Below are 141,611 nucleotides of genomic sequence, written 5' to 3'. Positions count from 1 at the left end.
TGCCAAACAGTCAAATGCACTTGGTATTAACCCCACAACTGGTGTCTGGGGTACTTACTTATTAAGGGACTGTTTCCCAGACACAGATTAAGCCTTTAAAATTGCCAGTGTAGAAATCCCCTACAATAACCCATGTGTAGCCTGCAATATGTATTCAGTTTTCCTCACACTTAATAGACAATCAACACATTTGAATTTGTTTGGTAACAACAATATTACAGACAAGACAAATTGTAGGCTATAACATGGGACACAACATTATAGTAACATCTAGATAAATACATTAGCTATATTGTCGCAAGTAGGATATTTAATTATTTCTGTTAGAAATTTGGATCACATGTAGGCCTATGTAATTAGATTGTAAGGATATAAGGATAAATATGTATTTAAGCTATAATTAGTAGACATGCATTGATAATAACCAATGATAGGTGGGACATCAGTCATTTATGAGCATGTAGTGCCTTTTGCTTCCAAAAGAACAGAAGAAGGTTGTCTCCCACAATGCTTTGGTTCCGACCATAGAGAATAATAGAGGCCTCTAGTGGCCATATTGGCATGGGCATCACCATTGAGGGCTTCCATCATTTTAATGCAATCAACTGGGAGGAACTTCCAACTGTTGGAGTCATGTCCAACCGGGTCATCAGGAGGGATTAGCCAATCGTTAAGAATAAAATAGCATGACTGGAGATGGCCTCAATGGTGCTGCCCATGCTATCATGGATGCCATAATGGCACGGATACAATGATGAGGCCTCTTTCCACCAAATTTGGTTGTGCGTCAGCAGTTTCTCTTCATTCATCAGTCTCTCAATTATCTGACAATTATCCATGGCAATTTCTTGATTGGTAGTTAGTCTAGCCAGCTATCTAAACTTGTGGTGATCATGCGCAAATACCGACCAGGCTCGTGCCCAGGGGCCCTGACCTCCAGTGGTTTCCAATTGATTTTGTTACTCATTCTCACTCAGATGTTATATGAACATGCATAAGTCATGGCAAAATGTGTAGAATTGTAGGAAATGTACTTTAAAACTGCAAAAGGTTCTCTCCACCCCATGGATAAATGAGTAGAATTGCAGGAAATTAGGTGTAAAACAAAAAACAAAAAAATCTCTGCCCCATGGCAAATTAGTATAATTTAATAAAACATTTTTATAAAATTGCAAAATTTGAATTGTAGAATTGCAGGAAACTAACTTAAAAAATGTATCTCCGCCATCAAGAGGGGGTCCACTAAAATGTTTTGCCACGAGGTGGGGGGCCCTCCAACCAAATCTCGCTTAGGGCTGATTGGTTAGGCCACTTTATGTGAAATGCTTGCTTACAAGCACTTCCCAACGAAGCAAAGTAAAAAATAAATAAAAATAATACAAATAGCAATACAAGAGGAATTAAATAAAATACACAAGAATGGAGCTATATACAGGAAGTACCCGTACCAGATCAATGTGGAGCTATATACAGGAAGTACCAGTACCAGATCAATGTGGAGCTATATACAGGGAGTACCAGTACCAGATCAATGTGGAGCTATATACAGGGAGTACCAGTACCAGATCAATGTGGAGCTATATACAGGGAGTACCAGTACCAGATCAATGTGGAGCTATATACAGGGAGTACCAGTACCAGAACGTGGGCAGTTGTTGTTGCCATCCTGTACCTGTCCCGCAGGTGTGATGTTCGGATGTACCGATCCTGTGCAGGTGTTGTTACACGTGGTCTGCCACTGCGAGGACGATCAGCTATCCGTCCTGTCTCGCTGTAGCGCTGTCTTAGGCATTTCACAGTGCGGACATTGCAATTTATTTCCCTGGCCACATCTGCAGTCCTCATGTCTCCTTGCAGCATGCCTAAGGCACATTCACGCAGATGAGCAGGAATCCTGGGCATCTTTCTTTTGCTGTTTTTCAGAGTCAGTAGAAAGGCCTCTTTAGTGTCCTAAGTTTTCATAACTGACCTTAATTGCCTACTGTCTGTAAGCTGTTAGTATCTTAACGACTGTTCCACGGGTGCATGTTCATTAATTGTTTATGGTTCATTGAACAAGCATGGGAAACAGTGTTTAAACCCTTTACAATGAAGATCTGTGAAGTTATTTGGATTTTTACCAATTATCTTTGAAAGACAGGGTCCTGAAAAAGGGACGTTTCTTTTTTTGCTGAGTTTATATGATGTGTTCAAGACAACTCGGAACTCGGAAACAGACATTTTCGACATGGAAACTCGTAGAAAGATGAGCTCCAGTTTCCGAATTAGAAAGTATCAGCATCAACCAGTAGGAAGCTCTATGCAAAAAACATATGCAATTTTTAATTCGGAGGTTCTGAGTTCTCTTGAAAGCCCCATCAGAACTCGGAAATCTCCGATGTCTGACTTCAGGGCTTTCAAGTCAACTGGGAACTCAGTGAAAAAAACGAGCTCCAATGTGGCACTGATGATGCAATCCTCATTATAGTGCATCTCATCCCGCAACATCTGGAGAACCCCAAGGCCTATGCTCAACTGCTATTTGTGGATTTTAGTTCAGTAAGTTCAGACAGATGTTAGTAAACCCCTACACCATCAGTTAGTATCATATTTACCTTCTGCAGGATTGTTGAAAGTGATGTTGGTGACTTACTGAAAGACAACCAGAAACACAAATCCTATGATAACCTGAGTAGACTTAGAATCAAATTTAGAATCAGATTGCCTGAATATCATGAAAAAAATGTGACAAAGGAGGAAGAATTGCATTTTTGTGGACCACCACATCAAACCGATGGTTGAGAATCTCCCATCTTATGACAAAGACCTGATGTCACATGATCTCATTGATAGATGGCCTACCAGAAGGTACCCTGCTGGCCACTTTTGATGTGGAGAGTTTGTACACGAACATCCCACACACAGAAGGCTTGCAACACCTCTCCAGCAGAGAGACCCTACCCTTGCTCCATCCAATGAATGCATCCTGCAACTGACTGAACTGATATTATCCAACAACTACTTTGTCTTTGAGTCAGACTTTTTCCTCCAAATTCAGGGTGTGGCCATGGGCTCCCCCTTTGCTCCTAACTATGTGAATCTGTATGTGGACAATTTGAGGAAGCACTCATTTACAAAACAGAGACACACCCCCTCCTGTCTAAAATCCTCCTATGGAAGAGGTACAAAGATTATGTTTTTGTGCTCTGGGAAGGAAGTTTTTTATTTATTTTTAGTTGGATCCCCATTAGCTGTTGCGAAAGCAGCAGCTACTCTTCCAGGGGTTCACACAGAACATGAAACATGACATAATACAGAACATTAATAGACTAGAACAGCTCAAGGACAGAACTACATACATTTTTTAAAAGGCACACGTAGCCTACATATCAATGCAGAAATGATCTCGGTCAAATAAGGGAGAGGCGTTGTGTCGTCAGGTGTTGCTTTATCTTTTTTTTTAAACCAGGTTTGCTGTTCATTTGAGCAATATGAGATGGAACGGAGTTCCATGAAATAATGGCTCTATATAAAACTGTACACTTTCTTGAATTTGTTCTGGATTTGGGGACTGTGAAAAGACCCCTGGTGGCATGTCTGGTGGGGTAAGTGTGTGTGTCAGAGCTGTGTGTAAGTTGACTATGCAAACAATTTGGGATTTTCAACACATTAATATTTCTTATAAAAATAAGAAGTAATGCAGTCAGTCTCTCCTCAAGTCTTAGCCAAGAGAGTTGGATCATTAAAAATAATTACGTATTACACACAGACTTATACACAAAGCCCAGAGACTGCGGACAGTATGCATCCCATTCCCCTCAAGAATGGTTTATCATATGGCCAGTTGTGGAGGACTAAATGCATCTGTGGCCAACGGTCATATTTTGACACCAATGCTAAGAAACTTACACACAAATTCAAAATAAACTCTTGATGATGCAATGATTAAAATATCCCAAACACTAAAAGAGGAACTGCTCAAACTAAACCAAAGAAGAAACCCAACGCAACAGTCTTCTGCACAAAGTATGCCAAGTGTTCAGAGAAAATGAGAGCAATCCTGAAAAAGCACTGGCATCAGGGGAGGCTGCTGAGGGGAGGAACGCTCATAATAATGGCTGGAACGAAGCGAATGGAATGGCATCAAACACATGGAAACCATGTTGGATGTATTTGATACCATTACACTTATTCTGCACACACAAAAATGGCACACCTCTTTAAGGAACCTTCACTAGTGGTCTACAAGCGTGGCCACAATATTGGGGACAGCCTAGTGAGATCTGACCTGCCCCCTGAGCCCACTCAGACAATCTTGGCACCCATTCAAAATGGGAATTGCAAATGTGGCTCATGTGTACAGTGCAACAGCACTACGAAAAACATCCTTCTTCAGACACCCACACACAGGTCGAAAAATCCCTGTTAGCGATGTCATTTCATGTAAGACAAAAGGAGTAATCTATCTCATCACCTGTGGAATAGCCTACGTAGGATAATTGAAAAGACAATTAAAACAACGCATAGCTGAACACCGCAACGCAATCAGGTGTAAGAACACTGACTACTTGGTAGCAGCTCACTTTGTTGAAGCTAACCATTCTCTTCTCCCTCAAATACACAGGTATCGAGCATATTACTCTACCAAGGAGGTATCGAGGATATTACTCTACCAAGGAGAGGAGACCCTACTATTGAGGGAGACCTACTGAATGTCCTATCTAGAAACACTGACCCCTAGTGGTCTTAATATTGACTTTGTTCTCAGGCCCTTTTCATGAACAAGTCCCCTTTTTTATGAACAAGTCCCCTTTTATATGAACAAGTCCCCTTTTATATGAACAAGTCCCTTTTTATATGAACAAGTCTGTCAAATAAACACATTCTTTCCAGAGCTTATCAGCGTGCCCCAAGATGTTACGTTTGAACCAAAAAAATGACATGTGACAAAGATCAAATGGAAACAATGAAATAAGTATATGAAATGAAATAATGAATGTTGATGTTAATACTATGAAAATATCTAATCATGTTGCAATATGATAATGAAAACAATACCCTAATATATTCAACATGCTGTAAACTTTTTGCTTAAACAGTTTCACTTTTCATCTTCATCACTGTAATTACTATGACACAACCCCTCACTATTGTCATTGGTTGCACTAATTACACAGTTTGTCTACATAACCTGGTTCATGCATTCATGACATCACCCTGAAGAAGGCACAGGGATGCTGAGACGTTGGTGGTTTACCCAATAAACAACTGGGAACCTTCATAAAGTGTTCACTCCCCTTGACTTTGTCCACATAGTGTTGTGTTACAGACTGATTTTAAAATGGATTACATTGAGATTTTTTTGTCACTGGTCTACACATAATACCCCATAATGTCAAAGTGGAATTATATTTTTTCAAAATGTTTACAAATTAATTAAAAATGAAAAGCTGAAATGTCTTGAGTCAATAAGTATTAAGCCTGTGTTATGGCAAGCCTAAATAAGTTCAAGAGTAAACATGTGCTTAATAAGTTGCATGGACTCACTCTGTGTGCAATAATAGTGTTTAACATGATTTTTGAATGACTACATCATGTCTGTACCCCACACATACAATTGTCTGTAAGGCCCTTCAGTCGAGCAGTGAATGTCAAACACAGATTCAATCACAAAGACCAGGAAGGTTTTCCAATGCCTCGCAAAGAAGGGCACCTATTGGTAGATGGGTAAAAATAAAAAAGCAGACATTGCATATCCCTTTGAGCATGGTGAAGTTATGAATTATGCTATGGATGGTGTATCAATACACCAGGTCACTACAAAGATACAGGCGTCCTTCCTAACTCAGTTGCAGGAGAGGAAGGAAACCGCTCAGGGATGAGGCCAATGGTGACTTTGATACAGTTACAGAGTTTAATGGCTGTGATAGAAGAAAACTGAGGATGGATCAACAACATTGTAGTTACTCCACAATACTAACCTAATTGGCAGAGGGAAAAGAAGGAAGCCTGTACAGAATACAAAGCATAGTAACCAGGTTTTTATGAACAACCAATTTGACAGATCTTGAAGAATTTTGAAAAGAATAACAGGTAGATGTGTGGAAAGCTCTTAGTGATTTACCCAGAAAGACTCACAGCTTTAATCGCTGCCAAATGTGCTTCTACAAAGTATTGACTCAGGGGTGTGAATACTTGTGTAAATGGTTTGGAACCGGTGCATGCTATGGCCATATGAAATGTAAATAGAGCTCTTTGGCCATCAAAAGTTTGGGTTTGGCCTTCAAAAGAACAATGCATATGCAGAAAGTATCTCATCCCTACTGTAAATAAGGTGGTGGATCTTTGATGTTATGGGGCTATTTTTGCTTCCACTGGTCCTGGGGCCCTTGTTAAGGTCAATGGCATCATGAACTTTACCAAGTACCAGGACATTTTAGCCAAAAACCTGGTTACCTCTGCCAGGAGGCTGAAACCTGCCCGAAAGTGTATCTTCCTTCCAGCAAGACAAAAAAAACTAGGCAAGTCAGTTAAGAACACATTTTATTTACAATGACAGCCTACCCCAGACGACGCTGGGCCAATTGTGCACCACCCTATGGGACTCCCAATCACGGCCGGATGTGATACAGCCTGGATTCGAACCAGGGACTGTAGTGATGCTACGCCACTTGGGAGCCAAAATACAAATACCCCAAGCACACATCAAATTCCACAAAGAAATGGTTAATTGACCACAAAATCAGTCTCCGGAGACGAACACCATTGAAAATCTTTGGTTTGAATTTGAGAGGGCAGTCCATAAGTGCAGACAAAGGATATCAAGGATCTGGAAAGATTCTGTATGGAGGAATGGTCTAAACTCCCTCCCTATATGTTCTCCAATCTCATGAAACATTTTTTTTATTTTTTATCTGTAGGACAGATTTTTTTTTAAATACAGATAAAAAAATAAAAACACTGCTCAGACATCAGACCAAACTTTTTAAACACCAGGTTTGTCCACCGATTCTTGCCTTCAAATTCACTGGTAGGCTAGATTTCATAACTTGAAATGTATTTTCTACTGCTTTCCTGTGCCTACCGCTCTTCTGTGAGCTGCTCCACAACCAGTTGTTTGAAGGCTGCACGCTCTTGCTGCCCGGTGATATTCCGCTCAAAGTAGGCAGTGTGTGGCACAGTGTGCTAAATAATCTACATAACGAGCTAACAGCTTCAGGAGTTTTTTTCAAGCGGGCCACTGACATGGATGATTGACTGGCACTGGAGGATTTCCAAAACCTCCTGAGACCAGTGGGCAGCCCTGTAAGTCGAGCCCTTTTGGGACACAGCCATACAGTTGTTGCTGGTACAATTCTGTGTTGTGTTGAAAGATGGCTGTCAAACAAGTCATTCACTGTAGCATAATGCCTGTATATTCCTCTTATCTGTAGGTGCTGCAGAGGCTTACAGTAAACCGACAGAGACTTCTTCTCTCTGTGGGAGACTCACGTGAACTGAATACAAAGCCCTCATTTTAGAGACACTGAATCCAAGGGTGAACCAATGAGAGCTGTTGTTCCAGAGGAAACAGACAGCGGGAGAGGCAGTCATGAAAAAGAAACAAGCAGCCATACTGCTAATGGCACAGAATCCACAGAAAACAGCCACGGAATACAGCAGAGCATTTCCAAGCTGAGGAAACCCTTCAAGTGTGACATATGTGAGAAGACCTTCCACGCGAACTGTCTGTTGAAACGCCATATAGCAGTTCACAATAAACCGAAGGGGCCCTATAAGTGTGACATTTGTGCGAAAACCTTCCGCCTGAACTGTATCCTGACTCATCACATGCAAACTCACTCAAAAGAGAAACCTTTCAGTTGCAAAGTTTGCGGAAAGAAATTCAGTAGTAAGACAAATCTGAAATTACATGAGTTTGTTCATGCAGAGGTGAAACCGTTCACCTGCCTCACTTGTGGACGAGGTTTCGCCTCAAAGTACATGCTTGACGTACACCAGCGAGTTCACACAGGTGAAAAACCATACAGCTGTACTACATGTGGAAAGAATTTCAGTATATCTCAAAACCTGAAAACGCATATTAGATCTGAACGTACAGAACGCCCACACCCATGCTCCCACTGTTACAAGACCTTCTGGCGTCCTGTCGAATTGCAGGAGCACCAGGTAGTTCACACAGGGGAGAAGCCATTTAGATGTGAAATATGTGAAGCTACTTTCATCTTTAAGGAGAACCTTACGAGACACCATCGAATTCACACGAAGAAGAGGCCGCACACATGTGAGGCGTGTGGAAAGACATTCATTCAGTCCACCAACTTAAAAGCTCACATGCTAGTTCATGGGGCATTAAAACCATTTATGTGTGACGTTTGTGGAAAGACTTATCTTTACAATTATCAACTGAGAATTCACAAGCTATCACACGTGGCTGATGGAGAGGGGCACTCAAGAACTAGAAAGAACAAGGCCAACCAACAAAAACAAACCGATCAACCAAAACCCTTCAGCTGTGAGATATGTTTGAAGGGCTTCAGCTCCATCAGTTCTCTGAAAACACATGGAAGAATTCACACAGGAGAAAACATATACACTTGTTCCACATGCGGAAAGACTTTTCTCCATAAAGTTACTTTTGACTATCACCAGAAATTACACACTGGAGAGAAGCCCAATGCTTGTGGTTGTTGTGGAAAGAGATTTATTACAAAACAATCTCTTAAGATACATGAGCTGATCCATACAGGTGAGAAACCACACAAGTGCAGTGATTGTGGGAAGACTTTTGGATTTATCGGTAATCTCAAAAGACATGAGCGAGTCCACACGGGAGAGAAGCCTTTCAGCTGTGATGTCTGTGGGACACGATTCAGACAAGCCAATCATGTCAAAACCCACATGCAAGTGCACACAGGAGTCAGGCCATACTCCTGCAAGAAATGTGGAAAAGGCTTTTCTGATTCAAGACACTTCAAAAAGCACAACTGTGTCAGTAGCTAACGCAAATCTTCTGATCGCACTTTCAGAAGTAAGAAATGAGGATTACATGCCATGATGTTACAATCTCAATAACGTGGATATCTAATAACTTGAGGCAAATGTGTATGAGTCTGAATGCTGAAAGATAGTTTTTTTTGTTGTGGATTTCCAAAATTATACCATAATCTTGGCATGTAAATTATTTCTATACTGTGATGATCACATCCCTAATATTAATTGTCCAGTGAGACTTTTATTCTAATAGACAAGTCCATATATTAACTACACTTTTTGTTATTTGAAATAGCCTTAACTATTAGGTTGTCTGGCCTTATGGGATGCTTTAGGTGCAGGGGAGGATTAACAAATACCATTTATGCAGGGTAGAAACTAGGAGAGTGACGAGATAACCAAACAAAAAAACAGCAGTCATTTGTGAAATAAACTTGACTGTTGATACAAGATTATTTCAAGGATATGACAAATATAAACCTGGAATAAAGATGGTGATACTGTTACAATATTGTATTTGTGTGTTTCTGTTGTAGTCCTTTCTTATTGAGTGTCTCTGACTGTGCCTTCCACACTGTAGTATAGAGATCAAGTCTCCTCTCCAGAGTGTTGCCTCTTCTGGTGGCGTTTTCTGTCGTTCATTTGGGAGAAGCTTTGTCCACAGTCTGAGCAGTGGTATGGTTTCTCTCCAGTGTGAATTCTCATGTGTATTGTGAGTGAGTTCTTTTGGAAAAATCTTTTTCCACAGCAGGAGCACTGGAAAGGTCTCTCTTTATTATGCACCCTTCTCAAATGGCTCATCACATCACATGAACGAGAAAAAGTATTTCCACATTCCGAGCAAGGATAGGCTGCTCTTTCTCCAGAGAGTTTGAACTTGTGTGCTTGCTTGTGACACTTAAATGTTTTTTCATGTGCAAAACTCTTCCCGCAATCAATGCAGTAGTACGGTTTCTCTCCAGTGTGTGTTCGCTGGTGGTCTTCCAACTGTCGCAAATTTGTAAAACCCTCCCCGCAGTCAGTGCAGAGGAATGGTATTTTTCTACTTCCAGTGTGTATTTTTTGGTGTCTTTCAAACTTTGCCTTGTTTAAGAAACACTTTCCACAGTCAGAACAGTGGAGTGCCAGTTCTACGGAATGTACTGGAAGGTGAGATCGTAGATTTGCCATGTCAGGAAATCTTTTATCACACCTTGAACAGCGGTAACGTTTCTTTTCCTTGTGTGTTAGTTGATGTTGTTTAAGCCTCTCCTTTCCTGCAAAGCTTTTGTCACAATTAGAGCAGTGGTGAGGCTTTTCTCCTGTGTGTGTTTCCCGATGTCTTTTAAGATGATATCCGCGAGTAAAACTCTTATCGCAGTCGGAACAGTGGTGACGCTTTTCCCTTGGTGAGATCTTCTCTGTGTGTTTTCGCTGGTGCTTTTTCAACGACCATAACAGTTTGAATCTCTTCCCACAGTCGGGGCAAAGGTGAGGCCTTTCTTGACTATGTACTTCCATGTGTATTTTTAGTTCTCCCGGTTCAGAAAAGCTTTTATCACAGTAAGGACAATCACCCTCTTTCTTATGTGTCCTCTGGTGACTTTTCAGAAGATCTGAGCGGGTAAAACTTTTCCCACAGTCAGGGCAGTGAAAATGTTTCTCTCCCGTATGTGTTCGCTGGTGTAGTTTAAGTTTATCCACTTTAGAAAAACTTTTACCACAATAAGAGCACTCAAGAAGCCCCAAAGTATGTTTTTGTTGGTGCATTTCAAATGCATTTAACAACTGGAATCTCTTCCCACAGTCTGGGCAAAGGTATGGCTTTTCTCCAGCATGTACATGCATGTGTCTGTTCAGATCTTCTGGTTTGGAGAAATGTTCTTCACAATGATTGCAGTGGAAGTATTTCCCTTTCATATGCTTTCGCTGGTGGTGTATTTTCAGATCATACGACTGGGAATAACTTTTGCCACAATCAGAGCAGCGATGAGGCTTCTCTCCCGTATGTGTTCGTTGGTGTCTTTTAAGATGATAAACTCGTGTAAAGCTCTTCCCACAGTCGGAGCAATGGTGACGCCTCTCACCTCCATTAAAACTCACAATAGGGTCATCGGAAGTATCATGAGGCTTCTCTCTGTTCTCCTGAGTTGTTTGGGGCAGTTGTCTTTCTCGGTGCTGATTTTTCCCAAGTTCAGGCACACTGTCTACATTTGCTGCACTGCTGGTAGCTTTGAAGGTATTCTCCAGCTGGTGTTTTTTAAGCTTCTCCAATAGGACAAAGCTTTCCACACATTTAGTGGAGTGAAAATGATGTTTGTCTTTCGCGTGTAATTTTTGGTGTGACTTGAGATTATCTAATCGAGCAAAACTTCTGTTGCAATCAGAGCAGTTATGAGGCTTCTCTCCAGTATGTGTTCGCTGGTGTCTAATAAGATCCCTCACTTTTTGAAAGCTCCTACCGCAGCAGGCACAGTAGTGAGGCTTTTCTCCTCCAGGACTGAAGACATCAGTATCTAGGGGCTCCTCTCCATTCTCCTGCGTTGTTTGGGGTTGTTGTGGTCTTTCTGAGTTTTGATTCTTCTTCTCTAATTGGCACTGGGAATTGGCTGGGCATTGCTGTTTGCTATGTGACAGGACACTGTTTATATTTGCAGTGTTGCTTGAAACTTTGAAGGTATACTCTGGCAGGTCCTGTTGCTTTTTCACAAGTTCAGTTTGACGAATGCGTGTGACAGCTTTATCCAGTGTTATTTCTGGGTCCATTTGTAATTGCTTGGACAATCTTCTGTCATGTAAGCCTGCGACTAGTCGGTCTCTTATCATCTCACTGAGGAGAGCTCCATAACCACAATGTTCTGACAAACAATGAAGTGCAGTGATAAAATCATCAGCTGTCTCTCCTGCTTCCTGTTGTCTTTGGTTGAATTTAGTTCGTTCTAATATTACATTCCTCCTAACTGCCAAATGTCCATCTTGTTGTTCATTATTAGAACTGTGGAAGTGTTCCTGCTTGATCAGGTTGTCATCTTGCAGGTCTTCTGAGGTGTCCATCTCCTCTTCCTGGAAAAACATTTAAAGTTGCATAATTACTAGTAGGCCTATCGTCTCTGTTCTCTAAAACATTCCTTTTGTGATAATACAGCCTACTTTTCATTATGGTTAAATTCCAAATTAGAATAGATACCATATACAATAAATAGCTAAACAAATAACTTAGGGTCTTCACATCTTTACAGTAGTAGCTAGGTCTAATAATTTGAAATACCTAGCAGTATCAACATGATAATGATGATTTGTCATTAGGTCTACAGATCCCCATGATATAGCATATTGATAGCATAGGCTATTGATCTAGGCTAGAGAAGGTTCATTGACAGTAGTATTAGTAGTGGACATTTCCATGTAAAAAGCCCCATGATCACTGGCATGTGAAGTTCATGGGAGCACATCAAATTTGGTGCTTTTTCAAACAGTTTTGTTTTTTACATTTTTCAACCATTTGTTCCATCCTAACATTTTGAATAAGCCAAGGCTTATGATTTCTGGTCCCAAAAAAAGAGTAAAGTCGTGGAGGTAAATATGCACCGACACCAATTCAATTTGATAATTTATGCTATTTCTAGGAAATGTGACAGTAGCTAGGTTTCTATTCCAATTGGCGACAGATTTTAATGTGAATATTCTAGAATCCGCATGAAAAAACTATGCGCATTTCCTCATCAGTGGTATGTTTCCACCAAATGGACTTGTTGCAGATACAAATCAGTGCGTGATGACATACTGCACAGAAAACATCTAGCCGAACAAGTCTTAAAAGGTATTAGAAATACAGCACCAGTCAAAAGTTTGGACACACCTACTCATTCAAGGGTTTTTCTTTATTTTTACTATTTTCTACATCGTAGAATAATAGTGAAGACATCAAAACCTTGAAATAACACATATGGAATCATGTAGTAACCAAAATAATGTTAAACAAATCAAAATATATTTTAGATTCTTCAAAGTAGCCACCCTTTGCCTTGACAGCTTTGCACACTCTTGGTATTCTCTCAACCAGCTTCATGCGGTAGTCACCTGGAATGCATTTCAATTAACAGGTGTGCCTTGTTCAAAGTTAATTTGTGGAATTTCCTTCCTTCTTAATGCGTTTGAGTAAATCAGTTGTGTTGTGACAAGGTAGGGTTGGTATACAGAAGACAGCCCTATTTGTTAAAAGACCATGTCCATATTATGGCAAGAACAGCTCAAATAAGCAAAGATTAACGACAGTCCATCATTACTTTAAGACATGATGGTCAGTCAATCCAGAAAATGTTAAGAACTTTGAAAGTTTCTTCTAGTGCAGTCGCAAAAACCATCAAGCGCTATGATGAAACTGGCTCTCATGAGGACCGCCACAGGAAAGGAAGACCCAGTTACCTCTACTGCAGAGGATAAGTTAATTAGAATTACCAGCCTCAGAAATTGCAGCCCAAATAAATGCTTCAGAGTTCAAGTAACAGACATCTCAACATCAACTGTTTAGAGGAGACTGTGTGAATCAGGCCTTCATGGTCAAATTGCTGCAAAGAAACCACTACTAACGGACACCAATAAGAAGAGACTTGCTTGGGCCAAGAAACATGAGCAATGGACATTAGACCGGTGGAAATCTGTCCTTTGGTCTGATGAGTCTAAATTTGAGATTTTTGTTTCCAACTGCCGTGTCTTTGTGAGACACAGAGTAGGTGAACGGATGATCTCCGCATGTGTGGTTCCAACCGTGAAGCATTGAGGAGGTGGTGTGATGGTACTTTGCTAGCGACACTGTGATTTATTTAGAATTCAAGGCACACTTAATCAGCATGGCTACAACAGCATTCTGCAGCGATACGCCATCCCATCTGGTTTGCGCTTAGTGGGACTATCATTTGTTTTTCAACATTTCAACAATGTTGAAGTAAAGACCCCTGCCAACTAATATTAACATTTAGACTTGCAGAAACTATTTCCCTTCTGTAAGTTTAAGAAGTATTGCTTAGTGTCTTGGCATTTTGTTACCAAAAACCCACATCTACAATTAATTAAGTGTTAAAGTGCATCAATATGTTGCCAAATCAGTGAAAGAATGACATTTTTTTTAAATCTGTAACAGAATGACTGCAACTGAATTAGCTACAATGGGAATTCATAGTAGTCACAAACTGTCCTCCCTTCCACTGGCATACTGTTATGTTCAACTCATAACTGTTTACTTTCTCTTTCTGTCACCTGGTGGTCAAAGCAAGTGTGAGAGAATCTGGACAACCCCTCCCTCTCTCTTCTCTCTCTAGTTAATGTCACTGCTCCCGGCTCTTAATTACACCTACCCATGAACCCCCTTTCTTTCAAATGACTGTAACCAGCCCTCTCACCCACTGAGCACCTTCCAACACCGGACATCCATGGACATTTGAAAAGTAGTTAAATTTGGTCAGTCCAAATCTGAACCAATCATAGACTTCTGTTTCACAAGTTTGGACAGCACAGTACAGTAAAGAAAAGTAGAGTATAGGACAGTACAGTATGGTACTCTACAATAATTAAGTACAGTAGCGTACACTAGAGTAGAGTACATTTAAAATGTACTGTATTTTACTCTTCTGTGCTATACTTTGATGTCCAAACTTGTGAAACATAGATGTCTATGATTGGTACAGATTTTTTTTTAAAGCACTTTATAAAATACAATTGATTGATTTGGTCCAGACCAACCAAATGTCCTTTTGTTTGCGAGCTCATTAGAATAATAGCCCGTCTGTAAAATAATACCCAAACATGCAAAGGATGATATTACATTTGTCTACCTTTGTGTCTATTCAGCAGCCATGATATCATTATGTTACTGGGTGTTAATCCACTTCACTTACTGTAGTTCAAAAACACGCAGTATTTCTGCAGACCTCTTTGAATCTTACTTTGGAGTAGATATTTCAGTTTTTGGAAAATGCTGTCACAAAAAAACGCAGGGAGATTTTACCATCATTCTGTTACTAACATTTACATCTGCACTGTTCGAGTAAATGTGTTTTTGTACCATTTTCTGGGTATTATTAAAAGTAGGCCTTGTGCATAGAGCTGTATGGTTTGTTTACCTTTGCAATCAATGGTTATTGTTTGGCATACCTTTAAAGTGAACAATAGGAGTCTCCGCGTCATTCTGTTACCATGGAATTGCCCGGCTCCTATTCATCTCGGTTATCCTGCATTGGTTGGGGCAGTCCTCCATCTTTTTCAAGTTCCGCCATTTTCTCTGACGTGTTTTGAATGACAACAGAAGGGGTTCGGGTAAAACCAGAGGCTGCAAACCACCGAAGTCTGCTATGCTAATCTATACGCAATAGTTTTGCTGGTAGTAATTTAAGCTTTTGGTTAGATTTATATTCAAAGTGAAATAAAAATAAAAAGCTTATCTCACAAGATCCTTGCTGCTGCACGTCTATCCGCTGTCTGGTTAGCTATTCCTCTCTCCACGTGTGTGTCGTGAGCAACATTAGCGCGAGCAACAATAGTGTCATCCGCGGTTCGTTTTCAAAATATCAGTCCCTCATTGAAACTGATGCAAACTGATAAACATTTTGAAAACATGCCACAATTGGACAACATAATGCTAAGCAAGGTTGAAATGTTATATAAATTCTCAAAACACATTTAATTGGTTCATTTGAATGAGGTGAAATTGCTGTATTTCAATGTATTTGAATTCAGAATTGCTTTGGGGGCATACATATAATATATGCACTGTGCACCCTAAGGTATGTAATGTGCACCTATGAAATGGGGTATCAGCCTACTCAGTGACACCCACAGAACACAACTATGTAGAGTTTCCACATATTAGCGTCCTACCTCTTATTACAGGACATTGACTGTGGGAAATCATCATCCCAGTCAGTCTATTGTGTATTGGGCATTCATATCGCACTGTACAGCCTGAGCTACGAATTGTGTACCCATGAAATGGGGTATCAGCCGACTCAGTGATACCCACAAAACAAGGTTTGAATGTTATATAAATTAAACAAAAGAAAATTATTAGGTAATTTTGACAAAAGCAACTCAAAATCTGTTGAAATCACACTGGGGATGTATTTGAATTCAGAATTGTATTGGGGGCACCATCCCACTTCAATATACACAATAGACTGACTGGAAAGGTGATTTCCCACAGTCAAAGTCCTGAAATAAAAGCTAAGATGTTAATATTTGTGTAAACTCATAGTTATGGCCGTAACGGGAGTAAATTTTAAGAGTTTTTCTGAGCAACTCCATATTTGGTCAGTAACAAATGTATTTTGATAACGCTTTCAGAGCTGTCTACGGGAGTGAACGTTATTTATAATAAGAATTACATGGAAAATGGCTGGCCCTCCCTTCGGCAAAATATATTTTACCTAAACCCTCCCTGACCCTCCCCTATACCCCAAATAATAATTAAAACAAAGTGGATAGCAGAGAACATGTCTACCGTTTACCCTCACTTCTTGGACAGACCAGAGCCTTGAATATGCAGTTTTAGAAACTGTTCTTTGTCTTGCAAGCATTATATGGCAACACAGGAATATTGATAGTGCAAAGGGCTGCAGGCCAGAAGGTTGTGAGTTCGCAGACTACCGTGGACAAGAGTAGGGGTGGAATTAATCTGTTATTGTATTTGATGGGCTGAGGAAAAAATAGCCTTTTAAACTCAGCTAAAAAAGAAACGTCCCTTTTTCAGGACCCTGTCTTTCAAAGAGAATTCGTAAAAATCCAAATAACTTCACAGATCTTCATTGTAAAGGGTTTTAACACTGTTTCCCATGCTTGTTCAATGAACCATAAACAATGAATGAACATGCACCTGTGGAACGGTCGTTAAGATACTAACAGCTTACAGACAGTAGGCAATTAAGGTCACAGTTATGAAAACTTAGGACACTAAAGAGGCCTTTCTACTGACTCTGAAAAACATCCAAAGAAAGATGCCCAGGGTCCCCGCTCATCTGTGTGAACGTGCCTTAGGCATGCTGCAAGGAGGCCTGAGGACTGCAGATGTGGCCAGGGCAATAAATTACAATGTCCCTACTGAGATGCCTAAGACAGCGCTACAGGGAGACAGGACAGACAGCTGATCGTCCTTGCAGTGGTAGACCACGTGTAACAACACCTGCACAGGATCGGTACATCTGAACATCACACATGCGGGACAGGTACAGGATGGCAACAACAACTGCCCGAGTTACACCAGGAACGCACAATCCCTCCATCAGTGCTCAGACTGTCCGCAATAGGCTGAGAGAGGCTGGACTGAGGGCTTGTAGGTCTGTTGTAAGGCAGGTCCTCACCAGACATCACCGGCAACAACGTCGCCTATGGGCACAAACCCACCGTCGCTGGACCAGACGGGACTGGCAAAAGTGCTGTTCTCTGACGATTTTGTCTCACCAGGGGTGATGGTCGGATTCTCATTTATCGTCGAAGGAATGAACGTTACACCGAGGTCTGTACTCTGAAGCGGGATCGATTTGGAGGTGGAGGTTCCGTCATGGTCTGGGGCGGTGTGTCACAGCATCAACGGACTGAGCTTGTTGTCACTGCAGGCAATCTCAATGCTGTGCCTTACAGGGAAGACATCCTCCTCCCTCATGTGGTACCCTTCCTCCAGGCTCATCCTGACATGACCCTCCAGCATGACAATGTCACCAGCCATACTGCTCGTTCTGTGCATGATTTCCTGCAAGACAGGAATGTCAGTGTTCTGCCATGGCCAGCGAATAGCCCGGATCTCAATCCTATTGAGCATGTCTGTGACCTGTTGGATCGGAGGGTGAGGGCTAGGGCCATTCCCCCCAGAAATGTCTGGGAACTTGCAGGTGCCTTGGTGGAAGAGTGGGGTAACATCTCACAGCAAGAACTGGCAAATCTGGTGCAGTCCATGAGGAGGAGATGCACTGCAGTACTTAATGCAGCTGGTGGCCACACCAGATACTGACTGTTACTTTTGATTTTGACCCCCCCCCCCCTTTGTTCAGGGACATTATTCAATTTCTGTTAGTCACATGTCTGTGGAACTTGTTCAGTTTATGTCTCAGTTGTTGAATCTTGTTATGTTCACACAAATATTTACGCATGTTAAGTTTTCTGAAAATAAACGCAGTTGACAATTGGAGGACGTTTCTTTTTTTTGCTGAGTTTATAAACATTTCATGCAATTGTACTTCATTTTTACATATTAGCAGAATATTTTTTTTAATACCACACAAATTACAGAAATAACAAGGTAAGAATGGACAGAGAGATGGGCATATGTATTCATCGTATTTTTCCAATGACAAATCAGTATTTGCAACAAAACTGTCCCTGTTTGAATTATTTGCAATCTGAGACGTCATTGGGCATCTGAGCATGGTACTTTCAAAAGTTAGGTCTACTCTGTCCGGGGTGGAACGGTAGTCATATCTACGCAGAAAGATGTAAACTTTAACTGCTGGCTACTTTTCTTCCGTGGCGTAACCCAACGAGATAAGGTCACAAGTGTTTCCTTAAAGCTGTCTGGGTTTAAACATCTGCTATTGTACAGAAAGTAAATAGCTTAATCAATTGATCACTTCCCAATCAAAGTATTTTTTGTGACTATAGAAGGCTATAACTCAGCCTTTGAATGTCTCTGGTACATAACAATTATATTTCCATATGCATCGGAGTCACGTCTTTCCTGTGTATTTTACATAAAGCATTGAGGACCAAAGTGCTGTCACAGATCACTGTAAATAATCGGATCCATTGTATTTTCTTCAATCTTAAGCTAACAAAGGGTAGGCCTGTGCTTTGACGTTTTCATTAATATAAGGTAGGCCTATGGCATACCCTTTCATACCCCCTCAATTCGAGTCTTTGTTTTAATTTAGCCTACCTCTGTGTCAGTGGGCTGTTATTTAAAGGAAGCATGGTGGGTGGAGGAATTGACCTACAAATCTATGGATATAGCAGCCTATAGCCTAATTTCGTCTGTTAAACAGGTAAACCTACCTCTTATTTCTTAAATAGGAAGAAATAAGCTTCAACACAAAGCCCTCTTGTTATTAGTAAAGTTTAATTAAAATGAAGACTGTTAAGGACCTCCCCTTTTTTTAAATTTTCGCCTAAAAAGATTGCCTGTAGCTCAGGACCTGAAGCAAGGATATGCATATTCTTGATACCATTTGAAAGGAAGCACTTAGAAGTTTGTGGAAATGTGAAAAAAATGTACGATAATATAACACATTAGATCTGGTAAAAGATAATACAAAGAAAAAAACATGCGTTTGTTTTGTACCATCATCTTTGAAATGCAAGAGAAAGGCCAAAATGTATTAGTCCAGCCCAGGTGCAATTTAGATTCTGGCCAGTAGATGGCAGCAGTGTATATGCAAAGTTTTAGACTGATCGAATTAACCATTGCATTTCTGTTCAAAATGTTGTATCAAGACTGCCCAAATGTGCCAAATTTGGTTTATTAATACATTTTCAAGTTCATAACTGTGCACTCTCCTCAAACAATAGCATGGTATTATTTCACTGTAATAGCTACTGTAAATTGGACAGTGCAGTTAGATATCAGATATGTCTATGTCCTGGAAAATGTTCTTGTTACTTACAATCTCATGCTAATCGCATTAGCCTATGTTAGCTCAACCGTCCCGCGGGGGACCCACCGATCCTGTAGAGGTGAAGATGAATTAGATGAAGTAGATGAATTATGCCCACTCGAATTTGCCTACTTTCAGCACCATTGCTTTGGCAATGTAAACATTTGTTTCCTATGCCAATAAAGCCTTTAGAATTTAATTTAATATTAGAGAAAGGAAAAGATAGGAATGCCATTGGTCAATTAATGGGGGAACGTTTAACGCCCCACCCAGCAGACTGTTGACCAATCGCGTTCACGTTGTCATGCTACGTCAAGCGGTTGCTAAGCGAATGTTGGGTTTCTGAGCTAGCGCCATTCACTCCATTTCCCCATCTCCTCAAAAGGATCAATTCAATTCAAAGGGCTTTATTGGCATGGGAAACATGTTTACGTTGCCAAAGCAAGTGAAATAGATTAGGTATATCTGGCCTCGTTTAGGTGTCAATGGTGGAAACCGCTCGGGCTGATCTTCTTCTTCGTTGGGGTTTAACGGAGATTGGCATCCAATATTACATTGCATTACCGCCACCGCGCGGGCTGATCGATGTTGAATCAATTACCTCATACTGCAAACGTGCAGACGTTTCTCTCCATTTTTCGTTTTACGTGTTAGGGTTTCGTCCAATGAGAATGCTGAGACACAAAACACTTCCGATATGCTGTCTCTTTTCTAGGGTTTCACTATATAGCACAGCCACAAAGTCAAAATTGGCCATATTGTAAAAAAATAATGAAAACAAAAAATGTATTTTTGGTCTTAATTTAAGTTTAGGCATAAGGTTAACCACACTGATAAGGTTAGTGCTAAGGTTAGGTTGAAAATCACATTTTAAGGAAATTAATTGAAGAATTAGGAGGGGTTATGACTTCGTGGCTGTGGTAACTAGTGACGACCCTTTTCTAGTTTCGCTGGATGTGGAGCAGTGTGAACAAATTCCAACCAAATCTAGTTTCGTAGATAGCCGACCAAAAATAGACCGAAATCAAGGTGATATGAACATATAGCTCGCTAAAGACATATTTGGTTATATTTCGTCCTTGCGATATGTTTCGTTTTATTTTAATAAACAATAACGTTACTTGACATAGCTAGCTAGTTGGCTAGGTAGCATGCTGACAAGCAGAATGAATGGGACCGTTCCTTACTAGCTAGCTAGCTAGCTAGCTTCTCCACATGTGTTTTAGCCTGTTTGCTAGTTAGCTGTCTTCTAGCTATGCAGTTGGTTAGCTGTGCCAACTGGCACGTCTGTCTTTTCAAATTAGGTTGTCGTTTGTGTCAACTTGAGTAGCTAGTAGGCGTTGAGCCAGCGATATGAAACCGGGAAGTTATCCGAGATAAATGACTGTTAGCTAGGTAGCTATGTGACAAGTCATCGCAGGGTATAGATTGCTGTCTGTATTCTTTGCCAGAAGTATTCCAGACGCAACTACACACGATGGGGTCTAATTCAAGGCAACTGTGTGGCATTGCAAACCCAGCCTTGGTAGTGTAGTAAACCATTGTAATCCGTACAAAAACTAGTGACATGTCGTTGTCGGAGTAAAAGGGAACAATATGCACACGGTTTCCGAAATTGACCCCTGGGGTGTGAGAGCTGAGTCTGATAGAGTTGTCAGCCATGTAAAAATGTAATGTTGATATTAAGCATGTCCCATAATTTAGTTGTTTGGTTCAAGAGCATGAAGTGTTTAATTCTATTTCTAAATGTTTTGTTGCAGATGCCTCCAAAGAAGGGAGAAGGACCAAAACAACCACCGCTGATTGGACGTTTCGGGACTTCTTTGAAGATTGGGATTGTGGGATTGCCGAATGTTGGGTATGGACATGACTACAATTTAGTTTCCCATAGTTGTAAAGGTAGGGCGTTGGAGAATCATTATCATGATTCACACTATAGGGCCAACTAGGATTGCACATTTTGGGGAATATTCAGAGATGGAGACTTTCTGTGGGAATATCAAATCAAACTATATTTGCCACATGTGCCGAATACAACAAGTGTAGACTTTACCGTGAACTACTTACTTACAAGCCCTTAACCAACAGTGCAGTTCAAGAAGAAAATATTTACCAAGTAGACAAAAAAAAAAGTTATAATAAAAGTAACACAATAAGAATTACAATAACGAGGCTACATACAGGGGACACCGGCTATATACAGGGGGCACCGAGTCAGTGTGCGGGGGTACAGGCTAGTTGAAGTAATCTGTACATGTCGGTTGGGGCAAAGTGACTATGCATAGGTAACAAACAAACAGCGAGTAGCTGTTGAGGAGCCTTTTGGTCCTTGACTTGGCATTCCGGTACCGCTTGCCGTGCGGTAGCAAAAAAAACAGTCTATAACTTGGGTGACTGGAGTCTCTGACAATTTTCTGTGCTTTCCCCTGACCCTGCCTATTATATAGGTCCTGGATGGCAGGAAGCTTGGCCCCAGAGATGTACTGGGCCATTCATACTACCCTCTGTAGCACCTTACTGTCAGATGCCGAGCAGTTGCCATACCAGGCGGTGATGCAACCGGTCAGGATGCTCTCGATGGTGCAGCTGTAGAACCTTGTGAGGATCTGGGGACCCATGACAAATCTTTTCAGTCTCCTGAGGGGGAAAAGGTTTTGTGGTGCCCTCTTCACGACTGTCTTGGTATGTTTGGACCATGGTAGTTCGTTGGTGATGTGGCCACCAAGGAACTTAACTCTCAACCCGCCCACCTTTTCCTGTAGTCCACGATCAGCTCCTTTGTCTTGCTCACATTTAGGGAGAGTTTGTTGTCCTGGCACCACACTGCCAGTTCTCTGACCTCCTCCCTATAGGCCGTTGTCGGTGATCAGGCCTACCACTGTTGTGTCGTCAGCAAACTTAATGATGGTGTTGGAGTCGTGTTTGGCCACGCAGTCGTGGGTGAACAGGGAATACATGAGGGGACTAAGTAGGGGAATTAATGGAAATGTATGCAAATTAATATTAATACCATTTAAATGTAGATGTTTTTTGCATTGGATATATTTACCATATCATATGGAGACAGAAACATAAACGTTTTACCTTATCATAAGTAGACATAATTGCAAATGATAAAATCCTTCCAATAGAAATAAAAAAATAACTATTTAGTTATGAATTGAACTTTAATTAATTGAGTTGACTCTTCACATGGGATGATTTCACTGAACAACAAAAGAAAGGGAATATTGAATTATCCCCAATGATCCATCGCATCTCCCAAAACCATTTTCAACATGCGTCTGTAAAATGATAGTCTAGAAACTAAAGCTTTGGTCGTCTTCCTCTCAGGCTTCCATGTCTTCTCCCTGGACCTCCTCAATGTCCACCTCTTGAACACCAGACTCTGAGGCCTCATCTTCACTGTCACTTTCCAACCTTGTTGAGGTTGGCTCGTTGTCAGGCTCAAAAAGCCTCAAATTTGCCTGGATGGCCACCAATTTTTCAACCCTTGTATTGGTCTGTTGGCCTGTTGCGTGCTTTTAATTTTTTTCCTTTTATTTAACCAGGTAGGCCAGTTGAGAACAAGTTCTCATTTACAACTGCGACCTGGCCAAGATAAAGCAAAGCAGTGCGACACAACAACACAGAGTTACACATGGAATAAACAAACGTACAGTCAATAACACAATAGAAAAGTCTATATACAGTGTGTGCAAATTAAGTAAGGAGGTAAGGCAATAAATAGGCCATAGTGGCAAAATAATTACTATTTAGCAATTAAACACTGGAGTGATAGATGTGCTGAAGATGAATGTGCAAGTAGAGATAATGGGGTGCAAAGGAGCAAAATAAATAACAGTATGGGGATGAGGTAGTTGGATGGGCTATGTACAGGTGCAGTGATCTGAGAGTTGCTCTGACAGCTGGTGCTTAAAGCTAGTGAGGGAGATATGAGTCTCCAGCTTCAGTGATTTTTGCAGTTCGTTCCAGTCATTGGCAGCAGAGAACTGGAAGGAAAGGTGGCCGAAGGAGGAATTGGCTTTAGGGGTAACCAGTGAAATATACCTGCTGGAGCGCATGCTACAGGTGGGTGATGCTATGGTGACCAATGAGCTGAGATAAGGCGTGGCTTTACCCAGCAAAGACTTACAGATGATACTGGAGCCAGTGGGTTTGGCGACGAACCTGAAGCGAGGGCCAGCCAACGAGAGCATACAGGTCGCAGTGGTGGGTAGTATATGGGGCTTTGGTGACAAAACGGATGGCACTGTGATAGACTGCATCCAATTTGCTGAGTTGAGTGTTGGAGGCTATTTTGTAAATGACATCGCCGAAGTCAAGGATCGGTAGGATAGTCAGTTTTACGAGGGTATGTTTGGCAGCATGAGTGAAAGATGCTTTGTTGCGAAATAGGAAGCCGATTTCTAGATTTTATTTTGGATCGGAGATGCTTAATGTGAGTCTGGAAGGAGAATTTACAGTCTAACCAGACACCTAGAAGATGTGGACAACTACAAATACTTAAGTCAGAACCGTCCAGAGTAGTGATGCTGGACGTGCGGGCAGGTGTGGGCAGCGATCGGTTGAAGAGCATGCATTTAGTTTTACTTGCATTTAGGAGCAGTTGGAGGCCACGGAAGGAGAGTTGTATGGCATTGAAGCTCGTCTGGAGGTTAGTTAACAGTGTCCAAAGAAGGGCCAGAAGTATACAAAATGGTGTCGTCTGCGTAGAGGTGGATCAGAGAATCACCAGCAGCAAGAGCGACATCATTGATGTTTACAGAGAAGAGTCAGCCCAAGATTTGAACCCTGTGGCACCCTCAGACTGCCAGAGATCCGGACAACAGGCCCTCCGATTTGACACACTGAACTCTGTCTGAGAAGTAGTTGGTGAACCAGGCGAGGCAGTCATTTGAGAAACCAAGGCTGTTGAGTCTGCTGATAAGAATGTGGTGATTGACCGAGTCGAAAGCCTTGGCCAGGTTGATGAATACGGCTGCACAGTATTGTCTTTTATCGATGGCGGTTATGATATCGTTTACGACCTTGAGCGTGGCTGAGGTGCACCCATAACCAGCTCGGAAACCAGATTGCGTAGCGGAGAAGGTACGATGGGATTCGAAATGGTCGGTGATCTGTTTGTTAACTTGGCTTTCGAAGACCTTAGAAAGGCAGGGTAGGATAGATATAGGTCTGTAACAGTTTGGGTCTAGGGTGTCTCCCCCTTTGAAGAGGGGGATGACCGCGGCAGCTTTCCAATCTTTGGGGATCTCAGACGATACGAAAGAGAAGTTGAACAGGTTAGTAATAGGGTTTGCAACAATTGCGGGGGATAATTTTGAGAAAGAGACGGTCCAGATGATCTAGCCCAGCTGATTTGGTGTGTGTGTTCCCAAACAAGGACCATTTGCACTCTGAGGTGGCTGATGTTGGTGGGATTTGGAGGATGATGGCGGCAACAGGGGACAGGGGAAAGAGCCTCAGATCCACAAAGTCCCTTCCACCAGGTGGCTGATGAGAAATGTTGACACGACTGCCATATAGTATCTCCATCCCAAAGCCCTTGCTTGAAAGTGTACTTCGCCAGACTGCCAATAACCTTGCTCTCATCCATGCCAAGGTGGCGAGAAACGGTAGTGATGACACCATAGGCCTTGTTCATCTCTGCACCAGACAGGGGGCTCTTGCCAGCATACTTGGCAGAAGTCTTCATGCTTTTTGATGTATTTCAGATCTGCAGTTTCCTCTGCTTGGAGCAACAGTGAAGTGGGCAGGGCAGTATGGATTTCTTCTCTTACATCTGCAAGCAGAGTCTGAACATCAGACAGGATGGCATCGTCTCCCTCAATCCGTGGAATGGCTACTGCTATAGGTTTCAGGAGTTTCAGGCTGCTTACCACTCTCTCCCAAAATACATCATCCAGGAGTATCCTCTTGATGGGGCTGTCCATATAGGCAGACTGTGATGTGGCCATTTCTTGGAGAGACTCCTTCCCCTCTAGAAGACTGTCAAACATGATGACAACACCACCCCCAACGGGTGTTGCTGGGCAGCTTCAATGTGGTGCTCTTATTCTTCTCACTTTTCTTGGTGAGGTAGATTGCTGCTTTAACCTGATGACCCTTCACATACCTAATAATTTCCTTGGCTCTCCTGTAGAGTGTATCCATTGTTTTCAGTGCCATGATGTCCTTGAGGAGCAGATTCAATGCATGAGCAGCACAGCTAATGGGTGTGATGTGAGGGTAGGACTCCTCCACTTTAGACCAAGCAGCCTTCATGTTCGCAGCATTGTCTGTCACCAGTGCAAATACCTTCTGTGGTCCAAGGTCATTGACTGCCTTTAGCTCATCTGCAATGTAGAGACCGGTGGGTCTGTTGTCCCTTGTGTCTGTGCTCTTGTAGAATACTGGTTGAGGGGTGGAGATGATGTAGTTAAAATTCTCAAAATTCCCAGGCTTAACTTCCCATGGACAATTTCCGGAAAAATTCCGGAAATTTACAGGAAAGTTTCCGGCCCTTTGCAACCCTAGGGCCAACCCAACCTGTGCTGTTCTGGCTTTCCAGCAACTGTGGTCACTACAGTGCAAATTAGACAAATGTATCTGCTTTTGTTGTTCAGTAGACCTTACCATGCAGATGTCTTGGGCTGTAGAATAGTGACAAACTTTGTCTCGTAATTTTTGTCTACAGGAAGTCAACATTCTTCAATGTGCTGACCAAGAGCCAGGCCGCAGCAGAGAATTTTCCCTTCTGCACCATCGACCCCAACGAGAGCAGAGTACCCATCCCTGACGAACGCTATGACTACCTCTGCACCTTCCACAAGCCCCTCAGGTAGGGTTGTGTTTGTGAGCAGAGTGCCCATTCATGTAGAACGTTACAACTACTTCTGCACCTTCCACAAGCCTTGGAAATGTGTGTATGAGTAAACGCTCTGTACATCAAGTTTGTGTGTGTGTAACTTCTCTGTCTCATTGGACAGTAAAGTCCCAGCGTTTCTGAATGTGGTGGACATAGCTGGGCTGGTGAAAGGAGCTCACGCTGGACAAGGTCTGGGCAATGCCTTCCTGTCTCACATTAGTGCCTGCGACGGCATCTTCCACATGACACGTGAGTTTAACACACACTCACAGAAACGCACACACATACACCCAAACACACACTGTAATCCTGGTGTACATTTCGCATTAAATCCGCAAGCATGGGATGCTTCCATTCTAATCAATGGGGCACTCAAACCTACTCGATGCTAGCACAGTTCAGATGTGCATGAACAACAACAGTATACTCCATTCCTATTTTAGCAGCTTTGTGACGTCTAGCACCATTACGTAACCTGGACATAATTGTGTGTTTCTGTGTGTGTAGGTGCATTTGAGGATGAGGACATCATCCATGTGGAGGGTAATGTGGACCCAGTGAGGGACATTGAGATAATCCATGAGGAGCTACGGCTGAAGGATGAGGAGTCTCTTGGACCAATCATAGATAAGTTGGAGAAGACCGCTGTCAGAGGAGGAGACAAGAAACTCAAACCTGAATACGTGAGTAGAGTGTGTGTGGGGTGGTTGATGAGTGCCCTATTGGGTCTGAGACTGAGGTCTGAAGTTGTGTATGTGGGCTTGATTCAAGCGCTTGAAACACTTTTCCATGCCCTCTCATAGATTGTTTGAGACCCACAGGCGTGCCGAGGGAGAAGGGGCCACAGATAAAATCAGAATTCAGCATTTGTTTACTCATGTTCTCTCCTTTCATTCCCTTCTTCCCTCATCCCTCACTCAGGACATCATGTTGAAGGTAAAGAACTGGATTTCGGAGGAGAAGAAACATGTCCGCTTCTACAATGACTGGAACGAGAAGGAGGTACGACTATGTGTGTGTGCTCACAAAAGAGAGGGAGCAGAGTACCATTAGTTGCATGGGCCTGTATACCAGCACACACATCTAACCCAGTGTGTGTGTGTTTATGCAGATCGATGTGCTGAACAAATACCTGTTCCTCACGTCCAAGCCCATGATCTACCTGGTCAACCTCTCAGAGAAGGACTACATCAGGAAAAAGAACAAGTGGTCAGTGGGTTCTCTTTCTTAATTCCTTATTTCCTGCTTTCTAAATCTTACGTTATTTGGGTTGTGATGCCTGGCAACCATTATCTGAGGAGCTGAACTGCTACTTTTTGAGGGTCTGAACTTTGCTTGCAGCAGGGGTTTATTTTGTGATTGTGGCATTTTGTGCAGAATAAACACTGACAGTTTTGTATGCGCAAAAAACCCTGATAATGTTTGGTTTATTAAAGAGCAACTTCAATCAAAAATCAACTTTGTTTTTCTAATGTAGAGGATCTTTTCTCTATGTAAATACATAGGATTGTTTTCTCTTAAATATACATTCTCTCCCAGGCTAATTAAGATTAAGGAGTGGGTCGATGCCCATGACCCAGGAGCTATGGTCATACCAGTGAGTGGAGGTCTTGAGGCCAAACTACAGGACATGACCGACGAGGAGAAGGACAAATACTGTGAGGAGGCGAAGACTCAGAGGTACACACAGGGACAGATCAAACACACAATGAACACATTTTATGATATTGCAAGCGGTTAACTTAATAACTGTACATGTGTGTGTATTGCAGTGTACTGACTAAGATCATTAAGACGGGCTATGCAGCTCTGCAGTTGGAATATTTCTTCACAGCGGGACCAGACGAGGTTAGAGCGTGGACTGTCAGGGTAAGAGACACACAGTTTGGTTATCTCTCTCCCACAATGAGGTGTGGGTGTGACTATCAAAGCGTTATGTATTACTCCTCTCTGTCTTACAGAAAGGCAGCAAGGCGCCCCAGGCGGCAGGGAAGATTCACACTGACTTTGAGAAAGGTTTCATCATGGCAGAAGTCATGAAGTTCCAGGACTTCAAAGAAGAGGGTACCGAGAATGCTGTCAAGGTGTGTGTGTGTACTTGTCTGAGGCTGAGAGATTTACTGTCATGGGTGTGTGATGGCATGCCATAAGTACTTGTCAAAAGTTTTTTGGGGCGTTTATTTTTCCTTTATTTTCACGAAGTGTATCCGTTGTCATTTCTTATAACCGACAATAACTTTTGAACATCATATCAGCAGTTACTTAGCCCAATTCTGGCTTCAACTTCGACTCATCTGCTGTGGGCTCTTAATGTAATTCCGCCTCAATTTTCCGGGTATCCAAGAGGAAATGTCGGCTTTACAGAGGGGGAATCCTGGTGAGATTAAGGCGAAGGGAAAAGCGGCCACCTCTTCCCTCTATTCTGCTGGCCAATGTACAGTCACTTGATAATAAAATTAATGACCTTAGATCATGGATTTGCTACCAGCGAGACTCTTGTAACTGCAATATTCTCTACTTTTCTGAAACATTGCTTTTTGGACAAGATACTCCCCATGGCTATCCAACTCGATGAATTCTCCATTCACAGAGTGGACAGGACAGTAGATTCAGGAAAATTGATTGGGGGAGAGGTGTGCCTCTTCATCAACAACCAATGTTATTCTGACTCGAGCGCAAGCACGCCACCATCCACATCGACAGGGCTGCAGTGGAGCGGGTCGAGAGCTTCAAGTTCCAAGTCACTAAGCACTTAATGGTCCACACACATGCGTAGTCGTGAAGTAGGCGCCCTTGTATTTATTCCTATGCACACTCACAGGACACTCCAGCACACAACATTCACACACATTTTTATACTGACTCTATACACACTCAAATATAATATTAATTTACGCTGCTGCTACTCTATCATACATCCTGATGCCTAGTCACCTTACCCATATACATATTTACCTGTATCGCTCCAATTTCCCTGCACATTGTAAGTATGGTATTGGAACTGACCATGTATATAGCTTCTTACTTTCTTGTGTTCTTATTTTTATTTGTGTGTTCTACCTTATTTTTTAGTACTACATTGATATTGATCACTGCATTGTTGGGTTTAGAGTTAGCAAGAAAGGCATTTCACTGTACTTGTGACATTAACTTAACTTGCTAAATTACTTTGTATAAAGTTTTTCTGGTTTGATTTGTCCCATAGGCTGCTGGGAAGTACAGGCAGCTGGGCAGGACCTACATCGTGGAGGACGGAGACATTATATTTTTCAAATTCAACACACCCAATGCACCCAAGGCGGCGAAGAAGTGATGGGACCAATGCGACCAGTACAATAACACAGGGTTCTTGTGTCCCGTCTCAATTTGTCCTCGAGGGCCACAGTGTCTGCTGATTTTTCTCCCCTCTCCCTGGTATTATGAATGGGAAGATAGAATTAGAATGATTGATTAATTCTATGCATGGTAGGATGAAAATCCAGTGCACACTGTAACCGTTGAGGTCCTGACCAGGTCCTAAAGTGTTTTCTGGTCAGGATATTTTGTCAGGAAAAACTCTGGGCCCTAGTCAGGACTGATCAGAAACATGGAGGGACCATTAGTATTATTTTAAGTAAAGTAGGCATCTCTGACCGTGCCTGACCAGAAACCACCTACGTGACTTTTAGCTTGGGACCCTGATTATCGCACCTACCCATACACTATTATATTAAATCAATATCTTTGCCCACCAGACATTGCAGCCACATTGTGAATAAGAGGAAGATATAAATCAGTCTTCTGACACCCCTGGCCACATTCATATTTGTGGAGGTGAATATTGCTTTCGTTACAAAAGGAAAACATAAACTAGCTAGCTTGCTACTTAGCTTAACAATGGAAGGTGGACAATCCATGGCTACACAGCTAGCTGGCAAATAAGCTACCTACTCTTAAATTAGCTTGACGTGCTAGAAATTAATAGAAGTTGAGAAAAAAGTTACTAAAATAAATGTTTTATCTTCTGAATCCATTTCTTTATCCTGTATTGAATGTAGAAGTTCTAGTTTAATCTTCCTCCCAAAAAACGCAATCTCTTGAGACTGTCAGTGAATCAGGTTGTCTCCATGGTACCCAGACAATATCTGCCATACAGTACATGCCTTCAAACTACCATAAAACCCATTTAAGTATGCCCTTACCTAAGGAAATTGTTCGAGGGACTATGTAACACTCCAATTCCCTTAGGCAAGGGGAAATTATACGTTTTATGCAACTGGGCCCAGGCCTGACAACCATTTTCATGGAAACGCATGTACTGCAACCACAAAATGGGTCAACAATACACTCAATAAAACAAGACAACAGATTCCGTTTGTGTTCAAATGTGTCTTAATTGATGGGTGTTCATGTGCGTGTTGAACAAGAGTGTATGTGCTGGCGGAGTGTGTGTATTTTGATGGGGATGCTTGTAACATGCTGATACTGCAAAATAAATGACATGCAGTGACAGGTTCTGTGCATACTAGTCTGCGTCTTGGTTCATGCAAAAAATATTCCATGTTGCAATGACTATTTCCCAGCACGTACACTTGAACATTTTCAGCATAACTGAAGCAGTTCCTTACAAAAAGCAGAGGCAATGAGCAACGTCTTGCTGGCAGCCTCACAGAACAATGTAGCGAAGATGTTCACGATCACCGCACTTAAATATAACAGAGCTTGGTTGCAATGTTAGCCAGCTAGTAGTGTAACAAGGTGAATATGCTGATACATTAATATGAAAATAAATATTGCTGCAATTACATTTGCCATTTTCCCAACACTTCCTACTCTTCAATTTCAACCATAGATTCCCAGATATGAGGTTCTTGTCTAAAAACAAACAGGAAACAGATATCCCATAAAAATGACGGACATATCGCTTGGCCATAGAAGTCTCACCAAACCCCAGAGTTAACCAATCAATTTTGAGAAGAACGGCGGGACTTCCTGTTACGTTGCTAGCGCCCCCCTTTTTGTGTTTCCCTCACTGTCAATCAAAATAGAAAAAAATCGACCCGAATTCACCGATCAACACAAGCCCGCCTTTGATAAAAGATAATCATGTTCGGAGTTTAGTTGATCAGATAATCTTTCGATTAATACCATCCACGATATGACTGGTACATAACATTTAACCCATCAACCAACCGGTGAGTTTGTACGTTACAACCGATAGCAAGGCAGGCGTCTTTTAATCTTTTGCAGGAGACCTATGCTAGGTAGTTAGCTAGTTAACAAAAGTAAACATTCAATCTGTGTCGAAATCAGCCTTGAAACCTTGTCGCAAAGTTAAGGTTTGCCGTTTATTCTTCATCGACTGAAGTTTGTTGTCTCTTTGCAGCCTTTTAGGAGCAGAAACATGTGAGAAATGTTGTGTTTTGCTAAATTTTCCTTTCTCTCCATGCTAGCGCCAGAGCAACATTTGAAACAAGAGGAAATGGCTACCGCGGACGTGGAAGGCAGTCAAAGCGAATTCCTACAGCACGGCGGAGCCTCGGAAAACCAGGTACCCCAACATATTCTATCTCGTATTTCGACGACTCCGAGCTACTACTGTGTGATGTTTTTAGCTAGCTAGAAGTTCACACGTTTTAAATGTTGCAGGGGGTGTAAAGCTAGTATACTTCCGCTGCTGTGTTCCCCGCTATAACGGCCACCCACTTTACCCCTCTAGAACCCGCCCATAGTGGGTAGGACACAGCCCGTCACTTGGTCAGGTCGCCGATATTTAGCTCGTCTACCTGGGGCTAGAGGGGTACAGTGGGGGAAAGGAGGGGTGAGTGGGGAAACCGAACAGAGAATGTGGGAGTCTGCACCGGAGTACAAAATATCTCCCCCCACGCCCATGTTGTAGCGATTACGTATTTTGTCTAGCCATACTAGCTGTATTCGTTGGATGATAGAAGGGAGTCTTCGATGATTTTTGTCTAGTTGTGGTGACTAGCTCTCGAAAACCCTTCTCCCTATGTAGGCTGTTCAGCTGTTACTTTCGCCCACATTTGGCTCCACAATTCCGAAGCTGTGTTTTAACATTTAGAAACGCCAAACATTGCTTTCAAAGTGGTTTTCAAAACATATGCTGATATCCGCCTTAATTTCCCGCTGATATTAAAGATATCTTTCAAATAAATGAAAAAATACTAACTGTAGCAGTTTTGCACAGATCGACAAACTGTGTGCCTCCAGTTGATGAACTACACTTCATCCCCAGTTATGCATACACACGTGTTCGGAACTCGCTAATTAGCGTTCGGAACTCGCTAATTCTGTCTTTGTAAACAAGCGATGTAACATGGAGAAATGGCCGTGTGGGAACACTAATCCTATAAAATGTGTGTAGTAATTTAACCTTTTTGTTCAAAACCATAAATAAAAAGTTCCTGATATGAAAGATACTGTACGGAACGTTATGTTTCCAAAAACGTACCGCAAGCGATGCATGTTAATGTTTAGGGCTCTTGACAAAACTCTCCTGTCAGAATATACTGTGCTGAATTGGGTAGGTGCGTTACATGCTTGAGGAAGTGTAGATCCTTTCTTATCAAACCACCTAGCTAAGCCAAAGTCTGTATAGCCAAAGTCTATAGATTCAGAAATATTTAGGTTCATGGTTGATTTCTCATGTTGTGACATTTTTGCCTTAGTAAGTGAAATGTCTTGATACTACTGTATTATTACTAGTCCAATGTTGCAGATACCTATAATATAGGATATATATTTTAACAAGATCCACAATAATTGTCTTGTCTACTGACACTGTATTGTGATATCAAACCATACTGCATGTCATTTTGCCCTATTCACAGTGTGGAGCCTACACCCTGGTATCTGTCTCTGTACCTCCAGCTCTCGTCTCAGATAGTACAGAAATGTAATTTCCAAATCAATATTTTGCTTCATATTCTTTGTGAACTACAATGCAACAGCATAAGACTTATGACCAATGCCTTCTACATATCTGTAACTAGATCAACTTTTTTCATTCCTCAACAGTGAATCTGAATAATAATTTATGAATGTGTGTGTGTGTGTGTCTTCTCTCTGTCAGACCACAGACATGACCGCCATCCAGCTAACAGGTTCAGACCGTTGGGAGTTGTTAACCCCGGTCTCTACAGGGAAGGATGCGCAGCAGGGAGTCGTCCACATTCCTAACTCTGGCATGATGACCTCTAACGGCCAGTATGTTCTCCCTATCGGGAACATGGACAGTCAGCCCATCTACGTCACAGCATCTGGAAACGACGGCTCAGCCAACGGAGTGTCCAGCATACAATACCAGGTAGTGTACTGTACACACACACACACACACACATGCAGATACTTTTGGCCATGTAGTGTATGTGGACATCCCTTCAAATTAGTGAATTTGGCTATTTCAGCCACACCCGTTGCTGACAGGTGTATAAAATCGAGCACACGGCCATACAATCTCCATAGACAAACATTGTCAGTAGAATGGTCTGTAGTGAAGAGCTCAGTGACTTTCAACGTGGCACCGTCATAGGATGCCATCTTTTCAACAAGTCAGTTTGTCAAATTTCTGCCCTGCTAGAGTTGCCCCAGTCAACTGTAAAAATTGTCTGTCCTCGGTTGCAACACTCACTACCGAGTTCCAAACTAACTTTGGAAGCAACGTCAGCACAAGATCTGTTCGTCGGGAGCTTCATGAAATGGGTTTCCATGGCCGAGCAGCTGCACACAAGCCTAAGATCACAATGCAAAGCGTCAGCTGGAGTGGTGTAAAGCTCGTTGCCATTGGACCTTGGAGCAGTAGAAACACGTTCTCTGGAGTGATGAATCACGCTTCACCATCTGGCAGTCCGACGGGCGAATCTGGGTTTGACTGATGCCAGGAGAGCGCTACCTGCCCAAAAGCATAGTGCCAGCTGTAACGTTTGGAGGAGGAATAATAATCTGGGGCTGTTTTTCATGGTTCGGGCTAGGCCCCTTAGTTCCAGTGAAGGGAAATCAACGCTGCAGCATATGATGACATTCTAGGCGATTCTGTGCTTCCAGCTTTGTGGCAACAGTTTGTGGAAGGCCCTTTCCTGTTTCAGCATGACAATGCCCCCGTGCACAAAGTGAGGTCCATGCAGAAATAGTTTGTCGAGATTTGTGTGGAAGAACTTGTCTGGCCTGCACAGAGCCCTGACCTCAACCCCATCGAACACCTTTGGGATGAATTGGAACGCCGACTGAGAGCCTGGCCTAATCGCCTAACATCAGTGCCCGGACTCACTAATGCTCTTATGGCTAAAACTGCAGCAAAGTTCCAACATCTAGTATAAATCCTTCCCAGAAGAGTAGAGGCTGTTGTAGCAGCAAAGGGGGGGACCCACTCCATATTAATGCCCATGATTTTGGAATGAGATGTTCGACAAGCAGGTGTCCACATACCTTTGGCCATGTAGTGTGTGTGTATATACATGCACATATCTGCAAGTACACTCACACACATGCACACCTCTGTTAGCGGAATGTCCATTACCAGGTCGATTATCATGTTAGCCCTTACACATAATATTTTCTACACACAAATGCTGAACTCTCTCTTCTATGTCATCCCTCAGATCCACAACTCAGATGGAACTCTGGCAGGCTTCTCTGCGCAGGGATTGGACGATGGCTCGGGCCAAATCCAGCTCATCCAGGACGGTAGCCACGGCAATATTGGAATCAGCGTTGCCACAACGACAACCTCTGACCTCCTAACGCAGGCTGGGCATATGCAGCAGATTCAGGGCGTGTCATTGGCCGGAGGCACGACCTATAGCGGCGCGGTTCCCATGGGGCTGTCGGGGGGTAACATAACTTTCCTCCCTATCAACAGCATAGACCTCGAATCACTAGGGCTTGCCGGCGCTCAGACGGTTCCCATAGCAACGACGACCGATGGTCAGCTGATCATGGGCAGCCAGGCGCTGGAGGGGCAGGAAGGTGGAGCCAAACAGCTAGCGACCCTAGTTAGTGAAGCTAACGGTAACCCAGACCTCTACGTGCCAACAACCTCATCATCCCAGCTGCCTGAGACCATCGACGGGACGGGGGTTCTGACCCAAGCTACTGCCGTGTCTGCCGGGGTTTCAGACCCATCCTCAGAGAACTACAACTCCCACAACCACCTGCAGCAAATACAGGTCAGTCATATGACATAATTCCCTAGGCTTCATTCCCAGCGCCCTATACCACATATAACAGTCATATTACGGTGAGCCATGATACAGGAAAAAAGTTACTAGTCTTGTTTAACTTGTCTTCAGCAGGTCATATCATATTACTATGTACGTTGCTGTAGGTCCTCCTCGGGACACTGTTCTAAGAGCATGGCTGAAAAAAATAACATGACTGAATTAAGTCTGTTTCATCCAGGTGTCCACCTCTAATGCCTCGTCCTTCTCCCAGCCCATCCTACAGCTGTCGGGGGACAACCAGGGGGCCCAGGGACAGGATCTATCCCAGTCTGGGCAGACGCTCCAGAGTGTCCAGCTCGTCAACCCTGGAACCTTCCTCATCCAGGCCCAGACGGTCACTGCTTCAGGACAGATACAGTGGCAGACCTTCCAGGTAGGTTATGTGGGTGTGTGTTTATCTGTTTCACTACCGTATGTAGGTGTGTGGGATCATACATGTGTGTAACTCTTTCTAACTCGCTCTCTCTCTCTCAGGTCCAAGGGGTCCAGTCTCTGCAGGGCCTCCAGCTCCCCCAGGCCCAGGGGGGCCAGCAGCTGACTCTAGCCCCAGTCCAGGGCCTCTCTATGGGTCAGGGAGGATCCATCACCCTGCCTAACCTCCAGACTGTTACAGTCAACTCTATAGGACAGCCAGGGATTCAATACACACAGGGAGAGGAGGCCGACAGTCCTGCAGGTAGGAACATGCATACGTATACACACACAAACTCCATCTTTCTATTTCTTTCTCTCTCTCACTCACTCACACACAAATTCTAACTCTCTCTCCCCACAGACATCCAGATAAAGGAGGAGCCGGACTCTGAAGAGTGGCAGCTGAGTGGTGACTCCACCCTCAACCCCAGTGACCTCAACAACCTGCGTGTCCAGATGGATGACGAAGACATGGACATGTCCACCGGGGAGGGCAAGAGGCTGAGGAGAGTCGCCTGCACCTGTCCCAACTGTAAAGAGGCTGGAGGGAGGTGGGTTGGAAAGACACACACAATATATTAACACACAAATGTATATAAAAAGGGTGGATCCTAGGCTTTAGCTCAGTGGGTTAATGTGGTTGAACCGGGTTCTATACACAGTAGGGTCAGTTTCAACCACGACAATTGAAATTCCAATGACTGCATGAAGTTGACTTTGTGTGTGACCCCAACCCTCTCTCTCGTCACCCCTTCCCCAGAGGGTCGAGTCTTGGTAAGAAGAAGCAGCATATCTGTCACATCGTGGGCTGTGGGAAGGTGTACGGTAAGACTTCTCACCTCAGGGCTCACCTCAGATGGCACAGCGGAGAACGGCCCTTCGTCTGCAACTGGATGTTCTGTGGCAAGCGGTTTACCAGGAGTGACGAGCTACAGAGACACAGACGGACACACACGGGTAGGTATACACACTAACACCATCTTCACTACATAACACAAGCTTAACCCTCACCACACTTATTCTTTCATCACTCTCTATCTCTTTTTCTCAATTTCTCCTCTTTCTCTTTCCAGGAGAGAAGAAGTTTGTGTGTGCACAGTGTTCAAAGAGGTTCATGCGTAGCGACCATCTGGCCAAACATATAAAGACTCACCAGAACAAAAAGGGTGTGGCTTCCTCCTCATCGTCTCCGCCCCCCAGCGACACCATCATCACAGCAGACGGAACCACCCTCATCCTTCAATCAGCTGCTGGCGGCCACAACCTCCTAGGCAATCAGGAGATCCCTCTGCAGCTGGTCACCGTGGCGCCCGGTGAGGTTATGGAATGAGGGCGTGGCTTATAGACTGGCCAATAAACAGGGACCGTGTGGGCTTTTTTCTCCCCCCCTTTGTTTTTTGTTTTTTATTGTTTTTTTATATATGAATATATATACGTAAATATATATGACAAATATATATATATATTTTAAGTAAGAGTTATCATGACTTTATGTTTGTTATTTGCAGTCTTTTTATAGGCAGGCAAACAAATTACATTCAATGTTGTCACTATGTACACACACAGACACACACACTCTCGCAAACATGAATACTCACTACGAAATGCCTTATTTTGTATTATACTGTTGTATAAAATGCTGGAGATGCATGTGTTTTTTAAGCTTTTGCAGATCATGTAGTTGTGTTAGGATGCAGGGAATAGGAAAAGTGTAGTAGCCCTCTCTCTAGAGCGATTGATTGAATAATTGATTATATTGAATCATCAGTCGCTTTCTCTAGAGTGTGGGTGTCTGTGTATTAACTCTTCACCTGAAGCGACAAGCATAACACCCTTTTAAGACCTTGTGAACACTGTCATAGCCATGATATAACACTTTTTTTTAAACATTTTTATTATAGAACACTATGACAGAGTTTATAACAACCAATATCTGCATAATGTCAGACCTTTGTAGTATTAGAGTTGGGCTTGCACACTGATTCTCCAACACATACCTTTTATTGGTTAACAACGTTCTGATCAATTCATGTTTGGGTTGATTGAAACGTTGCTAACCAATAAAGGTATGTCTGTGTGGACACTTATTTCCATGTAGATTTTTTTCCAGCCCTGTACCTCATGAAAGTGATGTGACCTCATGCTATTAAAGCTTGTGTCATGTGACATGCCCTGTGGTTTCAGGTGAAGCATTATTAGCGGTTGGATTGATTTGGTGATAAAAGTTGGCCATACATGCTGATCTAGGGTCAGTTTAGCGTTTACCCCCTTAATGTTTGAGGTTAGGATTTAGAGAGGGTAAGCTGATCCTAGATCTGTGCCTGAAGGAAACTTTGACCCACAGCAGAATGTTTGGGTCATCACTCTAGCCAACACGAGCACACTTGCAGTGCTTACTCAAGTCAAATGTGTCTTCAGTTAACTCGTTTTTTAATTTGTTTTTATTTAAAAAAAACTTTTTGTTGTATAGTCACATTTTATATTCTGTTTCTATGACTAGCTTAGTTTGGGACTTGTCAGAAGGAAGCATCTCAGATCGGTTTCTACCCATGGAATTAAAATGAGTTAAAGGACACAGGTCTGAAAATCGACTTGATTTCTCAATTGCCCACCCAAAATGGTGACAACATTTTGAACTTGCCATTTTTGCATTTCTGGAACAGTTGAGGTTCACTGACCAGTACATTGAACATTTCAAATGGTACATCAAATATGGCCGCCAGGGCACGCAGCCACTGCAAAACATTTAGTGCAGTCCAATTTTCTACCCTTCTCCTGAAGTCTGTACTCGTTCACTCACCTGCATGGATTTAAATGGAGTGGATTATGGTGGAAACTTCCTCCAGACATTTTTCTACCAATCCAATGCACAGATCTGGGTGAAGGGTAGAATCTCAATTGCAATATTCAGTTCTACTCATTCTAATTCTATAATGTTCCCACTCTCTTGCTAGTTTGCTACTCATTGTAAAGGAAACAATCATGCCATTATTATTTCTAAATGTTATTGTAATCTTTCCTGTCAGTATGTGCATGTCTTAGCGTCCACTTACCTGTATATTATCTTCTATTCACATTGTTTATAGAAGCCATTTTCTTTAGATAAATAATTTTGTTGTATCAAAAGCTTATTTTAATTGTTTTTTTAAAAGAAAGTGTAAAATTTGAATGTTACTTTTTGTAAAACCTTTTTTCAAATGGATCATAATTAAAGTCTGATTCCTTCCAATGACAGACTGTGTGCCTGTGTGTGTCATACTAGTTATTGTATGATAACAGCAAAGATTATTCTTCTCTGGTTACAGCAGTCTTTGGTTGCAGTTCTTCTGAAAACAGTCTAACCAGACACTTGCATTTAAGAGCAGTTGGAGGCCACGGAAGGAAAGTTGTATGGCATTGAAGCTCGTCTGGAGGTTAGTTAACACAGTGTCCAAAGAAGGGCCAGAAGTATACAGAATGGTGTCGTCTGCGTAAAGGTGGATCAGAGAATCACCAGCAGCAAGAGCGAACTCATTGATATACAGAGAACAGAGTCGGCCCGAGGGTTGAACCCCGTGGCACCTCCATAGAGACTGCCAGAGGTCCGGACAACAGTCCCTGCGATTTGACACACTGAACTCTGTCTGAGAAGTAGTTGGTGAACCAGGCGAGGCAGTCATTTGAGAAACCAAGGCTGTTGAGTCTGCTGATAAGAATGTGGTGATTGACAGAGTCGAAAGCCTTGGCCAGGTCTATGAATACAGCTGCACAGTATTGTCTCTTATCGTTGGAGGTTATGATATCGTTTAGGACCTTGAGCGTGGCTAAGGTGCACCCATGACCAGCTCGGAAACCAGATTGCATGGCGGAGAAGGTACGGTGGGATTCGAAATGGTCGGTGATCTGTTTGTTAACTTGGCTTTCGAAGACCTTAGAAAGGCAGGGTAGGATAGATATAGCAGTTTGGGTCTAGAGTGTCTCCCGCTTGGAAGAGGGGGATGACCGCGGCAGCTTTCCGATCTTTGGGGATCTCAGACGATACGAAAGAGAGGTTGAACAGGCTAGTAATAGGGGTTGCAACAATTGCGGCGGATAATTTTAGAAAGAGAGGGTCCAGATTGTCTAGCCCGGCTGATTTGTAGGGGTCCAGATTTTGCAGCTCTTTCAGAACATCAGCATCTGGATTTGGGTGAAGGAGAAATGGGGGAGGCTTGGGCAAGTTGCTGTGGGGGGTGCAGGGCTGTGCAGGGCTGTGGTAGGGGTAGCCAGGTGGAAAGCATGGCCAGCCGTAGAAAAATGCTTATTGAAATTCTCAATTATCGCGGATTTATCGGTGGTGATAGTGTTTCCTAGCCTCAGTGCAGTGGGCAGCTGGAAGGAGGTGCTCTTATTCTCCATGGACTTTACAGTGTCCCAGAACTTTTTGGAGTTTGTGCTACAGGATGCAAATTTCTGTTTGAAAAAGCTAGCCTTTGCTTTCCTAACTGCCTGTGTATATTGGTTCCTAACTTCCCTGCAAAGTTGCATATCGCGGGGGCTATTCGATGTTAATGCAGTACGCCACAGGATGTTTTTGTGCTGGTCAAGGGCAGTAAGGTCTGGAGTGAACCAAGGGCTATATCTGTTCCTGGTTCTACATTTTTTGAATGGGGCATGCTTATTTAAGATGGTGAGGAAAGCACTTTTAAAGAATATCAAGCGCATCCTCTACTGACGGAATAAGGTCAATATCCTTCCAGGATACCCGGGCCAGGTTGATTAGAAAGGCCTGCTCGCTGAAGTGTTTTAGGGAGCGTTTGAAAGTGATGAGGGGTGGTCGTTTGACCGCAGACCCATTGCGGACGCAGACAATGAGGCAGTGATCGCTGAGATCCTGTTTGAAGACAGCAGAGGTGTATTTGGAGGGAAGGTTGGTTAGGATGATACCTATGAAGGTGCCCGTGTTTATGGATATGGGGTTGTACCTGGTAGGTTCATTGATAATTTGTGTGAGATTGAGTGCATCAAGCTTAGATTGTAGGATGGCCGGGGTGTTAAGCGTGTCCCAGTTTAGGTCACCTAACAGCACGAGCTCTGAAGATACAGTTGAAGTCGGAAGTCGGAAGTTTACATACACTTAGGTTGGAGTCATTAAAACAAATTTTTCTACCACTCCACTTTTTTTTTTTAGCAAACTATAGTTTTGGCAAGTCGGTTAGGACATCTACTTTGTGCATGACACAAGTCATTTTTCCAACAATTGTTTACAGACAAATTATTTCACTGTATCACAATTCCAGTGGGTCAGAAGTTTACATACACTAAGTTGACTGTGCCTTTAAACATCTTGGAAAATTCCAGAAAATTATGTCATGGCTTTAGAAGCTTCTGATAGGATTAATTGACATCATTTGAGTCAATTGGAGGTGTACATGTGGATGTATTTCAAGGCCTACCTTCAAACTCAGTGCCTCTTTGCTTGACATCATGGGAAAATCAAAAGAAATCAGCCAAGACTGCAGAAAAAGAATTGTAGACCTCGACAAGTCTGGTTTATCCTTGGGAGAAATTTCCAAACGCCTGAAAGTACCACGTTCATCTGTACAAACAATAGTACGCAAGTATAAACACCATGGGACCACGCAGCCGTCATACCGCTCAGGAAGGAGACGCGTTCTGTCTCCTAGAGATGAACGTTCTTTGGTGCGAAAAGTGCAAATCAATCCCAGAACAACAGCAAAGGACCTTGTGAAGATGCTGTTGGAAACAGGTACAAAAGTATCTATATCCACAGTAAAAACGAGTCCTATATCGACATAACCTGAAAGGCCGCTCAGCAAGGAAGAAGCCACTGCTCCAAAACCGCCATAAAAAAGCCAGACTACGTTTTGGAACTGCACATGGGGACAAAGATTGTACTTTTTGGAGAAAAGTCCTCTGGTCTGATGAAACAAAAATACAACTGTTTGGCCATAATGACCATCATTATGTTAGGAGGAGAAAGGGGGAGGCTTGCAATCCGAAGAACACCATCCCAACCGTGAAGCACAGGGGTGGCAGCATCATGTTGTCGGGCTGCTTTGCTGCAGGAGTGACTGGTGCACTTCACAAAACAGATGGCTTCTTGAGGAAGGAAAATTATGTGGATAAATATTGAAGCAACATCTCAAGACATCAGTCAGGAAGTTTAAGCTTGGTCGCAAATGGGTCTTCCAAATGGACAATGACCCCAATCATACTTCCAAAGTTCTGGCAAAATGGTTTAAGGACAACAAAGTCAAGGTATTGGAGTGGCCATCACAAAGCCCTGACCTCAATCCTATAGGAAATATGTGGGCAGAACTGAAAAAGCGTGTGCGAGTAAGGAGGCCTACAAACCTGACTCAGTTACACCAGCTCTGTCAGGAGGAATGGGCCGACTTCAACTGTAGATGAGGGGCAATCAATTTACATATGGTGTCCATGGCACACCTGGGGGCAGAAAGTGGTTTATAGCAAGCGGCAACGGTGAGAGACTTGTTTCTGGAAAGGTGGATTTTTAGAAGTAGAAGCTTAAATTGTTTGGTCACAGACCTGGATAGTAAGACAGAACTCTGCAGGCTATCTCTGAAGTAGATTGCAACTCCGCCCCCTTTGGCAGTTCTATCTTGTCAGAAAATGTTATAGTTAGGGATGAAAATTTCAGGGTTTTTGGTGGTCTTCCTAAGCCAGGATTCAGACATGGCTAGGACATCCGGGTTGGCAGAGTGTGCTAAAGCAGTGAATAAAACAAACTTAGGGAGGAGGCTTCTAATGTTAACATGCATGAAACCAAGGCTTTTACGGTTACAGAAGTCAACAAATGAGAGCGCCTGGGGAATGGGAGTGGAGCTAGGCACTGCAGGGCCTGGATTAACCTCTACATCAGCAGAGGAACAGAGGAGTAGGATAAGGGTACGCCTAAAGGCTATAAGAACTGGTCATCTAGTACGTTCGGAACAGACAGTTAAAGGAGCAGGTTTCTGTGCACGGTAGAATAGATTCAAGGCATAATGTACAGACAAAGGTATGGTAGGATGTGAATACAGTGGAGGTAAGCCTATGCATTGAGTGACAATGAAAGAGATATTGTCTCTAGAAACATAATTTAAACCAGGTGAGGTCACCTGGAGGTGTGGGAGGTGGAACTAAAGGGTTAACTAAGGCGAATTGAGCAGGGCTAGAGGCTCTACAGTGAAATAAGGCAATAATTACTAACCAAAACAGCAATGGACAAGGCATATTGACATTAGGGAGAGGCATGCGTAGCCGAGTGATCATAGGGGTCCAGTGAGTGGCTCGGTGGGCTGGAGACATGGCGATTCAGGCAGCTAGCGGGCCGGGGATAGCAAGCTAGCAGAAGGGCCTTAGAGGGACGTCGCGACGGAAGAAGTCTGTTGAATCCCCCTCGTACCGTGAAATGCTTACAAGCCCTTAACCAACAATGCAGTTCAAGAAATAGAGTTAGGAAAATATTTAGAAAATAAACGAATGTGAGAAAAAAACATCTAAAATTAACACAAGAAAATGACATAACATTAACAAGGCTATCTACTGAGTCAATATGGTTAGTCGAGGTAATTTGTAAAGTGACTAGCAGCGAGTAGCAGCAGTGTAAAAACAGGGGGTGAGGTCAATGTAAATAATGGCCATTTGATGAATTGTTCAGCAGTCTTATGGCTTGGGGGTAAAAGCTGATAAGGAGCCTTTTGGTCCGAGTCTTGGCGCTCCGGTATCGCTTGCCGTGAAAAAACAAACAAGTGACCCTCCCCTATACCCAAAATAATACATTGCTCAAAAAAATAAAGGGAACACTTAAACAACACAATGTAACTCCAAGTCAATCACACTTCTGTGAAATCAAACTGTCCACTTAGGAAGCAACACTGATTGACAATAAATTTCACATGCTGTTGTGCAAATGGAATAGACAAAAGGTGGAAATTATAGGCAATTAGCAAGACACCCCCAATAAAGGAGTGATTCGTGGCCTGCACATTTGTGGCCTGCTGGAGGTCATTTTGCAGGGCTCTGGCAGTGCTCCTCCTCGCACAAAGGCGGAGGTAGCGGTCCTGCTGCTGGGTTGTTGCCCTCCTACGGCCTCCTCCACGTCTCCTGATGTACTGGCCTGTCTCCTGGTAGCGCCTCCATGCTCTGGACACTACGCTGACAGACACAGCAAACCTTCTTGCCACAGCTCGCATTGATGTGCCATCCTGGATGAGCTGCACTACCTGAGCCACTTGTGTGGGTTGTAGACTCCGTCTCATGCTACCACTCAAGTGAAAGCACCGCCAGCATTCAAAAGTGACCAAAACATCAGCCAGGAAGCATAGGAACTGAGAAGTGGTCTGTGGTCACCACCTGCAGAATCACTCCTTTATTGGGGGTGTCTTGCTAATTGCCTATAATTTCCACCTTTTGTCTATTCCATTTGCACAACAGCATGTGAAATTTATTGTCAATCAGTGTTGCTTCCTAAGTGGACAGTTTGATTTCACAGAAGTGTGATTGACTTGGAGTTACATTGTGTTGTTTAAGTGTTCCCTTTATTTTTTTGAGCAGTGTAATTAAAACATCAAGTGGATAGCAGAGAACATGCCTACCGTTTACCCTCACTTATTGGACAGACCAGAGCCTTGAATATGCAGTTTTAGAAACTGTTATTCGTCCTGTAAGCATTACATGACAATGCAGGAATTTTGATAGTGCACAGGGCTGCGGGACATAAAGTTGTGGGTTCGCAGACCACCGTTGACAAGAGTAGGGGTGGAACAAAAATATAAACGCAACATGCAACAATTTCAAAGATTTTACAGAGTTACAGTTCATATAAAGAAATCAATAAATTAGGCCCTAATCTATGGATTTCACATGACTGGGAATACAGATATGCATCTGTTGGTCACAGATACCTTAAAAAAGGTCGCTATTTTTAGCGAGTATTCAGACTCGCTGGTGTACATTCCTGCAGTCAGCATGCCAAAAGTGCACATTTGGACGTTTGGATGTTTGGTTTGCTTGTATGACATCAAAGCGGTATTTGTTATAATCCTGAACATCTCATCTTTCAAAATATAGACTCCTTAATTTACAGCATTTCCCTCACTACGATAACAAGAAATGTGCAAAAGTTGCCCAACTAGCGGGAGGGTTGGTGGCAACTTTGTCGTGTGCGGTGCTGAAGTTCAGAACAGCTGTCAGTCAAAACCCATACAGCGCTGTGGAGCACAGAGCCTGAGCTCTGATGTCATTTATAGCATGTTACTGTACAGCCACTGCGTTACATTTTCAACCCATATACAGGTACGAGTGTAAATGGTTAATAAATCACAGTGGGAGCACATCAAAGTTATGAACAGGTATTCATAATTTCTTTGTATTTGATCTTCTGTCATGTTCTATCCAAAACAGGACTTCATCAGAGGGCAAGGATATCATCAACCAGAGGATAGGGCTGCTCCTGGCTATTATCCTCAAGACTAATGCGTCTACCTGTAACTTTGTCCAGTCCTTCCTGGGATGGGAGTTTTGGAGACAGGGCTGTCCTGAAAGCACGTTTAAAACCCACTACGCCCTGGGGGTGACTAGTTCCATGTTGCCAGAACTGCAGCAGAGAAACTCCTGTCTGGGAGAACTATGGAGGAGAGTGGAGAGGATGAAGATGAGGTAAGGTCAAACCAGGGCCCCTTTCCATTCTAAATGAAAGGGACAATTCACTCAAGTTTTCATGTCACCAGGCAGTAGATTCCTGCCGGTTATGGTTCTAATAAGTCTGTGGTCTGTCCCTGCAGGACTCCTCTTGTGGATCTGAGGAGAGTCTGATTGCTTCTGAAGAGTCTCCCAGTTCTTCCCCAACCCACTCTCTGGCCTGGCCCTATGACCAATCCCACTCCCAAGCTCACTCCAGAGAGAGGTGAGAACCACTTCCTGGAGTTGTGGTAACAGGGGTTTCTGCGCAGTGAAAACACCTGCTTCTATTTCATCACTGCTGAACGTGCTACCCTAGAGGCTCACTGCTGAATGATTCCATGTACAATGAATGAATGTAGATAAGTGATTGGTGTGTTCTCTCTCTCTCTCTCTCTCTCTCTCTTTCTGCCCTCAGGTCCCGATCCCACTCAAAGTAAGAACAGTTCTCTGGTGCACTGATCTCTGTGTTATGTTAGATCAGATTAGCGTGTGTGATAGTTTTCTATCCCCTCAGGTCTGCACTATTCCCATTCCCACCGCCAGAGTTCTCAACCCACTACAGGTGAGAAGTGCTCTCTGGAGTTTTGAGTCACCTTTGTTTCCAACATTGATTGATATCAAAACTGGATATTTTCTATTAACCCACCAGAGCGAACGCAACACATTAGAATTTTTGTTCTCCATCTCCAGGGGTCTCATTTATCAACTGTGCGTACATTACAAATGATTGGGATTTATCAAACTGTTGATCGCAACATATACGCATGTTTTCATTGATAAATCAGAGCCATACTATATTTGTGCGCTCATGGACTAGCATTACAACCCCACCTGGAAAACACCCTCCATTCACCTTTTATGGTAACAAAAATACCCTAATATGCTGTATGATTTGGAAATGTTGGAACTGGGCCATGACAGTTCCTAAAAGAAAGAGCAATGGCAAATTTGATCACACTTCTGTCAATCTTTTGCAATTACTTTTTCATACTCAACATGCATGCGAGTTCCAAACACTGGCTGCACATTCTGCAAGATTGATTGTCTATTCAAGTAAATGCTACAGCCCACAAGTGTATGCAAAAGAAAAACTGCTGTTCAATGTTTTTTTATCGATAGATGATTGTGTTTTTATCTCCTGGCTTGATTTAGGCTCTGAGATTAAATAGGCTATGACGTTGTATACCTATTGCACAGATATTTATCATTATGTTTTTATTCACATTATTATGAATGATTCCATTTCCCCCAAATAACAATATTTGCTGGCAATACCATTCTTCAAACACTAGAAGTTGTGCGTACGCATGGTCTGTGCTGTGCGTGGAGATACGCACCCTTTCCGTCAAGTTCAAATTTGATGAATACCAACCTTTGCAGGAAAACTGGCACACACAAGGGTTAGTGGTTTTGGTGCTTACGCACCTTTGGTAAATGAGGCCCCAGAACTCGTTCCCACAGAAGCTTCCGCAGGCACTATTCTCGCTCCCGTTCCCACCACCGGCATTTCCGGAGCTGCTCCCACAGCCCGGAATACCGTTTGCGTCGGAGCCACAGCCATTCCCACATGTCCAACCGCCACATCGGCAACAGGGTACATGTACAAACACACACGCACTACATGTTATGAGTGTAGTTGATGTGATGGTGTGTGTGTTCCAGAGTGCGGAGAAAAGAATGGAATCAGACAGAGGAAGGAGATGAGAAGTTTCCTCCACCACTGAACCATCAAACACAGACCAGACTCCAACCCAAGGCCCTGAGATCTCCAGTCCACAACCCCCTCAGCCAGACACAGACCACACCCCCGGGACCTCTGACCAACCGAAGCCATTAGTGTCTTTTAAATAATGTAAAAGCTTGCCTGTATAATGAAAAAATTTGCTACAGTTGAAGTCAGAAGTTCACATACACCTTAACCAAATACATTTAAACTCAGTTTTTCACATTTCCTGACATTTAATCCTTGTAACAATTCCCTGTCTTAAGTCAGTTAGGATCACCAGTTTATTTTAAGAATGTGAAATGTCAGAATAATAGTAGAGAGAATGTCACGTTCCTGACCTGTTTTCCCTTGTTTTTGTAATTATTTAGTATGGTCAGGGCGTGAGTTGGGTGGGTGATTGTTTTCCGTGTCAGTGTTTGTTACCACACGGGACTGTTTCGTTTGTTTAGTCTGATCCTGTTCGTGCGTTCTTCGTTATATGTAAGTTCACATGTTCAGGTCTGTTGACGTCGTTTGTTGTTTTATATAGTTTTTTCAGTGTTCTTCGTTTCGTCTTCTTTAAAAATAAATCAAACATGTTTTCTCCACAAGCTGCGTTTTGGTCCGATCCATGCTCCTCCTCAGACGAGGAGGAGAACAATCGTTACAGAGAATTATTTATTTCAGCTTTTATTTCTTTCATCACATTCCCAGTGGTTCAGAAGTTCACATACAGTCAAATAGTATTTGGTAGCATTGCCTTTAAATTGTTTAACTTGGGTCAAACGTTTCAGGTAGCCTTCCACAAGCTTCCCACAATAAGTTGGGTGAATTTTGTCCCATTCCTCCTGACAGAGCTGGTGTTACTGAGTCGGATTTGTAGGCCTCCTTGCTCGCACGCGCTTTTTCAGTTCTGCCCACAAATTTTCTATAGGATTGAGGTCAGGGCTTTGTGATGGCCACTCCAATACCTTGACTTTGTTGTCCTTAAGCCATTTTCCACACCTATGGAAGTATGCTTGGGGTCACTGTCCATTTGGAAGACACATTTGCGACCAAGCTTTAACTTCCTGACTGATGTCTTGAGATGCTGCTTCAATATATCCACATAATTTCCTCCCTCATGATGCCATCTATTTTGTGAAGTGCACCAGTCCTTCCTGCAGCAAAACACCCCCACAACATGATGCTGCCATCCCTGTGCTTCACGGTTGGGATGGTGTTCTTTGGCTTGCAAAGCCTCCCCCTTTTTTCTCCAAACATTACGATGGTCATTATGGCCAAACAGTTCTATTTTTGTTTCTCCATGTTTCTCTTTGTCCCCATGTGCAGTTGCAAACCTTAGTCTGGCTTTTTTATGGCGGTTTTGGAGCAGTGGCTTCTTCCTTGCTGAGCGGCCTTTCAGGTTATGTCGATATAGGACTCGTTTTACTGTGGATATAGATACTTTTGTACCTGTTTCCTCCAGCATCTTCACAAGGTCTTTTGCTGTTGTTCTGGGATTGATTTGAACTTTTCACACCAAAGTACGTTCATCTCTAGGAGACAGAACGCGTCTCCTTCCTGAGCGGTATGACGGCTGCGTGGTCCCATGGTGTTTATACTTGCGTACTATTGTTTGTACAGATGAACGTGGTACCTTCAGGCGTTTGGAAATTGCTCCCAAGGATGAACCAGACTTGTGGAGGGTCCACAATTTTTTTTCTGAGGTCTTGGCTGATTTCTTTTGATTTTCCCATGATGTCAAGCAAAGAGGCACTGAGTTTGAAGGTAGGCCTTGAAATACATCCACAGGTACACCTCCAATTGACTCAAATTATGTCAATTAGCCTATCAGAAGCTTCTAAAGCCATGACATCATTTTCTGGAATTTTCCAAGCTGTTTAAAGGCACAGTCAAAGTGTATGTAAACTTCCGACCCACTGGAATTGTGATACAGTGAAGTATTAATGAAATATTCTGTCTGTAAACAATTGTTGGAAAAATTACGTGTCATGCACAAAGTAGATGTCCTGACCGACTTGCCAAAACTATAGTTTGTTAACAAGACATTTGTGGAGTGGTTGAAAAACGAGTTTTAATGACTCCAACCTAAGTGTATGTAAACTTCCGACTTCAACTGTATATGAGATCAGAATTACCCAAAATGTTCCTAACCTCTCATGAATTGTATAAAAGCCTCACGCGTTGGTTCTGCTTTTAACAATGAAGATGCTTTTTTATTTAGTTCCATTGTCCTCATGTACCTCAGTTGATAAGAGAGGTAGCGGAAGATATCCCTTCCCTAATCCCTCATGTGTCCATTTAGCAGAAACATACAGTACCAGTCAAAAGTTTGGACACACCTACCCATTCAAGGGTATTTGTTTATTTTTTACTATTTTCTACATTGTGGAATAGATATATATAAAAAAAAAAACTATGAAATAACACAAATAGAATCATGTTGTAACCAAAAAACTGTTAAATCAAAATATATTTTCAATTTTATATTATTCAAAGTAGCCACCCTTTGCCTTGATGACAGCTTTGCACACTCTTGGCATTCTCTCAACCAGCTTCATGAGGAATGCTTTTCCAACCATCTTGAAGGAGTTCCTACATATTCTGAGCACTTGTTGGCTGCTTTTCCTTCACTCTGCGGTCCAACTCATCCCAAACCATCTCAATTGGGTTGAGGTTGGGTGATTGTGGAGGCCAGGTCATCTGATGCAGCACCATCACTCTCCTCCTTGGTCAAATAGCCGTTACACAGCCTGGAGGTGTGTTTTGGGTCATTGTCCTGTTGAAAAACAAATGATAGTCCCACTATGCGCAAACCAGATGGGATGGCGTATCGCTGCAGAATGCTGTGGAAGCAATGCGGTCAAGGTTACTACATGATTCCATGTGTTATTTCATAGTTTTGATGTCTTTACTATTATTATACAATGTAGAAAATAGTAAAAATAAAGAAAAACCCTTGAATGAGTAGGTGTCCATACTTTTGCATGGTATTGTATGACGTTCTGCATCTGACCAACCACAACGTGCAAAGACAGAGGCTACTACCGAGGACAGACGTCAGTGTTTGGTGTTTAATAATCTTCTAGTCCTCCAGATGTCTTATGCTTATAAACTAAAAAATATGTCTTGCTCTCCTCATATGCAGGGCCCAGAGTTGTTCCTGCTCATGAGTAGTGCCCAGAGTCTTTCCTTGACCACATGACTTGACCGGGAAAACCGTCTGCCCATGTCTCACTGTTCCCCCATGTCTCCTCAGGACTTTGCTGGCCCATTGGAAAACACCCGCTGAAGAACCAAAGCCTCCAAAAGGAAAGACAATAAAGAAACTTGCTCAAACATCCCAAAAAAGAACAAACAATGAACCATCTCAGAAGCGCAAAACACAACAGGCAAAGAAATCCCACTGTAGTTGCAAGCCCAAGAAGAGGAGGATAAACAAAGCTGCCAAAATATAGACACAAACAAAGAATTTGCTCAAATACCAGCCACAAAGATTTTCCTCAAACGCCAGACACAAACAAAGAAGTCTCAAATGCCCCCAATTAGGTAAGTGAAACATGGGACGCAGCGAACATTCTGACCTACCAGATTCTGATTCTGTTCCTATGGGTTCTCTCTCGCTTACTCACACACACACACCAGTGTGCAGTACACACCAGTGTGCAGTACACAAAGACTCCTGTTTCAATATTTTTTTACTCAAAATTTTGCTGAAGAAATGTTTTCTCTTTATTTGTTGTTTTTCTTTTGTAAAGTTATGTTGGTGAAGAATGTTTCATAAAACAATGTTAGATTTCAGAACCAAGAGTTGTACATAGATACTGTATGTCTACATTTGTTTTCTATTAAAAAAGTCTCTCAAACAGAGGTTGTTCTCTACTGGTTAAGACCATGGTCAGTTGTGGTACGTTGGTATCAGTTTTAAATGTATTCAAACGTATTTTCTTAGTTTGACTCCCTGGTAAATGCAACGACTTGGGACTGTTCAACGTGCCTACACTCAAACTGAACATGCAGAAAACCTGAACATTTTGATTATCAGTTCACTTTACATGATTACATCCTGAGCATTGCCCCTGTCGTTTAATGAAGGGTCAATAATGTTAATCCAGCTGGAAAAACTAACATTTTGTATAAAAACATTGTAAATATTTTTGTTGTTTAATTATTTCTTTTGTATAGTTTATCTCTGGATCAACACATTTGCTATCCGGGATCCTTGGGACGTCCCTACCAAAGATTATGGATATATTGATAACGGTCTCTCCACAACAATGTCGTCGTCCACAAAGCGGCACGGTGGGCTGTCTAGCTCCCGCCTTTCTTTGGATTGGTGGAGAGGAGACATCTCATTATTGTAATCCGTTTTTGAGTATTTGATGAGGGTTTTTGATGTCAATTTCGGGTATTCAATGGCGGGACACTCTATGCTACTAGCCTTATAACATGAATATGCATAGCCATCTCCGATATAAAGTGTTTTTTCTCAAAGTTTCTGGGCTGTCACGTGACCTACTTATATCGGTACACTCGAAACAACTTAAGCATTACCAAACTTCTATTCGATCAAATAGACCTCAGGTAGCAAATGAGCCATTCATTGCCCTCCACACAAAAACTCCTTGTTTGGTGGGCGAAACAACGAAAAAACCGCCATCCGTTGGAGGGAGACCGTTTTTCCGCCAAATTGAGCCACTCTTCCTATCTGGTTTAGACTTTACCGTCTACTCACTGTTGTACAAGCGTCACATCCGCTTTTGACTCAGTGAATACGGCTCTAACGAAACGGAGGCGAGTAGCAGTGTTTCGCTTCACTTGATAACATTATTAGTTAACTAAATAAACCAGATAATTATCTATCATTTAAGTTTCTATCGACAAGAAATGAGCGACAACGAAAAGGATTTTGGCGAGCGGGTGCGTATTATCAACCACGAACTACCGAAGATATATTCTTGCCCTAAAATGAGCAGACAACGACGCCATTTTGCCCTAGCCTAGCTAGGCGGCTAACGCTAGTTAGCACAAACATGATGTAGTTAAGATCATTGATTTGCATCGACTATATGGATTTTGTACCGTTTTATATTTTCTAATTGAATTTCCATTTATTTATGTTAACATTTGTCTTTTCAGTGTATTTTGTAATTTAAAGCTAACATTAGTTAGCCCAATTAGGCCAAGTGGTTTGCAGCTATTTTAACGTTAACTAATTCACATCAAGTACATTTTGAATTAACGAGTCTACTGAGACTGCTGGCGAGAAACAGTTACCAATGTACATTTACTCATCATTGCAGGTGAATGCAACATATATATACCTAACTATAGATTAGTAGCTAACTGGCGAAGTGGTTTACGGCTAGAATGTTTAACTTCGTCCTCACTTACTGCTGCAGTCACTTCGTTAGCTAATTACAGATTGTACGCCAGATAATGTGACATGACATAAAAATGGTGGATACATGAAGATGGTTCACTCCGGCCGTTTACCATAGGGGTGGGGGGAGTCAATTCCGGTCAATTTAACTGGGTGTCACCCATAGACACCAATAGACGGGTTGGTTTTTTTTGCGACAAAACTGACGCGTGCGCAACTATGGGGCAAAATATAATGTGTTGGCATAATTAAGGCTGGTTTACAGTTGGTCTGTCGACATGTATGTAGACAGTTGTTGCAGTGACATCATTAACATCCGATTGTTGTCTGACATCAAACTTGTTGTCATTATGAAAAAGTATAAACGCAAAAATGACAGGCTGCATGACAACAATCACAATAATGACAGGCTGCAAGACAGCAGCTGCCTGGTGGCCCAAAATAGTATAACTGCTGTATTTTAACACCAATAAACCCATCTGTTTAAAAATCTGATGCAGTATATTTCAATCTAGCAAACCAAGCAACTAAAAGTAACTTTCTAAACAATGTTTTTGTTAGTTTCTAGCTTGTTAGCTAGCTGGCTAGCCAGTTCAAATAATGACCATATCATAGCTGTCAATGTCTTAAATAAAGCACATTTTTGTTAATTATTTAGGGTGTACATCCATAAAATTATTTTATTCAATGTTTATTAAAAAGATAGGCATTCTATAGAGAATTGCATCAATAGTCCGAACTCTGTTTCTACCATATCGTTCACAAGTTAGACTATTTACTCAGAGAATTTAGAATGATTAGAGTGAATAGAATGTCATTATGGCCATGGTCAAAAAGTGGTTGCTGCTCAATCGTACTCTCTCACTGCGCTGCCTTCAAACGTCAACGGACAAGCTAGCTAGTCGCTGCAGGTTCCTGTGTGATAACATGGGTTTTTCCGAAAGGAAATCTGCGGAATACAAAACTAAGTTGGGTCTATATATTTATTTACAAAGCTAAGACTGAATTTTAATATCTACCTTCCCCGAAGACAATCTGTGGCAGTTTTCATAGTTATTTCTAAATATCTCCCTTTAAATCACCATGGAAACATCCCCTCAATGTTGATAGACCCGGGGTTAGAGGAATACAAAGCCACTGATATGGTGTTGAAAATGACAAGGGTATCAAGTTTAATTTGATTGGTCCAAACTGCGGAGACACCTCTAAATGTTACCTCCCAATCAAAAATGGGAGAGATACAACCAAGAGCTGGGCAGTTTAAACTAGCAACTGTCACAACAAACTAACTTTCTTATTTAATCAACACTGTTAAGTACAAGCATATTAATGTTATAATATTATAGAGAACAATCTGATTAGTTGAATGTGATTCATAATGACATAGAAAACTAAGTTTAGACATTTACCTGTATTTCACTTCATTCTAGAGCAGTGAGTGAACACCCTACATTATTGCAGGAAAATAAACAATATATTATTATTTTTTACAAATGAACGGTGAGAAAATTACAGAAAATTGTTTACGGTTGTAAGTGTGGCGAAATAAAAGGTCATTCTACCGGAGAATTTAAGAACTTGTGCACTCTCTGTCAGGTAACCATGACAACGGCAGCAACGGGGTCAAAGTTGAACTTTATTTATTTGTAATTTTTTATATATATAGATTTTTTCCCCACAAAGGTAGTGCACTGGGCCTTTGCTAGTACTGTATTAGCGGACCGCTGTAGCGAGGGCAAATTGTCCACGGAGTATAAATTAAGTGTTGTTTTGACTAGCGACACTTGTCACATTCATATTGTTTAAAGACATGTTGATAGACAAAGTATAAACTAGATTGTTGACAACATCTAAACTATATTTAATCTCCACTGTTTATTGAAACCATAAATATATTTGCACAATGAGCACTTGTCTCTCATGCATCGTTACAGTTGTTAGTGAATTTTAGCCATATTAGATGTGACATGAGTCAAAACAAGACATGGTAGCAATAACCACCTACGACATGGCAGCATCTTTTTATTATTGCTAGCTATCTGGCCAATGGCCATCCAGAATCTCAACAACACACGGACTTCTGACCTATTGGAGCGTGTTTTATTTTATTTTTACCTTTTATTTAACTAGGCAAGTCAGTTAAGAACAAATTCTTATTTTCAATGATGGCCTAGGAACAGTGGGTTAACTGCCTTGTTCAGGGGCAGAAAGACAGATTTTTACCTTGTCAGCTCGGGGATTCGATCTTGCAACCTTTCGGTTACAAGTCCAACGCTTTACCCACTAGGCTACCTGCCGCCCCTGTGCATACAAACCGCCACCATAGATTTTTCAACTGACCTGTTCTTGGCAATACTTTTTCCACTGAATCGAGAACAAAGAAAGTATCTTAGAAATGTCAGTTGCAGGTGGTTCTACAAAAAACACACATTCAGAAAAATTATAAATCCATGTTTTGTATGGAGTGAGATATGCTTTTAGCATGTGTGTAGTAATTTGTTTTGGTCGCACAATATAATGCGCTGTCATCTATTTCTACACATGGCCGCGTTGCATAGAAACTACTAGTTTCTGCAAAGATGCTGGGAAATCCTAGATGTGCGGCAGATAAGCTGGCGAGGAACCATCTTGCGCGGTATAGAACATGGATTTATTATCTTTTGAGTTTTCGCTGGTTTTTGTAGAGCCGCCGGCAATTCAAAACAGGCTTTTTAAAGATAGTTCTTTGTTCTCGATTCAGGGGAAAAGTATCACCAAGAACAGGTTAGTTGAAAAACCTATGGCGGCGGTTTACATGGGGCCTTTCTCTATTGCCCAGTAATGGACACCAACAATCTTTGGTTATATCACATTATCCGGCGTAAACTCTGTAGCTATTCATTAGCCAGTTATAATGTATCAAGCTCTTCCACATGGCACCACCCATGTGAGAGTACTGTCTCTTTTCGAAAGTTGTTAGTCCTATATTTAGTTGCACTGTAATAGTCCTGCAAAAGCCATTTTTGTTTTAAATCACACATAAACAAATGTTATACTGAGTGGGGCATTGACAGGAGTAGCTAATTTACTTTAAACCCTTACTCAGATGTACTATAGCAGTTCTTCAATCTTGGTCCACGGGCTTGATAAACCAGATGTGCTAGTACTGGCTGGAACAAAAGCCTGCACACCTTGTGTGACCCTCGGACTAGGATTAAAGAACACCATGATTTTATAAAATTTCTAGTCTTCATTCATCATATTCTGATGTTGTGCATTTCAGAGAAATCAATATACATATTTCCTTAACATTGCTTTGATTTAATGCTTTTCAGGTGAGACAATTTATTTAGTCTGATTTGATTGTTACGAGCCTGGTTTTTGCACATTTTGACCTCTGTAGCTCTTATAAAAAAACCAACACTTTTTATCATCCTTGTCTGTTTTTTGTTAAGGTTGAGTTGGGAAGAAGCAAAATGGCGGAAGAAGTTTCAGATATGAAGTTTGAAGTTGTTAAAGGGCATATTTGATGAAGCTGATGGTGTTGATGCATGCTAATGTAAAATGAAGCTGGCAGAAGCGAGCGGCCACGCTGTCCACTGGTAGAGTGATGTAATGGCAGAAATCAAATGGGAGGAAGGAAGTGGGGGAAGAGGAGAGAAAAATGAAGTCAGAAATGGTGTGAAACGGAAGAAAGAAGAAAAGAGATGGTTGTTTTGAAGTTATGAAGTTAAAGAAGTGATGAAGTTATGAGAAGTGTTCGGGGGTATGGTTAATTCCCTATAGCCTGCTATGTTATATTACTACAATCCTATTTCTCTCTCCCTCTCCTTCTGTTTTCTAAAGCAGTGTTTCCCAAGCCATCCCTCAAGGACCCCCCATCCCCCCACCATTACACCTGTTTGTTCTATTCCACCATTGGTACACCTGATTCAACAAAATCTCAAGCTCTTTCTCAAATTGAATCAGGTGTACTAAAACGGAAATGTGCAACAGTGGGGTCCCCCTGAGGGATGGTGTGAGAAACACTTCTTAAGCATGCATGCCAACTGCTCCTCCATCTCAGACACATTACCTAGTCCTCAACACGCAAGGTTAAACTCTGCTACGCTGCCTAGAGTGTAAGAGAACAATCCGCTCATCATAGAACTGTGTTAAGATTAAACTAGATTAACACCTCTACTTTAAGCCTATATGATTTCCTTTGGTCGCCTGTAACAGGCAGATCTAGTTACAACAAATACCTGTCGTTAATGAAATGTTATTTATTTTTTTACTACTGGAGCTGAAATATGAGGGGCCTGTAGCAGGTTTGAGCGAGGTTCCTTCTGTACCTCCTCTCTCTCTCTATCCTGACCGTTTCTCTATTTTTGATTCTGACCTGTATTTATGTGTATCTGGCCCGTTCAGGACTCGCGGTCCGCTTCCAGGAGTGTGAGCCCAAGGGGTTCTGGGAAGTCTGCCAGCCGCTCCCTGGCCCATTCCCCAGCCCGCTCCAAAGATGGCTCTAGACACTCCAGGTCTAAGTCCCACTCCCGATCCCGCTCCAAGTCCAGGTAAGAACCCCAGCTCCAAGGAGGCTTTAAGTTTGTTGGTGACTCTTTTAGGAGCTGCTGGGTAGCGTAGTGTGTATTTTTGTTCAGGTCCACATAAAGATCTTGTTGTTTTTGTGTTATGGCTTTATTCATGTTGTTTTTATTTCTAAACTCTTTAAATCGGGGACCATCAACTAGATTCTGCCGTGGGCTGATTTGTCTTTCTTGAGCGGATGGTCAGGAGGCCGGAACATAATTACAAAACATTTGTAGACTGCAAATTGACTGCAAGCAGTCCAAACAGATGACACATTTCTATAAGATCACATATACAGTTGAAGTCAGAAGTTTACATACATTTAGGTTGGAGTCATTAAAACTTGTTTTTCAACCACTCCACAATATTCTTGTTAACAAACTATAATTTTGGCAAGTTGGTCAGGACATCTACTTTGTGCATGACACAAGTCATTTTTCCAACAATTGTTTACAGACAGATTATTTCACTTATAATTCACTGTATCACAATTCCAGTGGGCCAGACGTTCACATACACTAAGTTGACTGTGCCTTTAAACAGCTTGGAAAATTCCAGAAAATGATGTCATGGCTTTAGAAGCTTCTGTTAGGCTAATTGACATAATTTGAGTCAATTGGAGGTGTAACTGTGGATGTATTTCAAGGCCTACCTTCAAACTCAGTGCCTCTTTGCTTGACATCATGGGGAAATCAGCTAAGACCTCAGAAAAAAAATTGTAGACCTCCACAAGTCTGGTTCATCCTTGGGAACAATTTCCAAATGCCTGAAGGTACCACGTTAATCTGTACAAACAATAGTACGCAATCATAAACACCATGGGACCACCCAGCCGTCATACCGCTCAGGAAGGAGACGCATTCTGTCTCCTAGAGATGAAGAACAACAGCAAAGGACCTTGTGAAGATGCTGGAGGAAACAGGTACAAAGTATCTATATCCACAGTAAAACGAGTCCTATATCGACATAACCTGAAAAGCCGCTCAGCAAGGAAGAAGCCACTGCTCCAAAACAAAGATTGTATTTTTTGGAGAAATGTCCTCTGGTCTGATGAAACAAAAATAGAACTGTTTGGTCATAATGACCATCGTTATGTTGGAGGAAAAAAGGGGGAGGCTTGCAAGCCGAAGAACACCATTCCAAACGTGAAGCACAGGGGTTGCAGCATCATGTTGTGGGGGTGCTTTGCTGCAGGAGGGACTGGTGCAAATTATGTGGATATATTGAAGCAGCATCTTAAGACATCAGTCAGGAAGTTAAGGCTTGGTCGTAAATGAGTCTTCCAAATGAACAGTGACCCAAGCATACTTCCAAATAAAATCAGCCACCAGTTGGAAACCCTGCTTTAAATGTTCTTAACATGTCCTTTATTTTATTTTCCCCAGGTCTCGTTCCCATAGAAGCTCCCGCAGGCATTATTCCCGCTCTCGCTCCCGTTCGCACCGCCGCCGTTCCCGTAGCCGATCCCGAAGCGGGGAATACCGCCGCCGTCGGAGCCACAGCCACTCCCCCATGTCCAACCGCCGCAGGCACATTGGCAACCGGGTACATATATATACACACACACACACACCTCTGGAGACGAGACGCTCTTAGGCAAACCCCACACACAAACTCTATCCTTCTCTATAGGCCAACCCGGACCCAAACTGCTGCCTGGGTGTGTTTGGTCTGAGCCTGTACACCACAGAGAGAGATCTGAGAGACGTGTTCTCCAAGTACGGCCCCCTGGCTGACGTCAGCATCGTCTACGACCAGCAGTCACGACGCTCCCGCGGCTTCGCCTTCGTCTACTTCGAAGTCCGAGAGGACGCCAATGAGGTAGGAATGCAGGGAGGGAGGAAGGGGATATTGCAGGGGAAGAAGAGAGAAGAATCAGAACTTGAGTGAGCATGGTGTTGAAGGGGAATACTATTTTCTAAACATCTTTGTCCCACTCCTCCACCCTCCCTCTCTGTTTCAGGCTAAGGACAGAGCTAATGGAATGGAGTTGGATGGACGGAGGATCAGAGTGGATTTCTCCATCACCAAACGACCACACACTCCTACCCCTGGGATATACATGGGACGGCCCACATAGTGAGTGACCGTCTCCCTTAGACTCACGCATCTGGGATGGCCCACGTGATGCACACACGTTCTACATTTAGTCAATCCTCTAAACGTGTGTTTTCCAGTGGTGGCGGTGGCAGCGGCGGCGGCGGCAGCAGCAGCGGAGGCGGTGGAGGAGGAGGAAGTGGCGGCCCCAGCTCAAGCTCATCTCGCCGTAGCTCGAAGGATTACGACCGCGGCGGTGACCGCGGCGGTGACCGCGGCGGTGACCGTGGTTACGACAGAGGTTACGACCGTGGCTGCGATCGCTATGACGACCGAGAGTGCTACAGGTCTTACAGGTGAGACACCTGGCCTGGATCTTATAGTTAGTGGTTGCTAAGCAGGACTGGGGCAGTTGGTTGGTGGATGCTTATTGTGTGTTGTCTCTCCAGACGCAGGTCTCCCTCCCCATACTACAGCCGAGGGGCCTACCGGTCTCGCTCACGCTCGCGATCTTACTCCCCACGTAAGTCAACCAGACTTAGCACCGCTTAACATGGTTAACTTGACGGCTAATATACTAGTGACGCAGTGGTTGGGCCTCAATGTCTAAGTGTCTCCCTCCTGTCTCCACAGGCCACTACTGAGCAGAGGGAGAAGAGGAGCAAGATGATACTTTGTGGGGTTAGAGCAAGGGGTGGTGGATGTGGGGTTAGGGCCAGGGGGGTGGATGTGGGGTTAGGGCCAGGGGGGTGGATGTGGGGTTAGGACCAGGGGGGTGGATGTGGGGTTAGGGCCGGGGGAGTGGATGTGGAGTTAGAGCAAGGGGTGGTGGATGTGGGGTTAGGGCCAGGGGGGTGGATGTGGGATTAGGGCCAGGGGGGGTGGATGTCTAGGGAAGTTAGGGAAATGGTTAAGGATGTAATTGTGAACTTGAGTCATTTTTTTTGTTTATTTTAGTTAAATATGTTCAGTAGGTGGATTTCTGTTCTTTCTGTCAATCTTGCAGTTTTGTTTAGAGAAGCTGTCGATTAGTTAATCCAGGGTTCTCCCCAGGATTTTTTAAGATGGTGGTGGTGCTGCTTCTGCTGAGTACAGCGAACACCTGTAATTCCCATTTCCTGCAATCTAGAGCAAATTTAGGTGGGGTTGTTTTTTACATCGTGGCGCAGCCAGTCCACAAGGTGGCGCAGCACCCCTCTTACATTCTTTCGGGAGAACCCTGTTTAATCCATCTGATCTGTATTTTGTATCACCAGGCTCCTTTTTAATGGGTAAATGTGTTGAAGTACAGTGATATTTAGTGCACGATAGGCTCTAGGGGAGAAGGCTCAAGGTAAATGCAGCTCTAGGATCTGATTACCTTACCCCCAATCCTAACCTTAACCTTTAGGTTGATGAAAAAATATCTTACCCTTTATCAGTGGTTAGGGGGTAACTTCTTCCTGCTGTATGTTCGGGAGAAGAGCCAAGAGCTAGAAGCTCTACCCTAGTTCAATGCTGTGTGTATGGGTGTACCATGATTTTAAGTCTGCAGGATTCCAAGCAATAATAAAACTGCATCTTTTCAAGTTTTGTCCGTCAATACTTTCTTCATGTCTCCTGTACTTAGTGTGTGGCAAACTGGTGAACATTCTGTGAAGAATATGTAAGGCTATAGGAATTGGTAAACCTTACTACAGAGAAGGGTCTTGTTACAAACAAACAAAATGGCTAAAATGTTTGGGATGATGGTGCTATATTTATGGCCCACACATCCACAGGACCCCAGCAAAGGAAAAAGGGAGGTATTGAGATCATTGTTCTTATTTTTCTTATTCAAGAATGACCATGTTTGCATCGCATCCCATTTATTATAAAAGTGGTATGACATAGCCAGTTAACAACAACTGCTCCCCGGGCGCTGATGACGTGAAGGCAGCCACCAGCACCTCTGATTCAGAGGGGTCAGGTTAAATGCTGAAGACATTTCGGTTGAATGCATTCAGTTGTGAAACTGACTAGTTATCCCCTTCCTCGAGGAAGAGCTACCTTTGTTCTAATGTAATTGGTTGGATGAAAGTTTTCTCAATGGGTGCTTACAGTGAGTGGGTCCAGGATGTCTAAACTACTTAAACAGCAAGAGTGGAGTTTAAGATCTAATCGCTGTACAGATATAGGTTCTTAACTTGATTTTCCCTTATGAAAAATGTATCAACCCCTACAAAAAATGTCCATTAAATACACATTTCCTGTTGCTGAAGGATTATTTTCCTGCTGTAGCAAACTGTCTAAAATTTAAACCCTTCATCTGTACTGACAGGGTCATTTTAGTGTATACGACTTGAGTGCAAATTCTGTCAAGAACCGAGCTGTCCCCAGATGCAAAATGTGTACATCTGGAATCAGGTTGCCATGCAGCAGGTCACTGGTTTGAATCACATTGGCGATTTCTTCCTATCAGTGGGCAAAGCTTAGTGATTGGTGTATAGATGAGTGAAATCAAGACACCTCTCTGTGGAAGTAGGTGAATGGAGGACATAAGTCTTTCCATGATGTAGGTCCCTGGTTCAAATCCTGGTGGGGAGGGTGTTCTAAGGCCTGGATTAAATTCATAGTGCAGCACACTGGACAGCCAACAATGCAGCTTTTACAGGCATTTTCCCCAATGTTTGCATATATTGAATTCAGTGGAAACACTGCACATGTCGACTCAAATCATAAAATACCTTCAAGTCAACTTTAACTAGCTGCTCAAAAGCGCTCATTCGAATTGACTCGCTGCCTAAAAGGCCAGGATTCAATCTAATGCCCGTTATAGAGCAGCGCATTAGAACAGACTTAGGTAATTTACGCTTGACCCGACATGGGCAGTGTTTACCCTGAATACAAACGCCAGGAACAATGCCTGTAAAAGGTGCATTGTTGGGTGTGCTGTTCTTCTGTGTAACACGCCTTGAATACCGGCCTGTTTTCTAGCACAATTATCAGTGGGGTGGAGCTTATGCCTCGATCACACCGACAGCATCATTGCATTTTGGTACACCAGAAGTACATTAATTTCCAATGGAACGCTGCGTTTGCCTTGTAGCATTGGCTTGCAGTGCGTTCTGTGTGGGGCATACGTTGGGTTTATCGAACGTAGGCATCAAACTGTATGTGTAGACCACTTGACGGAAATGGTAGCAGAAGGTGAATGTTTAACTTTTGTTGCACACATATCCAGATCATGCTGCGGTCCAATGACACTGTAGGTGTGATCTAGGTGTTAGAGCAGCAGGTGCCGCCTCGATCAGACCGACAGTAACATTCCATTAATGCTAGTTAATAAATTCTGCAGTCAAACATTTTTACTGAATGTGTGCAACAAAAGTTCACAATTCACCTTTTTGCTACTATATCTGTCAAGTCTATGCATACAATTTGACGCTTACGTTGGATATACACCACACAGAACGCACCACTGCAAACACAGCATTCCATTTGAAATGAATGTACTTCTGCTGTACCAAACCCAAAGACACTGTCGGTCTGACAATTGCGCGAAATGGTAGCATCATCTGGATACCATTTCTGTCAAGCTTCCACGCATACAATGATGCATACAGTTGAAGTCTGAAGTTTACATACACCTCAGCCAAATACATTTAAACTCAGTTTCACAATTCCTGACATTTAATCCAAGTAAAAATTCCCCGTTTTAGGTCAGTTAGGATCACCACTTAATTTTAAGAATGTGAAATGTCAGAATAATAGTAGAGTGAATTATTTCAGCTTTTATTTCTTTCATCACATTCCCAGTGGGTCAGAAGTTTACATACACTCAATTAGTATTTGCTAGCATTGCCTTTAAATTGTTTAACCTGGGTCAAACGTTTCAGGTGGCTTTCCACAATAAATTGGGTGAATTTTGGCCCATTCCTCCTGACAGAGCTGGTGTAACTGAGTCAGGTTTGTAGGCCTCCTTGCTCGCACACGCTTTCAGTTCTGCCCAGAAATTCAGGGCTTTGTGATGGCCACTCCAATACCTTGACTTTGTTGTTCTTAAGCCATTTTGCCACAACTTTGGAAGTATACTTGGGGTCACTGTCCATTTGAAAGACCCATTTGCGACCACGCTTTAACTTCCCGACTGATGTCTTGAGATGTTGCTTCAATATATCCACATAATTTTCTTTCTCATGATGCCATCTATTTTGTGAAGTGCACCAGTCCCTCCTGCAGCAAAGCACCCCCACAACATGATGCTGCCACCCCGTGCTTCACAGTTGGAATGGTGTTCTTCGGCTTGCAAGCCTCCCCCTTTTTTCCTCCAACATAACGATGGTCATTATGGCCAAACAGTTCTATTTTTGTTTCATCAGACCAGAGGACATTTCTCCAAAAAGTACAATCTTTGTCCCCATGTGCAGTTGCAAACTGTAGTCTGGCTTTTTTATGGCGGTTTTGGAGCAGTGGCTTCTTCCTTGCTGAGCGGCCTTTCAGGTTATGTCGATATAGGACTCGTTTTACTGTGGATATACAGTGAGCACCATAATTCATTGGATAGTGACAATTTTTATGTTATTTTGGTTCTGTACTCTAGAACTTTGAGTTTGAAAGGATACAATGACAATGAGGGTGAAGTGCAGACTGTCAGCTTTAATTTGAGGGTATTTTCATACATATCGGATGAACCGTTAGAAATAACAGCAACTTTTGTACATGGTCCCCCCCATTTAAGGTACGACAAGTATTTGTTGAATTGGCTTCACAGATGTGTCGTTAGGCAGGTGTATTCATTTGTGTCATTAGTGAATGCAGGAGAGCTGTTGATGAATAGCATTGATTCTAGACTTTGCTATTGCCTTTGGAGGTTGTTGTTGGGGTGTGACAACATGAGGAAGACAGCAGTGTCGATGCAAATGAAACTGGCCGTCATAAGGCTCAGAAATGAAAATCAATCAATCAGGAACATTGCAAAACCCTGGGAATGCCCAAGTCAACAGTTTGGTTCATCATTAACAAAAAAACAACCGGTGAACTCAATGTCAAAAATACCCTCAAATTAAAGCTGACAGTGCTCTTCACCACCATTGTCATTGTATCCTTCCAAACTCAAAGTGCTAGAGAACAGAACCAAAATAACAAAGAAATGGTCACTGTCCAATGAATTATGGTGCTCACTGTAGATACTTTTGTACCTGTTTCCTCCAGCATCTTAACAAGGTCCTTTGCTGTTGTTCTGGGATTGAGTTGCACTTTTCGCACCAAAGTACGTTCATTTCTAGGAGACAGAACGCGTCTCCTTCCTGAGCGGTATGACGGCTGCGTGGTCCCATGGTGTTTATACTTGCGTACTATTGTTTGTACAGATGAACGTGGTACCTTCAGGCATTTGGAAATTGCTCCCAAGGATGAACCAGAATTGTGGAGGTCTTGGCTGATTTCTTTTGATTTTCCCATGATGTCAAGCAATGAGGCACTGAGTTTGAAGGTAGGCTTTGAAATACATCCACAGGCACACCTCCAATTGACTCAAATTATGTCAATTAGCCTATCAGAAGCTTCTAAAGCCATGACATCATTTTCTGGACTTTTCCATGCCGTTTAAAGGCACAGTCAACTTAGTGTATGTAAACTTCTGACCCACTGGAATTGTGATACAGTGAATTATATGTGAAATAATCTGTCTGTAAACAATTGTTGGAAAAATGACTTGTGTCATGCACAAAGTAGATGTCCTAACCGACTTGCCAAACTGTAGTTAACAAGAAATTTGTGGAGCGGTTGAAAAACAAGTCTTAATGACTCCAACCTAAGTGTATGTAAACTTCTGACTTCAACTGCACGTTCAATAAATCCAACATATGCACCACACAGAATGCTGAAAGGCAAACGCAGCATTCCATTGAAAATGAATGTAATTCTGGTGTACCAAAATGCATGATTTCCTGTCACAACTTGTGGACTTGTTTATGTGCTGCTGTGCGGTTTGTTGCTGACATTACTTTGCTACCTGCCAACTTTACAGTTTTTACTTTTATCCCCCCCCCGCTCATTCTTTTTTCATTCACCCAGACGCTTTATCTGGACATGGTTCTACAGGACCTCCACCAGCCGAAGCTAAGTAGTAACATTAACATTATGCCTTCTAATTGCAGTTACTGTACTCATAATATACAGGAGAACGATCGCCTTTCAGCCATGCTGAAAGCCAGCTTCAGACGCAATCGTTAGGCAAGGTTAATTTAAGTGTAGGAAAGGATGAAACAACTTGTGCCACCAATAAGTACAGATAGTAGTATAAATCCCCTCGCACAGTCCCCGCAGCCAGACAATTTTCTCATGGCCTCAGGAATGCTCAACCTGTGTCACTCATTCAGCCGACAGAAACTTTCAACCGGTTCTCACCATTAAGCAACGAGTCGGAGTCAGAGGCCGAGCCTTCTCTGGTCTCTCCTCCACCCGTTACGGGGTCTGAGACGACCGAAGCTTCCCACCATTAGCTCTGACAAATTGAAAACCTTAGTCATTGGCGACTCCATTACCCGCAATATTAGACTTAAAAAGAATCATCCAGCGATCATACACTGTTTACCAGGGGGCAGGGCTACCAACGTTAAGGCTAATCTGAAGATGGTGCTGGCTAAGGCTAAAACTGGTGTTACGTACGCCTCTAGGAAGAGGGAACGCAACACCCTGCTACAACTCAACTCCCCGTGGAGTGAAAGAGGTATGGGACTGTAGGTGCGGGTAAGGATGACAAAGGCAGAGAATTTACCGTTTACTGGGAACTTATTTATTTACCGTGTGAAGGAATTTGGGGAAAAAGGGATGGACGGAACCAAAGCAAAGAAAGTAAAAGTTAGAGGCCCCACTCTCCTACCATACCTGCCTAACCACTACTTACCTAATCTTTTAGCACCACCTGGTGCGCTAACCAAAATACAGGGGGTGGTCCGCACAGGTCTTACCTAGTGAGCATAGACAGTAAATACTACGGGTTATGTATGCCCGCAGGCCTCTTGCCTAAGCACTCCCTAGGTGCCTTCCCCTTCCCCCCTGGGAACAAAAACAGAATAATACAAACAATTTCAATAATCAAAACAGTCCTTTGGACATAAACATAGCTCCGCAGAACCGGCTACAAAATACTTAACACAAAAAAATATATATATATATCTCTGAGCAACAACTAACACAGAACATAACCATCAGCCCTCTTTAACAAAGGAACACTGGCTTTTCTAGCTGGAGAAGGAGTCTGTAATGGGATATCCTCTGACCCCGCCCCTCTGACGAGAGGGCGGGGTCAGCTCCAATTAGCAATGGGGCCGACCAATCAGCTGCTTGGGGGAATTTCAGGAAGCCATCCTGAAACACACACATACAAACAAAACCACAACACAGAAACTGGGGAACGTAACAGCTGGCGAGTATAGGGATATTGTTATCCACGTCGGCACTAACGACGTTAGGATGAATCAGTCAGAGGTCACCAAGCGCAACATAGCTTCAGCATGTAAATCAGCTAGAAAGATGTGTTGGCATCGAGTAATTGTCTCTGGCCCCCTCCCAGTTAGGGGGAGTGATGAGCTCGACAGCAGAGTCTCACTACTCAATCGCTGGTTGAAAACTGTTTTCTGCCCCTCCCAAAAGATACAATTTGTAGATAATTGGCCCTCTTTCTGGGACTCACACACAAACAGGACCAAGCCTGGCCTCCTGAGAAGTGACGGACTCCACCCTAGCTGGAGGGGTGCTCTCATCTTAACTATGAACATAGACAGGGCTCTAACTCCTCTTGCTCCACAATGAGATAGGGTGCAGGCCAGGCAGCAGGCTGTTAGCCAGCCTGCCAGCTTAGTGGAGTCTGCCACTAGCAAGGTCAGTGTAGCCAGTTCAGCTATCCCTATTGAGACTGTGTCTGTGCCTCGACCTAGGTTGGGAAAAACTAAACATTGCGGTGTTCACCTTAGCAATCTCACTGGAATAAAGACCTCCTCCATTCCTGTCATTATAGAAAGAGATTGTGATATCCCATCTCAAAATAGGGTTACTTAATGTTAGATCCCTCACTTCAAAGGCAGTCATAGTCAATGAACTAATCACTGATCATAATCTTGATGTGATTGGCCTGACTGAAACATGACTTAAGCCTGATTAATTTACTGTGTTAAATGAGGCCTCTCCTCCTGGTTACACTAGTGACCATATCCCCTGCGCATCCCGCAAAGGTGGAGGTGTTGCTGACATTTACGATACCAAATTTCAAATTTCAATTTACAAAAACAAAAAAAGACTGCATTTTCATCTTTTGAGCTTCTTGTCATGAAATCTATGCAGACTACTCGATCACTTTTTATAGCTACTGTTTACAGGCATCCTGGGCCGTATACCGCGTTCCTCACTGAGTTCCCTGAATTCCTAATTTTTGGTGACTTTAATATTCACATGGAAAAGTCCACAGACCCACTCCAAAAGGCTTTCAGAGCCATCATCAACTCAGTGGGTTTTGTCCAACGTCTCCGGACCTACTCACTGCCACAGTCATACTCTGGACCTAGTTTTGTCCCGTGGAATAAATATTGTGGATCTTAATGTTTTTCCTCATAATCCTGGACTATCGGACCAACCTTTTATTACGTTTGCAATGGCAACAAATAATCTGCTCAGACCCCAACCAAGGATCATCAAAAGCCGTGCTATAAATTCTCGGACAACCCAAAGATTCCTAGATGCCCTTCCAGACTCCCTCCACCTAACTACCTAGCTGAGGAACTCAATTTAACCTAGATGAGGTATTCTCAACTGGGGTACGCTTACTCCCAATGCTGTCGAGGGTTACGCCAAATAAAAATGTGATTCACATTTTCAAACAGTCCATTAAATATTTTCCAACGGGGCTATACATTTGGGTGAGTTGTTTCTCTCTCGCCTGAGTAGCCTCGTTTCACTGCCAAAAATAAAATTAAACCATCTAGTGTTCAGCGAAATAACAATACAATGTCAAATACAGGTAGCCTAGTGAAATAATGAACATCCAATCACATTAACCGTTACTCTCTCAACGTGAATTCCACTAACAGTCCGTATGTAGCCAAATGTAGCTGCTGCTCATGTTGGTATCTGTACTGATGGCGCAAAAGCCATGACAGGGAGACATAGTGGAGTGGTAGCGCACGTGCAAGCAGTTGCTCCCGACGCCACTTTGGGTACACTGCAGCAACCACGGAGAGGCTCTTGCTGCCAAGGGAATGCCTGACAGCTTGAAAGACGTTTTGGACACTACAGTGAAAATGGTTAACTTTGTTAAAGCAAGGCCCCTGAACTCGTGTATTTTCTGCACTATGCAATGATATGGGCAGCGACCATGTAACGCTTTTACATCATACAGAAGTGCGCTGGTTATCAAGGGGAGAAGTATTGACAGTTTTTTTTTTAAATTGAGAGACGAGCTTAAAGTTTTCACTTGTCTGGCCCCTTGCGTGATGACGAGTTTCTCACACGACTGGCCTATCTGGGTGATGTTTTTTCTCGCCTGAATGATCTGAATTACAGGGACTCTCCGCAACTATATTCAATGTGCGGGACAAAATTCAGGCTATGATTAAGAAGTTGGAGCTCTTTCTGTCTGCATTAACATGGACAACACACAGGTCTTTCCATCATTGTATGATTTTTTGTGTGCAAATGAACTCAAGCTTACGGACAATGTCAAATGTGATATAGTGAAGCACGAGTGAGTTGGGTGCGCAATTACACAGGTACTTTCCCGAAACGGATGACACAAACAACTGGATTCGTTATCCCTTTCATGCCCTGCCTCCAATCCACTTACCAATATCTGAACAAGAGATTTCAAGGTTTTACTGCTAACCTACAAAGCATTACATGGGCTTGCTCCTACCTATCTTTCCCGATTCGGTCCTGCTGTACATACCTACACGTACGCTACGGTCACAAGACGCAGGCCTCCTTATTGTCCCTAGAATTTCTAAACAAACAGCTGGAGGCAGGGCTTTCTCCTATAGAGCTCAATTTTTATGGAATGGTCTGCCTATCCATGTGAGAGTCTCTGCCTGGCCGGTTCCCCTCTCTCCACTGGAATTCTCTGCCTCTAACCCTATTATGGGGGCTGAGTCACTGGCTTACTGGTGCTCTTCCATGCCGTCCCTACGAGGGGTGCGTCACTTGAACGGGTTGAGTCACTGATGTGATCTTCCTGTCTGGGTTGGCGCCACCCCCGGGTTCGTGCCATGGGGGAGATCTTCGTGAGCTATACTCGGCCTTGTCTCAGAATAGTAAGTTGGTGGTCTGTTGATATCCCTTCAGTGGTGTGGGGGCTGTGCCTTGGCAAAGTGGGTGGGGTTATATCCTGCCTGGTTGGTCCTGTCCGGGGGTATCGTCGGACGGGGCCACAGTGTCTCCCGACCCCTCCTGTCTCAGCCTCCAGTATTTATGCTGCAATAGCTAATGTGTCAGGGAGCTAGGGTCAGTCTGTTATATCTGGAGTATTTCTCCTGTCTTGTCCTGTGTGAATTTAAGTATGGTCCCTCTAATTCGCTCTCTTCTCTCTGAGGATCTGAGCCCTAGGACCATGCCTCAGGACTACCTGGCCAGATGACTCTTTGCTGTCCCCAGTCCACCTGGTCGTGCTGCTGCTCCAGTTTCAACTGTTCTGCCTGCGGCTATGGAACCCTGACCTGTTTACCGGATGTTCTACCTTGTCCCGGACCTGCTGTTTTCGACTCTCTCTCTCTACCGCACCTGCTGTCTCAAACGCTGAATTATCGGCTATGAAAAGCCAACTGACATTTACTCCCGAGGTGCTGACCAGTTGCACCCTCGACAACCACTGTAATTATTATTATTTGACCCTACTGGTCATCTATAAATGTTTGAACATCTTGGCCATGTTCTGTTATACTCTCCACCCGGCACAGCCAGAAGAGGACTGGCCACCCCTCAGAGCCTGGTTCCTCTCTAGGTTTCTTCCTAGGTTCCTGCCTTTCTAGGGAGTTTTTCCTAGCCACGGTGCTTGCTGTTTGGGGTTTTAGGCTGGGTTTCTGTATAGCAATTTGTGACATTGGCCAATGTAAAAAGGGCTTTATAAATACATTGGATTGATTGATGATGCTGTAGGTGTGATCGAGGGTCTGAGTCAAATATTAGAAAAGGCTTTTAGGCCTAGATCACACGTACAGCGTCATTGCCCAAAATGGTACGCAGCATCATCTGGATGTGTGCAACAAAAGTTCAACATTTACCTTCTGGATTTCAACTTTTGTTCTCCAACCTTACCCAATATACACTTCACTTTTCTAATCTAACAAAATTCGAAAAGACTAACCGATAGAACAGCTTCAAATATGTGAAAAAACAAAGGTTGTCCCTACCCCTGATGGCGCCGTGGACTAGCTACAGAGGTAGGGACCAGGTCACTGGTTCTAATGTTGTTGATGCCTGAGGCTTGAATCTCACTGTGGTTGTTTTTCTAGTTTCAAATATGTTTTATTATGAAGCATTGGTATCCATGTATACAATTGTACTGTTTATTCTGTGAGCTTCGTTTTTACATGAGACAACAGTAATATACACAAAATTATCACAGGATATTATTGCAAGAATGTATACATCAAAAACAGTATGAAAGGAAAAGCCTTGAGTCAAGATAAACACTGTGGTTGTTTCCTACCAATTTAAAGATTAGTGGGCAAATCTGTTTTGGTTTAGTCTTTGCTTTTAGTCAAATAACATTTGTAAGTGTAACGAAAACAAATACCCTGAAATTAGCATGGATACTAAGACTGCAGTAATTCCCTTAGTACAAAACACAACATTTTATTACATTGTCAACAAACACAGAAGTACAACCAGAACAACTAAATACAAAATGGGATAAGATTAACAAATACACTAAATCCACAGTGGACACAATGACAAAAACACTGTTGCTGGGATTATGTACATATCAAATGAACAAGGTGGAGAAGACAATTGCTAAGACAAAGGCCTGGTATGTACAATTACAGTAAAACGAAAACAGAAGACATTTGATTGCAGACTATTCCCCACCCCTCAGGTTAGGGTTATACCCTTTCAGAATTTTTTTTCTTTCTGAGACGTCATGTTGTGAAGTTTGTTATAATGATAAGTAACATGCGTCTACCTATCTATCCATCCTCTTCGGCAGATTGAACATCTAATGGAGCACATTTGGCCGCTACCTCAGCCAGACACTCCAGGCTTTTCCGGGTGTGACTACATATGTCTGCCGGTATCCTCCTGTTAACAACTATTCTGATCACTCGCGTGGATTGATCGTTTGTGTCGCTTATTTCAGGTGTTGCAGCAGGTTCAGGGTCCTGGTTTGTGTCGTGTACTTGAGGCATTGAAACAGATTCTTTGTTTGCCCTCATCCTAGTGTCAACTATTCTTATTACCCGGGTCTGAAAGTCACTCATTTTGTACCTTTTAGCAAGTTCCGTGTCTGTGCAGCTTCTTCTGGGCACGGAAGCGGTTTCCTTGTCTGTGTTGGTTACTTGAATGTGTTCCTTTATCGTTTCCATTATCTGAGACGTTTGAGCAAGTTCTGCATTTGTTTCGTTTGCTTGAGGCCTTTGAACGGATTCTTTGTCAGTACTTTCTGCCGTTGAAGTAGTTTCAATGATGGTCCTGCCTAACTTACCAGGTTCCATGTCCGTGCAGCTTAATTGGGGCATTTGAACGAGTCCCTCCATTGACCTCCCACTCAGTCTTTGAACAGGTTCAAAGTTTTCCACACTTACTTGAACAGGTTCATTGTTCATCTCACGTATTTGGGGCATTTCAGCAGCACTACAGCTTTCCATCCTATTGACAATAATTTTTATTTCCCGGGTAAGAGCAGGTTCTTTGCCTGTTTTGCTTATTTTATGCATTGAAGGGGTTTCCTTGCTTGTGTTGATTACTTGAGCAAGTTCTTTCCTTGGCCTGCCTCTTTTGCGCTTTGTAATAAATTTAATTTGATCTAGTTCTTCAGGTGTCTTTGCAGGTACTTTCTTTGTCTGATTTACTTTAGGCTTTCCAGTGAGTTTTTGGGGTTCAGCGGGTTCTTTATTTATTTCCCGTCCTTCGATACGTTGCTGATTCATTTCACCAGCTTGAGGCATTAGACCGGCTTCTGTGTGTAAGTCGGTTTCTTGGGACATTTCAATTGGTCCCTTCCTTGTCCTCCCTCTTTTAGATGTTACAGCAGGTGCCATGTGTGTGTCCATTTTCTGAAGCATTTTGAAGGATTCCTTGTTGGTTTTGGTTATTTTGGGCATTTGAGTTTGTTCCTGGTTTGTGCCGGATACTTGGGGAACTCGTCTGGGTCTCTTCCTTGATCTCATGCTACTGGGCATTAAAGTGGTGTCCGCGTTTACCTCGCTTACCGGAATGGGTTCCATGCAAGTGTCGGTTAATTGTGGAATTTGAACGAATCCCTTCTTTGGCCTCCCATTCTTGGCCTGTACAACAGATTCTTTGTTTGTCTCAGCAAGTTTAATGTCTGTATTGGTTACTTGAATGGGTTTGTTTTGTGTGTCAGTTACCTGGGGCGTTTGGACAGGTTTCTTCCTTGGACTTCTGAGCTTGTGAACAGGTTCCAAGTGTGTGTCGGTTATTTGTGGAGTTTGAGTGTGTTCTATGTTTGTTTCACTTACTTGAACAAGTTCCTTCCTTGGCCTGCCTCTTTTGGGCATTATAATTTGTTCCATGTTTGTCTCGCTCATTACAGACATTTGAGCAAGTTCCTTCCTTGGCCTGCCTCTTTTGGGCATTTTAATTTGTTCCATGTTTGTCTCGCTCATTACAGACATTTGAGCAAGTTGTACATTTGTCTCACTTATATGAGCAGGTTTCTTGTTTGTATCGTTGAGTTGAACGGGTTCCACGTGTGTGTTGTCTACTTGAGACGTTTGAACGGGTTCCATGTTTACCTTACTTACTTGAGAAGTCTCCATGTCTGAACGGTGCGCGCCAGTTGCGTTTACTACTGGAGGCGATTGAGCAGGTTTCTTTTTCGTCATCTTCCTTCTCTTGGGGTTTTGAACAGGTTTTTCCTTTGTCTCCCTTTTGTCCTCACTGTTCTTCGCCCATCGACTCAATGTAGGTCTGTAAAGGCATGAGAGGGACAGGAAGACACTAGTAGGTTATATCCTTGAGATAAGAGCAAATGGTTAACGTGACAACCTATATACACAGGTCCTCAACCAAAATTCAGTTTGATTACTACAGCTCTGTAGAGGATCACTTCTCCATAACTTACTTCTGGACTTTGTGGTAACCATGTTCTTTGATCAGATTCTGGTACTCCCGGGAGTCAGGCCTCTGAGTAGGGCCTTGGTGGTCGTCGCTCCTGCAGTGGACACGACAGGGCAAAGGTCAGGGGGCACAAGGAGAGAGGGATCATCATCAAACAAAAACACATCAAAAACACAACTCTCACCTGGAGTCAGGTCTGGAGTCAGGTCTGGAACTCTGATCGGACCAGGACCTGAGCGCACATAGATAAATAGATGAGAATCTCAAAATTACCTCCAGTTAATCCCACCTTTCTGTGCGAGGTAGTTTTATGGACAGACTTTGTGGTTACCAAAAGCGTAGCTACGGACTGCTAATTTTGCGCAACTACACTACTAGAAAATACTCCCTCCAGGAAATGGTTCTTACTCGTCTCTGGAGTGGGATTGGTCCGAGAACCAGTTCAGAGACTGGGTTGGGGAGGAACTGGGATACTCTTCAGAACAACTCAGAGTCAGACTCTCATCCTCAGATCTATAAAAGGAGTCCTGCAGGGACCACAAATGAATTAGAACCACACCAGAACAAATCAAGGGGAAATTTTCAAAGCTCATTTAATACACAGACACAAAGAGACATACAAAAGTAAACAAACAGATCACTTTTTCTCCTGAGGGAGTAAAACTTACCCCAGGCTCCTCCTCCACCCCCTCTGTCCGGTCCTGCTGAGGTGGATCAAAGCCGGTTGTCAGCCTCTCTGCGTGTCTCCTGGTGGAGGCAGCACTGGGACACACCCCCAGGGCACTGAGGGCTTTGAACACGCTGAGAGGACAGCCCTGTTTCCAGAACTCGACCCCCAGAGAGGCCTGGATGAAGTTACACTTCTGCATGGAGGTGTAGAGGACGATGGCCAAGATAAGCCCCGCCCTCTGGCTGACTACATCACCTGCGTCCTCTTCTGTCCTCGGGCTTCAAAAGATATCAACGGAAAACATGTTATAACCAAATTATGCTTCATGCACACAGAGAGCAAGTCATTAATAATGAACAGCAGTCACATAATTCAGCCCTGTGGAACCATTTATTTCATTTTCCAGGGTTGAGTTCAAGTATAAAACAGAATTTTAAATGTAAACATTTTAAGAAAAGCCAGCTAACTGTTGTGACCCCCATACAATAGAAATGCTTTGATTATCTGGAAAAGTGCCTACAATCAATGATTATTAATTGATTCTCTCTTCTTCTCTCACCGTTTCGTTTTCCTTGCTCCCATCATAACCCGTGTCCTGATGGTGTTGGGTTTGGGGAACATGGCCCTAAGACATGCCAGGGTCATAGGGGCCTTTTCTTCCCCCCACGCTAGAACCGCGTCCCAGGAAAACCCACTCACACTCGCCTCAGTCAGCGGCTGACGCAATGGCCCACGTTGGTCGTTCATCAATACCTTACTCTGGTAAATCAGACAGATGGACACGTACATTTCTTTGCCAAACACATCTATCGTCAACAATGACACACTCACACCTGATGAGCCATAAACTGCAGGTAGCCTATAAACAAATACTCTTTAAATGAATTATGTTAAAACAATTACCTCCTGGGCGATGACCTCGGCGAGGAAAAGGGTCATGGCTTCTCTAGCTTTGGTCTTCATCAAGGACCTGAAGGCCTTCAGGTGCTGGTGGCTGTGCATGTAATACAGGGCCTTGGCATGAGGTCCAAACCCATAGCTCTGCTTAGTCTTGGAGAAAGGGAGCTTCTTCTTCTTGGGCCTTATACCTTCGTCAACGGGGAACGGAGACAGGAGTGTGGAGTGTGTTGTAGATTGGGGTGCCTTCGGATGTCTTTTTGTTGTCCGCTCTCCAAAGGAGAACAGGGAACTGATCTGATTTGAAGTGTGATTTGATAATGTTGAGGAATTTACTTGCTTTGATGGTGTTAAAGAGTGCGTGGTTGGGGCTATCGGCGTTGGAGGTCGTCTGATGGTCGTTGAATGGGATTCTGGGGAACGAGAAGTCATGGTGGTCCATTTCTCCCCGTCCCACTGACGAACTGGCCTCCGTTTGTTTTTTTTAGAAGCAATGCACTCCTCTATGGATAAAGAAGATGGGTTGGTTCTAATTGGAGTTTGATTGGATAAAGTTGTGGATGAACTTGGTATTTTGGCACTGGGCTTTCGAGGTCTGCCAACTTTTGTTGGCAAATCTGACCAAGTCCAAAGCTTCCCATCCTGCTTGGTTTTCCTTCTGAGCACACCAAGACAGACCCAGCAGAGGAAGGATGAGTCATCAGGAGTGATGTCAAAGACTAGCTGGAAGGTCTTGGGGCTTGTCAGCGTGGTGACTTTCCTCCTGTTGTAACCCTTGGGCCCCCTCACAAACCTCACCCCACAAATGCAACACGTCTCTGACTGAGACATTGTGGTGGTAATGTCAGAGCGCTTCAAAGGGGACAAAAAAGGAGCTGATGGTTGTTAATCGAAGACTGATAACCTATTAATAAAACTCACATTGCAATTGTTAAACATACAATTCTCCTGTGGGGGGAGCAGATAAAATGTATGTATGGTTTGAGAAACAAAGCAGACTCACAGCGGATCCTTCCAGTGGGACGCTACCATCCAGAAAAAGCCCCGGTGTAAGTACTTTTCTCACATTAATCGACCGTGATTTTCAAAAACATTAAGTGCGGAACGCCCTGGTTAAAAAACACCTTCCATTGGCTAATTGATGAAAATATCGTAAAGGGAGATATATGATAACATTTTCACTTCCCGCCAGCTACATGCGAAATATTGCAAACAAACTACAGTACCACAGAAGAACAACGAATTTGCACTAGCGATCACACAAATACGGCCTTTTATAAAGGTATATCAAACATAGATTAAGGCAAAGACATTACATTTCAAACTACTTTAGGTAGGATAACTCTTGAAAGTAATATAGCGTAGAAGTCGGTGTGTTTCGATGGTCCTTTTTTGTGCAGTCACGCATGCGCGGGGCTTCTCCTTCCTACAAAAGAAAAATGGTCGACTAGACGCCCAGTCACAATACTGCCACCTGTAGGTTTGGAGTATAATGAAACATAGCTCTTGTGTACATCTTCCATAAACAAAGTATACACCCCCCCCCCCCCCAAAACATTACATGCCATTCACACTCATAATTGACATTTGACAGTGATTAGTCAATAACACAAGCTGATCCATTTCTTTCCTTCTGACCTTTATTATATACAAAAATATGACTGAGGTTGTCAGCACGGCTCTATGCACACACATGAATAACAGCAGCAGAAATACACGCAACGTAATACGCAGTGTAATGACCCATGCATAAGTGGTACTAGCCTGGTCCTAGATCTGTACGCGCTTTAGCCAACTCAGCTTCTTTTGCCGTCCCATACATGTTAGCTACAGGTTTACCATCACACTGAACACTACAGGGGTGTAAGCTAAAGCACATATAGCTTTATGGCCAAGGGCCTATTGGAAATGGAACCCTATATAGTGCACCACTTTGAGTCATAGGGAGCAATTTCGGAGGCAGACCCAAGCTAAAGCAGTACAGACTCATTAGAAATTCTTCTCTACATGCCTTTAACGAAAACTCATACAATCCAATAGAACTGTTATAAAGTTCATGGCAAAAACGTCTACACAGATGCTGTTACTGCTGGATTAAATTATATACATGCCATAAAAGAAAAGCCTTCCGCATCAAATAAATAAACTATTGTTACACATTTAGGATTGAAATTATTTGTCCATATCTGTTAGTGGTGGTGAGGGATTAAGATGGTGTCCTGCTCTGCTTGAGATGGCACACCTCACACACCGGTCTCTCTTCCAGTCCAGCCAAAATGAAAGCAGCTACGCACACAAACGTTTCAGTCAAAAAATATCTATTTACATAAATATAGTACACACACATGCAGCCTTCTCCTCCTCAATGACGATTCAACCATAAATTAACACATTCAACAACACTCATAACATATGCCTCAGTTGTCACTCCACTTTCTACTAGTCATAAAAATAAAAGTACCTAATATAGACATTATATATAAATATACACACACACAACATTAACAAACACTCTGGTTTCACACAGAAAGCTTGTTTTAAATTTAAGTTTGCATCTACGACAGCAGGGATTTTCAAGTGTCTAACTGATTCCCCATTTAGTGTTTTCTATAAGTATGACAGACGCTCTCTGGAGTCCAAGGCACTTCAGGCTGTATCTGAACACACTATCAATTCCAAACCATTCCTTTGTATCCTCTATGCTTCGGAGAACACCCACCCTATCTTCACTACAAGGACTGCACTTCTACCCACTGATAGAGGGTAAGAGGTCATTCTGTGGTCCATAGCTTTGGTCCTTCAAGTCCTTTTTTAAATGTATTATTATTTTATATTTTTTATTATTGCTTTTGTGCTTAGCTGTTCGCTGTAGTTGTCCTTCCTGTTGTAGTTTGGAGGCTGTGTAGTAGTCATGTCTGTTGTCGTTGTTTGTTATCATTTCTGTTGTAATGGTTGTTTTGCAGCTGTAATTTATTTTTATGTAGTTGTGTAGTCCTACAGAAGCCTCTGGTTGAGAATCTCCCAGATCATCAGTTTCCTGAACAGGGGCATGTGACACTGAGGAGAGTGAGAAACAGTGTGTGAGTGAAAAAGAGATTGTACGAGTGTACACTGAGTGAGTATGATAGCCTGCGACGGCCTATGTACCTGTCGGAAGGTGAGAGGCCACCCCTGGGCGATGTAGTCAGCATATTTACAGGCAAACACTCCACAGTCACTGCCATTCTTCTGCTGAGGGATCTCCTACACACACACACACACACACACACGTGAGGGATCCTGGTGAAAAGCAAATCACTAGAGAACAGATGCTATTTCTGACAGCCCTAGATGCACTCTGTATACATTCAAGACAAAATAAGAACAACAAAGATGATTAGATATGTATTTCTGTCTAGGGTAATTTACGCTGGCCCTCAAGCTGTCCACTGTCCACTTGCACTCATCCAGATCCTGGTCCTTCCTGGCCTTGTGCTCCTCTCTCAGGTACAGCCTGAACAGGGTTGGACGAACCAAATACATGTAACAGGATTACAGAATGAAATGACAAAAAAGATGGTCATCAGATTACAGGTACTTTTGTCAAACCAAATGATTACTGGAAGGGGACTGAGGACTCACAGTAAGAGGCTGCAGATGTCGTCATGTCTCTGTCCCATAGAGTCATAGGACCTCACGGTCCTGGAGTTGAAGTTTATCACCTAGAGAGGGAAAGGGAAATAAACAAAGTCCACAGGTATCTACAAAGACCACAGAGAAGGACCAGTGGACTTTCTAAAGCAGTGGTCACCAACCTTTTTTGAATCACGATCACTTTGAGTCAAAATGCAAGCCAAGATCTACCGCTCAGATTTTTGTATTTTTAACATGACTTAAAAAAACGTAAGCCTATGCAACATTAACCAATTAAAAACAATTATGTAGCAATGATGGTTGTGCTATAGTAGGCTATAGGCCCAACACACCATCACTGCATATTGGCTATGCTTGAATTGCTCTGCCAATGTTCTTCAGACATTTCAAACGTTTGTTTCAAAACAAGCGGATCTACTCACGACCTCTCATGCTGTAAACACAGTCCAGTTCAAAGTAAATGGCACAGATCCATGTATGGCAATGGTCTATTTGCAAATAGGCCTGCTGCATTGCTGATTGGTTATGCCGCACCAGTCTGTGAAGAGTATGGGCTGAGTCATGCGTGTCAACGCAATAGAATCCTACTATGCCGCATTCTGCCTACAACAAAATCACTTGCATAGTTAGTTTTGCATAGTAATAAGTCTTGCATAGTTCATTGTGTTTCGGTGTGTTGCATTGAAAGTGGCTAGTATTGCACAGTAAAGGGAAACGTTGATAGTGTAAACTCTAGAAAGTTGAGTGAAGTTCAATCTCGTGCTTCTCTGCGCAGGCTGATATTTCAGTGCGCAGCTTAGAGGGAACATTGCCTATAGGTGCACTTGATTTGCTCTATGGGCCTGCCGGGTAGGCGGAGATCTACCTTCAAACACATAAAATGGTTCAAAATGTGAACACAGCCTTCCCAGCACTAGGGCTGCCGAATCAAGTGCAGAAATGTTTGGTGATCGACTAGGAATGCCTTGGAGATCGACCAGTCGGCCGTGATCGACAGGTTGGTGACCACTATTCTAAAGTGAATGAAGCCCCGTCAATCTGGGGAGATTTACAGCCAGTGACCAGTGGATTCCCAGGTGCAGCGGAACCAGGATGATGTCATACTGGAAGAGGTCCACAGCTTTGGTCCATCGCTTCACGGCGGTGTGCCCCCCTCCATGTAGTTTGGGGAAGAAGAAAGTACTGAAGGAGTAGACCTTCAGCCCTTGCCCTGCACTACTGCTACGAGTCATCACTAGGGACAGGTAGAAGTTAATCACCTGAGACACAGAGGGAGAGTTTTTTTGTTAGACACACACACACGCGTACATCTATCCTTCTCTTTCTCTCTCTCTCTCTCTCTCTCTCATGCAGGCACACACACACACATACCCTCACTAACGCACACACCAACAACCTCAAACTTAACAGCCAACAACCATCCACACCTCATCATTGAGCCAGCTCCCTTCCTGTAGAGAAGCCAGGTCTCTCTGTGTGATGCATAGCTTGAAGGCTGAGCTCAGGACCAGGTTAGGATCCCTCTGGGACAGGGCACGACTCACCTCCACAGCCATCTCCTACACACACACACACACACACACACACAGTTTGAAATAAACAGAATGAAAACAGACCCATAGAATACCTACACTCATATGTCAACACACTACACAGACATACCGTTACAGGGAAAAGGAACACTCACCTTGCTGAACCTGGGGAGCTCCTCAGTGCTGTTGAGTGTGTCAGTGTGTGTAGGCGTCTCTCTGTCCACCAGGTTGAGTCTTGCTGCTACCTCTGCAGAGAGATCCAGCTCAGGCTGCTTCTGCTGGCGGGAGAGAGACTTTATAACAACCTTATGATGCTTCATAGCAGCCTTATGACTCTTCCTAGCACCCTTACTACAGTTCATAAGTGTGTGTCCTACCGTTGCATTGCTGGCAGGTTGTGTGTCCACAGCTGCGCTGAGAGGCTTACTGAGATACAACTCTCCTCTCATGTCTCTGGTTTGTTTGGCTGAGGATGCATCTCTCCACATATACACACTGGGGTTGGCTGCAGGTAGGAGAATACATTAGCCTAGGACAACAGCTTCCAATAAATGAGAAGGGGGGTGAGAGAGGCTGTGATAGTCTACCTCTGAGGGGTCCTGTCTTTGGGGTCACAGACTCATAGGTTCTTCCCAAAATGGCCATTCTATGTCCATCCTGTGTAAATGTTTCCCTGTGAGGAAGCGAAGAAAACAGAGGTTTGTAAAAGCTAGCTAACGGAACCACTGGAATGAAAACTATAATCTCACACTCTCCATCACCACTCACCCCTGGGGTTTGGTGCGTGTGAAGGGCAGCGGTTGGTTCTTGCTGTATTTATCGGACACCATCTCCAGTAGCCGTCTGTAGTGCTCCTTATCACTCTCCTTCAGAGCCTGGAAACAGAACAGCTGACTACTACTGACATACCTGGCGTGGCATTTAATAAAAACCAGGATCAATCACAGGGTTGATTTTCATTTCAAACTCATTTTTAACTCACCTCCTCCACTGCCAAGCACTGTCTGTGGGAGCGGTTAGGGGTGGGCAGGTCTGAGCTGGGGGGTCCTGTCCCAACCCTCACCCCCTGGGTAGGCCGACTGGGAAGGAGCTGGAGGGAGCATCTTTGGGGCTTGTCTCCATCTCTCCCTTTGTCTGGGTTCCCTGGACCCAGCACTAAGCCACTGAAAACAAGACAGAGAACACAACGCTTACAGGAGGAACATCCCACATATGTAGAACCTTTGTATTAATTAAAGCCCCAGAACTGAAAGTATGCAGTAGACAGAAGAAGAGGCCTACATGTGTTTCCTAAGAGGGGTAGAGGCTCCCTGGAGAGGGGTAGAGGCTCCCTGGAGGAGGCCCAGCCCCCCCTTCTCCCTCTGTCCTCCTACCGTTGGTTTCTCTGGAGACACGGAAAGAGGGATAAACAAGTTGGAGCAACCACTTGACCTGTCCCCTCTGCTGTTACACATATTATATACCATGATGTTGTAATGTACAACACAGCTGTCCTCCTTCCTTATCGATCAAACAAATCAGAGCCCTCGTTACTCACCCATTTTCCAATCAGAGCTGCTCATCCATGAGGTGTGGAGTTCATCTATTCCCATCAGGCCCACAGGGCCCTACATAATAGGAGTGATTTAGGACATAGTCAGATGTGAATATTGTGCAGTATGTGTCTTTCAGTCAGAGCAGTGGTTTATGAGTGTGTTGCGTACGGTACTAGAATGTATCACTTGTACACATTCATACCTGGCTTGCTGTGTACCTTCTGTGTTCCTCGCTGGCAGAAGACAGTGGGTTCCTCAGTCTCAGCAGCCCAGCCACCCCTGCTACAGTCTTCTTCACAAAACTAATTATGTCTATGACAATATGAGAGAGTACAATACACATGTAGTCAGTTCAAAGCTGACTAGCTAGCTAACGTTAGTTACAACGACAATTAATTATAAAAACAGTGGCTAAAAGTTATTGGTAGTAAGTTACCATACCTTTTCTCCTTCTCTTGATCGCCACTGGTTCACTCTGGCTAATATTTTCTGAAACATGAACGCTGTAACAGAATGTAAACATGTTTAGTCAACAACAATGAACATTAACTACCTAACTAACTAGCCAGGTAGTAAAGTTACATTTGTTAGCTACAGTTCGTTACATGTTACATTTATTCATTTTTACAGTACCTTGCTATTTGGTACGTTAGGAAATAACGTTAGTTAGCTAATGTCTGGTAAGTGGCGCGAGGAAAAAGTTAGCTCGCCTTGTTATTTTTGACGCAAGCAGCTAACACCAACTGGAATGAATGACAATTGTTGCTAATAATTAGCTAGCTAGTTAACTCGGTTACGGGTGACAAGTTAGCTGTTAACTAGTTGACTGGCTAGCGTTTGCCAGCTAGCTTACTAACGCGTTACATAAACAGCTACACAGAGCACATTAGCACCAAAGACAGTAAACGTGCCAGCACCAAATAGTGTGCTAGAGCCAAGACAGTCACCGACCTCTGGTAGTTCCTTTTGGTTGGCCTGGCGTTGCTATCCTGCCGTTGTGAGGCTATTTCCCCGCCAACGTTCAAACCAGGCCAACCGGAATGTTTTTGCCCGGTTATAGGCTCGAAGAGCGACGATAGTCCGTCAACTACCCATTCGTACATCACAGACAGATACGAGAGAACGGAAACTTCCTCGTACGGTCGGGCCAGGACTACCCACGGTTTAAGATACAAGCTCAGTGGGCACGAATGTTCTACCTACGCCAAATCACCATTCCCTTTCTTCTACCTAGCACAGTTAGCCTAGCATTTAGCTTCGTGTTGAAATGAGTGACGTGAATGTACACAAACGTGAAGACCGTAAACCGTAGGGGGAACACGTCAGAGACTTCCTCGTACGGTCTACTTGGATATGCTAATCTTATTCCGCGTTCCCGTACTAGTTGCCACTAGAAAACTCCGAAATGTATGACTTGCTAACTTGTTGACATCGGCACTTGTAAAAATACAACCAGTTAGCGAACATTTCGGAGTATCCTAGTTCCGACTAGTATTTAAACGCGGCATTAGACCGGATACTGTGGCATGTAAAAACATTTTAGCCCGTTTTTCACGGCCTGCTAGGGCTCAGTTTTGCATATCATGGGTGTTGTGTGATTATGTTTTCGTTGGATTCTCAAACAAATCACTTAAAAAAGTAGGCTACCTGCGCAGTTCGAGCCACTATAATAATTTATTTTGCTGATACTCTGTTCTGGACGGTAAAGCCCACTGGCTAGTTTCACCCCTAATTGACACAAATGTATGTTTTTAATTTCCGACATTTGGTAGGCCATATTATAATTTCCAACATTTGGTGTGGCCATTTGTTTGTCAATTATAGTTATACATGCAGCGTCTCTTCTGTCATAACTTGTTGCCCGAGAAGACTAAATACAGTAGTGATCGCCAGACTAATGTTTTACATCGATAGGATGAATGCATTAATCTAGTTAACACCGTTAAAGTACTATTGTAACCAAGCGCTGTTTCCCCGACTAAAGAAGGGACCCGGAGACCCACAAATACCCGTGTGTTTGATTTTGGTGACACAGCGACTCCTCAGGCAGAGTCAACCCTGTGGAACCTGCAGACAAGTCAGACATGGATGGGAGATAGGTACTATTGCCCTTGAGTAGAATCTAAAGCACTCGAAGCAGTGTCGGAAGTGACACTGGGTACTCAAGCTAAATTCTCCCCAGGAATGTTTGAGACAGGCCCGAACAACAAATGGATTAACACCGTTTATAATATGGTTCCTCATCTCGGATTCAAGTTCTGGATAGAATGAACTGATACAGATGATGCTAACTTTGGATATAAATTAGTCTATACGTTGTATGTACAATTTAAGAAGCCTAAAATTAGTCTATACGTTGTATGTACAATTTAAGAAGCCTATTTGTTGGACCTCAACTAATTAACTATTGTTGCATAGATCGGCTTGCATGTCGTGTGGCGCTTTGTATGCCGCGGCCGGGGTTTGAAATATGGTTGCTCGGCCCCTAAGAGCCTCCGGCGCGCATCCGAATTTCTCAACCCGGCCTGGCATGCGCGCCAATTGCATCTCCGGTCGTTTCAAGAAGACAGAGCACTATTTTCGACTTGTAGCCGAAGTGGACTGGTTTCGTTTAGGAACACGGGGAGAATGCAATAACTCAAAAAATGGGGAATGGTTGGTCCTGTGCAAAGTCTCCAAATGGCATCAGTTTGACCGGGTTTAAGGAAATTAAAAGCTGATGAAACACGTTTCTGAGAAGACTTCAGTTCGTTTTGGAAGCATATTTGATGTGGTTGAAACACTGTCTGCTAGCATAACAGTGTCGAAGATAACACATTTGCATTTTCTCAAGATATGGTGAAAGAAAGAAATCATACACTGAACAAAAATATAAACGCAACATGCAAAAATTTCAAAGATTTGACCGAGTTACAGCTCATATAAGGAAATCAGTCAATTGAAATACATTCATTAGGCCCTCATCTATGGATTTCACATGTCTGGGAATACAGATATTCATCTGTTGGTCACAGATACCTTAAAAACGGTAGGGGAGTGGATCAGAAAACCAGTCAGTATCAGGTGCGACCACCATTTGCCTCATGCAACTCTTCTTCACATAGAGTTGATCAGGCTGTTGATTATGGCATGTGGAATGTTGTCCCACTCCTCTTCAATGGAATTGCAAGTTGCTGGATATTGGCGGGAACTAGAACACGCTGTTGTACACTTCGATCCAGAGCATTCAAAACATGCTCAATGGGTGACATGTCTAGTGAGTATGCAGGCCATGGAAGAACTAGGACATTTTCCAGGAATTGTGTACAGATTCTTGCGGAATGGGCCTGTGCATTATCATGCTGAAACGTTGGGATTGCTGCAGATGAATGGCATGACAATGGGCCATTCAAATTGACAACATAAAATGCAATTGTGTTCATTGTCTGTAGCTTATGTCTGCCCATACCATAACCCCACCACCACCATGGGGCACTCTGTTCACAATGTTGACATCTGCAAACTGCTCACCCACACAACACCATACACTGTCTGCCATCTGCCCGGTACAGTTGAAACCGGGATTCATGTGTGAATAGCACACTTCTCCAGCGTGCCAGTGGCCTTTGAAGGTAAGTATTTGCCCACTGAAATCGGGTACAACGCTGAACTGCAGTCAGTTCAAGACCCTGGTGAGGACTACGAGCACACAGATGAGCTTCCCTTAGACAGTCTCTAACAGTTTGTGCAGAAATTGTTTGGTTGTGCAAACCCAGTTTCATCAGCTGTCTGGGTGGCTGATCTCAGACGATCCCACAGGTGAAGAAGCCTGATGTGGAGGTCCTGGGCTGGTGTGGTTACACGTGGTCTGCGGTTGTGAGGTCGGTTGGACGCATTCACAAATTCTCTAAAACAAAGTTGGAGGCTTATGTTAGAGAAATTAATATTCAGTTCTCTGGCAACAGCACTGGTGGACATTCCTTCAGTCAACATGTCAACTGCATGCTCCATCAAAACTTGAGACATCTGTGGCATTTTGTGACAAAACTGCTAATTTTAGAGTGGCCTTTAATTGTCCTAAGCACAAGGTGCACTAGTGTAATGATCATGCTGTTTAATCAGCTTCTTGATATGCCACCCCTGTCAAGTGGATGGATTATGTTGGCAAAGGAGAAATGCTCACTAACAGGGATGTACACAAATTTGTGCACAGAATACAGGAAAAATACACTGTGTGTATGGAACATTTCTGGGATCTTTTATTTCAGCTCATGAAACATGGGACCTACACTTTACATGTGGCGTTTATATTTTAGTTCAGTATAGTTCTCCTCTCCTGTTCCTGAGGCAAATGTAACATTTGTTCTTTCATTTTACTGCAAGACATGCATCATTCTGCAGTTCATATATTACGGTACGTGAGAGGTTATATGCAGTCAGTGTCCAGATTTCAGTTACTATTCTATTTAACCCATATGAATTTAAATTAGGAAGATTCTGCTTATTCATGTATACATGGCTACTCGTGAGCGGGATATCAAAGGTGCATGTAAACAGTTTATACGAATAAGACCTTAAGCAGGATATGAGCTACTATCGGGAAAACTGCTCATGTAATCGTGGTCATTAGTTAGTCGAGTGTGGAACTGGTGGTCAGCTGGTACCTCCTACCTTGAATCCCCCGAATGATTACATAATTTAATGGGCATCTCAGTGATTTAAAGCCCCAGATGAACCAGCTGAAATTGTTGCTGATATAACATTCTAATATAGTATAGTAATTGTTTAATTTATAATTACCAGAGTACCAGTACATGGCATATCAGTGATTTGACCCCTATGTGAACTGTCATGATCTGCAGTGTAACTGAAGACATAACTACCAAAGACTGTGGTTTCCCCCTTCTGTAAAACTGTTGTCAAATGACACTGGACTGGAATGACCGGTCTAACAGAACTAGCCTACTTAGTAGTTACTATTTTCCTTGCCGGCCACATTTTGAGATGGTAAATACATGTGCGTCTAAAGCTCCCCAGAACTAATCACCAGTGTTAATGAATGATTAACAACGTAAAATGTAGGGGTGTTTGTACCACCATCAGTTTTTGATCAACCCATAATCTAACAATACTGTAAGTATTGATGCAAGTCTGTGCATGTCTGACCCTGCCTATGTTTGGCCCTGCCTTAATAAGATACACACCCAATGCGCAAGGCAGGTAATCACACAATTTAAATATTTATTTTGTAGAAATGGTGATCGATAAAAAAACAAATCATTGACAAAACATGTCCACCAGCTTTGATCTATAGCTTGGAATTCCAGTGTGAAACTTTACACATTTATCTACGTGAAACTTTAACAAATATTAATAACCAAGAACATATATAAAGAATCAGATACAAACTTGTATAAAACTCAGGTAGAAAAATAGCGATCTAATACTTTCAAAAACACATGCATTCGGGTGAGAAGACCTCTTAGGGAGTTACTCGGAGGTCGACAGAAATATCGGTAGAAAATAAAAAACGTAAAAAAAGAATTTGTCTTAAATTCTAACTTTCTAAATCAGATATTAGACAAATACATTCCATTGTATATTTGAACACAAAGATGGATCATAAGGATGTTGGATTGGAAGGAGGCATTCATACACTACTTCATTCCTTCCTTCAGCGGTCAGACTTCTTGTGGTAGGAGAGGAGAGATGGAGAGTCTGGAGGAGAGAGAAAATGTGTCAGAACCAGATATAAGGGCAACACACAATCTCTCTCTCTCTCACACACAAACATATGAACACCCAGGTGTCTGTGGAAAAACACCCCCAGTACAAGAAGAAAACTATTCAATGGACCATTGTCCATTTTAGAATGGCTATGTAGTGACTACCCACATGTGCCTGCTTACACCAGATTGTGCCCTACCCTGAGACGTACATCCTGGTACTTGTAGTTTGTACTTGTAGTTTGTTCAGTGCGGTGAGGGTGGTGTGGGGAGATAGTAACGAAGCAGTGTATTCTGGTACTTGTAGTTAGGTCCTCACCTGGGCCGTACCGGTAGATGGGGGACAGACAGCTGAGGTATAGCCATGTCCTGTTCTTTTGCAGCCACGGCTGCCAATAGCCAATCATATCAGGGGAACTTGGAGGTGGGGCTAAGTAAGCCCTGCTAACTGGGTCAGGAGATGGGATTGGAGGTTGTGAGATTGATTGATCAGTTTGTCAGAGAGGAAGTATGTCCATGGTAACAATGCCGTCCCCTAACCCAGGGGATTGTGGGTAGTGGACTTGCCGTGGTACGATGCCATCACCAAGCTAAAGCCCCTCTTTCTCTCGGTCACCTCTGATCTTCCCCATCTCATTCAGTGAGTGTGTGCTCAACCAGTAAGTGCAACCAGTGTGTGTTTGTACCTGGACGTGCAGCCCCCAGGCGTTGCTGTACGTTCTCCAGGTGGTGGATGTAGTCTGTCAGAGACCGCTCGGCATCCTGGGACAGAACACTGGACGAAGCAGGCTCAGTTGACAGCACCGGGTTGGAATACACTCTAGGGGGAATAAGAGTGGACAGAATAAGAGAGGGGAGAGCATAAGACGGGGGAGAGAAAGAGGGGGGAGAAGAGAAGAGGAAGAGAGAAAAGGAAATAAATTAAATCTCAAGGTATGTCGTTAGAGATGTCCCCTCACATTAATGGATGTTTTCTATGTAAGGAGCAGTACCGGTTGTGGAGCCTGAAGGGTGATTTCATTGGTGAGACCACACCCTTATGGGTGGGGCTGCTGTCTCTAGTAGGTGGAGAGGAGTTGTGATTGGCCAGTGGCTGCTGCTGCCTCAAAACCTCAGTCCTGGAAGCTGAGAGAGAAATAGAAAGGTTACACACTGAACTGTCGATGTACCTTGCCTGTGTGACGTTGGTAATCCTATCTTCATAGCTCTGGATGTCTCTCACACGCACCTGTACTGTGTCCGTTGACAGTGACAGTAGTTGTAACTCCTCTCCTGACGGCTCTCTGCCACTTCCTGGTCAGGAACTTCAGTCTGGAGAAGGACAGGGAAGGGTTAACATGCATAACACAATGACCCATAGCTCTATATAACACCCCCACACGACCAACCCAACCCACCGTGAGATGGCGATGACAGCTCGCACTGCAGCTCTGAAGCGCGAGAGGGGAGAGTGTGTGTGGGCGTGGGGGGGCGAGGGGTGCGCCCCCATCCGGGCGATAAGACAGAGAGTTGCCTGTTCACAGTCCTGAAAGCCCCCCAGCAGCAGCAGGAGGTAGCGCTTCTGGTAGACAAGAGACTTCCTAAAGCTCTCAGCCCGTAGATAGCGCTGATACAGTCGCTGGAACTAGAGGGACAGAGACACAAACACAGGGTTAAAGGGACGTCAAGACAAGGGACTTCACACCAGACGATCCATTAGGGACTTTCAGCCCAGAGGTCGAGTGTGTGTGCGTGAGTGAGTTTGTTAGTTTGAGCGTGTGGCTCACCTTGCTGTTGCTGAGGTCAGTGCTGGGCCGGTTCTCAGTCTCTGCCTGTCGTAGTTGTCGTTCCAGACAGGACAGGGTGTGTTTCAGGTTAACCCTCTCCTGACTCAGCTCCTTCACGCAGGCCGACAGGTCAGAGTTCTCCCTCGACAACCTCTCCCCCAGTGCCGAGGAAGAGGAAGACTGCAGGGAGAGAGAAATTGGTTATCATGGTCCTTATCAAACTCATGTTGTAGTCGCAAATCCTCCCAAACACCATAAATACATTTAAAACACTGCCGTCTAGCTCGTCTCCCAGTGCTTCATGTTGCTATGCATGGGCCTAGCTGTGATCAGCCATTTCTGGTACCTGGTGGTTGTATAGGGCTGTGCTGGTCTGGTCTGGCCCAGTCAAGGTGTTATTCTTGGGTTGGAGTGGGCTGGAGTTGTACTGGTGTCGGTTGGACAGTCTCTCTGTGGCCATCTCTCTCTCCTCCCTCTCTAGCTCAGCCAGAGTCTGCTGGAGATCTCTCATCCTCTGCTGGTCCTGCTGCCGCAATAACTCCAATTCACACTGCAGAGAGAGAGGGAAGAGAAAACAGGAAAGTAAACAAGAAAAAAATGGCATTTAAGTGGCTGAGACACTGTTGTATTACAAGTCAGACAGGCAATGCTAAAATGTTGTGTGTAAATCTCACCAGTTTGTTGCTGGTCCTCTCGTGTCGCCTCTCTCTCTCCGTCTGCTCCTGTCTCTCCTTCCTCCTCTCCCTCTGTTCCTCCCGCTCCCTCTCCTTGTCATTGACCGATCGAAGCCTCTCCCTCAGCACTTTGAGCTCCGCCCCTAAGCGATCAGAACGCTCTCTCTCCGTCTCCAATGCTCGACTAGCCTCCTGCTTCTGCTCCTTGAGTGTCTCCATAGTAACTCGGAGGCTGGCTGCAGCATCCTGATCTCTCTGTGCCTCCTCTCTCCTCTTCCTCTCTTCCTCCTCTACTCTCCTCCGGTTCTGCAGAAGTTCCGCCCTCAGCCCGTCTGTCACTGTGGCTAGCTCCTCCCCCTGCCTCCTCTCCTGCTCCAGTTGAGAGCGGAGCTCCGAGATGAACTTCCTGTCTCGGGACGCGTCCGCTTCTTGTCTGCGTGTGATGTCATCGAGACACCGGGCAGAGCGCTCGCGTTCCTCCTCCAGTTTCTTCATGTGGGCGTCGGCTAGGCGGGACTCAGCCTCTTTCAGGAAGTGTTCCAGCCGACTCTTTTCCTGTGACTGGAAAGTGTTGAGTTGCCGGGCGGAACGGGCGCACTCCTCCTCCAGCTCCTTATGGGCATCGGCTAGACGTGTGTCAAGCTGTGATTGGAGGAGGTGGCCGCGGGAGAGTTCTATCTGGAGTTCCTGTCGGAGGTTACTAGAGGTCGTCCTCTCCTGGTCCAGCTGACCCCTCAGGGTCACGACCTCTGATCTCTGCTGCTCCTCTTCCTTCTCCCGGAGGTGTGTGTGAGTTCTCTCCTGGTCCAGCTCCTGCTGTAGCTCCTGGACTCTGGTCTCCTCCCTCCTTACAGCCTCCTCACAGTCCTCTATACACAGCCTGGGAGAGGACACACATCAGTATTTATTTATGTGTGTGTGTGTGCGCATACAATAATATATGTGTGTGTGTGTGTGTGTGTATACCGGAGATTGCGGATCTCGTTTTGTAGTTCTTGCTGGGTGCTGTGGGAGGAGTTAAGTCGTTCTCTGTTCTCCTCTAGTTCCGCCCTCAGCCTGGATAACACCTCCCCTTTAGATGACTCCTCCTCCTGAGAGTGCTGCAGCTGCAGAGCGTGTCTGTCTGCAGAGAGCAGACGCTCCCCCACAACACGCTGCTGCTCCTCCTGGAGAGATGAGGGAGAGATTTTTTTTTTTAACCCTTTCAATTAAGCTAAGCAGATACAATGCAGTTTTTTTTTTTTTTTTTTTTTACAGTATACAGGACTTCCTTAGTGGAGACCGCTCCAAACACGCTCACGCAAACACACACACTTGTCTCTGTAGCAGTGTTTCCAGCTGACGGAGGAGGTGGGTGGAGTCTATCTCAGGGTGGGAGGAGAGAAAAGCCTGCAGTTCAGAGCGAAGCCCTGCCCTCTCACAGTCAAACACACCCCTCACTGCAGCCTGCAGCCCTCTGCTCCAACCAGCATCCACCGAGTTCTCCTGTTAAAACACACACAGGAGGGTCAGTACACACACCCATGCAGAAGTTAAGCACACATCTCACACACACACACACACACACTCACCGGTCTCTGTGCCATCCTACAGAGCAGTTCTCTCAGAGCGACGACAGTTTCCTGTAACGCCCTTTTCTCCTGCTCCCAACCCATTGGAGGAGCTTTAGAGTCTAACTGACAGATCGTCTGGTCCAATGAGAGGTGGTTAGAGTAGGAGGGGGCTTTACTTTGGGAGAGGGCGAGAACCCTGCAGCTCTCCTGGTACACTCTCTTCAACAGACCCTGGAAACACACACATAGTTTAGTATAGGGTTCATTTGTAACATTTAAGGTGTGTGTGTTTTTGTGTTCATACTTGTAGTTCAGGAGACAACAGTTCGTCGCTGTAGTTCATACTCCCGGCGGCACTGTCTGTGCGTGTGTTGTCGGTGTGTGTGTTGGTTGCGGGGTTCATGCCTCGACAACGCAGGTACTCCAAGAACTGAGCATCCAGTCTCTCTGTCTGCTCCAACTCTACCTTGAGTCTTACACCGAGCTCTGAACTGACATCTACACGACAGACAGACAGACCGAGAGAGAGAGAGAGGAAGAGAAGGGAGAGGTTAGACACACGAACAGACAGACAAGACCAACAAAATGACAGAAACAGACTTACTGCTGCCATATCCATCACTGGCCCACTCCGTTGCGGACAGAGAAGAGGCGGAGCCAAGAGATGAGGGAGGGGCCGTCAGGTCCAGGGCTTCCAGCTCATGCACCTGACAGGTGAGAGAGGTTTAATGTGTGTGTGTGTGGTGTGTGTGTGTGTGTGGACACTTTCCAAACACTTTTTCCACCCACCTTGTCAGCGTCCATTGAGTCCAACATGGAGAGATTGTCCGAGGCAGAGATGGACCCAGGGGAGTGGGTGCTGTGTGTGCCCAGCTCTGGGCTGATCGTCCCTGGGCAGGGCTGGTCTTGCCTTACTCTGGGGGAGGCTTTAGCCTGGAGCTCCAGGCCTGTGCTGTTTAAAGCACTGAGGTCAGACAGTCTAGAACCGTGGAGAACAGAGGGGTGGAACCTATCCTCTCTGGTTCTCTCCTCAGAACAGTCCAGTCGACGGAGAACCTCGGGAGAACTCAGGGACCCGTTGCAAGACACACCGTCCTGGAATCCTGTGGGCGTGACGTCTGGAGGAGGAAGATGATCACAGTCATCCAACAGCTCTGCACTCAGAGAAACAGCATTGTCTGTGTAGGCAGCTTGAATGTGTACTCACCCTTCAATGAGTGTGTCTGTCTGTTGTGCGGGTTGCAGGTCTGTCTGAGCTGCAGCAGTTCTCCTTGCTGATAGGCCAGCTCCTCTTCCTGCACGGCCAGGTCTTCCTGTAGGCCCCGGAGCTCCACCTTCAGATGCTGGTTATTCGTTTCCAGGTCAGCCAGTGCCCGGTCTTTGGTCTGATTGACAGGTGAATGAAATAATCAGAGAATACAGTGTTATTTACAGTCCTTTAAAAAAAACGTTCAGTTTAAATGCACACGCACGCCTGTCCGTACCTGTCCCTCCTCCAGTAGTTTCTCAGCTCTCTCCGTGCTGGAGCAAAGACCCTCCTTCACAGCTGCTAACTCTGCCCCCAGGGCTTGATGCTCCGCCCCTAGTCTCTGTAGCTCCTCCTCCCTCTGTCTCAGGGCAGCGTCAGCCTTCGCCAGAGTCTCCTCAGCACACGTCTGTAAGAGAACAGCCTTCATCATCATCATCATCAGAATGATCAATATCAGCAGCACCATCAAATATGTAATCCGTCATCTTTGCACAAAATCTTTCTTGCAATCTGTTATCCAGGGCTTTGATTCATTCAAGAACAGCATTAAAAACCTTGAAAAGACAACACAGGAAACATGTGCAAAACTCACAACATAAATCCCTTACCCTTCCTACCCACAATGTGCAGAAAATGCAGTGTATAACACTGAGAGTGTAACCCTACTCAACACCATAATTATTTTCCCCAAACACAAATCTATAGCAAACTGTTCACCAAGAGTGTTAAAAATAGTGCTTGGAAACTTCATTCCAGAACACATGACAAGAAAACTATACTCCATGTTCAGAAAGAAAGTAAATAAATGCCAGTGTGCAAGAACTTCACAACACGGAACTGTTTCCTGACCACTCCTGACTTCCTCTTTCTGATGAGGTCACTTCCTCTGTGAGTAACAATCTTCTGTTCGGTGCCAACACATCAACATCTCGTAGTTTCGCTCTCTTTCTTACGCCCGCTCTTAGTCTCTCCACCTCTATAAATATACCATTTAGCAGATGCTTTTTCTCCAAAGACTCATTCTCTCGTTCACTCTCTCCCTCTTTAACCATAGCCAGCTGTGGTAGAGGGAGCTGAGACTGCAAAATACCTAAATAGTGAAAGTTACTTAGTGTTGCAAGTTAGGCTTAGAGGCTAAATGGAATGGATTACTCAAGTTTGAATGAAAACATCAAAGGCAGGCTTTCAAAGCAGACAACTTATCCTTTCTGCGTCAACCTACCAACTAAATCTACAAATAACTAATACTACTGAAGATATCACCGCTCCTACATGGCTAGAAAAAAATGTGTTTAAATTGATGCCACATGTTGAGTCAATCTGATTGGCCCGACGCTGCCGCCACTTACCAGCACTTCCTTCTGAGCCTCCTCCTGGTTGGCTCGCCTCTCCTCTAGCTGAAGGCTGACTTCCTGGAGGCAGGCCCTCTGAGAGGTCACTTCCTGCTGGAGGCGTTCTATTTCCTCTTGGAGTCGGCACTCCCTCTTCCGCAGGGCCTCGCGTTCTGACGAAAGTTCTGCCTTCGCCGTCTCGACAGCCACCACGGTCTGTAGCAGGGCTTCAGTCTCTTTCTCCCGCTCTTCAACCCTTGATTTTAGCTCCAGGACCAGGGAGTCTAGCCGAGTTTTCTCCCCTCGCAGGGAGTTGGTCTCCTGGGCAAGAGCCTGCCAGCGACCACTCTCCTCCACAGCTGCATCCCTCTCCTCCTCCAGCCCTTCTTTCCTGGCTCTCACCTCTTCAAGCTCAGCCTGTTTTAGATTGAATTCTCTCTTTACCTCATCCCCTCTCTCCCTCTCTTCCCTGAGCCTCCTCCCCATCTCCTCCCCCTGTCCTCTGTACTCTTCCTCCTGAGAGAGCAGCAGTCTCTCCATCGCCTCCTTCTCTCCCACCGTCACCTCCAGCTGCCCCTGCAGGGCCTCCACACGGGAACGGAGAGAACGGGAAGAGGAGGAGTGGAGGAGACGCATCTCCTGCTTAAGACTGTCGCCCTCTCCTCCTCTCGGTCCTCCTCTCTCTGGTTGGGGGTAGTTGGCAGGTTCCGGGCTGGGAGCAGGCGAAGGGTTAACACTGTCACCCTCTTGTGATAGGTCGCTAACCTCGTGGTAGGCGGGGCAAAGGGTGTTTAGCTCCGCCTGTAGCGTGCTGATGACCTCATGAAGCCGCTCCTCCTCTTCCTGCTTGTCCTGACGCACCCTGATGATGTCACAGCGGAGGTGCTCCACCTGGGAGCGGAGGTCTTCCAGTTCTGTCTGGAAGGCCTGTAGAGAGACCGGGAGAATGGCTTCCAGTTCAGGCAAAAATCATGACAGTTCCATTGTGTGTGTAGTGTGTCCTACATTGAGGTCACAGTAGTTTGAATTCTGAGAGATTATGTCATTATATAATGGGGCTGGAATATGTAGGTGTGTGTATGGGTGGGTGGGTGTGTGTGTACCGTGATGTCCCCGGCTGTCTCCAGCTCCAGTTCTAGCTTGTGTATCTCCTGGGTCAGGTGGTCTATCTCGTCATTCTTCTCCTCTAACAGAGCAGATGGGAGACTCTCCTCCTCTTTCTCCTCTCCTATCTCTCTCTCCTCCAGGCGAAAGGTAAGGGCTGAAACTGTCTCCTAAACAGAGAAAGACACAGGGGGCAGATTTAGAACACAGTAGGACAATCATTGTTGGCGTTAGAGAGGACTAACAAGTACGAGCATGACTGAAAACTGTAGCAGACCCACTTTGAGAGAAGCGACTTGGTCGTGAAGCTGGGTGATGGTATCCGTGTTCTGATTGGTCAGGAGCTCCAGCTGGAGTGTGAGGTGGTTTAACTCCGCCTCTTTTATGGTCAGGTCTCTCTGAGTCTCCTCCATTTGACCAACCAAAACACACACCTAGAACACACACAAGTTAACAAATTAATTCAACCAAGCAAACTAATCTTCTCTGGCCAAAGATCTCTATACACCAGCCAGCAGGTAGTAGTTAAGCTCTGTTAGGCCTTTCACTAAAGCAGGTGTTGAGGTTGGAAACACACACCTGTTGCTCCTTGTCCTGCAGGTCTTGCTGTGCCGTGTCCAACGTGTCTCGGAGAAGCTGGATGGGGTCGGGGGTGCTAGCGTTGTTGTCACGGTAACGGTGACGGGTCTCGTCCAGTTTAGACTGCAGCGCTGAAATCTGGAGACGATTTGACAACTGCTGCTGCTGCAATGACTCCTTATCCTGGAGGGAGAGAGAGTCATTTAGTGTGTGTGTGTGTGTGTGTGAGTGAGTGAGTGAGTGAGAGCGTTACCTGTGTGAGCTCCTCTTCTCTCTGCCGAGCTCTGTGCAGCTCCTGCTCCAGTTGACTGACAGCTTTGCTGCTCTCGGAGCTGCTCAGCAACGCCTGTTCCAGCTCCCTAATTCGCCCAGCCAGCTTGTCAATCTCCTCATTGCGCTCAGCAACCTCGAGCTGGACCTGTTGATTGGCTGCCAGCAGGGAGGTGTGGTCTTCTGTCTTGTCCCTGATGAGAGCTTGAAGGCTCTCCACCTGAGAAAGAAACACAGGGGGGTAATGTCGGTTGTCAGGGCTCCAGTTGCCGGGTTACTATGGGGTTTCCCATGTTAAGCTATACGACGGGTTTACTAAAGCCATTCCGGGTCTGCAGCCACTACAACAACTGAAGCCATGAGACAGAACAGCAACACACAGCACAGAGGGATGGAAGGGAAAGGAGGATGATAGAGCGAGATGGAGAAAAGGGGGATGGAGAGATGAAAAGGAGAGAGACGCGGCGGCGCTCTAACGGCAGATTTATCTTCAATGATTATGTATCAGTTATTCACGCAGGTGTTATCACAACACACACACACACACACACACACGGTGGGGGCATGCAGAAGAGTCGAGGTGTAGCTATAGGAGTCACTGGTGAGTTTCCACACCTGCAGAACCAAGTCCTCAATCTAGAGCATTCCATGAAATAAAACACAAAACACAAACAGTCAGCAACAGGTCCATTCAATATCTATAATGACTCAACATCAGATATTGTCTTGACTAAACAAAGACTTAACACATGCCAATACACTAAGGTAAGGATGCGTGTGTGTGTGTGTGTGTGTGTCTTACCCGCTGGCCCTTGCTGGTCCCAGCAGGGTGTCTGGCTGGCTGTCTGAGCTGAGCCTCCAGATTTCTGATCTCCTGTTGGAAATCATCCCTCTCATGCTCCCGCTCCACTGCCTGCTCCTGGAGACACACAGAGATAAACTTGAGTGTGTGTGTGTTTTACACATCCATACATTTTCCCACAGCGTGACACTTACGTCTATAAACTGCCTGTCGTGTTTGAGCTGTTTCTCGAGGGCCTGGACGCGCTGCTGGAGGTCCTCTGATTGAGCCCTGTGCTGCTGCTCCGCCGTGAGGCCCTGGTTCTCCTGTTCCTCTAGCTCGGTCTCCAGAGCCCTGAGGCGCAGCGACAGTGAGCTGCGGTCTTTCTCCGCCTGCCGCTGCACACACAGCCTCTCCTGGCCCAGACGATCTGCCTCAACCAGGAGGCCTTCACACACACACACACACACAACACAGGTGGTTAGGAACAGACATGCACACACAATGTTCACAAAATACACAATGACACACACAATCCTTCCAAACATGCACTTCCTATAGATAAGGGGAAGTATAGAATTGGTCAGATTTTTTTTTTTTTAACTTGACCACAAGTCATAGCAAACAAATACAACCACACTAAAAACCATACTGCAAAAATCAACTCACACACTAATCCCCAACTGGCCTCTGTCTAAGAAATGAGACGGGGCAGTTTTTAAAACACACAAACAGGACTGAGCGACAAACCTGTGTCCCCCTCTATACTCTGACAGGACCCTACAGGGAGAGCAGACAACTAAGAATAGGACTTAACGTGTACACAAAACATACGCAACATAATCAATCCCAGTTAAGCTTAAACCACAATTTCTCTCATCTATCCCCTCCCTCACCCTTTTCTCTCTCTCCCAGTCCGGCGGTGAGATGTATCTTCTGGCGCTGGAGGAGACTGTGCTCCTCGCTGAGCTCCTGCAACTGCACCCTGAGGTTCTCTAGCTCCGAGGTGAGGCCTTCCTTCTGGTGCAGCTGCGCCCGGAGGCCCTCTAGCTCCTCAACAAGCCGTTCTTCCTGAGCCTCCTTTTGTTGTAGAGATTCTTCCAGGGTTGCCTTCTCAGATACATAGCCCTCCAACAGACCTACACACACAAAAACAGTATACACACACATATGCATGAATGCACACACAATATCACACTGTTTTTACAAACAAAGACTCTAAAAACACATGGAGACGCACACAGTCTCTCTACTGACCCTCGGCCTTGTGGAGCTCCAGCTGGAGCTTGCTCTTTAGCCCCGCTTCCTGGTCCAGCTGATCCAATACGAGCTGGTGTTGGAGCAGCATCTGGGAGGAGTCTGAACGGCCCTGGGAAAATCTCTCCTCCAGAGACAGATGGACAGAACAAGACTCCTCCAACTAGAGAGGCCAAAAAGGAGAGAGCGAGAGAGAGACCGACAGAGAGACAGATGAACACAAAGATCAGTGGCTGAGCTTCATGCAAATGCAATGCATAGAATGTTGTGTTGACCCCCCACTAACCTCTCAAGCGTTCACTGTGAATTAAGCAATGACTCTGCATGCCGACAAGCTAGTGTGTGTGTGTGTTACCTGTGTGTTAGCGCGTGTGAGGAGCTCCAGGAGTGTGTCCACAGAGTGGCGTAGTTGGCTGCAGGCTCCCAGGGCTGCCTCCTCTCCCAGGGCTGCTTCCTCTCCTCCCGAGTTTGTTTGGGACTCTGCCAGTAGGAGGCTCTCACACACACGTTGAGAGAGATCCAGATCACCGGTCGACATGTCTAATACAGAGACACCTAGTGGAGAGAGAGGAGACCGGTCAGGTATTACACACACAGTTATCGGTCCTTTCTTCCCAAGTGTGTACTTGTTCACTTCCTATCATAAATGTATCAAAGACACAGGTCCAGTTGTTAGATTCCACCCACCTGTCTCCTGATTGGTTGTTCCCTCTCCTGGACTCTCACCCTGATCATGACCTTTGACCCCGACACAGGCGTTGACCCGGTGGCCAATTAGCTCCTCCATTGCCATGGTGCTCAAAACCACCTCAACCAGAACCTTCCTCAGCCTCTCATTAGCTGACAGGAGAGACTGCCTAGGGGTCAGAGGTCAAAGTGAGACAAAACCAACAAAATCACTCCATAAAAAAAAAAAAAAAAAACTTGAAGGCTTTTTTTATGAAGCCTACACACTAGCTGATCATTGTCAGGCCTACATTCATCCAGGCAGCCTCACCTCTCCTCCTTGGCAGTGTGTAGGTCCTCAGTAAGCATGTTGAGGAGGTTGCCTCCCTCCTGACTCTCTCGTTCTCGCCGTTGGAGGAGTGTATCCAGGGTCTCCATCTCTGACCTCTTCCCCTCCAACTCCCCCTGTAGACTACCCACCTCCGCTCGCAGCTAGAGGGAGAGAGCGAGAGAGAATGTCGTAGCACAGCAGTACTGATACAAAAACAGACAGACACAGACAAAGACAGACACACACCTCAGTGTGCAGCTGAGAGCCAGAGAGAAGAGAAACCAGAGACAGGAAACCAGTCATCACTAGATGTGATCAAAGAATTGTCCTCCCAGTCATAGATACCACAGTTGCATTCAACATCACACTCCCTTTACATAACAGGACCAAAAGCAGAACCATGTGTCTTGTAATGCCCAATCAGAGAAAGAGAAATGGACAGTCTCCATTTTCAGTCACCATTAGTTTGAGATTTGCCTGTTTAGCCTCCAGGAAGCACTCACACAAAAACATAGAGCTACACAAACACAAAAGATGGTGTAATCCTGCATGCCGGGCAGGCAGCAGGTCTCTGCCTCAACACCAACTTTGAGTGGGAGTGAGTCGAAATCTGAACTCCCTCCCTCCCTTTACCTCTCCTTCCCAAAGCTTTTACTTGGCTCCTCTCTCCATGTCTTCCGCAGTCTCACTCGTTCTCTTACAATTTCTTCCCTCTCTTTCTCCCTCCTTCCCTCCCTCTGTCTAACAACCAACACTAGTTGCCTTAGCAACAGTTCCCCCCACCTATATCCCTTAAGATTAAGGAAGGGGGGGGGGGGGGGGGGGGGGGTTATTGTTGCACAAAAACCCCACACTACCTGATCCATGGAAACAAACACTATGGAAACAAACACACCCACACCCCTGGGGGTAGGGGGGTCTAAAATATCATTAGCATAGAACGGATTATCTCTGTGAATAATGTTGGATAGAAAGCAGAACTGTCGGTCATGGTTAGCATGGGAACTCTGCCATGATGAACATACTGGGAGGAATGGATGGATGAATAGATGAATGAAAATCATTTTTGAATAAACAAATGGACAAATGTGCATGTAACTGAAATGCCATTATGCATGATGAGAGATGAGAGATTTACATCCAGCCAGCAGAGTGTGTGCATACCGGACAGAACGCACACGGGATTAGTATTGAGATTAATGAAGAAGATAATCGCTTTAGGAGAGCCACTGGGCGGTGTGTGTGTGTTACTAGATGTTAAGAGTGATGAAAAACATCCTCCTCTTTTTATTCTCCTCCTGCAAGTCTCCCACCACAATCATCCTCATCCCTCTCTTTCTCCTCTACTCTTATATATATATCACTATCTCCTCTCCAATACTCTCTCATTTTCCTGCTTTGTCTCCACTCTTTCTCCCTTTGTGCCCCCCTTTTTCGCTCTGTGGATAGTTGGGCTTGTCTGGTCTTGCCCACTGAATTCATTTCCTACTAACAGTGTGTGGTGTGTGTGTCAGAGTATGTGAGTGGAGGTTGAGTGGTTGGAAATCCCGCTAGTCGCTCATGCTGGCGCACCATGTCCTTTCCTACCGCTAAAAACCGCTCTGGCGCACCATGTCCTTTCCTACCGCTAAATAAACACTCTGGCGCACCATGTCCTTTCCTACCACTAAAAAACCGCTCTGTGCTCACAGGGAAAAAAACGGCTTTTGCTCCCGTCATTAAAATCACTATTTAAACACCCATCTATTTTTGTGACTACATGGACCTACCATTTGGTTTTGAATTATTGAAACCAAACCATATGATTTGAATGAAAAGTATTATAATAAACATGAAAAGGTGAATGTAAGAAGTGCTCATCATTTCAAATAGATGTCATATTAAACAGCATATAAACACTGTAAATAGGTCAGGAGCCAGACATGGACCCTAAGAAGGAACGGAAATGAATGATTTAGGCTATATTATTTCAATTATTTCAAGGCTATAGCCTACAAAGAAATACATTGCTAGTGCGACACAATAGGCTGGTAGGGACATAAAGCGTATTAAATCATTATGGTCTAGAAATTGTGCATATAGGCTGTGACTTACATAGAATTAAACACAAATGAAATAAAAATGACTTATTAGTGCCTTCATTTTTAGAAATCCGAGTTTGGCCAGTCTGTGGCTTCAGGCTCATACGATGGTGTCTGGAGAGCAGGCCAGCAGCAGTGAATATCCTCTGGGAATGCAGACTTGTTTTTACTTTTATATAGGTAGGCATGAAGGTTTTTAGGCAAAATAACCCAATCAAAACAAAGCTCCATGAACGTGGGAATATGCCAGGCATATTGGGCCAAAATCAATTACGGTCGATTGTATGATAAATGGAACGTTTAAGAGATCCGATTTTTTGTTTATAAATACCTTGCTACAATGACATTTCCATATCTACCCACCTATTTTATTATTTTAGCATGTGGTAAGTATACCATCATGCTTTCTCAGATTCTACAATGACTTTAGTTGTGGACACTAACGTTACATCACCACACTCATCTCTACTGCTCCTCAACTTTGGAAGTCACCTTGATTTTGTACCTTCTTTATGAAAATATTCAGCAAACAGACAGTAGCTAAAGCAAGGGGCTATAGCTGCACACACTCCAAATGCATGCTGGGCTGGGCATGCCCTGAGCTCCTGAAGTAAGTGCTACTGGAGTGAAATTGGGCTCCAGCCTTTGGGAATCTCGCTCGGCGCTCCAGTCATGTTGGGCACGCTCAATTACTCTGGTGTGTGTGGTGTGGGTTACCTGTGACACCACAGTGTCCAGCTGTAGCAGTTGTGCAGTGAGCTGGCTCATCTTATCGGTGTAGCTTTGTTCCTTCTGCTCGTGCTCAGACCTGAAGCTCTGCCTCTGTTCTGCTAGCTCCGCCTCCTTCTGCTCCTCAAACTCCGCCTTCAGAGGAAAGAGATGCTGGTAATGCTGGCCAGACCGCCAGACAGACAACACTTCTGTTCTAGAACTTGTTCTAAAACTCACGCCAAGGTCATTGGGTAACAGCTCTAACAGCTCTCCCTACAACCAAAAACTCACAAGCTGATTCAGACTGACTGACTAACAGACTGCTAGCTCTCGCTCAACCCAAATGCATTTTTTTTTTTAAGTGTACAAAATAAAACCTTCTGCATCAGAGGATCAAAGGCTCAAATCCATCCCATTTAGCCACTGTTCACGTGGCAGTAACACACATCCACAGAAATACTGATACGAAAAACACACACCGTCCTATATAAAGAAAGGATTATGATGGTTGTGTAAATCTCATGGGACACTGGCCAGGCATGGCTAACCCTAGTCTTGCTGGGGTGTACACACACACACAAAAAGAGAGAGACAGACCTCCAAAATCCAGCCCCATTATATAATGTAATCTGTCCAAATTCAGTTTCTCTCAGTGATCGACACAAAGAGCACTATGGCAGACTACTGTAACATCAAGACCAGGAAAGGGGATAACTAGTCAGATGCACAACTGAATGCATTCAACCCAAATGTATCCTAAAAGACACCCACCACTGTTACATATGTTCCTGTATAGTTCATTACAATGTTTAAGGCTGATGAAGACCTCACACTGTTTCCCCCACCCTCTCTCTTCCTCTTAGTCCCCCTCTGCCCTAGGTATTTGTATAGTTATAAAATGATTTGGTGGCTTCAAGCAATACGATTAATATTTCCCTCTAGCCTATCAGACAGCAAGTTCCTTACCCTCCCATCCCTCCCTCTCTCTCCTCCTCTCACCTTCAGTTGGCTGGTCTTCTGCGCAAGTCTCTCCTCTGCTTGGGCCTTCAGAAGCTCAACCTCTTCCAGGAAGTGCAGCCGTTGCCGTGACGACACCTCCTCCAGCTCCCGGCGACACGCCTGTAGCTCTCTCACAGACGCACTCTTTAGCTCCTACACACACACACACACAATGACCCCTCGTCTAATACAGTGTGTGAAAGCACAATGAGAGAGTAATCCCTTCGCTTTCATATGCCATTAGAGACACAGTCAGCATTAAGACTACTGAGAAGGGGAATGGGATGTTCTGGGATGGTGTGTAAGTGAGTCAGACCTGAATCTGCTGCTGGTGCTGTGTGTTGAGTTGCTGTGTCTCTGAGGTGTAGGTGCGCGTGAGCTCCTCTAAGGCAGTGCAGTGCTGTTGCGCCAACTCCAAGACCTGGAGACAGACACAACCAGATCAAACACACCTGAATGGATGGACGCTCAGATTAATGGATAGACCAGCCAAGAGATGGAGGGATGAGTACCTTTTTCCTGAGAGCCTCCAGAGCCGTGTGGTGTTCAGCTTCTAAGGCCTCTCTCTGGACAGACAACTGAGCTTCTAAGGCCTCTCTCTGGACAGACAACTTAGCTTCTAAGGCCTCTTTCTGGATTGTCAACTCATTCTGAGAGAGAGATCGAGCAAGAAAGAGAACATCAAAATTGTCTAATGAATATACAAGACAGAATTTTTTTTTTTACTGCGGCAAATTTGCATCTTTCCTTGACTTCAAATGACCACTTTGTTATCTCACCTGGTGGGTGTGGCTGAGCTCTGTTGCCATGGCGCTAAACTTCTCCATGTGAAGCTGAGCCAGCTCCTTCCTCAGCTCCTCCCTGATGGATTGCTGCGCCAACCCATCCCTCTCCACTTCCTGGTTAAGCCTTGACCTTTCACGCTCCGCCTCAAGCGCAGACTTCTGATCGCGCAGAGTCTGAGATATGAGAACATTAAGATAAAATAGATGTGAAATGTAGAATATAGATATACAAGATTTAAAACAGTGTGTGTGTGTATGTTCTCACCTGAATCTCCCTCAGGTACGTGGTCTCCAGTGTGTCCATATTACCCAGCATCCTCTTCTCCAGCTCCTCCCTCTCTTCCTGATGCCGGTGTTCTAACTCCGCCTCCTGTGCCTCTAGCTGAACCTGATTGGTTTCCTTTAGGACTGCCTCCAGGCGATCGAGCTCTGACTTGCGTTTTGATTCTAGGCTGGTTTCCAAGACAACAAGCTCCTCGTGTTTTGTTGCGATCTCCGTTGCCATTGCTTTGAGCTCAGCCTTGTGATTGGCCAACAAGGTGTCCAGTTCTGCTTTGTGATAGGTTCGTAGTGTGTCCATGTCCTTCGTGTGGTTGGTCAGTAGCGTGGTTTTCAGGAGTTCCATGGCGGCCATGTATTCCTCCCTCAGCTCCCCCAGAGAAACCTCACCCTGCTGGGCCAGACGCTGCTCCAACTCCCCCCTCTCCTCCTGGAACCTACACACATGCAGAACAGGTCAGCCAGATTCATTTCAAGATGAAAGGACAGATACAGAGAGTTAACTTGCTCTGTGAATGCATTTGTTTACTATGGGGCAAACGTTCACTAGCTAGTGAGAATCTCTGGTATTACATGAAACGCACTGTATTAACCTCCAGACTCCCTAGTCTCTCTGGGTGTTTCACCCCAGCCACGTCTCACCTGTCCTGGGCTTGGCATAGCCTCTGGTCTCCCTGCTCCTGAAGCAGAGCAGTCAACTCCTTGACCTCAGCAGCCATGGTGGACTTGGCCCTGGTCAGCTCAGCTTCGTACTGGGCCTCTAGTCTCTGTCTCACTGCCACCGCCTGGGGGTCTGGGGGAGAGACATGTGAGACAAAGGGCAAAGACCATGCAGAAGTGACAGTAAAATAAGGGAGGTTGAACTACATGAAACATTTTCATGCACTTACTCAGGTCGTTGTCCAGTGAGGCTTGTAGACTCCTGAGCGCCGCTCTCGCCTCCTCAATCCCTTTCTCCAGAGCGCTCCTTTCCTCCGCCATCCCTCTCTCCAGCTCCTCTCTCAGGGCAGAGACCCGTGCCTCCTCCTCCTCTTGGAGTGCCTGTCTGAGCCTCTGCACCTCCGCCTCTCTCCTCAGGGTCATCTCCTCCATCACTCGCTCCCTCTCCTCCTTATGTTCCTCTGCTAGTTTCACACCCAGCTCCTCAGCAAAGCTCTGCTTCAGCTAAAAACATCAGGGTCAACATACAGTCATTCCGGGTCAACATGTGGCAACACTCATTACGTTGTCACACATACTCACACAATAATGTATGTATGTACTTGCTGTGAGTGTGTGTTTCTCCATGTGTGTGTGTGTGTACCTTCATAGTGTGTGAGTGTAGCTCCAGGTTGTGTGTGTCTGCCAGGGCAGCCAGTCGTGTCTCCAAGTTCTGGATCATGGTCGTTCTGGTCTGCAGCTCCTCAGAGTGACACCACATCCTATGCTCCACCTCCACCTGTTCACATCACATTAGCAAACCTACTCCCACTGGAAACTTAACAGAACTTCGACTCACTTCGATTTACAGAATCTAATTCATTCACTATCATCATTCTTACCTCCACCTGTCTGGCAGCCTCCAGACGCACCCTCGTCAGCTCTGTGTGGAAGAGATTAGATGAAAAGGATAAATTGAGGGAAAGAGAAAATATTTTTATATGTTGAAGAATATTCCAATTGCTTGTGTGTGTGTGCGTGTGTGAGAGAAATAGAGTCCGTATACCTCTGACATGGCTGTCTGACAGTTTAGCGCGGAGTTGTTCCATCTCGAGGGCGTGGCGAGTCTTCAGCTCCTGCAGGTCGCCATAGTAACGATCAGTCAGGTCCGAACGCACCTAGAGAGAAAACGAAAGAGTGAAGGAAAGACTAGGCCTGATCATGCTGGATCATAGGTGAGACTGCTCCTGTTTGTGTGTGTGTGCGTGTGTGGTTTCCGCTAGGAAAATGTGGCGCCGGACATTTGACCGGCAGCATTTTAATTTACCAGACATTTATTGCATTTGCCGGACCAATATGCATTGGGTGTGTAATCTGATTAGGGCGTCCACCCACAGTGCTCTGAATTCCAGAAATCCCATTTAGACTCGAGGATGCAATGGCTTGTGTCCTTAACGAATTCCGATGGACACTTTGAAGATGTTAGAATCACTCTCCACATGTATTTTTCCTCAGCCAACAAGAGGAGTAACGAACAGCAAAATCACTAGGCTACGTCAATCTACTATTTCACATAGAAGAAAAGTTTGTTGTTCTGTGCGAGAAAGAAATAGCCAACTCCAAACAGACTCTGGGACAGTTGTGGGATGATAGAGCCCAAATTCATACAACTAGTGGGCCTAGGATACATCCCCCCAAAAAACGTTAAAAAGAAATAAGGCTAATGCCACAGATCAGAACGTTTAGCTAAAAATGTTGATCAACAATTATTTCTTTACATTCTAAGAGCAGCAATGCGCATGAGGCAGTAGGCTACGTGCGAATATTCATTCCATAATGCAGTTAGCGGAAAACATTTGTCAAAAGGGCACCTCACATGCCAGCGATTTCAAGAGATGAAAATATCCGTTAGAAATGTAGAAACAGGGGAGATCTAAAGATGCAACAACTAGCATGGGTTGGTAATATGACTAGGATTGTGCCTTTGGCTACTGGACAATGAAAGTTGATCTGAAAACCAATAGAACATACGATAAAATAGGCTACTGGTTTAAATGGCATATGGAAGTCTTTATAAAATAATTGCCTGCACATTTGGTTGGCTTTTGGCTATGCTACTTTGAAGCAAGGTAAGACATGCCTCATAATATGTAGTTTCAAACAGTATGTTTTCAAAATGCATACTGCCCCAAGTTCATTGTAAAGTGGTGTGTGACGCAATGAAGCCTGCCTAGTTGCCGTGAATGGGAAGCGTGCTTCAATTACCAGATGAGAAATAACAAGCTATTTTTAAATCGTGGCCATCAAAACTGCATTAAGAAATGTTGCGCAATGATTGGGTTTATAAAAGCACGTTTCACTCCAGCAGCAACAAACGAGCTGTTTGATGATCTGTAGCAGCAGCTCTGGCGCTACATCGACAGATGTTTCAATCAATGAATACCGGCATTTTGGCCTATGGGATTTATTTATTTCTCCCAGACAATTGGCCGGGGACAATTTTATATATCAGCTTTTCAGTATTTTGGGGGGCGGCAAAAGCCAGCTATTACAGGTTAACGGTAAAACCCTGGTGTGTGTACCTGTAGCAGCTCCTCTCTGTAGGACAGGGCCATAGAGGACTGTAGGTTAGACAGTTCCTGAGTGTGTCTCTCCTCCAACTGGATACGCAGCTGGTCAAATGCCTCCTGGTGTTTCTCCAGTTTCAGTGTGATCTCAGCCAGAATATCGGTCCTCTCCTCCTCCCCTCTCCCTTCAGACAGGAAACTACACACACACACACACGACACCGGTCAGTAAGATGGCCCACCACTGGCCCAGGCTTATAGATTGTGTGTAATTGGCGGCTGGTGGGCAGATTAGCCGAGCAAGGCCTCTAGCATTAGCATACCTAGCATCCTGGGTCTTGAGTACAGAGTCCTCCAGGGCTCCCTCCACCAGTCTCAGCTGCAGCAGGGCTATCTCCTCCCGGTAGCTCTCCTCTGCTACTCGCAGACGCTGCTCAAAGTACCTGACCGGGTACACATTAATGGGGTGTAAGTGTGTGTTCACTTGCATGGGTTTACATTGGTGTGTGTTCACTTGTATACCTTGTGCATGTACCTACCTGTATAGGTGTGTGTAGGAGAGCACATTCAGCTGCATAGGTGTGTGTGTGTGTGTGCGCATGTCTGTGTGTGTGTGTACCTCCTCAGGTTCTCCAGCTCAACCTCATTCTGCTCATTGATCTCCCGCCTCTGCTCGTTAAACTCCGCCTTCAGACGCTCGATGTCATCCACCCGCGACGAACGAGCTAGCAGCTGCTCCTTCAACTCTGGAAAGCAAGGCGAGGGAAAAAGAGAGAGATGGAAAAAGGTACCTGAAATTCTGTTGGTTGACCAATCAAACCAATTTGTACTACTTGACGAATGATGTTCTAGCATAGGTCCAGTGTGTGTGTGTGTGTGTGTGTGTGCTCACCTCCCAGTTCCTGGCGGCTGGTCCTCATGTTGCCTAGCTGAGCCCAGAGCTGAGAGACCTCCTGGTCACAAGTCTGTCTCAGAGTTACCTGCTCTCCATGCAGACAACACACCTAGAGAAAGGAGAGAGAGTTTAGGAAAGGCACCATCCAAAGCATAAAGCAAATCTCAGAAACAGAAGTGTGTGTGTGTTCACCTCCTGCTGTAGCTGCAGTGTTTGCTCTTCTCTCTCCTGCAGCACCACTTGATGTCTGGACACCAGATCCTCTACTGCACCTGGAGAGTAGCAATAACACATTCATAACATCCTTACCACGTGTTTATAACGTCCTTACAACATACGGACAACATCAATAACACTTATTAGTTGACTCACGGGCAGCAGCGTCCCTCTCGGTCCAGGCCTGGCTCAGCTCCCCCTCCAGCCTCTGGAGCTCTTCCAGGCTAGCCCGGGCCTCGGACAGATCTGCCCCAGTCTGGGTGAAGGCTGCCTCGGTAGAGAGTGATGCCCGAGCCCCTGACAGCTGTGTCTGGAGCTCTGACTGGGCCTTCTCTGACTCCTGCTGCCAACGGGACCTCAAGGCCACTATTTCTGCAGCCTGCCGCTCCTCCATGGACGCTCTCTCCTGGGAGACACGACTCTCACACTCCTGCCTCAGAGCATCTACACACACACGACAAACATTGTCACCAATGGCAATTTACTCAATCAGGTCAGATGAAGGTCCATTTGTTAAACAGAGCTATGCATTGGAGCATCTGAGTGAGAAGGCCCTACTCTACTACCATCATCCTCACCCATGTTCCTCTGATACTCCTGCTGCTCTCGCTGGATCCTCTCCTCACACTCAGCTCTCAGCCTCTCCACCTCAAACTGCTGTCTGGCCTGCAGCACGGCCCTCTCCTGGGCCCACTTCTCCCTGAGGGAAGCCTGGAGCTCGCTTAGAGAGGCCTCCCGCTCCCGCTGCAGGTTGGCCTGGGAGAGCTCTAGCTGGGTCGTTTGGTGGTTGGTCAGGCTCAGACGCAGCGCCTCCAGCTCCAGGGCCTGTTGGCTCTATAGAGCGATACATAAGAGAGAGAGGTAGGTAGGGGGCAGGGTTTCCATTAGGAAAATGTGACACCAGACATTTGAAGGAAGCATTTTAATTTAACGGACATTTGAGAAATTTACCGGACCCATATGCATTGGGTGCGTAACCTGATTAAGGCGTACACCCACGGTGCTCAGAATGAGAGAAAACACATTTAGATGCTTATTATCTGCACTATGCAGAAATCGCTCCGCCATTTCCTGGTTGCTAAAATTCAGTTTATATAACAAAGCAAGTAAAGTGTAGAGAATCATTGTACCAGCTAAACCACAGTGAAATATCATAATGGGAAGCATAGAAATACCGCACATAAAAACAGTTCTACCACTTCTTAGACTTGCTTTCAATGACAATGACAGATCTCTAACATTTCTATGTGAATTTGGTCGGGTCTCCCAAAAAGTGACATATTGCAGTTTTAAAAGAACACGCAACTTGAGGATGCAACGACATGCATCCTTACCCAAAACCGATGCGCACTTTGGAGATGTTAGATTACCTGCCACAATTACTTTTCCTCAGCCAACAAGACGCGTAACGAACAGCAAAATCACTAGCGTATGTCAATCTTCCCCATAAAAGTTAAGATATTCTACTGTTCACCTAGTCGTTCTGTGGGAGAAAGAAATAGACTATACCAAACAGACTCTGGGACAGTTGTGGGATGATAGATCCCAAATTCATACAACCAGTAGGCCTAAGTGACAATTTATTTTTAAAGCAATGAGGTCAATGCAACAGATCTGAACATTTACCGTAACATTTTAATAAACTATTATTTATTCAGATTATTAGCGCAGCAATGCACCAAATTATTAGCGCAGCAACAATTAGCAGGAGAATAGTTGTCAAAATCACACCGCAAATGCAAACAGTTTCATGTGACAGAGATGAAAATATCCGTTAGAAATGTAGAAAGAGGGGAGATCTAAAGATGCAGGAACTAGCATGGGTTGCTAATATGACTAGGATTGTGCCTTTGGCTACTGGACAATGAAAGTGATAGAACAATAGAACACGTACAAAAAAAATATAGGCTACTGGTTTCAATGGAAGTCTTCGTAAACTAATTGCCTCCACGTTTCTATGGTGTGATTATATTTTGAAGCCATGCCAAGTCATAATATGAAGTAAAACGTTCAGGTTTTAAACTACTACCTATATTTTTCCCAAATGCATACTGCCTCCAGCTCATTGTAAAGTGTGATGGGATGAAGCCTGCCTACCATTGTACTTGAATGGCGAATGGGAAGCGAGCTTCAATTATCAGTTGAGAAATAAAAATAGTACCTCTTTTTAAATCGTGAACATCAAAAAGTTTAACACGATTTCATTTAGAATTGTTATTATAAAAGCATGTTTCACTCCAGCAGGAAGGAATGAGCTGTTTGAGGACTTGTAGCAGCAGCTCTCGCCACTGACAGATTTTCCGCTCATATAGGCTCTGCATCTGTATGCTGTGCGTGTGTGATAAACATAACGACCAACGAAAACACACACGCGCTAACTGAATTCTACTAAATTATGCAAATTAACCTGTAGACCGATAAGCATGACCGGTCAAATGTATTTACATACATATTTTGCAATGGGATTATTATTTATTTTTTGGGACAACTGGCCGGCGCCAGTTTAATAAAAACTGCTTAACGGAAAACCTGATAAGGTTGGTGGTGTGTGTGTGTGTGTGCCTGTGTCTAGTTGTGTGTGTACCTGTATCTGCAGTAGTTCTGCTTGGTGGGCTGCCTCCATGCTCTCCCTCTGTTCCCCTGATAGCTCTGCCTTCAAACGGCTAAGCTCCTCCCTCTGCTGTGACATCATCTCCAACAGCATCCTCTGGTGTTCTCTCTCATTCACCTGGAGACAGAACAAGAGCGAGAGAGAGAGAGAGAGGGTGGATGACAAGCAGCACACAGGTATGCGTATAGGTTGAGGTTGTGGTGTGTGTGTACCTGTTTGATAAGGCTGATCTGTCTCTTCTGCTCCTCCTCCAGACTGTGCCTCTGCTCACACAGCTCTCTCTCCAGACGGCTGCTCAGCTCAGACACCTCCTCCTGGTGTTTCTCCTGCAGCTCCTGCACGTCCTCACTGTGAGATCTCCTCAGTCTCTCTGTGGCCTCCTCCACAGACCTCATCTGCTGCTCCAGGAGCGCTTTCACCTCCTGCTCCCTCTCCCTCCGCTGCTCCTCCAGCAGGCGTCTCACCCCCTGCACCTCCTCGTCCTTCTCCTGCCTCTCCTCCTCCCACTTCTCCCGCTCCTCCTCCACCTGAAAAAGAGATGTCATATCATGTCTGTTCAGTACTTCCTGAACAGGTCCAAATACATAGTCTAATCATCACCATCCTCCTCCTCCTCCTCATCACAACCATCCTCCTCCTCACCTCTTCCTCCTTGGCTCGGAGCCGTCTCTGGAACTCCTCCAGCTCCTCCGCCATCACCTTCTCCATCCTCCGCGTGGTTCTGTCCATCTCCTCCTCTCTCCTTCTGCCCTCCTCCCTCGCTCCCTGGGCCTGCACCTCCTCCAGGTTACACAGGTTCTGTCTCAGACACAGCAACTCAGACTCTACCTCTGTTTTCTCCCTCTCTGTCTGCTCTATCCTCCTCTCCCTCTCCTCCGCCTCCTTTTGGACTCTGTCCATCTCTTTCTGAGCGGTGTCGAGCTCCAGGGTTTTCTGACCGAGGAGGGCAGTGGTGGTTTTGTGCCTGGATTTAGTTTCTTCCAGCAGGGCTAGAAGCTGGTCACGATGGGTCTGTAGAGGAGAGGTTATTAGCTTGGACCCAATCAAACAAATGTTATACATATAGATAGATAGAGAGAGAAAAAGGAGAAACAAAAGAATGAGAGGGAGGGAAGAGGGGAGGAAGCGAGAGAGAGCGAGAGAGAGAGAAAAACACCAGGATTAGCTAGGAGAAACAAAAGAATAAGAGGGAGGGAAGAGAGGAAAAAGTGAAAAAGAGGGAGAAGTAGTGAGGGAGGAAGAAGAACGCTCCTAGCTACCTGTAGTGACTGTAGCTGTCGTCCAAACAGAGCATGGACTTCAGAGGAGACAGAGTCTCCTGCCTGTTTCACCTCCTGCAGAGAGGAGACCAGCTGCTCCTGCTGCCTCAACCTGGAGAGGAGGACACTCTTCTCCTCCTCCACCTCCCTCAGCTCCCCCTCTTTCTCCTTGTTGCTTCCTTTCTCCAACCGGACAGAGGAGAGCAGCTCTTCCTGCTGTTTTAGACGAGAGAGGAGGAGAGATTTCTCCTCTTTTAGCTGTTCCATCACTCGCTCCTGGCTGGGGAGGAGGGTACCTCCCTCCTTTTCTAGGAGAGGAGAGGAGTTGAGTTTCTCCATATCTTTCTCTCTCTCCTCCAGTAAGGTGCAGAGTCTGTTCTTCAGATTGTCCTCCTCGTGTGTTTTCAGGCTGACCTCCTCCTCAGCTCTCCTCCTCTTCTCCTGCTCCTCCTCAAGCTCCCAGTGCACCTCCTGCAGCTCCTCAGAGACCTGGGCCCACCTACACACACACACCATGAATATGAGCTGTAAGTTCTCCAACACAAAGGTATGGTAGACAGGTACACATAACACTCACCTGGCTCTGGCATCCTCCAGCTCCTCAGCGCTCCTCCTCAACTCCTCAATCACCACCTCCTTCTCCCTCTCCCTCAGAGCCACCTCCTCCCTGAGGTCTCCACACTGCTGGATGAGCAGCTCCTTGCCCAGGTCTGAGATCTCCTGACTCTCCGACGTCTCACTGAGTCTCTCAGAGGTCTCGCTGGGGTCTCGTGAGACAGAGAAGGGGTCGTTCTGCCACTGGGAGGTGAAAGAGGGCAAGGTTTCGTTCTCAGGGTCAGGGTGGGGGGACCGTGCAGTGGATGGTGGGACGGAAAAGTGAGTTTGTTCTTCCTGCGAAAAGGACAGCTGGGATTGGCGACCACCACTAACGATATCACTGTCCAGCTCAAACCTGTGGTAGGATGTAGGGAGAGAGGGATGAGAGGACTGAAAGGAGAGAGATTAGGAGATGTGATTCGTATGGGGGGAAAATCCACCATAAGGGCAAAAACACACAGCAATTTCCCTCTGACCTGTAGTTGCCAGAGTTGTCTAGCAGGTTGTGCTCGTCCAGCAGGCTGCACTCCTCCAGACTTTCATTGGCCCAGGATGAGTGTGAGGGGAGGGCCGAGGACAAGTAGCGCTCCAACAGCGGGGTGCCATCAGTTGGGAGGGACACGTCCAGAAGGCACTCCTCTCTCCCTCTATCCTCCTCCTCCTCCTCACTAGCCTTTGCCTGGTTCAGTTTGTCTTTAGAAGCCTTGAATCCCAACTCCTCCCTCGTTCTCCCTCTCTCCCCCAACAGCTGTCTGACTCTCTGCACCTCCTCTCCAAGTCTCCTCTTCTCCTCTTCCTGCCTTTCCCTGATCTCTCGCTCATCCTCCCTCTCGTTCTTTCTCTCCCTCTCCTCCTCCTCCAGTCTCCTCCTTAGCTCCTGCAATTCCCTATTCAACACCTCCTTCTCCTCCTTGTACTGGTGGATCTCTCTCCTCTCCTCCTCCCTCCCTTTCCTCTCCTCTTCTAGTTGGGAAAGAATGAGCTGGTTTTTCTCCCTCTCCTCTAGCAGCTCTCTCCTCAATGTGTGCATCAGTACATCCATCTCAGGATCAATACATTGTTCTAGGCTCTCACACCCAGCTCCAGTCTGTTCATGTCCCATTCGATGTGTGTGTATTTGGTTCCCTGGTTCTGTTACTGGGACCTCCAGGTGGTTGGGGAGTGAGGAGAGGTCGTGGGAGGTGTGGTCAGGCTGGGAGGCCTGCCGCTGGGCTAGGGAGAGCTCCGAGCCACCTTGTGTCCTGGAGCGAAAGAACTGAGAGGTCTGGAAAAGAATACAGGGACATCGAAGAGCTTACATTCACTACTTCATTACTAGCAGTAAAATAAAAACACTAATGTTTTTAGAATTTTTGAAGTGTGTGTGTGAGCGTGTACCTGCTGTAGCTGCATCTGCAGGGCCTGTATCTGTCCAGTGAGGGAGGAGGCCTCCTGCTGTACCTGGTCTCTGCTCTCCAGCGCCTCCTGCAGGTTACAGCTCAGTCTTCTAATGATCTCATTACGCTTCTCTACTGCTGCCTGTAACTGCTGCAGAGAGAAAGACCAGAGTCAGACATGCACACACATTTTATTCTTAACACCTTCCTTTATTACATTTTAGTCAGATCACTTTGCTTTAAAAGTGTCTGCTAAATGGCAAATATATGATTGCAAGGGGAATGCAAAGTATAACAGAGTGAGAGAGGAACAGGCAGAGATGGAGAGAGAGAGCAGAGCGAGAGGGAGACTGAACAGAGAGCGAGTGAAAGGGAATCTGAGCAGAGGGAGACTGAGCAGAGAGAGAGAGAGAGAGAGAGAGGGAGGGAGACTGAGCAGAGAGCGAGTGAAAGGGAAACTGAGCAGAGGGAGAGAGAGCGCAGAGAGAGTGAGAGGGAAATTGGGGAGGGAGGAAGGGAGGGAGAGAACAGAGAAAGATGTACCTTCAGAAAGTATTCACTAGACATTGTTGTTGTGTTACAGCCTGAATTTAAAATGGATTATATTAAGATTTGTCATCACTGGCCTACACACAATACCCCATAATGTCAAAGTGGAATGAAAAGCTGAAATGTCTTGAGTCAATAAGTATTCTACCATTTTGTTGTGACAAGCCTAAATTAGTACAAGAGTAAATCTTTGCTTCACAACTCACATAATAAGTTGCATTGACTCACTGTGTGCAATGTGTTTAACATGATTTTTTAAATGACTACCTCATCTCTGTGCCCCACACATAATTAACTCTAAGGTCCCTCAGATGAGTAGTGAATTACAAGCACAGATTCAACCACAATGACCAGGGAGGTTTTCCAATGCCTCACAAAGAAGGGCACCTTTGGGCACAGAGTTTAATGGCTGTGATAGGAGAAAATGAAGGATTGTAGATTTAGTTACTTCACAAAATACCCAACCCAGTTAGGAGTGGTGTATGTGTGTGTGTGTGTGTGTGTGTGTGTGTGTGTGTGTGTGTGTGTGTGTGTGTGTGTGTGTGTGTGTGTGTGTGTGTGTCAAACAAGTGCATCTAACCATAAAGTAATGAATATAACTACTGTTCCCTGAAGGAGGGAAACGAGGTACAACACACAAGTGAAGTGTGTGTGTGTAACTTTTGTTGCAGGGCATGCATATGAACACACGTCTAGCCCATTTCTCCTGGTACGTATTTATAACACGATTATTTCTCCAGCAATAACGAAAATAGAATTCAAGCCGATTCTCTCCCATCCATCCTCTACAATAGAAAAAGCTTTCCATATTTCCTAATTCATAGACAAAGACTGAATGTTGATTGTCTGGAAGACGTGGTATATCAGACCGTATACCATGTGTATGACAATTTTTATAACACTTTTTACTGGTCTAATTATGTTTGTAATCAGTTTATAATAAGGCACCTCAGGGGTTTGTGGTATATGGCCAATATACCACAGCTAAGGTCTGTATCCAGGCACTGTATCCTTAGCCGTGGTATATTGGCCATATACCACACCTCCTCGGGCCTTATTGATTAAATAAACTGTGTATGTATGTACGGTTAAGTACCTTGAGTTGATCTTTCCCAGTGTGAACCACTAGGACCTCGTCTCCCACAACCTCCATCTCCTCAGGCTGCCCATCGACCGCCTGCTCCCCCAGGACACTGCTTCCCTCCTGGGGATGGTGTTGCTCCAAGTGCCCCTGGAACTCTGGAAGTTGGCTCGGATCTGTCTCACCAAAACGTTGTGGTTCCTTAAGGGTTACATTTTGGGGGGGTAAGTAAACCTAGTCATATTGCACATATTCATAGACTACCTGCTTGGCCATCTATAAGATTAGACAAGTTTGATAATTTGGGTGAACTATACATTTAAAGCAGTGTGACCATCTAATATTAGTCATTGAAAGCTGTAGGGTGATGCAGATGGTGCAGGCTTTTGTTCTAGCATTGCACAAACACACCGCATTGAACAAACTCAATAGATGGCTTGCTTTATTATTTCCATGATTAGATGGACTTCCCCTTTAAAGCCTGTACATAGAGTTGACAGTAATCACATTCATGTTGCTATGACAACCAGCCACCACAAGCATCTGTGTTTAGTGACCCATTTTTACCCTGTGTGTGGGGGGGTTGCTAAAGCATAGGAGGCTGCTGAGTTGACATCCATACGTTGAGACATATGGGTCAGACACCGTAGCCAATCTGTCTTCTGAATCCTTTTAATTTTGATTCCACAGAGAAACGAATGACATGTTCTGACCCATGGAGAGATACATGCTCATAGAGTTGGGATTGGATTGGCATACAATCAAATCTGACAAAGACCTTATGAATGAAATATCTGCATTAAACTATAGAGTCAGCCTATGCAACAGTGTGGATATTCACATTCCTTTCATTCATCAGCCAGAGGCTCACCTCATGGTTACACATGCGGTCCTGCTGTGTGGCGTTGCCGTCTGTCTGGAGGTCCATCCCTAGGGGGCGACCTTGCGCTGGGCCGTCATTCTGCGTTGGAGACGGGCCCTTCCTCTTCTGCGTCTTTTTCTGCGCGACTTGACCGTCCCCTTTCGCCCTTTTCTGTCGGAAGCTAGCAAGCTACGCAGGAAGGACAGGGAGAGGTAGAGGGACACGTAGGTCAGGAGGGCCGAACACCACCACACTATCAGCATGTCAGGGGTTAGAAGTCAGGGGTTAGAGTCCACCAAAAGTCCATCAAAGTTCAAATCCATCATTCCGATCAGGGAATAAAAGGTCAAAGTTTCAATCAATCATCCCAGTGACTTAAGAAGTCAGAAAAGGCTATAGGTTTAAGTGGTGAAGGTTTTCATCTGCCTAATGAGCAAGAACAAGAGTTTGATTCAGATCATCTTCCCAGCATTCAGGTAACATCCCTGATTGAACCGTCTCCACTTAGTCCTAACAGTCAACCTCCCAGCATCGCTCCATAGATCTCCCAAAACCACTATCATTGGACAACAAGGTTTCCAACAGAGCAATCGGAAAAACCTTACATTTGAAGTCCAAGTGCACTGATTTAGTCAATGTAATTGTGCATCCAATCTCTCTTTGCATCTCTTTCAGCATCCCGGTCTCTCTCTCTCCCCTCTTCTATAAGCAGCTTAAATCAGATTACAGTGGTTCAGAGACCCTCGTATAACGCTCCACCTCTGACTCTCGCTCCCTCCCCCTGTCTCCCTCCCGCCCGCAGCCTTTCTCTCCCTCATGCAGCCTTTCTCTCCCTCACACACTCTCCCTTTCAAACCATCAGACCAATCTATCAATCACACACAGTTGAGACAACACACACAAGGCAGACGAGCACACTAGTCTCAATATGACACTTCAACCTCCCGCCGAGGGTTGGGATGGCAGTGTAATGCAGAGAACGCAGGAGGAGCTTTGTCTCGAGCCCAAAGTGTGTGTCAATGTGGTAGCACGTGCTTTGTTCCAAACTATGCAAACCCGTAACAAGCCGACCCATGCCATGTCCAGCCCCAGAACTCATGTTGCATTGAGCAGTGCTACTGACCCACATGAATGTGTGTGTGTGTGTGTGTGTATGTATGTGTATTTCAATGCCTGATCTCTACATGTGGGCGGTTCTACTCGATTGAAGTCTGCCCAGCTTTCAGCAGATACTGTACACACCCACTCTACTCCCACTCACCATCCACAGCCTCCTGTGTCTGTATCTGTGTTAAAGTGAGGCTAGACTTGGCTGTAGTCGAACATGCTGCTCTACACACTAATACTATCAGACAGGCAGCTGTGTGTGTACGTATGTAGGCTATTTGTGTTCAAACTGAAGATGGGAGCTTGGTTTGCCTCAAAGCAAAAGACAACTGATGCAGACGTGGCATGTCACCATAGCAACAGCTGCCATAAGTGGCTAACTGACGATTTCACAATTCAGACAAGCATGAAAAAGCCTACTGCAGCCTATGTCATGCCCATTTGTTGATTAGTTTTCAACTTTTCTAATTCTGTTGCTATATTTGAGGGCATACTAGCTCCTTCAGAAGTGCCATGTCAGGGTTGGCCTGCTAACTGCAAGAGAAGGCCTACTGGGATCCAATGTGTTCGATTATGTCTGAAACTGCACCCTTTTTTCTATACTATTTTAGACCAGTGTTTCCCAACCCTGGTCCTCAAGTACCGCCTACAGTACACAGTTTCGTTGTAGCCCTCGACAAACACGCCTCATTCAGCTCACTGAGGGCTTGATGATTAGTTGATAAGTTGAATCAGGTGTGCTTGTCCAGGGTTACAATAAAAATGTCTACTGTTGAGAGTCCTCGAGGACCAGAGGCCAGCTTTAGTGTCATGGCGCCATCTGATGGTGTGCGTTTACAATGACACACCTGCTTTGATATCAGAGAGCCCTCCACTAATTAAACTATTAGGGGGGACAACTGAAGACTGCTGGTGGATCGGTGTCTAGGGGGGAAAACTGAAGACTGCTGGTGGATCAGTGTCTAGGGGGACAACTTCAATCATGTGGAAATAAATGAACAGAAGTCTCTGCGTGGTGCATTTCTATCTGCAAAGTTTAATAAATGTGTCCCGTCCACAAAACAGAACCCATTGAAAAAGAGACAGAGACGTAAGACAGTGATAAAAGACAGTGAGTCAACATCCCAAAACAGATGAATAGATCCCATAGATAGACCAGGGGGTGGCAAACCCTCCGCATGCAGAGCTAAAGCTACCACAGGCTTCTTGCTGCTAATCAGCTGCTCACCAGGACCTTGATTAGCTGAATCAGGTATGTTGGAGCAGGGCTGGTGCAAAAGCCTGAATAATACTCATTATCTCTCCTGGATGAAGGTTGGCCACCCCTGTTCTAGATCAATAGACAGAATCACCACAACCCAAGAGCCTGTATCTCACACCACTTACCAACTGACTGCGCTGCATGTTGGTGGATTTCTGTCATTGGGTATAACAATGGTTTATCAATTAAGTTATTGTGAAGGAAGTCATACCAACTCAGCTGCGTGAGAATCGCCCAGGTTTGAGGTGTGCCAAAAATAGGTAGGTCATGCATCCGTTCAAGACTCTGGTGAGACGGTCAGATTCCTCATAATCTATTGCACATGCAAATCTAAATTAACAACAACTGCTGGGAGAGGTCATACCTGAAGCGATATAGACACCGTTGTGGGGAACCGTAGGGTTGATGCGCGCAGAGTACAAGACAGGTCAAGACATTTTCGCTAAGGTCTGCGCGGATTATAGAGTCTTTATATTACATTGGCCTGCCTGGTCCTGAGATTTTAAACCTCAGTGGTAGTGTTTCACACCTCTCCATGCATTGCAAATATCGGATCATATGCGCAGAGTTGTGCAGAGAATGTATATCTTAAACGCAACCACACAACGTTACAGACTATCCAAATCCTCCTGCCATCATCACCTGGATAAACAGGGATGATACTCCTCCAGTAAGCGGCCCACACTAGTCAGTAAACAGAAGGGGAATATATTTGGGCTGGGGTAGCAAACTGAATAGGAAATCGTTTCTACAGCAACTAGCCAAATGCTAACTAAGTTAATAAACAGTAGTAAACTGGGTGCATTTAGTTAAGTCATTTATCAAAGTAAGTTATTAAAATAGTAGATGAGACAATAGGGTAGTTAAAATTGGCAGTATAACGTCAGCTGGGTTGGTGAGTCAACGATAGAACAATACCAACATTTGTTTAGCAAGCCACAAAGTGGGGCTTTATAATTCATGAATAGCAAAGTGTTTAGCTAGTTACTATACTGTAGCTAGTTTAGACTCGGCTAACCATAGCTACATGTCATGTAGTTAGGTAGCTTTGATAGCGATTCAATTTGTAGCTAAAACTTTAACTTACTCAAAGCCCTCAATCAAGCAACTGCAACCTATTAACGTTACTTTATTGTACGACAATGTTGCTGATACTGATACGTTTAGCTAGGTTAGCTTGTTGGCTAGATATCTAACGTTACTTTGATGTATTAACCATAAATCGTTACAAACCTTTGCTCTTCCAGCTTCTAGTTTCCTCTGTCGTTCATCTTCGTCCATGTCTTGGTTGAAACACAACCATTAAAGGTTAGGGACAAATGTCCTGAAATCGCTGATTATTCCACTAAAACCTTTCACTTTCTTGTACCTCGAATGGAAAATCTTTGGAACAACTGTCAATATGAAATTCAATATGGCCGCCATGTAGTTTTCGCACCGCCTTTATAAAGTTTCCTCCGCTAATATGGCCAATCAACACACTCGGAGCGAATTTCCCAGCCAATAGCATTCATGCTCTCTTACATTTTACATGCACTGTAAAAAACTCCCTCCCACATTCTACAGGTCACTGACTGACAAGTTACAAACCAATCAGAGGACTGAATGGTGAAGCTAAACTTTGACTGAAAAGGAATTTACCCAATATATGTAGAGAGTTACAAAAATAGTCCACCCATACACTGCTATTTTAAAAATGTGTGCCTGTTTTTGACTGGATCATGAAGCTTTTTAAACCAACTACTCCACCTATGCAAACGGCGCACTAAATGCCCGGGGGAAATGAGTTAACCAGTAGCAGCATAGCGTTGTGTTTCCCAAGTTCAACTGTCAACTGAGGTATCTTGACTACGGATTTTGTCCACTAACTACATATTAGAGCTCTTCATGGTCCACCCGAACACGAATACCCGAGACCAGGTCCGGGTCCAAATTTCAAACCTGTGCAGGTTGGTTCAGGGTTAGTTGCATTTATACAGGCAGCACAATTCAGATATTTTTTTCCTCTAATCTTTTCAGTGAGATCTTTTTCAGAGCTGATCTGATTGGTCAAAATACCAGTTATAGACACATCTAAATGTACTGTGGAGGGGTGGTCCAACTATATATTTTTTTGCTCTGGGGGGGGTGTTGTGTGTTTTTTTTTTATTGGGCACATGGGAGAGTAGTGCGTTTTTCCCTGGTTTACATTTGCTCTTCTGCTCATACTTTCCCTATAAATAATGGTTAGACTTACTTTTCATATTACACTAATAAAGCTTAGAAATGTTTGGGAAGGTTTGGTATGGTGTGGCTATTATTAAGCTTTAGCTACTGCAGGCCTATGATATGACGGCAGTGCGCCCCAGCGTTCCAACTGATTCCGACAAGTGAACTTGAGGGGAGGAATACTTTTTTTCAGGCCTACTAGAGTTACTCCTGTAATCTAACAATATAATACTTCTCTTTACAAAAAATATTTTGATTTAAAAAATGATGTATGTCTATATCTGTATAGCAGACGCAGCAGCCATCTGACATAAAGAAATGCATGTGGGTGTCGTAGCATGCCCCTGGCATTTCTCTACCTCTATCTCTCTGGGGTTAGGCCTAAGCTTCTCTGTTTGCTAAAGGCTATATATATATATTTGTTACAATTTTTATGTTGTCCAGCACCAAACCCGCACTGCTCACTTAACCCGGAAGCCAGCCACACAAATATGTCAGATGAAACACTGGCCAACTGGTGACTGAAGTCAGCTTGCAAGCTCTCCTTCCCAAGGAGTCACTAGAGCGTGATGGAATAAGGAAATCCCGGGCCAGCCAAACCCTCCCCAAACCTGGACGACGCTGGTCCAATTGTGTGCAGCCTCATGAGTCTCCCAGTCACAGCCAGCTGTAACACAACCTCGAACTGGGACTGTAGTGACACCTCAACTTAGACTGCTGCGCCACTTGGTTGGCCCTAGGCATATTGTTTTATTTCGATTTTTGAATATTCGCATGAAAATCTGTTTAAAATTGGATGGAAACCTAGCTAATGTGCAAGTCCAGTGTCACTTTGAATATGCCTGCACATCACGGTTCACCAGCAGCCCCAAACATCTAAAGAGTAAGCTACCAGCCAAACAAGCTTGTAAGAATTGTACTTAAACTCCCCCCTCAGCATTTTTTCATGTCTATCTCTGTAATGTGTCTATATCTATTTATTTATGTAAAAAAAAAAATAGGGACCACAATATATATATATTTTTTTACTGACAAATAAAATCAATCAATCCAAACTGTGCAGCAGCCAAATTGATGAATGGAAAGAGACATCTGTTACAAAACACCAAAAAGTCAAGCCCTACATTCTATACTGGGTAAGCCTACAAGGTAGGGAGAAAGGTATTTTCTGTTTGTCAAGATTGACACTTGGTATTTATTAGGATCCCCATTATCCACTGCAAAAGCATCAGCTACTCTTCCTGGGTTCCACATAAACAGGACATAATACATAGTACAGGACATTATTAGTCAAGGACCGAAATACAGTGGGGCAAAAAAGTATTTAGTCAGCCACCAATTGTGCAAGTTCTCCCACTTAAAAAGATGAGAGAGGCCTGTAATTTTCATCATAGGTACACTTCAACTATGACAGACAAAATGAGAAAAAAAATCCAGAAAATCACATTGTAGGATTTTTAATGAATTTATTTGCAAATTATGGTGGAAAATAAGTATTTGGTCAATAACAAAAGTTTATCTCAATACTTTGTTATATACCCTTTGTTGGCAATTTTTGCCCCACTGTACATTTAAAACGTCGCACATAGTCTACATATGAGTACATACACACAATATCTAGGACTAATACATAGTACAGTGCAAATTACAATACAATATATATAACATGTCTATGTCTCTTCTCAGTCCCCTTTGTGCAGTAAGGTGTTCTTTTATCTGTTTTTTAAAAACTTGTTAGCTGTTGTGGCAGAGTTCCATGTAGTCATGGCTCTATTTAATACTGTGCGTTTCCCAGCCTCTGTTCTGGACCTGGGGACTAGTCTATTGTGGTGTTGAAAATGCAAACCATGACATTGAAGTGCACGAAGTCAGTATGCTTTGTTTATTGGTTGTGTGGTGCATTGGCACCGAAACCAGACCCTCTCACCCAGTAAATTTTGATCAGAATTGGGCTGCCTGTGTGAACACAGCCTTTGATTGTCATCTGGTCTTGGGTCTATGTAACTACAGCCGATAGACCAGAGTGGGCCCGAATGGACACTATGATGGCTCTATATAACCTATAGCCTTCAAACTCAACGCTGGAACTCAAAGCCAGTTCCACTACTATTTTTTCATTGTCCCCCTCCATTCAGGGCCTGATTTAGACCTGGGACACCAGATGGATGTAATTAATTATCAGGTAGAACAGAAAACCAGCAGGCTCCGGACCTCATAGGGTAAGAGTTGAATACCCCTGACCTATAGCATATTTATTTTAAGCTATTAGGTGAATTTATTGACTTTATTATGAATTTATTGACCTATTCATTAACTAGAAAAGCAACTTGGCTGATATTTTATGTCACTCTGGTATGTTAGGGTATGGGTCGTGTCTAGCTCGGGTTGTCCTTGGGTCCATTCGGGTATGGGTCTGATTGTTTTCAGGTCCGGGCACCAGCAGACTTACCATTAAACAGAAATAAAAATCTCTGCTTGAGGCATAAATAAATATAACAAAAAACAGCAGTAAGGCCAAATTCAATGTTTCATCAAATCATTTTTTTCATATATATTTTTGATACCTACATGGGTCCTTAAATTCTAAAGTAAATAGCTAAATGATCCTTGGTATGACCATCTTAAAACAATTCCACATGTTAGCTCAGTAGAAACCCAGGCCCGGGCCCATAGACTCGAGGGGGTTAAAAGGTAAAATATTTTTACAGTTAAATTCTATGTCTTTACTATAAATCTCTTTTTTTAAATGAGGGGTGGGGGGCCTCAGACTGGCCTCTGCCTGGGGCCTCCAAATTATTACGTTTGTCCCTGGGTCCAACTTTTTGGACAGGAGAAGACCTCCAATCCCTCCAATAAAGACTCAATTTATACATTTTCAGCCCAGAGCTTCTCATTCCAGACCCTATTTGGGTGCCAATCTGGTATGATTAAATGACCACCCAAGTTTATACCAATTTGTAACAGTCTGTGTGTTGATTGCATATATTACTTTCTATTCTTATCCCAAACAGTTTCACTGACACTTACTTTTACATTTCTTTAATTGCCTTACTGGGTTGTTGTTCAAGAGAAATACACTGCTTGTGTAGTCTCAGATTGTAAACAATAACCTATGATCAAGACCAAAACCAAGAAAGGTAACCAAGCAGGCGTGGCTTGGTTGGCATAAACAGTTGTGTCCCTTAGTAACCAGGTAAGTGGTCTCAGTTTGGCGTAGAGACAGAGCTGATCGAAAGGTGTGTGACGTACGGCTACAGCGGTGACCCTCAGTCACTTATTGCTGTGTGTGTGTGTGTGTGTGTGTGAGTGGACAACTTCACAGTGTGGAGAATACAGTACTCTCAGAATGACTGATCCCATGCTTGACCAGTTGACCTGACTCAAACACAGGCTGCTGGAGAAGGTCATTGATTATTTGATTGAGTTTTTAAAATTTTGGATATCAAATAGTCATCTGATCATTTACTTTGATAGACAGAAATGCCATGTTTTTAACTTATGAGTATAACAAAGAGTAGTAAAAGAGGCAATCTTTTCTGATGTGAGTTCTGGCTGCACATGGCCTCGTTGACTGCTGACTACTCCCCTCCTGCTTGTCTTCATGTCCACAGAGACTGGAGAATGAGAGGGACAACAAGGATGGCAGAGCAGAGTCTGCCCTATCCACCAGTAAGACTACAAAATGTTTGAAAATAAATATTGTAATGAAACGTTGAAGTACAAGCAAACCCTGATTGTTCCTTTTTGTGTGACTGTGTTTTCTGATGTTACTCCTAATTCTGATTGGCCAAGGAGTTTTGATGGACAGGCGGATGCACTGCACAGTGTGCTTAGATGAAAAAAGGACCTGCTGCAAAGACTGAGGGTATGACATCATTAAGTTATTTATCATCACCATTATCATCATCAAACTCACGTGATAACTTTGTCTGTGTGTGTGTTGCCTGCAGGAGCAGCACATGTTGGAGGACCTGGGGAGACGGTACCGCCCAGACCTCCTCCCGTCCTTCTGCTTCCTCCTCCGGCCCCCATCCATATCTACCAGCCTGCCCCTGCACCCCCAGCAAATGGTGAGACAAAAATCCTTCTCTTTCTCTATCTTCCTCTTGCTCTTCTTTCTCTCTTACACACAGATAGCTGATGCTATTTCTCTCTTGGTCTGTAGTTTCCCCAGCAGCCTACTACCTTCATACAGCAGTTACCACAGCAACAGCCCCTCATACAACAGATACCCCCTCAGCCTTACCCTGCACCACGGTCTGGGAGCATCAAAGAAGGTCAACACACACACAAATGCAAAATGCAGCTACTGGTGTGTGTGTGTGTGTATGTGTATATGTTCATTTTCATGTGTGTGTGTGTTAGACATGGTGGAGCTGATGTTGATGCAGAATGCTCAAATGCATCAGATCATAATGCACAACATGATGCTGAAAGCAATACCTCCCACGGCCCTGTCACCACCTAACCCAGGACAGGTCAATATCACACACACCCACATAATTTATGTCAAATTAAATTGTATTTGTCACAAGTGACGAATACAACAGTTGTAGACCTTACCGTGAAATGCTTCCTTACAAGCTCTTAACCAACAATGTAGCTCAAGAAAGAGTTAAGAAAACATGTACTAAATAAACTAAAGTAAAAACTAAAATAAGAAGTAACAGAATAAAAATAACGAGGCTATATAAAGGGGGTAGTCAATGTGCGGGGGTACAGGTTAGTCGAGGTAATATGTAGGTAGAGGTAAAGAGACTATGCATAGATAATAAACAGCGAGTAGCAGCAGAGTAAAAACAAGGGGGGGGGGGGGGTAATGTAAATAGTCCTAATGGCCATTTGATTAATTGTTCATGTTGTTTGTTGTTTGATAAGCATTGTTTTGGTATAGCCAAATATGATGGTTGTATGGAGAATCTGCTTCTTGGCACTGGCAACATGTTGTAAATTCAAATGTGTAGGCCTACTATGATTTGTGGTTGCAACAGAGAATATGCAAATGATAAAGGTCTGTAAACATGCATCATGACTTCAAAATAAATAAAACAAGATTTGCAAACATGCATCTTGATCCGTTTTATTCTGTATTTAATCCAAAACACATCTGTCAAACCTTGCTTCTTGGCACTGACCCACACCACAAATAGAAGTCATACAGTACTCAAAACTAACTAAGTTATTCTTACAGCAAATGCAAAATTAAAAACATCAGATTAGTTAAGAAATCAAATAATCTCATAATCCAAAACAAAGTCGCTCGTATTCATTGTCGAACCGTCATTTCTAAAAGTTATGTATGACATATTAGTCAAATGATCCATTCATTATTTTAACTCCCTGAAGTCCGTCCACACACACCCACCGCATGCACATGAAACAAACATAATTATCGTACGATTAATGTGATCAACTCTGGTACAGAGGCATGATGGGATACAGAGAAAACACTTGGACTCTTTCCCATGTAAGGAAAATGGCGAGAGGGTGAGACCACTAAGCGAAGATGAAGTTAGGAGGGAAAGAAAGGTAGAGCGAGAGAGGGCGCAACAGAGGTAGAGAAATGAGGTAGGGGGGACTATTCCGGACTGAGCTGAATTGTGGCTCGTCCATGTTAAGACATGGATATAAACCCACTAACTCTTATTAGAAATATAGGTGTATATATTATCTATAATCTACTGGTACATATCTATACCTCTGTGGTGTGTACCATTGCAAACTAGTCAGCAGATACTGTAAATACATACCAATATATATGTAATACACCCAGTACTATGAGTGGAAATACTGGTTCCTATTGGATCTCATGTAGAAATACTGGTTCCTATTGGATCTCATGTAGAGGGGAGAAGGGATCCAGAGGTATTGACAGTCAGAGACTGCAGCTTGTAACATTGAATAAACAGAGGTCTGTATAGCGAACCAGTAAGTCATCCCACCACCAGACCTACACAAGCAGTAGATAGCAGATGTATGGAGGGGTCATGCTGTGTGAACACATTATCAAAAATGTTTGGCGTATAAACAGATGTCCAGAAGATTTTTCATTATGTTGAGCGATGCCACGGTGAGAAAGTCTGTATGTGCGCATGTGTACTGTATGTGTTTGTTTGTGTGTGTGTAAGGCGAGGCTATCTGAACACCCCCACGTTGATTGACAGGGCCACCTCTGGCTTTCTGGCTTTGATTGGCTCCATCTTCTTCTCTGGTCCCACCCCTCGGTTGGTCTCAACTTCAGCCCCCGCACCCTGCCCTCTACAGGAGTAAAGAGGAAATAGTATCAATGTAAAATGTATACATTTACTTTTGTATTTATATTAACTTTAACTATAAATACACTTTCTTGTAAAGCTAATGTCATACACTGTGACCTGAGTCTCATTGCATCTTTTAAGAAGCCCCACCCTTTCCTGCGTTGCTCCTTCTCTTCCCTTAACCTCTGCTCATCCTGTTGGGTGCTAAAGTCCCGGTTATTGTCAATCAACAGGTTCTGTCCAATCAGAAAACACCATGTTACTGTCGACGTATTATCCAATCAGAAAACCATGTCACATTCAATAAGCAAGTTCTGTCCAATTAAAGCAGAGCAGGCTGGAAAGCAACCAATACATTGAACCACAGAGGTGCATTTGTTACCTTGACACCGATGATGTCACCGTCTTTAAGGTGGAAAGGCGCTCCAAGCAGAGACTCTGCCTTTTTCTTCTTCTTACGTTTGGACACCTGCTGGCTCTGTGTGCACGCATCATCAACAAGCGCCAGGAAGAGTCATAAAATAAACCACAGGAGAGTGACAACAAAACATCAGGCTTCCTCCCTCCCTCCACATCTCTTACCCAGTTGGAGAAAGTCTCCCAGGTGTGTGTGTGTGGCTGGTGCTTGGCCAGTAGCAGGGAGTCAGGAGAGAGGCCGTATGTTGAGGCCAGGGCAGAGCGTAGCGATCTGGGGGAAGGGTCTCGAGAAGCATCCCAGACCAGTTCCTCTGGAGGGTAGTAACCCCTCTCCCCTGGCACCCCCATCTGGACACGCAGCAACACCTCCTTAGGACTGGGGGAGGGGGGAAAATGGGGCAATAAGATGGAGGGAGAGGAAGAAAAGAGCGAGGGAGGGATAACAACAGATCCAGAAATCATGCTTACGGTATCTGCTTAACTGACCAATGAGAGTAGAATAACCCCAGGCTTACCCAAGATCCTCTTCTCTCAGTAGCTGCTGCACACAAAACTCCACCCCACTGCTCAACTTCAACTTCCTGTGAACAGATACATGTTGTTGAGAGAAAGAAAGGGACGAGAGGAGATGGACAGAAGTGAGAGGGAGGAGTGTGTGTGTACCTGAGTGTGTGTTGTTGTCCTCTGAGGATACGGGTTAGTCTCTGTCCCTCCAGCTGCCACACACGCAGAAACGCAGGAGTGGGCACACATACATACTGCAGCGCCGGCAGGGTCAGCACCTAACACACAGACTATTAACACACACAGCATGGACATACACACGCTAGAAGGAGCAGTATCAACACACACACTACCTGAGTCTTCAGCTCTTCCAGTGTAGCCTCCTCTGAGAGCTCCACCTGTCCCACAGTCCTCAGCTCCACCTCAGCTCCCACTAAACACACACACATTTTAACCAGTGGACTTGGTTGCATACCTTCATACCTAGTTTCATACTGTGTGTGTGTGTGTCTCACCTGCAGTCATGACATCCAACCTCTGACCCTCCGTGGACACCGCGGCCATGCCGTTGACCTCTGTCTCCATGGAGACAACGGGGTAGGCACTCGGCTCCACATACAGCCAGACTGACAGCTTCAGAAAACCCTGAGAGAGAGAGGGGGGACGTGAGAGAGGGAATACGTGTCTGCAGAGAGTAAATGGGGTTGTAAGAGAACAGGAAGTTGAGTGTACCTTGGGAGGAAGTCGTCCCTCAGTAATCACCAGAGCGTCTCCGTGACTCATCTTCAGCTCCGAGAGAGACGCCTCCTGGGGAAGAAATGAGAGAGGTTGTGGCAGTGAGTGAAAAAGAGAGCGGAAAATGTATCCCACTTCCTGATTTCGCAGAAGCAATAATTTATTAGGACCCAGGGATTATCGTGAGAATAACACCCGACTATGGCCTGTTCTTAAGCCTGACGCGGAGGTCCGAGGAAACAGCACTTAGGAGGGTGTTATTCACGATAATCCCCGGGTTCGAGGGCCCTTATTGCTTTAACAAAACAATTGCCGACATATGGGGCGGCAGGGTAGCCTAGGAGTTAGATCGTTGGACTAGTAACCGAAAGGTTGCAAGTTTCGAATCCCCAAGCTGACAAGGTACAAATCTGTCGTTCTGCCCCTGAACAAGGCAGTTAACCCACTGTTCCTAGGCTGTCATTGAAAATAAGAATTTGTTCTTAACTGACTTGCCTAGTTAAATAAAGGTAACATTTAAAAACCTTTATTTTTTTTATTTTTAAGATGAACAACCTGTTTTCATAAAAAATATATATGTTTTAATGAGTACATTTGTTTTATTTCATCCTTCCACCAGACGATATAGTCCGGGCAAAAGCCAGTCGTTAGTTCTGAGATTCTGAAGTTGTCAGCCAAGCGGGTTGGTCGTCCGTTCTAAGCAAAACACTTTTTGCTATGCAAGGCTTCTTCTCCTTCTTGCTATTCTTCTTCTCCTTTGCCAACTAGTCAACTAAAGCGAACACACAATCATGTCAAGCAGCTGAACTGACAGCAAACTATGCGCATTTCTGTTTGTTTTACCTTTATTTCTATTGCCATTTCTTTGGATATATCCATTATAATGAGTCTCCTCTGGACACGATCATTCTCTATGGCACGGTGGAGATCTCTAATGCACGGTGGAGATCTCTAATGCACGGTGGAGATCTCTAATGCACGGTGGAGATCTCTAATGCACGGTGGAGATCTCTAATGCACAGTGGAGATCTCTAATGCACGGTGGAGATCTCTAATGCACGGTGGAGATCTCTAATGCACGGGGGAGATCGAAAAAAAAAAAACCTGCAACGTTGTTGCACAGGTCGGCAAGGCAACAAGGCTTAGACAAACCTCAACTGTTGAGACATTTTTTCCCCAGGGGAGATCAAGTTTATTAATTGCCTGGCTGGGCTGTGGGACGCTGAAGGAGCATTGATCATTCAAATTAAACTTAACAGGCATTACCCGGGTGATTGTCATGAATAACTCCCTGTATCAACCAATCATCATCCAAACAACCAGTTTTATAATTCTGGTTACTGACCTCGTCCATCAAAGCCTCTCCCACCTCCTCACACCAGTCCAGCCTCCTTAGATGCCAACCGTCCCCTGTACACACAACACACACACCATTAACTCGACACCATTAACACAAATGCACACACAAGGGAGAAGGGACACACTCTATAATCCAATAGTTTTACCTTCAAGTCTTGCTGACTCCAACATTTTCTTGAGACACTACAATAGGATGTATGGATAGGATTAGCACTCATTAGCAGAGAAGCAGATACACTGTCTGACAGAGAGACAGACACAGGCAGGCAAGCAGATAGACAGACCAGCAGGCCAAACGATACGCAGTCATTTCCCACCTGTTTAACTGTGTTGGACCGCTCTACAATGATTTCCCCCTCCAAGCCAGAGGAGGGTGCTGTCCCCACACTGAAGTACAGGAACAGCTGTGTGTCTTTGGGGGCCGTTCCAGGACAGAGGCACAGGGAGGTCATCAGCCTAACCCCAGCGTCACGAACACTCAGCTCCTCACACACTGTGGGAGGTAACACACACACACAGGTCTTGACATTCAGGTAAATACATTCATGTAAATTGCCAGTGGCACACCGGGCCATTGCCAACTGAAAGCTACTGCCCCCTCAAAAATCTATATCAGGTGATTTTATCTTTAGTTTGCGGGCTGAGCAAGCTAGCCCATAATAACCATAATAGTTCGTTTTTCCCGGTTTCCGAGTTCTCAGGTTTTCACTATCAAAATCACACTTATTTATTTTATAGAAAAACAAAAATTGAATATTTTAAGTCCACAACAATGCTTAAACCACATCGGGAGACCACTTTTAAGATCTGGGAAAAATACCAAATGTTATTTTGTTATTAAATTGCTCAACTTGCAAGAGACCATTGTGTTTGTCTAGCAGTGTAGAGCTACTGTACCATGGAGCCTACAATATACATGTGATGGCAGAGTTTGCAAAACAAATGCCCACCATATTTATACAAATCTTCCTGAAAGAATTGTGCCAGGTAGGCCTCCTGTGTAGTCAACATTTCACTGGGAAGGTTATGGAAAGCCTTGAGAAACTTTCATTCAAACAGAGCATGATGACAAAACTGTGCATTGCAAAGATTTAACCAAGACTTGGGCCAAACATCTTAAATACCTGTGTTTCATACCCATTGTTGCCTTATAATATCTACCAGTAAATGCTAAGTTGAAACATATTTCCTTCATACCCTACCAACAACCCTACTACTGTCCTTCTTCTGTGTGCAGCTCCACACAACAACCAGTGGCAAGCTGCTCACTCTTGCTGCCCGACAGATGAACTAGTCAGTGAGCGTGTGATAATCTACATAACGAACTAACAGCTTTGGGAATTTGTCGTTTTTTTCAACAATTACACATATAACCTAGATTGAAAATATAATTATTACAATATTATTTTGGGGGGCCATTGACGTGGTGGTTTGACTGGCCTGGAGGGCTTCCAAAACCTCCCAGGGCCAGCAGGCAGCCCTGTATGTCGAGCCCTGCATCAATACATACATACAATTAGGACGAAGTAAGAGTTGCATGTGTTTATGTGTGAGTGTCATTGGGCGTTACAGTACCTGGGGGCAGGAGTTTCCCTGTACGGTCCACCTGCCTCAGACAGCATGCCACACCTGGACAGAGATACACACACTAGTGAAGAGGCAACAAACACATATCTACCATAACAATACTGGCTGTATTAGGAGTGGTAACAGTAACAGTACCTGACCTATAGCTGCTGCTATTAGGAGTGGTAACAGTATCTGACCTATAGCTGCTGCTATTAGGAGTGGTAATAATAACAGTATCTGACCTATAGCTGCTGCTATTAGGAGTGGTAATAATAACAGTGTCTGACCTATAGCTGCTGCTATTAGGAGTGGTAATAATAACAGTACCTGACCTATAGCTGCTGCTATTAGGAGTGGTAATAATAACAGTACCTGACCTATAGCTGCTGCTATTAGGAGTGGTAATAATAACAGTATCTGACCTATAGCTGCTGCTATTAGGAGTGGTAATAATAACAGTGTCTGACCTATAGCTGCTGCTATTAGGAGTGGTAATAATAACAGTATCTGACCTATAGCTGCTGCTATTAGGAGTGGTAATAATAACAGTATCTGACCTATAGCTGCTGCTATTAGGAGTGGTAATAATACCAGTACCTGACCTATAGCTGCTGCTATTAGGAGTGGTAATAATAACAGTATCTGACCTATAGCTGCTGCTATTAGGAGTGGTAATAATAACAGTATCTGACCTATAGCTGCTGCTATTAGGAGTGGTAATAATAACAGTATCTGACCTATAGCTGCTGCTATTAGGAGTGGTAATAATAACAGTATCTGACCTATAGCTGCTGCTATTAGGAGTGGTAACAGTATCTGACCTATAGCTGCTGCTATTAGGAGTGGTAACAGTATCTGACCTATAGCTGCTGCTATTAGAAGTGGTAATAATAACAGTATCTGACCTGCTAGCTGCTGCTATTAGGAGTGGTAATAATAACAGTATCTGACCTATAGCTGCTGCTATTAGGAGTGGTAACAGTATCTGACCTATAGCTGCTGCTATTAGGAGTGGTAATAATAACAGTATCTGACCTATAGCTGCTGCTATTAGGAGTGGTAATAATAACAGTATCTGACCTATAGCTGCTGCTATTAGGAGTGGTAATAATAACAGTATCTGACCTATAGCTGCTGCTATTAGGAGTGGTAATAATAACAGTATCTGACCTATAGCTGCTGCTATTAGGAGTGGTAATAATAACAGTATCTGACCTATAGCTGCTGCTATTAGGAGTGGTAATAATAACAGTATCTGACCTATAGCTGCTGCTATTAGGAGTGGTAACAGTATCTGACCTATAGCTGCTGCTATTAGGAGTGGTAACAGTATCTGACCTATAGCTGCTGCTATTAGGAGTGGTAACAGTGACAGTACCTGACCTATAGCTGCTGCTATTAGGAGTGGTAACAGTATCTGACCTATAGCTGCTGCTATTAGGAGTGGTAATAATAACAGTATCTGACCTATAGCTGCTGCTATTAGGAGTGGTAACAGTATCTGACCTATAGCTGCTGCTATTAGGAGTGGTAATAATAACAGTATCTGACCTATAGCTGCTGCTATTAGGAGTGGTAATAATAACAGTATCTGACCTATAGCTGCTGCTATTAGGAGTGGTAACAGTATCTGACCTATAGCTGCTGCTATTAGGAGTGGTAACAGTATCTGACCTATAGCTGCTGCTATTAGGAGTGGTAATAATAACAGTATCTGACATATAGCTGCTGCTATTAGGAGTGGTAACAGTAACAGTATCTGACCTATAGCTGCTGCTATTAGGAGTGGTAACAGTACCTGACCTATAGCTGCTGCTATTAGGAGTGGTAATAATAACAGTATCTGCCCTATAGCTGCTGCTATTAGGAGTGGTAATAATAACAGTATCTGACCTATAGCTGCTGCTATTAGGAGTGGTAATAATAACAGTATCTGCCCTATAGCTGCTGCTATTAGGAGTGGTAACAGTAACAGTATCTGACCTATAGCTGCTGCTATTAGGAGTGGTAACAGTACCTGACCTATAGCTGCTGCTATTAGGAGTGGTAATAATAACAGTATCTGCCCTATAGCTGCTGCTATTAGGAGTGGTAATAATAACAGTATCTGACCTATAGCTGCTGCTATTAGGAGTGGTAATAATAACAGTATCTGACCTATAGCTGCTGCTATTAGGAGTGGTAATAATAACAGTATCTGCCCTATAGCTGCTGCTATTAGGAGTGGTAACAGTAACAGTATCTGACCTATAGCTGCTGCTATTAGGAGTGGTAACAGTACCTGACCTATAGCTGCTGCTATTAGGAGTGGTAACAGTATCTGACCTATAGCTGCTGCTATTAGGAGTGGTAATAATAACAGTATCTGACCTGCTAGCTGCTGCTATTAGGAGTGGTAATAACAACAGTATCTGACCTATAGCTGCTGCTATTAGGAGTGGTAAAAATAACAGTACCTGACCTATAGCTGCTGCTATTAGGAGTGGTAATAATAACAGTATCTGACCTGCTAGCTGCTGCTATTAGGAGTGGTAATAACAACAGTATCTGACCTATAGCTGCTGCTATTAGGAGTGGTAATAATAACAGTACCTGACCTATAGCTGCTGCTATTAGGAGTGGTAACAGTATCTGACCTATAGCTGCTGCTATTAGGAGTGGTAATAATAACAGTATCTGACCTATAGCTGCTGCAATTAGGAGTGGTAATAATAACAGTATCTGACCTATAGCTGCTGCTATTAGGAGTGGTAATAATAACAGTATCTGACCTATAGCTGCTGCTATTAGGAGTGGTAATAATAACAGTATCTGCCCTATAGCTGCTGCTATTAGGAGTGGTAATAATAACAGTATCTGACCTATAGCTGCTGCTATTAGGAGTGGTAATAATAACAGTATCGGCCCTATAGCTGCTGCTATTAGGAGTGGTAATAATAACAGTATCTGACCTATAGCTGCTGCTATTAGGAGTGGTAATAATAACAGTATCTGCCCTATAGCTGCTGCTATTAGGAGTGGTAACAGTAACAGTATCTGACCTATAGCTGCTGCTATTAGGAGTGGTAACAGTACCTGACCTATAGCTGCTGCTATTAGGAGTGGTAACAGTATCTGACCTATAGCTGCTGCTATTAGGAGTGGTAATAATAACAGTATCTGACCTGCTAGCTGCTGCTATTAGGAGTGGTAATAATAACAGTATCTGACATATAGCTGCTGCTATTAGGAGTGGTAACAGTGACAGTATCTGACCTATAGCTGCTGCTATTAGGAGTGGTAATAATAACAGTATCTGACCTATAGGTGCTGCTATTAGGAGTGGTAACAGTACCTGACCTATAGCTGCTGCTATTAGGAGTGGTAACAGTATCTGACCTATAGCTGCTGCTATTAGGAGTGGTAATAATAAAAGTATCTGACCTGCTAGCTGCTGCTATTAGGAGTGGTAATAATAACAGTATCTGACATATAGCTGCTGCTATTAGGAGTGGTAATAATAACAGTATCTGACATATAGCTGCTGCTATTAGGAGTGGTAATAATAACAGTATCTGACCTATAGCTGCTGCTATTAGGAGTGGTAACAGTATCTGACCTATAGCTGCTGCTATTAGGAGTGGTAATAATAACAGTATCTGACCTATAGCTGCTGCAATTAGGAGTGGTAATAATAACAGTATCTGCCCTATAGCTGCTGCTATTAGGAGTGGTAATAATAACAGTATCTGACCTATAGCTGCTGCTATTAGGAGTGGTAATAATAACAGTATCTGCCCTATAGCTGCTGCTATTAGGAGTGGTAACAGTAACAGTATCTGACCTATAGCTGCTGCTATTAGGAGTGGTAACAGTACCTGACCTATAGCTGCTGCTATTAGGAGTGGTAACAGTATCTGACCTATAGCTGCTGCTATTAGGAGTGGTAATAATAACAGTATCTGACCTGCTAGCTGCTGCTATTAGGAGTGGTAATAACAACAGTATCTGACCTATAGCTGCTGCTATTAGGAGTGGTAATAATAACAGTACCTGACCTATAGCTGCTGCTATTAGGAGTGGTAACAGTATCTGACCTATAGCTGCTGCTATTAGGAGTGGTAATAATAACAGTATCTGACCTATAGCTGCTGCAATTAGGAGTGGTAATAATAACAGTATCTGACCTATAGCTGCTGCTATTAGGAGTGGTAATAATAACAGTATCTGACCTATAGCTGCTGCAATTAGGAGTGGTAATAATAACAGTATCTGACCTATAGCTGCTGCTATTAGGAGTGGTAATAATAACAGTATCTGCCCTATAGCTGCTGCTATTAGGAGTGGTAATAATAACAGTATCTGACCTATAGCTGCTGCTATTAGGAGTGGTAACAGTATCTGACCTATAGCTGCTGCTATTAGGAGTGGTAATAATAACAGTATCTGACCTATAGCTGCTGCTATTAGGAGTGGTAATAATAACAGTATCTGCCCTATAGCTGCTGCTATTAGGAGTGGTAACAGTAACAGTATCTGACCTATAGCTGCTGCTATTAGGAGTGGTAACAGTACCTGACCTATAGCTGCTGCTATTAGGAGTGGTAACAGTATCTGACCTATAGCTGCTGCTATTAGGAGTGGTAATAATAACAGTATCTGACCTATAGCTGCTGCTATTAGGAGTGGTAACAGTACCTGACCTATAGCTGCTGCTATTAGGAGTGGTAACAGTACCTGACCTATAGCTGCTGCTATTAGGAGTGGTAATAATAACAGTATCTGACCTATAGCTGCTGCTATTAGGAGTGGTAATAATAACAGTATCTGACATATAGCTGCTGCTATTAGGAGTGGTAACAGTGACAGTATCTGACCTATAGCTGCTGCTATTAGGAGTGGTAATAATAACAGTATCTGACCTATAGGTGCTGCTATTAGGAGTGGTAACAGTACCTGACCTATAGCTGCTGCTATTAGGAGTGGTAACAGTATCTGACCTATAGCTGCTGCTATTAGGAGTGGTAATAATAACAGTATCTGACCTGCTAGCTGCTGCTATTAGGAGTGGTAATAATAACAGTATCTGACCTGCTAGCTGCTGCTATTAGGAGTGGTAATAATAACAGTATCTGACCTATAGCTGCTGCTATTAGGAGTGGTAATAATAACAGTATCTGACATATAGCTGCTGCTATTAGGAGTGGTAATAATAACAGTATCTGACCTATAGCTGCTGCTATTAGGAGTGGTAATAATAACAGTATCTGACCTATAGCTGCTGCTATTAGGAGTGGTAATAATAACAGTATCTGACCTATAGCTGCTGCTATTAGGAGTGGTAATAATAACAGTATCTGACCTATAGCTGCTGCTATTAGGAGTGGTAATAACAACAGTATCTGACCTATAGCTGCTGCTATTAGGAGTGGTAACAGTATCTGACCTATAGCTGCTGCTATTAGGAGTGGTAATAATAACAGTATCTGACCTATAGCTGCTGCTATTAGGAGTGGTAATAATAACAGTATCTGACCTATAGCTGCTGCTATTAGGAGTGGTAATAATAACAGTACCTGACCTATAGCTGCTGCTATTAGGAGTGGTAATAATAACAGTACCTGACCTATAGCTGCTGCTATTAGGAGTGGTAATAATAACAGTATCTGACCTATAGCTGCTGCTATTAGGAGTGGTAACAGTATCTGACCTATAGCTGCTGCTATTAGGAGTGGTAACAGTATCTGACCTATAGCTGCTGCTATTAGGAGTGGTAATAATAACAGTATCTGACCTATAGCTGCTGCTATTAGGAGTGGTAACAGTGACAGTATCTGACCTATAGCTGCTGCTATTAGGAGTGGTAATAATAACAGTATCTGACCTATAGCTGCTGCTATTAGGAGTGGTAATAATAACAGTATCTGACCTATAGCTGCTGCTATTAGGAGTGGTAATAATAACAGTATCTGACCTATAGCTGCTGCTATTAGGAGTGGTAACAGTGACAGTATCTGACCTATATCTGCTGCTATTAGGAGTGGTAATGTAATAAGCTGCTGCATATTAGGATGGTAAACAGTATTGCCCTATAGCTGCTGCTATTAGGAGTGGTAACAGTATCTGACCTATAGCTGCTGCTATTAGGAGTGGTAATAATAACAGTATCTGACCTATAGCTGCTGCTATTAGGAGTGGTAACAGTATCTGACCTATAGCTGCTGCTATTAGGAGTGGTAACAGTATCTGACCTATAGCTGCTGCTATTAGGAGTGGTAACAGTATCCTGACCTATAGCTGCTGCTATTAGGATGGTAATAATAACAGTATCTTGACCTATAGCTGCTGCTATTAGGAGTGGTAATAACAACAGTATCTGACATATAGCTGCTGCTATTAGGAGTGGTAATAATAACAGTATCTGACCTATAGCTGCTGCTAGTAGGAGTGGTAATAATAACAGTATCTGACCTATAGCTGCTGCTATTAGGAGTGGTAATAATAACAGTATCTGACCTATAGCTGCTGCTATTAGGAGTGGTAATAATAACAGTAGCTGGACCTATAGCTGCTGCTATTAGGAGTGGTATAACAGTATCTGACCTATAGCTGCTGCTATTAGGATGTCCGGTAATAATAACAGTATCTGCCCTATAGCTGCTGCTCATAGGCAGTGGTAATAATAACAGTATCACCTGACCTATAGCTGTCTTGGCTATTAGAGTGTGTACTAAGTGAACCAGTATCCTGACCTATAGCTGCTGCTATTAGGAGTGGTAACAGTATCTGACCTACTAGACTGCTGCTATTAGGAGTCAGGTCTAATAACAGTATCTTACCTTATACGTGCTGCCTATTAGGAGTCGGTCAATAATAACAGTTATACTGACCCCTATAGCTGCTGCTATTAGGATGTTGTAATAATACACACCGTATCTGACCTATAGCTGACTGCCTATTCAGGAAGTGGTATCAATACAGTATTGCCACTATAGAATGCTGCTATTAGGCGTTGAAGTGAACAGTATCTGACCTATAGCTGCTGCTATTAGGAGTGGTAACAGTATCCGACCCTATAGCTGCTGCCTATTAGGAGTGGTAACAGTATCTGACCTATAGCTGCTGCTATTAGGAGTGGTAATAATAACAGTATCTGCCCTATAGCGCTGCTATTAGGAGTGGTAATAATAACAGTATCTGACCTATAGCTGCTGCTATTAGGAGTGGTAATAATAACAGTATCTGCCCTATAGCTGCTGCTATTAGGAGTGGTAACAGTAACAGTATCTGACCTATAGCTGCTGCTATTAGGAGTGGTAACAGTACCTGACCTATAGCTGCTGCTATTAGGAGTGGTAACAGTATCTGACCTAAGCTGCTGCTATTAGGAGTGGTAATAATAACAGTATCTGACCTGCTAGCTGCTGCTATTAGGAGTGGTAATAATAACAGTTCCCCTCTATCATATTCTCTCTATCATATTCCTCTCTACATATTACCCTCTATCATATGCCTCTATCATATTCCCTACTAGCATATTCCCCTCTATCATATGTCCCTCTATCATATTCCCTCTATCATATTCCCTTCTTTCATATTGCCTCTATCATATCTCTCTATCATATTCCTCTCTATCATATTCCTCTCTATCATATTCCTCTCTATCATATTCCCCTCCATCATATTCCTCTTTATCATATTCCCCTCTATCATATTCCTCTCTATCATATTCCCTCCATCATATTCCTCTTATCATATTCCCCTCTATCATATTCCCTCCATCATATTCTCTTTATCACATTCCCCTCTATCATATTCCCCTCTTATCATATCCTCTCTATCATATTCCCTCCATCATATTCCTCTTTATCATATTCCCCTCTACATATTCCCTCCATCATATTCCTCTTTATCATATTCCCCTCTATCATATCCCCTCTATCATATTCCTCTCTATCATATTCCCTCCATCATTTCCTCTTATCATATTCCTCTCATCATATTCCCTCCTCATATTCCCTCTATCATATTCCTCTCTATCATATTCCCTCAATCATATTCCTTTATCATATTCCCCTCTATCATATCCCTCCATCATATCCTCTTTATCATATCCCCTCTATCATATTCCCTCTATCATAGTCCTCCTATCTATTCCCTCCATCATATTCCTCTTTATCTCATTCCTCTCTATCATATTCCCTCATCAATTCCCCCTATCATATTCCACTCTATCATATTCCTCTCTACCATATTCCTCTCTATCATATTCCCTCTTTCATATCCTCTCTATCATATCCCTCTCTATCATCCTCTCTATCATATTCTCCTATCATTTCTTATTATCATATTCCCCTCTATCATTTCCTCTCTATATTCACTATATTCCTATCCTCTATCATATTCCCTCTATCATATTCCCCTATCATTTCCTATCCTATTTCTCTCTATCATATCTCCTATCATTTCCCATCTATATTTCCCTCTATCATATCCCTTATCATATTCCCTCTATCATATTCCCCTCTATCATATTTCCTCTCTATCATATTCCTCTCTATCATATTCCCTCCATCATATTCCTCTTTATCATATTCCCCTCTATCATATCCTCTCTATCATATTCCTCTCTATCATATACCCTCTATCATATTCCTCTATATCATATTCCCCTCTATCATATTCCCCTCTATCATATTGCCCTCTATCATATTCCCTTCTTCATATTCCTTCTATCATATTCTCTCTATCATATTCCTCTCTATCATAGCCTCTCTATCATATTCCTCTCTATCATATTCCCTATCACATCATATTCCTCTTTATCATTTCCCCTCTATCATATTCCTCTCTATCATATTCCCTCCATCATATTCCTCTTTATCATATTCCCCTCTATCTATTCCCTCCTCATATTCCTCTTTATCATATTCCCCTCTATCATATTCCCCTCTATCATATTCCTCTCTATCATATTCACCTCCATCATATTCCTCTTTATCATATTCCCCTCTATCATATTCCTCCATCATATTCCTCTTTATCATATTGCCCCTCTATCATATTCCCTCTATCATATTCCTCCTCTATCATATTCCCCTCCATCATATTCCTCTTTATCATATTCCTCTCTATCATATTCCCTCCATCATATTCCCTCTATCATATTCCTCTCTATCATATTCCCTAATCATATTCCTCTTTATCATTTCCCCTCATCATATCCCTCCAATCATATCCTCTATCATATTCCCCTCTATCCAATATCTCCCTCTATCAAATTCTCTCTCTATCATATTCCCCTCTATCATATTCCCTCTCTCATGATTCCTCTCTATCATATTCCCTCCATCATATTTCCTCTTTATTCCATATGTCCCCTCATCATATTCCTCTCTATCATATTCCCTCTCTCACATATTCCCTTTATCATATTCCCCTCTATCATATCCCTCCATCATCTTCCTCCTATCATATTCCCCTCTATCATATTCCCCTCTATCATATTCCCTCTA

The 141,611-nt window shown here is 44.0% G+C and overlaps 8 protein-coding genes and 1 pseudogene across 13 annotated transcripts; 4 read left to right on the top strand and 5 right to left on the bottom strand.

Annotated features, from left to right (window-relative positions):
• Positions 1-8,172: 8,172 nt before the first annotated feature.
• LOC120033527 (oocyte zinc finger protein XlCOF6-like) lies at positions 8,173-15,429 on the bottom strand. The gene is made up of 2 exons (XM_038979910.1): positions 15,103-15,429; positions 8,173-12,015 (listed from the first exon to the last, which is right to left on the bottom strand). The coding sequence occupies exons 1-2, from the start codon at positions 15,133-15,135 to the stop codon at positions 9,562-9,564; spliced, it is 2,487 nt and encodes an 828-aa protein (XP_038835838.1). The 5' UTR covers positions 15,136-15,429; the 3' UTR covers positions 8,173-9,561.
• A 5,080-nt stretch (positions 15,430-20,509) lies between these two features.
• LOC120033547 (obg-like ATPase 1) lies at positions 20,510-30,784 on the top strand. The gene is made up of 11 exons (XM_038979943.1): positions 20,510-20,612; positions 21,344-21,441; positions 26,263-26,406; positions 26,555-26,682; positions 26,941-27,116; positions 27,355-27,435; positions 27,545-27,642; positions 27,973-28,113; positions 28,206-28,302; positions 28,395-28,517; positions 29,639-30,784. The coding sequence occupies exons 2-11, from the start codon at positions 21,344-21,346 to the stop codon at positions 29,744-29,746; spliced, it is 1,194 nt and encodes a 397-aa protein (XP_038835871.1). The 5' UTR covers positions 20,510-20,612; the 3' UTR covers positions 29,747-30,784.
• A 654-nt stretch (positions 30,785-31,438) lies between these two features.
• On the top strand, positions 31,439-39,299 carry LOC120033530 (transcription factor Sp3-like). 2 transcript variants are annotated; one of them, XM_038979914.1, is made up of 9 exons: positions 31,439-31,607; positions 31,866-31,963; positions 33,506-33,739; positions 35,031-35,597; positions 35,863-36,024; positions 36,126-36,327; positions 36,427-36,616; positions 36,826-37,022; positions 37,139-39,299. In XM_038979914.1, the coding sequence occupies exons 2-9, from the start codon at positions 31,895-31,897 to the stop codon at positions 37,393-37,395; spliced, it is 1,878 nt and encodes a 625-aa protein (XP_038835842.1). In that variant the 5' UTR covers positions 31,439-31,607; positions 31,866-31,894; the 3' UTR covers positions 37,396-39,299. The 2 variants fall into 2 exon arrangements, with proteins under 2 accessions (XP_038835842.1, XP_038835841.1); XM_038979913.1 differs by having other exon boundaries at positions 35,830-36,024.
• A 12,885-nt stretch (positions 39,300-52,184) lies between these two features.
• LOC120033551 (transformer-2 protein homolog beta-like) lies at positions 52,185-60,131 on the top strand. Its single transcript, XM_038979948.1, has 8 exons — positions 52,185-52,362; positions 57,215-57,360; positions 58,762-58,921; positions 59,009-59,197; positions 59,340-59,455; positions 59,554-59,769; positions 59,863-59,936; positions 60,047-60,131. Exons 1-8 carry the CDS (start codon positions 52,330-52,332, stop codon positions 60,055-60,057), a joined length of 945 nt encoding a protein of 314 aa, XP_038835876.1. The 5' UTR covers positions 52,185-52,329; the 3' UTR covers positions 60,058-60,131.
• A 10,781-nt stretch (positions 60,132-70,912) lies between these two features.
• Positions 70,913-76,605, bottom strand: LOC120033522. The gene is made up of 8 exons (XM_038979900.1): positions 76,231-76,605; positions 75,234-76,079; positions 74,890-75,089; positions 74,329-74,608; positions 74,069-74,187; positions 73,845-73,892; positions 73,665-73,754; positions 70,913-73,510 (listed from the first exon to the last, which is right to left on the bottom strand). Exons 2-8 carry the CDS (start codon positions 76,056-76,058, stop codon positions 71,548-71,550), a joined length of 3,525 nt encoding a protein of 1,174 aa, XP_038835828.1. The 5' UTR covers positions 76,059-76,079; positions 76,231-76,605; the 3' UTR covers positions 70,913-71,547.
• A 240-nt stretch (positions 76,606-76,845) lies between these two features.
• Positions 76,846-83,254, bottom strand: LOC120033533 (sentrin-specific protease 2-like). Of its 4 annotated transcripts, none has more exons than XM_038979918.1 (16): positions 82,879-83,254; positions 82,369-82,430; positions 82,130-82,239; positions 81,930-81,999; positions 81,674-81,776; positions 81,375-81,555; positions 81,161-81,267; positions 80,980-81,065; positions 80,770-80,897; positions 80,548-80,670; positions 80,405-80,419; positions 79,913-80,119; positions 78,849-78,928; positions 78,636-78,720; positions 78,375-78,470; positions 76,846-78,284 (listed from the first exon to the last, which is right to left on the bottom strand). In XM_038979918.1, exons 1-16 carry the CDS (start codon positions 83,028-83,030, stop codon positions 78,222-78,224), a joined length of 1,668 nt encoding a protein of 555 aa, XP_038835846.1. In that variant the 5' UTR covers positions 83,031-83,254; the 3' UTR covers positions 76,846-78,221. The 4 variants fall into 4 exon arrangements, with proteins under 4 accessions (XP_038835846.1, XP_038835844.1, XP_038835845.1 ...); XM_038979916.1 differs by having other exon boundaries at positions 80,288-80,419; positions 82,879-83,251; XM_038979917.1 differs by having other exon boundaries at positions 80,288-80,419; positions 80,548-80,667; positions 82,879-83,251.
• A 3,868-nt stretch (positions 83,255-87,122) lies between these two features.
• On the bottom strand, positions 87,123-119,211 carry LOC120033237 (pericentrin-like). Its single transcript, XM_038979517.1, has 58 exons — positions 119,194-119,211; positions 116,710-116,889; positions 115,854-116,039; positions 114,210-114,359; positions 113,309-114,096; positions 112,813-113,187; positions 112,650-112,734; positions 112,236-112,451; positions 111,619-111,987; positions 111,189-111,503; positions 110,950-111,093; positions 108,944-109,199; positions 108,522-108,809; positions 108,342-108,421; positions 108,147-108,258; positions 107,874-108,000; positions 107,578-107,697; positions 107,270-107,435; positions 105,754-105,865; positions 105,590-105,630; positions 105,352-105,486; positions 104,939-105,212; positions 104,691-104,841; positions 104,035-104,485; positions 103,764-103,943; positions 103,497-103,634; positions 103,301-103,405; positions 102,985-103,137; positions 101,992-102,138; positions 99,194-99,354; positions 98,884-99,053; positions 98,552-98,751; positions 98,197-98,359; positions 97,836-98,078; positions 97,155-97,387; positions 96,961-97,077; positions 96,774-96,794; positions 96,142-96,378; positions 95,889-96,071; positions 95,591-95,743; positions 95,309-95,479; positions 94,224-95,132; positions 93,110-93,280; positions 92,833-93,010; positions 92,415-92,743; positions 92,230-92,332; positions 91,930-92,123; positions 91,644-91,856; positions 91,387-91,557; positions 91,039-91,238; positions 90,073-90,952; positions 89,745-89,948; positions 89,399-89,578; positions 89,030-89,256; positions 88,861-88,943; positions 88,625-88,757; positions 88,319-88,452; positions 87,123-87,624 (listed from the first exon to the last, which is right to left on the bottom strand). The coding sequence occupies exons 1-58, from the start codon at positions 119,209-119,211 to the stop codon at positions 87,581-87,583; spliced, it is 12,267 nt and encodes a 4,088-aa protein (XP_038835445.1). The 3' UTR covers positions 87,123-87,580.
• A 124-nt stretch (positions 119,212-119,335) lies between these two features.
• Positions 119,336-127,148, top strand: LOC120033236 (annotated as a pseudogene).
• On the bottom strand, positions 126,340-132,174 carry LOC120033546 (ubiquitin carboxyl-terminal hydrolase 40-like). Of its 2 annotated transcripts, XM_038979940.1 has the most exons (13): positions 132,124-132,174; positions 130,866-131,041; positions 130,695-130,731; positions 130,535-130,599; positions 129,187-129,261; positions 128,970-129,099; positions 128,808-128,887; positions 128,614-128,732; positions 128,466-128,531; positions 128,116-128,326; positions 127,916-128,011; positions 127,684-127,769; positions 126,340-127,534 (listed from the first exon to the last, which is right to left on the bottom strand). In XM_038979940.1, the coding sequence occupies exons 2-13, from the start codon at positions 130,998-131,000 to the stop codon at positions 127,411-127,413; spliced, it is 1,224 nt and encodes a 407-aa protein (XP_038835868.1). In that variant the 5' UTR covers positions 131,001-131,041; positions 132,124-132,174; the 3' UTR covers positions 126,340-127,410. The 2 variants fall into 2 exon arrangements, with proteins under 2 accessions (XP_038835868.1, XP_038835869.1); XM_038979941.1 differs by lacking the exons at positions 130,695-130,731; positions 132,124-132,174 and having other exon boundaries at positions 130,866-130,979.
• Positions 132,175-141,611: the final 9,437 nt, after the last annotated feature.

Source organism: Salvelinus namaycush, chromosome 40 (genome assembly GCF_016432855.1).
Source record: "Salvelinus namaycush isolate Seneca chromosome 40, SaNama_1.0, whole genome shotgun sequence".
Taxonomy (NCBI): Eukaryota; Metazoa; Chordata; class Actinopteri; order Salmoniformes; family Salmonidae; genus Salvelinus; species Salvelinus namaycush.
Note: the sequence above shows the minus strand (reverse complement) of the source record. Positions and strands in the feature narration are given on the sequence as shown.

Bases quoted from the DNA above. Each gene is read 5' to 3' on its own strand.
- LOC120033533 (XM_038979916.1), bottom strand. From the start codon at position 83,030: ATGTACGAATGGGTAGTTGACGGACTATCGTCGCTCTTCGAGCCTATA. The intron at 81,556-81,673 runs GTAGGCCTCTTC...TCTTGTTTTCAG, and splicing joins ACCCCTCTTAGGAAACACAT to TGGCTTAGTGCTGGGTCCAG. The intron at 81,268-81,374 runs GTGAGTTAAAAA...TTCTGTTTCCAG, and splicing joins AGTGCTTGGCAGTGGAGGAG to GCTCTGAAGGAGAGTGATAA.
- LOC120033237 (XM_038979517.1), bottom strand. The intron at 93,011-93,109 runs GTACGGACAGGC...CCTGTCAATCAG, and splicing joins AACTACTGGAGGAGGGACAG to ACCAAAGACCGGGCACTGGC. The intron at 88,453-88,624 runs GTACTGCTCCTT...TATTCCCCCTAG, and splicing joins CCCTTCAGGCTCCACAACCG to AGTGTATTCCAACCCGGTGC.
- LOC120033551 (XM_038979948.1), top strand. From the start codon at position 52,330: ATGAGCGACAACGAAAAGGATTTTGGCGAGCGG. The intron at 57,361-58,761 runs GTAAGAACCCCA...TATTTTCCCCAG, and splicing joins CGATCCCGCTCCAAGTCCAG to GTCTCGTTCCCATAGAAGCT. The intron at 59,770-59,862 runs GTGAGACACCTG...TTGTCTCTCCAG, and splicing joins GAGTGCTACAGGTCTTACAG to ACGCAGGTCTCCCTCCCCAT.
- LOC120033547 (XM_038979943.1), top strand. From the start codon at position 21,344: ATGCCTCCAAAGAAGGGAGAAGGACCAAAACAACCACCGCTGATTGGA. The intron at 21,442-26,262 runs GTATGGACATGA...TTTTGTCTACAG, and splicing joins GTGGGATTGCCGAATGTTGG to GAAGTCAACATTCTTCAATG. The intron at 26,407-26,554 runs GTAGGGTTGTGT...CTCATTGGACAG, and splicing joins ACCTTCCACAAGCCCCTCAG to TAAAGTCCCAGCGTTTCTGA.
- LOC120033530 (XM_038979913.1), top strand. From the start codon at position 31,895: ATGGCTACCGCGGACGTGGAAGGCAGTCAAAGCGAATTCCTACAGCAC. The intron at 36,617-36,825 runs GTGGGTTGGAAA...CCCCTTCCCCAG, and splicing joins TGTAAAGAGGCTGGAGGGAG to AGGGTCGAGTCTTGGTAAGA. The intron at 37,023-37,138 runs GTAGGTATACAC...TTCTCTTTCCAG, and splicing joins ACACAGACGGACACACACGG to GAGAGAAGAAGTTTGTGTGT.
- LOC120033527 (XM_038979910.1), bottom strand. From the start codon at position 15,135: ATGACGCGGAGACTCCTATTGTTCACTTTAAAG. The intron at 12,016-15,102 runs GTATGCCAAACA...ATGTTTTTCCAG, and splicing joins TCCTATTGTTCACTTTAAAG to GAAGAGGAGATGGACACCTC.
- LOC120033546 (XM_038979940.1), bottom strand. From the start codon at position 131,000: ATGACCTCCCTGTGCCTCTGTCCTGGAACGGCCCCCAAAGACACACAG. The intron at 130,732-130,865 runs GTGGGAAATGAC...ATCCTATTGTAG, and splicing joins GGTCCAACACAGTTAAACAG to TGTCTCAAGAAAATGTTGGA. The intron at 128,532-128,613 runs GTACACACACAC...ATCTGTTCACAG, and splicing joins GGACAACAACACACACTCAG to GAAGTTGAAGTTGAGCAGTG.
- LOC120033522 (XM_038979900.1), bottom strand. From the start codon at position 76,058: ATGTCTCAGTCAGAGACGTGTTGCATTTGTGGGGTGAGGTTTGTGAGG. The intron at 74,609-74,889 runs GTGAGAGAAGAA...TATCTTTTGAAG, and splicing joins GGAGCAAGGAAAACGAAACG to CCCGAGGACAGAAGAGGACG. The intron at 73,755-73,844 runs GTGAGAGTTGTG...TGTCCACTGCAG, and splicing joins GACTCCAGACCTGACTCCAG to GAGCGACGACCACCAAGGCC.